Source organism: Sceloporus occidentalis, unplaced genomic scaffold (assembly GCF_023333645.1).
Source record: "Sceloporus occidentalis isolate IW3139 unplaced genomic scaffold, rSceOcc1.0.p SCAF_2, whole genome shotgun sequence".
NCBI classification, from domain to species: domain Eukaryota; kingdom Metazoa; phylum Chordata; class Lepidosauria; order Squamata; family Phrynosomatidae; genus Sceloporus; species Sceloporus occidentalis.
Window position 1 is genome coordinate 271,474,428 of NW_028316982.1, and position 144,179 is coordinate 271,618,606.

The window sequence follows — 144,179 nt, forward strand, 5'->3', positions numbered from 1 at the left end:
TTCTTTAATAAGATTTGTTCATAGAAGATTTGCCCTTGCTTCCCTCTGAGGCTGAGAGAGTGTGACTTGCCCACGCTTACCCAGTTTGAAACAACTCTTATGGAAGCCTGAAATTTGTAGCTTTATAGGGTCTTGTGCCTTCTCTGCCAAAGACTGCTGGTGACTCACAAAATTAGGAATCCCAGGATGGGGCCATGGCAGGTAAAGTAATATCAAGCTGCATTATTTCTGTGGTGTAGATGCACCCAAAAAGTCTGGGACAACAGAAATGTTGCTTGGATATATTTTATAAAACCCAATAACTACAGCGGAACCTTGGTATCCATTGGGGTTTGGTTCCAGGATTCCCAGTGGATACCAAAATCCATGGATGCTCAAGTCCCATGATATACAATGGCATATTACAATGGTGCCCCTTAAATAGCAAAATCAAGGTTTGCTTGTTTGGAATTTACCTATTTTTGGAACATTTTCAAGCTGTGGATGCTTGGATCCATGGATAAAGAATCCATGGATGTGGAAGGCTGACTGTATAATAGGGCAAGATCAAAGTTTCCTTTTTGGAATATATATATATATATATATATATATATATATATATATATGGAAGCTTTCCAAGCCATGGATGCTTGAATCGGTGAATAAAAAATCGGTGGATATAGTGAGCCAACTGGATAATATGGAAAAATCATGTTTTGCTTTTTAGAACGTAGCCCTGTCTAATGTCCACTAAGTACCCAAACAAATATCCACCTGTTCTTGTCTCATGCAGCCATGTAACATCCAACGTGTCTGTAAATGATTATATATATATATATACACACACACACACACACACACATTTATATATGTTAAGCACTATATTAGGATCGTAAGTAAATCTGCTATGAATATTTGTTCCTATAGTGTTATTTTAACATTTTAAAAATATTTATTATTCACCGAATGTTTGCAATGAACGTTCGTTTTATGGTGTCATTTTAACATGTTTCATGTATATTTTGTGTTGCCTAATGGCCTGTTGGCTAAAATAAAGGTACTATTGTTGATTAGTTATATTATTGTTGTTATAAATTATATAACTTGCAATTAGCAAGTTATTTTATTGATCTGAATATATATATATATATATAGGAATATTTTTATGCTACGGATGCTTGCATCTCTGGATAAAGAATCTGTGGATGTGGAGGACCAACTGTATGGCAAAAAGTACCACATTCACCCAATATAGAGGAGCCTTCTCTGGATTAAATCGATACTCTCCAATCCTTCCATATGAGTAGATATGATGGGGACAGCCTCTGCTTCAACAGAAAAGGACCACAATTGTGTATGTGTGTGTGATTTGTGTATGTGGGTTGCCACACTTACTTCAGATCTGCCGTTGTTCATTAACCAGTTCAAGAGCTTCAACCTGTGCCCCTTGCAACAAGAGAACTGATGCTGGGATGAGCATCCAGATGGGGTCACCTTGGCAACCACATCCCAGGGTTGCCATGGAAACATCCAGGTAATAAAGGAAGGACTCAGGTGGATGATGCTGCCCAGCTGAAGCAGCCCATAAAGCCAGATGGCATCTGCCAGGATCATGCTAAATGGCTCTTGAACAATTTTAAAGTATAGTCAGCCCTCCGCATCCTGTCCAAATTTTTATGGTCAGACAAAAGACAAACAAACCCGGAATTAATTGGAAGGTTTTTTAGAGGATGTAAAATAAAGAAGAGGACTAGAGATTCCAAACGTAAAATTCTTATTTTGAGTCAGCTAGTTTAATATGGCTCAGACAATGGATTAGATGAGAAAATGAAACAGATTTGGAGTTAAATGGACACGGACTAATAGCAGGTTGGCATGAGTATTTATGGCACAACAAAGTGAAAATTAATGCTGGGTTTGAAGACCATGCAATAAGAAGATCTCTCTTAAGAGTCTGGAAAATATATTTATAAAATATATACATTCCAAAAAGCGAACTTGGATTTTGCCATTTTATATAAGGGACACTGTGCCGTGGAATTGGAGGGTATGTAATGGGACTCACAAATGGCTCAGTGCTATGGAATTCTGGGATTTGTGAGCTATTTAGCCTTCACTGTCAGAGAGCTCAGGTGTCACAACAAACTACAAATCCCTGATACTATGGTTAGTTTGGAGTCTAGTAGGTTATACTATGATGCCTGACTTGTGGGTTCAGGCTTGATTGTAATATGTAAGGAAAATATATAGTGTAGTGGTTAGAGAGTTGGATTAGGGATGCATCTACATTGCAGAAATAATGCACTTTGACAGCATTTTAACTGCCATGGCTCAGTTACAGATGCTTTAATTTGGTATGTTTTTATATTGTATATTGTATTTTTACATGCATGTTATAACCCGCTTTGATCTCTGGAAAAGCGGGCTAGAAATAAACAATATTATTATTTTTAATATTATATGTATTATTTATTACACATTATAATTATATGGTATATATATATTATTTTATTATATTATTTATTATTATTACTTATTATAATATTTTATTATTTGATCCATAGGGTGAGGCAGGATATATATAAATAAAAATTATTATTATTATTAGTGTTTGTTTATATAGTGCCGTACGTTTTGCACAGCACTTTACAGTGTCATCAAAACAACATAAAACCTGCCCATGGGGTACCCAATCTAAAATCACAAAATATAAAACATAGTAAAGAGACAATTTATCTAATTAAAATAGTGATAAAACTACGAAAATATAGACAACAACAACAATCCTGGGAGGAATTAAATGGAAAGACCCTCCGCACTGCACCGCTCTGGTACCACAACCAAGTACCATTCCCAGAATTTCATAGCATTGGACTCCTGGCAGTTAAAGTGGTGTCGAACTGGATTATTTCTGCAGTGTGGATGCAGCCTCAGAGTGAACCGTCAGCCTGCGCACAACCCCAAACCAACCCACTGCCCTTGTAACACGACCGTTTGCCCCACATGCCATGCCATTCAGTCTGCTGAATTGACAGGGCAGCGATGGATTAAGCCGTGGATTAGTGTCCTGACAATAGGTGGTGAGATGCCATTTAGCCGTGCCAGCAGAGAAAAGAGATTAAGAGGCAGGGAGAGCGGGGAAACCTCATTTAACCTGCTGGCAGGTCTGATGGTGGAAGTGCGCTTATAGGGCCGGGTGAGAAACTGCAGCAGGTTTTGGGGTCTCTTTTTCCATCCAAGGGACCTTCTGGAGGGTTGCACTCATTTAAATAGTGCTTGTGATGACACTTAAAAGACCTAGTCTGATAATGTCCAAAATTCACAAAACTGTGGTACCTTTCTTGGCCAACCAAAATGCACAATGTACGTGTTGCAAGCTTTTGAAGCTCCACTGGCTTCTTCACCAGACAAAGGTGGTAAAACCCATACAGGAGAACAAAATGGAAGATGTCAGTCCTAGGCCTGCATTTTGCTGTTTTCGTTCTCAGTTGAGATGGTATGGAGGGGGCACCGTAAATGCTCGACTGTTAGTCAGCCTCATATATAAGCCGAGGGCAAGTTTTGGGGCCAAAATTATGGATTTTGATATGACTCATGGATAAGTTGGGGATAAAATGTAGGGACAAAGTGTGTAAAGGATGAACTCTATTGTCTTCATACAGAAATGTCTTATTCAGATCCTTCTAAGCCCAGTTCCTCTTGGCACTCCTTTGAGGGGAAGCACCAAGGAGGTGCCACCAATGCCCTTTTCCCACCCAAGCAATCAAAAAGGCATCACAGTGTAAAGAATAGAAGGGTTTGATGCTTCTTTTGGGTGCGCCCGAGATGAACTTAACTCTTACCTTTTGCCACTCTATTCAGAGAAAAGTTAAAATATAGTACTTACATTGACCCAAGGATAAGTCGACCCAGTTTTATGGGGTCAATTTTTTGACTAAAATTTCTAGACTTACACATGAGTGTATACAGTAATATGGCAGAAGTTGAACATAGAGTTGTGCTGGAGGAGCTAGAGCAGTGGTTCCCAACCTGTGGGTCGGGACCCCTTTGGGGGTCGAATGACCCTTTCATGGGGGTCGCCTAAGACCACTGGAAAACACCTATTTAATTACAGTTATGAAGTAGCAACGAAAATAATTTCATGGGTTTGGGTCACCACAACATGAGGAACTGTATTAAAGGGTGAAGTCATTAGGAAGGTTGGAAACCACTGAGCTAGAGATTCCGAGAGACATCACTTTCCTAGGCATTTTTAGGTCCTTCGGCACGATTCTGTGGTCACCTTCCACCAGAGGTTGACCACAGAGTCATGCTAGAGGACCTAGATATTCCTAGAGAAAACATATTAATAAAATCCATGAATAATCAAATCTGCAAAAGTCAAAGCTATAAATGTGGTCTCCCTTTTCCCAGCCTAAACCTGCTCTTCGTATGATCTTTTCTGCATACAAGTTGAATAAATAGGGTGAAAGGATCTTTGCCAACTGGGAACCATTATGTTTCTCCATATTCTGTTCTAACAGTTGCCTTGTGTCTTGAGTACAGATTCCTCATCAAGACTATCAGATGTGGTGGCACCCTACAAGGCCCCATTCACACTACAAAATAACCTGGTTTGGAAACCGAGTTATTTCCCTGGCATTCAGACTTGCACTGATTGTACTTGGTGCAGTTTGTGGAGGTGGAGGCAACTAAAAAGCCCATTTAAACCGTTGCATTTGGCACCAGATCCCTTAGCAGTTCTTCATTTAAAGAACCACAACAATCTGCATCTCTGCTAGTGTGAGTAAGCTATAGGATCGATACGGATTGCACAGCCATCGTTCAGGAAATGGAAGTGCCTCCATTTTGATCCGGAATGGTGGCAAATGGGTTCAGACTGCATTGAAATGCCATGGAGAGACTGGATGCCTTAAAATGTTGTGGGAATGGTGAATTGATTTCAAATCGATTCACAGATGCAGATTTCTCTGTGCAAAAATCGTTAAGTGTGACTGGCTCCTAAGTCTTTAAGAGCCATCCATAACTTTTCGTGATCTATGCAGTCAAAGGCTTTGCTATATAGTCTATAAAGCCTGACCTTGCATTCTGCAAAATCAGGGAAGGATTTATCCTTGTGACCAAGGAATGCAGTGCATTGAATGCCGAAGCCAGGGCATGACATCACCAACAACCAATGGGAGGGAAACTGCAGAATTGCAAAGTGGTTCCACCTCTGTAGTAGGGGGCCATTTGCTTGGTTTTTGCAGATCTGTCCTTTGCACAGCTGCTCCCAGCCTCCTCTTTTGATGCTGTGCATTCTCTTCCATGGACTCTTCTCGCCATTCTTCTCTTCTCCCTGCAAACTGTGGGATTCAATAGGAGAAAAATCTCAGGTCCTCTGACCCCAAGTCAAATGAATTCTTAAGGTCAGATTAAAATTCAATGCACTGCTGTGGTTGTGCAAATTGAGCATTGGTGCTCATTCATCTGAGACATCCTTCTCTGAAAGCATGGGTTTACGGTTGCATCAGTGAGCCTGGAGAGATGAATGGGCAGGAGAGCCAGCTGTTAGAAAGACAAACGTTAATATACAGCATCTTGCAATCTGAGAGACCCAGACAAGGCATGGCACAGAGGTGCTTAATAAGTAATGATCGGACAAAAGGCATCCTGGAATCCAAGGAAATGGATACATGCGCTCTACATGCCAAGGGATGCATCAGCCGGTCTCTTAGAAATCTCACAGAGGTCACCTTGCATGACCCTGAAAAGCAAACTAGGAGGAAGGGAGGATAGAAACATATTTGCTGGAAGGAGGGCCTGCTGGATGTTCATCAATCCCTGCATAGACTCATGTATAATAAGAAGTCTAGAATAAAAATTAGTAAAAAAGTGACCCCAAAAACCTGGGTTGACTAATCCTTGGGTCAATGTAAGTATTGTACTTTAATTCTTATTTTAAAAAAGAACCATTCCCTGGTTAAAGGCACAATTTGTCCTGGAAGCACTGACCCCCCCCCCCCCCACACACTTATTATTATTATTATTATTATTATTATTATTATTAACCTTTATTTATTTTTTACAGCGCTGTACATACAATCTTTTTAGTTAGATGGTTCCCTGCCCTCGGGCTTACAATCTAAGAAGACATGACACAGAAGGAGAAGGGAGTGGTGGAGGGAAAGGGTAAGAGGTCCAGCAGTTCCTCTCTACCTCCGAGGCCTGGACCAAGGCAGATGGACTGGAGGGAGGGCTTGGGTTCTTAATGGATGGTTAATCATTTTCCAGGGAAAATACATACTCTCAAGTAGGATAATGCATATACAGTACATAGCAATACAGGAAATGGTTTGATAAACAGGCACCAAAAGAACATCAAATAGTAAACGACAATTATGCAATGCCTGGGAAGGCTTCTCTGAACAGGATGGTTTTCAACTCCGTTTTGAAGCTGGTTAAAGAAGTGATGGCTCTTGCTTGTGGGGGAAGAAGGTTCCAGGAGTGAGGGGCAGCAAGTGAAAAGGGGCGAATCCGGGATAGGGCAGAGGAAATCCTGGGCTGAGACAGTAGACCTTGACTACCAGAACGGAGGGCCCTGGTGAGGGGAAATAAGGTCTGATAAGTAGGGAGGGGCCAGACCATGAAGGGCTTTAAATGTCGACTTTAAACACACTATTCTCTCACCCATCCAGCTTTTAGGAGGAGCATTAACAGTTGCACATGCTGGGATCTTTAAATTTATTATTAAAAGTTTTATTAAAAGTTCTTTGGCATTGTTTTCCTTGCTTTATCCTCTAGATCCGTTATCTCATGCCCCTAAGTTTTATCCTTGACTTATCCTCCCTTCATCCTCCATCTTGAAGGAGAGAGAGGCAGGCTAGCACCACCAGGCCTGCCTGGAAGAAGAAAAGACCTCCCTTCAGCCACCATCTTGAGGGAGAGAGATTGTATTGTATTGTATTGTATTGCATTTTTGTTCTGTACACCGCTATGATCATTGCGGAATAGCGGTCTATAAATAAAATGTATTATTATTATTATCCCTGGGTCATATAAAAATCCATAATTATGGCCAACAAACCTGCCCTCGACTTATAGTTGAGTATATATGGGATTAATTAAGGAAACATATACAGTGGGTCCTTAGTCTCTGCTGCGGTTTGGTTGCAGGACCCAACTCTATGGTTTTATGATCATGCACTTATCTTTTGCCTATATACACATTTACAGGCAGCCAGGAGGCCCATGCAATAACACAAGTCATCATGGATATCTAGGACAATCTGAAACCACAGCCACAGCCAGCCTTTGTGTTTATGCGCCTCTGCTTCTGAGCAACCAGAGCAAGGCATAAACCCACTTCCGAGGCTTGCGCGCAACCTGCAATGGCCTCCCCCTATTCTCCCCCTGCAATGGGCCTTCCTTGCCCAGATGATCCCATCTCCCTGCAGGGCTCATGGTCACCATGGCAACAGAAGAAGTCTTGATAAGGGAGGCCAAAGGATGCTCTGGCAGGGAAGCCAGCTGTGAGTGTCTATGTGCCTTTGAGTCACCTGGGGACTTTTGGTAGCCTCATTCGTTTCACAGGGTTTTCTCAGGCAAGGAAGAGGTGCTTTTGCTAGTTCCTTCCTCTGTATGTTCCACCACATGCATTCCTTTTCAGGGTTGGCAAGGGCTCCTCCTTATAATCATACAACCCTAGAAGTTGGAAAAGAACCCCAAGGGTTATCCAGTCCGATCCCCTTCTGCCATGCAGGAATACATAGAATTGGAAGATAACTCCAAGGGCCATCCAGTCTAACTGCCTTCTTCTGTCATGAAGGAATACACAGAATCCTAGAGTTGGAAGAGACCCCAAGGGCCACCCAGTCTTACCGCCTTCTTCTGCCATGCAGGAATACATTGAATCCTAGAGTTGGAAGAGACCCCAAGGGCCATCCAGTCCAACCTCTTTTTGCAGGAACACATACGACCCTAGAGTCATAAAAGGCCCCAAAGGCCATCCAATCCAACCTCCTTCTGCTATGCCAACTAGTCCAACCCTTTTCTGCCATGCAGGAATAGCTGGGATCCTAGAGTTGGAAGGGACCCCGAAGGCCATCTAGTCCAACTCCCTTCTGCCATGCAGGAATACCCGACTCTAGGATTCTATGAATACATTGGAAAGCTGTCCAAAGCAGCTCTCATTAGATGTAAATTCATGTTCACATTGCACAATATGGGGCAGTCTCATCTGATCTATGCCATGGTTGCTTTTTTAACAGATGCATGGATTAAAGTGGGGCCAAACTGCAAAAACAATTCTTCAGTATAGATGTACTCTTTGAATATATATATATATATATATATATATAATCTCTGTAAGAATAATAAATAAATAAATATTACACACACACACACATTCATGTGCAAATATTTTGTGGATGTTCATATATAAAATCAAGCTCCAAATATAACTGATATATAATATAATATGTTATAATATGCTATAATATAATAGAATATAATCGAGGCATGGGGAGAGGCGGGTAAGAAATAATAATAATAATAATAATAATAATAATAAAACAATAATAATAATATAATAATAACGATTTATTGATAGCCTGCCCAATCATGAAGAATCCAGACGGGTTACAACAGTAAAGAAAATACATAGCAAATAATAGTAACAATAAAAATAACATAACAAATCACAATAAGAATAAACAGCAAAAATACATAGCAATTCACAACAACAATAAAAATAACCATGAAAAATGCATAGCAACTAACAGCAAAACAGGTACAATAAAAGAATTAATCATCATATTATATTAAAAGAAGAAAGGCATTCTGTTCTTGTGGGTTTTTTTAACTGCATGATTTGCCTCACAGCTGACCCCTTGTTTTATTTTTAATATTATTATTATTATTATTATTATAAAATTATTATTATTTGCACTCATAGCTGACCCCTTGTTTTCTTTTTATATTATTATTATTACATTATTATTATTATAGTATTATTTTTATTATTATTATTTGCACTTATAGCTAACCCCTTGTTTTCTTTTTTCTTTTATTAATGTATATCATTATAATAATAATAATAATTAAATTTACCATTACTGTATTATTGTTGTTATTATTTTCACTCATAGCTGACCCCTTGTTTTCTTTTTATATCCTTGTTTCTTTTCTTTTTTATTATAGTAATACGTATAATAAAATAATAATAAGATTATTATTATAGTATTATTGTTGTTGTTGTTGTTGTTGTTGTTATTACAACCAGGCTGCTTTTCTTGTCCCACAAAAACCTATCCCTGCAAGGACTAAGAAACAAACTACAATACACCCAAACACCAGCTTTCCCTTCTTCTTTTTGCAAACAAGCAGGGCTTTTCTTCCTTCCATCCAAAAGTACTGTATAGCAAGTGCTTTGAGGGCATGTCGGGAAATAGAGTCCGGACCAAACCCTGCACAGTAGAGGAAAAACCCGAAAAATAACTACATTTCCCAGAGGCCTCCGCGGCATGTTCCTGAGTCTCCCTGAAAGAGAGGGAGGAGGTTGCGCGCGCAGCCAAAACTCCGGGAGGCGGGGTGTGTGGGTGGGCGGGGTTTATATATATGTACAGTATTTCAGCTGGGGTGGGCGGGGTCTAGCGTCTGGCGCGTGCCGACGGCCGCCGAGGGCGCTGGAGTGGGCGTGTCCCTCCGCGGGCGGTGGGCGTGGCTCCCCTTCCTCTCCTCCCCTTCAGGGGCTGGTTGTTGACTGTCTGCCCTCAGTCGGGCGCAGAGGCCCGCGCGGGAAGGAGGTGGGTCTATGCTGCTCCGTCGGCGTGGATCCTTTGAGAGGGAATTTGGGGAGTGTGAGTGGGCCTGAGAGGGAAGAGGAATAAGGAGAACGCCTGTGTGTGTCCTTTGCGGGGTTGTGTGTGTGTGTTTTGTGAAGATACTGATATAAAGGGATGTCTGTTTAAATATCTATTTGAACTGTTGTGTATGTGTATTTTGTGAGGATGCTGATATAAGGGGATAGCTATCTATATAGATATCTGTATATTTGTGTGATTGTGTGTATTTGTTTTCTGATTATACTGACACAGGGATATCTGTCTACATATCTATATCTCTTTGTACAGTTGTGTGTGTGTGTTTTGTGAGGATACTGATACAAGGGGATATTTATCTAGATACCTATATCTGTTTGTGGGGTTGCGTGTGTGTGTTTTGTGAGGGTACTGATATAAAGGGATCTCTATTTTTCTAATATTTATATCTATTTGTATAGTTGTGTGTGTGTTCTGTGAGGAAACTGATGTGAAGGGTAGCTGTCTATGTCTATAGATATCTATATGCACTTGTGTGGTTGTGTGTCTGTTTTGTGAGGATACTGGTATAAGAGGCTATCTATCTAGGTATCTATTATCTATTTGTGTGGATGTGTGTGTGTGTCTCATATCAGGGAATACATATATATATATATACACACACACACACACACACATACATACAGATAAATATAGAGATTTGTATGTATGTATAGGTAGCCCAGACCTTTGTCCCCCCCCCCCCAAATTTAAGATCCCCAATTTTTGGCTTCTTCCCTCCCTCCCTCCCCCCCTTTTCGCCTCACAGCTACAATTGGGAAGAGGGGGGGCAGAAGGAAGATTGACAGGTTAGGAATAGGCCCCTCCCTCAAATTTGGGAGAGCCCCTCCTCTCACTCCCCCCAAAAAACCCCACCGCTCCCATTTCTCCACCTTCTTCATGCTCTGGTCTGCAAAGTGGTGCTGCTGCTGGTGTGCAAGGAAGGCGTGACCGATCCACACCAGAACAGGGGTGTGTGGGTGGGACTGTGGTGAGCCCTTGCACACGCTGGTGAACCTCCTCCACTTCTCCTTCTCCTCTTGCACCTTTTCCAGCAGTGTCAGGTTGTCCTGTTGGCTGCGCCAAGGGGAAGACCACCCTCCACACCTTTGGGAAGAAGGAACATGGGGGACCGCCGAGACGTCGGGGACGTCAACTCCAACCTGATCATCACCCACAGCACCGGGGACTCCCAGCTGGACAAGGCGGTCTGGCAGTGGCTCACCTGGGACAAGGTGGGTGATAAGAGCAGTGTCGCCCCCAGGAAGGGGACCGTCAATGGCACCCACCCTCCTCCTTGGCCTCATCTCTTAACTAAGTGCCTCCACCTTTTCATCATATCTGTTATCTCTGTCTGCCTCACGCCTGCAGCATCAGGGAAGAGGAGCTGTAAGAGGGAAGCCACGCTATACATTTCGCTCGCAGTCACTTGCCTTGCCTGCCAGGACCAGTAATAGGAGACAGGAGCTTGTCTCATGGGTTGCTCTGCAGGGTGTGTGCCTGTGTTCCCAAAAACCATGCCTGGAATCTTTATTGGAGAGAGTTTTTTTTACAGCACCACATTATACAGTATATATATGTATTTTTGTGTGTATACACTATACACACACAGACAGTGGGCTCTTGGTATCCATTAAGGTTTGGTTCCAAGACTCCTGTGAATATCAAAATCTGTGGCTGCTCAAGTCCCATTATATACACTGAGGCAATAATAATAATAATAATAATAATAATAATAATAAAAAATGGACCCTTAGTATCTGCTGGGGTTTGGTTCCAGGACCCCCTGTGGATACTGAAATCCATAGATGCTTAAGTCCCATTAAATACAATGAGGCTCTTGTAAAATGCTGTATAAAATGGCAAAATGAAGGCTTGCTCTTTGGAATTTATTTATTGAATATTTTAAAGCTGTGAATGGTTGAATCTGTGGATAAGGAATCTTTGGATACAGAGGGTCTACTGTGTGTGCGTGTGTGTTTATTTATATGTATATTTGTTGTTGTTGTGTGCCTTCAAGTCTTTTCTGACTAACAACTACCCTACGGGTTTTCTTGGCAAGATTTGTTTAGAGGGGAGTTGCCTTTGCCATCCCCTTCCTCCTCATTTGGCACATTTTGGCAGCACCAACTCTCAGGTTGTCATGTCTGTGGTGCCAAGCTGAAGACACCCACACCTTTAGCAAGAAAAAAATGGAGGAACCACCAAAATGTTGAGGGTATCAACTTCCTTTGAGGCTGCGAGAGTGGGACTTGCTGAGGGGGTTTCCATTGCTGAGTGGGCATTTGAACCCTGGCCTCCCAGGGTCTTAGTCAACACTCAAACCACCATACCACATATACACACACATACGTATATATTTCTTCTCCTTTGTAGGGTGGGTGAGTTTTTTGGCAGGATACCTGAGGGAAGTAAAAAAGATCATGCCTAGAGTGAGTCTCTGAATATTATTTTTTCATGTGCAATACATTGCTTGTGTCTGTATGTGTTTTTCCTACCATTTCCATTAGCATGTCTCCACTGGTATTGTGACAGGTTCCAGTTACTGTCCTGGTACCCTCACATTCTTTTTAAATATAAGGGTCAGTGTGTGAAGCTGGACAGTTGGCAAGGTGGGCATTTTCTGTGGCTTTGGAGAAAAAATGGTTACCTGGCCCTCTTCTTTCTCCCAAAGAGAAACTGCTCCTTGTTTCAACACCATGCTCTGATATGCTGGTATGCTTCATAAACATTGATGCTGTGTAGGACAGTGACTCATCTCATCGATGATGATGGTATAGTAGCGGCTTGCAGTCAGGAAATGTCTCTGCGGTGCTGGATGTTTTGCATTTTCCCCTTAAAATGCATTATTGTCAATAAGGGACAGTGCTCTGGTTTTGGGTTTCTGTTGCCTTTGCTGAGCAGTGGAAGGCCAAGATTAAACTTCAGCAACCTTCCTGGGAAAGCTGTTTTGCCTTAAGCTTTGGTGCTGCTCATTTTTGGAAAAAGTAAAGAACTCCGGAGTCCAGTTTATTGACTCTTTAAAAACACTGCCCTTTTTAAATTTTGGCAGTGGTTTTGTTTTTGTCCATTTTTAATCAGTTGTGTGAGTGTGTTTTAGCCACAAACCTTGGATCTGGTTCTCTTCACGTCTTTTCTTTGCAGTCTGCCACTCCTTGGTGGATGATGTCAGTGGGAGTCTTTGGAGAGAGAGCCCTGTGAAATAGACCAGTGCCAGAGGTGTCTGAAAGAAGATGTTCTGTGATTTGGGAATGGTCTGGAGTTATTTTTATGGAATTACCTGTCAATGGGAGGCTGTCCAAAGCACTCGCTATTTTTAGCATAAAAATGAAATGAGGAAGCAAGCATTAGAAGAAAATGTAGCACCTGGCAGATGGGCTCTGAAGGACAGAGGACAATTTCTCCTTTCAGATAAACCCTGAAGATAGTGGTTCATAATTTTAATATGAAATTTCTTTATTGCCTAAATAGTTTGCTAATGATAGAGAGGCCTGATGAGTTGCCATGTCTTGATACCTCTTTTAAAAGCAGGGACAACAATGGCAAACAACCTCTGAAGAAATGATGTCAAGAAAACCCCATGATGGGCTTACCTTAGGGTCATCATAAGTTGGAAATGCTTGAAGGCACACATACACACATTGCACATTACAAATGAACACACATTGCAATGGGCCCTTGGTATCTGCTTGGGTTTGGTTCCAAGACCCCCTGTAGGTACCCAAATCCCATTAAATGCAGTGGATAGTAAAATGGTGTCTCATATCAAATGGCAAAATCAAGCTTTGCTATTTGGAAAATATATATATATATATATATATATATATATATATATCAGTATTTTCAAGACATGGATGCTTGAATCTGTGGAGACAGAGGGCTGACTGCATAATGGAATACCATGTTTTGCAGAGGTAGTTTCACTAATAGGAATTCTGTGCATTGTTGAACTAAGAGCTGCTTCTCCAAATGGAACATCTTCGGGATGCAAAGAAATGTTCTTGCATGCTGTTGAAGAACAGCATTAAGTCTTGCTGTGCATTAGTGTTGACATTCTGTTCTTTCTGGATGTGAATATTGGTTGGAGTTGTAGATGGCATGCTACATGGTTCTCTAATGTTTCATTTGTTAAAGCTGCGTCTTGCAAAGAGAAACCTGAGCCTTCAGATGTAAAATCAGAAGCAGTCATACCCATGTTCGGCTGCTCTTGATTCTGAGCATGAGTGTGCATCATTGCTGCATTATCGGTGGAGTTTGCTGATGCTGCATATTGGCTCATGAGCCATTTTAGGCAGCAGCTGCCTCCAGGGTGGAATAATAGTGGATGATTAATAATGCATGCTGCCAATTGTACAGATGAGGAGAGGAAATGAAAAAAATATTGACAGCATATGAGATGCTCTGGGTAGCGCTGGGAGGAGCACTAGTTCAGAGTACATGCTTTGCATGCAGCAATGTCCAGCTGCAGTCTCTGGCTGAGAGAGACTCAGATGGGGCTATCAGGTTGGTCACTATTGAGCTAGTGGACAGACTGACCTAGCAGAAGCCGGTTTCCTTTGCTCCACAGAAGGCCGTTTCCAGTGCTCCGTGTTCTGAATTTCTCGTGACTTTTAATAGAGGTTAGAAATGGCTAGATCAATCCTCACCACAATTTTAATCTGAAATGCTTTGTAATTAGGGATGTGGACTCATGAAAGCGCTCTCGCATTTCTCACACTTTTGGGCCTGATGTATTCATGGGGGGAGTAGTTGTGGCGGTGGTGGAGGAAGGAAGCTTTGCATTACGTCACTCTATAAATACTGCTGGCTTATGTTGGCCACGACAGGCAGTGGAGAGTGTATTTTTCCTCCTCCTTTCTGCTGAATTTTGAAAAGTAAACCTTCCATCCTCTTAAGGCCTACTGCTGTTAGGAGGAACTGCTGGTGGTACATGGATTCCGGAGGCTTTCTCCTGGCGCATCTCAGAGCCTCCGGGGAAGATACCTTTCCCCACCTGTTGACACCCTTTCTGCTGCTGGAGGGGCTCATCTGCTCACTGCTCACCTCTGGACCCTTCCACCTTGCAAATCTGTACTCTTACGTTGTGTATAGATGACTTTTTTTCAATAGGGAAAGCTTGTTGTATTGTATGTCGTCTTGCTGTACTAGATCAAGGCTGGACAGAGTATAGCGGCCCCCAAGTGCAGCTCCTAAAGCTCCCCAAAGCCCCCAGATTTTTGCCCAGAAACAGTCCACACCACAGTGGTTTGCTTGCTCTGACTCTCTTAAGATCCCCTAGACCTCACAAAACACAAAATAAATTTAGGAAGCCCCTCCAAAATGAGCTAACATGGCCGCTGGAAGTGATGTCATGTCACTTTTGGCACGTCGAACCATGCTGGTGCAGACAGTTGGATGGCAAAATGGCGCCTGACCTGTGTGCATACATACCGGTAGTTGCAGTAAAAGAAGCAAATGTACACTTTACTTAGAGACCTACAGAGGAAATGATTCTTCTAAACCATCTATTTTGATGCTATTTTTGCAGGACTGTTTGATTGCATCTGGCTGCTGGTCCACTATTGCTTTCTTTTGTTTACTGACAGACTTTGAAATATAATCTAGAGTCAGCTCAGCCTCTGTCTTAGTACTTTCTGACTGGTTTTGTTTTCTGCTGTTCCTAACATACTGGGAAAAGTATGTGGAATGCGTCTGCCTCATGGGATGTTTGACGTCAAGGAGATGAACATAAAGCTGGGAACAAGCAGTCTCCTGCGGAGGGGCCTGGGAGTGGGAGATCCATAGGGAGAGGCGGGATATAAATAAAAATGATGATGATGATGATGATGAAGGGCCCTCTGCATGCTCCTAGTTTAGGAGCCAATGATGGAAACAGACCCCTGTTGTGATGCTTCAGTTCCTGTGGTTCAGCTTGATCCCTGTGGCTTGGAGGACACCTGTTGTTGTTTGCTTTAACCATGATTTTTGGTAATAGGATTCTGGTCACAGGTTAGTGTTATATGCAGCCTAATGGTGTTTGATGAGGAAAACTATTCTGGGTGAGTATTTTTGCTTATCATTTTCACTGATTCAAATCTATATAAGATAAAAGTTAACTATCACATGTAACAAAGGCAAACTACAAACTACAAAAACTTCACACAAAATAGAATGTATACACGATCTCTATATGTACTGATTCGACAGACTAACTCAGCTGTATCTTTCCAATTCTACACACACAAACAATTTTCCTCCACACACCTAAATGTATAACAAAAATTACAACTAACAAGACAGAAAAACAAAAGATAACTTCCAATTATCTTTTCTGTACATATATTTTGACCCTTAAACTCATCCTCTCTGTCTTATCTAGAAGTTACACTTCATGTAAATCAGTATCTCACGTTAATTAACAAAACCAGCAATCAGCAAATTGCCATTATTTCCCCCAAAAAGTCAATTAGTGGTTTCCAATCTTTCAAAAATCTTGTTAAACAGTTGTCTTTACTCAAAATAGTTATTTTTGTTCATTCCAGCCAAATCATTGAGTTTTAACAGCCAGTCTTTTTTTTAGTCGTTGCTGAATTGTTCTTTCGGTTCTGAGCATATCATAGTCTTGTAGCTGTTACCATATATTGTAGTATTCTTCCATGGCTTTTTTCTAGTTGTTCAACCATCATTCCCAAAAGAAAAAAAGGTGAATATTAATCTTTTAATATTTTTTTTACATCTTACTATGTATCGGTGGCCAATATTTTTTGGCTTTCTCACACGTCCATACATTATAGAACAACCCTTCCTATTTATTGCATTTCCAGTTCAATGATCCTTTATATGTCTTAAGACAGTTTCTCTGTGTCATGTACCAAAATACATCATTTTATAAAACAAATCCTTAACATTATAACACAGGATAAATTTAAAACCTTTTGTCCCCATACTTCCCTGTTCTTCCACTTGTAGATTATATATGAAATTTCTAGCAGATCATAGTCTTCCATCTCAAACCTTAATAACAGCTTATCATAGAATCATAGAATAGGAAGAGACTCCAAGGACTGTCCATTCTGTCATGCAGGAAGACACAATCCAAGCACTGAGAGATGGCCATCCAAACTCTGTTTAAACACCTCCAAAGAAGGAGACTCCACCACACTTTCAGGCAGCGTCTTCCACTTTCGAACAGCTCTTGCCTTCAGGACCTTCCTCCTAATGTTTAAGTAGAATCTCTTTTCCTATAGCTTGCATCCATTGCTCCAGGTCCTGTTCTCCGGAGCACCAGAAGACAAACTTGTTTATATATCTTACCAGTTAACCGTTCATCATTTGTACATAATTGCCTTTTGAATTCAGACTTAATCAATTCACAGCCATAATTATTTTTATCTAGTTTAAATCTTTCAAACCATTGTAAGTAAGATAACGGTTGGAATCCATAACCTTCCCTCTATTGATTTTATGTTGCATTTTCTTTGGAAGTTCTCTGACATATCTTGGTACTGTACCTTCGACACTTTTCTTTGCCAGTTTTATAAAAAGCTTCTTGTGAGGAAACCCTTAATGGCATTTTCTGGCATCACTAAGGGTTGGCTCTTGTTCGTACTCTGAATAAAGCACATCTTACATAATTGCCGAGGTGTGCATGTCATTAAGTTGTCTCCAAATACATCTCTTCCATCACTCTAATAAGAAAACTCCCGTTTAAATGATCAAAGACCTTCTCAGCATTTAGAAAATTCAATGTGACCTTCTCACTATTTCTTTCTAAACGTTCTTATATGTTCAGTACACCCCTAATATTGTCTCTCAGTTGTCTTTAGGTAAAAGTCCACATTGGTCTTTGTGAATAAAGAATGAAGAATGGTTTTTAATCTGTCAGCCAAAAGCATCGTAAACTTATTGTCATTGTTCAGCAACGATATTGGTCTGTAAACTTTTGTCCCAGTCAAGTCCTTATCTTCTTTAGGTATCAAAGGTATATTAGATTCTTTCCACCTAACAGTTGTAATGCCATCAGAAGTTCCTCTTGAAAATACTTGTAATACATCGCTAGTAAACCATCTGGTCCTGGCGTCTTCCCTGAACCAGTTTTGTTAATGACATCAAAAATTTCTTTTGCTGTAATAGGTGCATTTATAGTTCTTCTGTTCTTCTGCAATCTTAGGCAGAAGGTTAGTTTTGTTTTTTTCTTCAAAGGAAAAACATGAAAGAAAACTTGTTCAATACAGTCTCCTTGAGATGACCTGAATGGGTGAATCCAGAACAGCCTCCCCCCGCACTTTAGATGCTGCTTACATTGGCTTAAATGGAAAAGTTTCTTTTTTGAAGTGTACAGTGGGTCCTTGTTATCTGCTGGCCTTTGTTCCAGTACCCTCCATGGATACCCAAATCTCTGGATGCTCAAGTCCCATTAAAGACAGTGGCGTACTTAAATGGTGTCCCTTATGTAAAATGGCAAAATTAAGGCTTACCTTTTGGAAGTTACATTTTTTAAAATATTTTCAAGCCGTGGATGGTTGAACCTGTGCATTAACAATCTGTGGTTACGGAGGGCTTACTGTATAGGCCAACATAAAAGAATTTACTTTGCTGTGGGCAAAATGTGGCTTGCAATGCAGCCATGCTCCTCCCAAGATGTTTTATTGCAGCCCACAGAAAACTCTGCTCCCCGTACCCCCATTTCAAGACAACTATTTTTGGAAGCTGTTTCACTTTTCTGTCTTGGCTTTCTCGCTCCCACATCCCCCAATATGAAAAAATATGAAACTGAAAGTGGACCAGAAGCTGTTTCAGGATTTTGTTCAGCTGATTTTTTAAAAAACTGCAGCCTGCATTTTTCTATCCATCTTTAAATGTACTGAAGAGACTGTATTTATTTTGGTATTCAAGTTGGTAAAATTATGTGCTTGGATATTGGTGGTATGCCAAGGGAATGCCACCTTGGGTCTCCTTGTTGCAGGGTGGCCAAATGTTGTTCCTCGAGGAGGACAAGGCAGCATAAAATGTAGGACATTATGAAATAAAACCTAAAAACACTTGATTTGAATGGATTTTCATCACTTTTTTAACCAGTTTCAAAACTGAGTTGAAGACTATATTGTTTAGGGAAGCATTCCCAGGCATTGTGACTAATTGTTATCTGATATTTTATTTTATTTGATCTTTGATGTTCTCAGTCTGTTGCCTCCTTATTTTATCTAATTCTATCTTATTTTACTATCTATTGCTTTATATGTATTTTGTAGAATGTACACCATTGGCAGGTTTTATTTTTATCGATTTTATTGTCTGTATGTACAGCGCTGTGTAAACACTATATAAATAAATAAATAATAACACTAAAAATGGAGGACATTTTGAAATTCCTCCTTGATATAAGTTTAAAATGTGGGGCATGTTCTGGAAAATGAGGATGTCTGGTCACCCTGAATTATTGGTAGAATGACTGGATATAAGTGAATAAAATAATAAGGCCATTTACCATTCCCGGCTGAGTTCAAGCAAAATGCAAGTCTTCTCAGATATTCAGGGGTTTTTTTTGGCAGATGAGCTGGTAATGGTTATACAGGGTAGACATCAATTAATGGAATAGCATTACCCATCTCTTCCTTGGCACTTTTTGGCAGTGTTTGAAAACCTAGAACCAGATCTAGAGATGGAAAGTGTGAAGGTGAAGGCTTTCACTTCCGGCATCCATAGTTTTTTGGCTATGTGGCCGTGTTCTGGAAGAATATATTCCTGACGTTTCGCATGCATCTGTGGCTGGCATCTTAAGAGGTTGGTGGCCATATACCCCACATGCTTCCATGCTACCACCCTCTGAAGATGCCAGCCACAGATGCAGGTGAAACGTTAGGAATATATTTTTCCAGAACATGTCCACAAACCCCGAAAAACCCAAAGAAAACTGGAGATGGAAAGCGTTCTCAACCAGTTGTGACAGCAGCATTATTTATAGGGTTTGTGCCACAGACTAAGCTGACCTGATACTTGGAACCACTGACTTTCAGGGTCAAAGTAGATGTGATGTTAATTATTCTTGTTTTTGTCTGTCGAGCGGCTGGTATATTTCTTTTAACTAAAGGTCCAATCCTCCTAAACCGGATCAAAACCATGGCAGAATTGGGGCTTTAATCTTTTCATGCCACTGCCCTGGTTCCCGTGGGCTGTGAGTTTGGAGCCTGCTGTTTGCAATAACAATATTAATTTATACTATTCCAGAGCTAGCGATGGGAGTAGTTCATTATTCATTTAGTAAATCAGTTATTTGCATTAAGAGAACTAAGATAGATATTTACTGCAGAGGGTAATGAGTGGGGTGTATGGGAAATGTTTATGCTTGGGAAGGCTTTTGTTGTATTTAATGAACCATTTGGAAGAGGAGGCTATTTACAGTACATTGAATTCTTTGGCTGATAGATTTCTGAACAATTAGGCAATGATGTCTAAGGCAAATGAAAATAATTATGCTAGTCCAGTGTGGAATTTGGGGTTATCTTTCCAAGTGCAAAGAAGTTCTTGTTGCAGCACTAGCTTAAGATTTTGTTGTTGTTGTATGCAGGGCTAGGAGTAAGGAGTTAAGGAGTAAGAGGTTTTTACAGGAGTAGGAGTAAGAATAAGGAGTACCAAAATATTTTTGTTACTCTTTGTTGTTTTATGCAGGGCTGGGGAGTCGAGTACGGAGTAGCGGAGTAACAGGTTATTACAGGAGTAGGAGTAACATTAAGAAAAAATACCTTGCTCCAGCGTAGGACAAGGAGTAACCTCAAAGTCACCACTGCTCTCCATTCCTGGTTGTGTGCCTTCAAGTTGTTTTTGACTTAGAGTGACCCTAAGGCCCTAAACTGGAAAATCTTGCCAAGAAAACCCTGAAGATTTGTTCAGAGGAGGTTTGTCATTGCCTTCCCCTGAGGCTGAGATGATGTGACTTGCCGAAGGTCACCCAGCCGGTTTTATGGCTGAGCGGGGAGTTAAACCCTGGTCTCCAGAATCATAGTCCATCTCTCCAGTCACTGAGCCACGCTGGCTGTCGGTTAGAGATTTTAGGACACAACAAAATGAATCTTGTCAGGATTGTCCCCTGAGACTAGATGCTAACAGCATAATCCTTCTTTATGATTTCTTGTTGTCTTGCAGAATGGTGATTAGCTTCAAGCTCAGGTTTATGGTGCTGCGCCTACTGTGGAAACTTTCCAAGTTATGGAAAAATACAGCTCTGTTTCCTATTATCCTTACTTCTTAGTGAACAGGGCAGTAATTGTTGTTGTTGCTATGTGCCTTCAAGTCGTTTCTGAGTTATGGTGACCGTATCATGGGGTTTTCTTGGTTTGCCATTGCCATCCCCTGAGAGCATGTGACTTACTCAAGGTCTTCCAGCAGGTTTCATGGCCGAGACGGAAATTGAACCCTGGCTTCCAGAGTTGCAGTCCAACACTCAAACCACTATGCTATGCTGGCTCCTAACAGAGGCATTTACAAAGTTTAAATATAAATACATCCCATTTGGACTACAGTAATTCACTCTACATAGGGCTGTCTTTGGAAACTATTCAGAAGCTGCAGCAGCTCAGAAACCAGAATACTGACTGGGGCCAGTTATAGGTAACATATAACTCCCTTGTTAAAACAAGTTTACTGGCTACAGGTTCCCTTCTGGGCACAATTTAAAATGCTGGTCGTGTCCCTGAAATTCATTTTGTTAGCTTTGGCCAACATATTCTCCAGGGAATATGATGTGTGGGTGGGAGCACAGCCCCCAAAGCAAAAAGAGCTCTGGGGGCCACATGAAGTCTATGCTTTCCCCACTCTGAAATGGACCTTTGGTCAGATCCAGCAGGCCTCATCTTATGTTCTTCCTATAAAATAAAAGACTGCAAGAGCACCTCAAAGAGCATCTGAAACTAAAGGATCTTAAGGTGCTACAAGATTCCTTTGCATAAGGGAAATTAATATAGGCTTGCACATTATCTTTCTTATTCCAAAACATTGCTGGTTGTTTTTAAAACTGTTTTTTTTAAAGGTAGAGAAAATTAAGAGAAATGTTAACCTCCTAGTCAGGGGTTGAACACATGATTCCTTCTTGCAAAAAGGCATTTTTCAAAAAGACCACTTCCTTTCTGTTCTTGAATACTATCTTTAGAGAAAAAACAATCTCTTGTCTCCTGTCCCCTTAATATCCTTTTTAAATAAACTTTCTTCTTCCTACTATCATCTCTGTGTTTCAAAGACAGATTAGAGATGAAATTGGTTTTGCTTGCAGGCATCTAAATTAACTTGCCTATCAAGCTGTAAAGTAGGACTCTTGTTGGTGATGTAAGACTTTGTTTTGTGAGGCTTGTGGTGATGAAAGCTGCAAGAATTCCTAGATAATAGTAGAGTTCAGCCAAGGTTAATTTCCTGAGGCTCATGAATCATCCATCTGCCTTGCAATTTGTTGCTTACAGTTCCCTATGACTTTTTACAGTACAGAATAATAGAACAACAGGGTTGGAAGGGACCCTAAGGGCTGTCAGTGCAGGAGCTCCAGCAGGGAGCTGTCCAGCCTCTTTTGGAAAATGCCCAGAGAAGGAGACCCCACCACTTCTCCAGGCAATTGCTTTCATTGCTGAGCCACTCTCATCATCAAGAAATTTCTTCAAACCTTCAAGCAAAATCTACCTTCCTGTAACTTAAAACCATCACCCCAGGAGGGTGACTAAAATGCTGAAGGGTCTGAAAACCCTGAAGCCCTATGAGGAGTGACTTAGGAAAGCTGGGGATGGTTAAGAGGTGAGATGATCGCCATGTTTAAAGAATCCCCCCCCCCCCCCGCTTTTTTGCAACCACTCTTCTATCAATGGAGGATATTTTGCTTGCCATTTTTTTGCTATTAACAGTCTTGCCACAGTAACTGAATAAATTACAGATCTCCAATACTTGCCTTAATCTTCTTTATGTAGAGTGGAGGTCATATTGAGCAAATACAGCTCAGGAACTAGAGCATATTGTATTTTAAATACTTTCTGCATTGTTATGTGGATTTTAAACCAATATTTCTTGATTTTGGTGCATGGCCACCACATCTATATGTGGTAAAGAGAACCTTCTTTATGGCACTTCCAGCACTTATTTTTTCCTAGTTTGTATATCCTATCTTGTTTGAATGTAGTACCATCTATTAATGATTTTAATGTAGCTTTCCTTTAAGTTTTCAAATGCCATTAACCTCTTTTAGAGCTTTGGCTCTCATCATCATCATCATCATCATTTTAATTTTTACCCGTCTCTCCTCACGTCTCGAGGCGGGCTACAACATAGTTAAAACAAAATCATTACACAAAATACATATATAACCATGAGTACCTTTGTTGTCTATAAATCACTGTGCTGGAGTGTTTGGATTGGAATGTGCCTTAGCAGGGTTAAGCAAAACGCCTTTGGTTTCACAGAATGTGAAGGTGGCTGTGTTGTCTGGTCCAGGTGTGAATGTGAGAGTATCTTGTGTTGTGAGAAACCTGGCTGGAGATGATGAGAAGGGTGTGCAAATAATTTCTAGACTCTTCCAGTGTGCTGCAGCTATTCAGGCCCATAGCCCTGTTTCTGTGCCTTGTTCACAAGAGGAAATGAATCCTTCCGCTTCCAAATTTTCCCTGCAGGTCTCTTGGAGTCAGGATTTTTCTCTGACATCTCATGAACTGCTTGAACTAGAGCCTGAATTTACCTGAATATTGTGCACTTGTGACTTACTTTCTGAGATCTGCCACTTTCAGGTTTCGCAAGCTGCTTGGTGCCTGGCAGCCGCTGGACCTGGGAGCTGGCTGACCTCTTTGTGGTAAATGTCACTGTTGCTCAGTCACCCTCCGGACCTTGGATTCCATTGCCTTTTTTAAACCTCTGCTGAGGAGTTTGGTTTACTCTCTGCACTTATGGAGGAGCAGCTTGAGATCTGCAACAGACTGCACTATACCTGTGTGTTGTTTGACATCTATATATAATCAAAATTAGTTCATTTTATGATGTTGTACAAATTGCTCTTCAGCTCATTCTGCACTGTCAGCCAGCCAGCCAGCTCCAAGTTCTGGCTGAAGCTGAAAAGCAATTAAAAAACAAAGAAACCATGTGTACCTTGAAAAGATTACAGCCTGCGATTACATACTCAATTCAAAGACAACCTGCAGAACAAAAAGTGTTACGCATGCAAGGCTTTCAGAAGTCATCTTGGATTTCTTCTTCTTCTCTCAGAACAGGTTCTATCTTGCATTTATGACTGGAATGAATTGCTGCATAGGTGCACTCATATGTGTGCCCTTAGGACACTTGTATGAAAACAAGGCAGAGGCATGTTGGAAAGATCTAATGACTGAAATTTGAATCTATCCAAACTGAGCAGTCATAAACAATAGAACATTATCTAATTTAAGTGAACATTCTGTGGGTTATTAGCTCTGTGGAGTGTTTTATTCTCTGGCAGGGTGGGCAACTGCCAGGGATTTTGGGGCATTTGGAGGACCATACCCCACTGCTATGCCTTCATCTCGGATTTTTTACTATTATTATTTTCTTAGGGAGTGTTTATGGCCTTGTATGCCCCTTGGGGAGACCTTGGTAAGATGTGCCACCCTATTTAACCCTTTGCAATAAAATAAAATCAAATATTTTAAAAATCAAGGTTTCCCCCAATTGCCCTCCAGAATGTGTGTGGGCATTTAGTGTTAAATATTTGGCCTTATTCAACCATAATAGGTCTGAGGGACCTTTTTTGAAGCAGAAGGTCAGCCAAAAGTCATAGTGCACTTCTGGTTGACTTTCTGCTGTACAATAGGCCCCCCTTGGGGAAAAATACAGAGAAACTGCTCCTGTATCCCTAGAAGGTGTGTGGGAGGGATTTTGGCAAAAAAATCCCCATTTCGAAATCACATTTCATGGGGTCTCAAAGCTCTCAAAAATGGCTCGGGGGTGATCCTAACCGTACCAAATACTGTTCAGAACTATATGATACATATTTTGTGTCATAAAATAAATGCGCTTTACTTATATACTTGTTTGAGACCAGCAAAGTGACAGTGACAGTTAAAATCACTTTAACGCGTACAAATATGCATCGTTCTGTGAGCATGACGGTTGTTTGCTCTTGTGAACGATCGATCCTGTTTTATTGTTTGTTCATACAATATTTTCAGTAAAGAAGAGATACAGACAGCAACAAGGAACTGGAGTGCAACTAAATATCACATTGAATTGTGCACAGCATATCTTCTTCATGTGTGCCTTCAAGTCATTTCTGACTTATGGTGACCCTATGTGTATTCTTGGGAAGATTTTTGCAGAGCAATTTTTCCTTTGCCTCCCTCTGAGGCTGAGAGAGAGTGACTTCCCCAAGGTCACTCAGAAGTTTTTCATGGCCAAGTGGGGATTTGAACCCTGGCCTCCAGGGCCTCTCATCATCCTCTTAGGGGTTGTTCTCACTTAAGATTTGAAACGATTTAAGATAAAACGGTTTTAATAAAATCGATTCAAAATAACACTGTTCTTATCCCGCTATCCGAATCGCTTTGTTCATCGTTCCCATCTGGTTATTTAAATCGAAGTTTTTACCTGCAAGCGTTCCTACTTGGCATGAAATCGGTGTTTAAATAAAGCGGTTCTTCTCCTCCATACCTTATTTGGAGCTGTCAATCAATAGTACGTCAGAATGACGTAGCGTTAATCCGGAATATTTGGAAGCGATTTATCTTTTGGCATCGTTTCCATTTCATTGACTGTTTGTGAATTTAGCGAATTTAGGAAAGCGAATTTAGGAAACCCAAGCTCTTTCCAGAGGAACTATGGGATAGGTTTTGCATGACAGCATCCCCTCTTCATGTCTCCCAAGACAGCCAGGGAGAATCCCTTCAGAGAGCCCAGAGATCAATGGGAGAGGCTTCTGGCAAAGCGAAGCTCTTTCCAGAGGAACTATGGGAGAATCCCTTCAGAGAGCCCAGAGATCAATGAAGGAGGCTGCTGGAAAAGCAGGGAGGGAGCACTCTTCCCAAAGATTCTCTTTCCAGGGTTGGAGGAGAAGGCAGATTCCATTTGAGAAAGGGAGAGAGAAAGGCTCTATCCCCCCCCCCCCCATTGGTTAGAGCCCTTCCCTGCCTGGGCGAGATCAGATGTCTCCTCGCGAGGAGCCATCCCTTCCCTGCCTCTCCTCCGTTAGAAATAGGCTCTCCCCACACAGAGGGGAGGTTGCAATCCACCGGGGGAAGCCTTGAGCAGCCGGGACTTCAGGTGTTTAAAGCGCTGAAGAGATTAAGCGCCTGTAAACCATTAAAATAAAAAATAAAAATAATCCTTATCTCTTATTGAAAGACCACAGCGGACAAAGGGGTGAGGGAAGCAAAAATGGCGACAGCCAGACGGATGGGGACAGAAAGGGCAACTCCCCCAAGGACAGCCCCATCGCACTCCGCTCCTCCCATTCATCTAACGCAATTTCAAAGGCTGTCGTTCCTATTTAAATGCTCCGGTTCCTAAATCGAATCAATGGAAAAACGTAGGTCGGACCCTAGTGTTTTTTAACACGCGTTAAATGAGGAAGACTCGATTCAAAGTTTTATTCCGCTCTACAATTCGATTTGTAGTGGGGACGATTGCGGGTTGCTCTAGAACCGTTCTAGGTTTAAATCGGATCCTAATAGGAACGCCACTCCTTGGATTCGATTCAGAACGCGGGGTTTCACCTAGTGAGAACAACCCCTTAGTTACATTAAACCTCTGCGGCACCTTAGGCATTTTCATCATTCCATGCTGCATCTTGCCAAATAATGTAGTTCTGTCAAAACATAAATTAACTCTAAATCCATTAAAAGAAATCATAAGAGGCAAGCGGTTCCAACAGACTGTATGCAAATCAAGGTGAATTCGCATTATGCCTTCATTTGCATCATTTGATTTAACAGCATGACTTGAATTGTCTTCTTACACAAGGATGAACTTGGCTGGTTTGAACCAAAATATTTGACCTGAAATGTTGGGAGAGTGGGCTGGAGAAACTGGAACTAGACCAGCCAGACCAGGTGGAAGAGTCGACCATCGCTTGAGCCCGTGTATATTTATTCCTTTGTTTACATGGATAGTCTGCTAGCTAGCTAGCCGTCTCTACCAGCTTGCACTGCTTACTTTAGTGCTCTTTGTTCACGCGGCTTCTCCAAGGAAGGGGCATGGAGAGCTGCCCTTACCACGGCTTCTTATCTGTTGCATTAGTCAGAGGATATAAAAGTATGTTTTTATCTGTTTAAAAAAAATAGGTCAACTTTCTTAACAGTTGAGATTAGGCCTTTGTGGATAAAACAAGAGAGCCAGTGTGGTGTAGTGGTTTGGGTGCTGGACTAGGACACCAGGGTTCAAATCTGAGCTCAGCCATGGAAACCCACTGGGTGACTTTTGGCAAGTCACACTCTCTCAGCCCCAGAGGAAGGCAAGGGCAAGCCCCCTCTGGACAAATTTTGCCAAGAAAACCTTTACGGTCGCCATAGGTAAGAAATTACCTGAAGACATCAACAGTAACAAAATAAAATGAATCTTAAGTAAGTTTGGGGAGGAGTGTGTGGTATTTCTAAGTTATTTGGGCTGTTAAAATGGTCCAAAACATGTGCGGCTTAGATTGGCTCTTCACATTTCTAATAGCAACTTGAATGACCATACAATCATAGAGTTGGAAGAGACCACAAGGACCATCCAGTCCAACCCCATTCTGCCATGCAGGAAATCTCAATCAAAGCATCCCGAAACATCACCGTCCAGCCTCTGTTTGAAGACCTCCAAAGAAGGAGACTCCACTCCACTCCAAGGGGGTTTGTTCCACAGTCGAACAGCCCTTACTGTCAGGAAGTTCTTCCTAATGTTGAAGTGGAATCTCTTTTCCTGGAGGTTGCATCCATTGCTCTGCCTTCTAGTCTCTGTAGCAGCAAAAAACAAGCTTGCTCCCTCCTCAACATGACATTCCTTCAAATATTTAAACAGGGCTATCATATCACCTCATAACCTTCTCTTTTCCAGGCTAAACATCCCCAGCTCCCTAAGTCGTTCCTCATAAGGCTTTATGGTTTCCAGACCCTTCACCATTTTAGTTGCCCTCCTCTGGACACGCTCCAGTTTCTCAATGTCCTTTTTGAATTGTGGAGCCCAGAACTGGACACAATATTCCAGGTGGGGCCTGACCAGAGCAGAATATAGTGGCACTATTACTTCCCTTGATCTAGACACTATACTTTTATTGATTCAGCCAAGAATCGCATTGTCCTTGTTAGCTGCCGCATCACACTGTTGACTCATGTTCAACTTGTGGTCTACTTGGACTCATCACCAATGCTTAGGAAGTGGTTTTTTTTCCCTGATGGAGTTCGGTGGAGGATTCTGAGAGTTCAGTCCACGGAGTAGCTTTTCTAAGCTCTGCTGAAAGAGCTGGTGAATTGAATACTTTGTGTTAATAAGTCCTGTTAGTATTTATACAGTGTGTGTTTGTAGGTCTTTCCAAAGGAACATTTCATTAGGGTTGTTGTTGGGTGGAAAAGATTAAGCTCCCTCTTTCTGCAAACCTAATAAGAACTTCCTCCCTGCAGATGTGTTTTAATATGCATTTTATTTAATATGCATTTTATTTAAATGCAAACGATTCATTTACTCTTCCATTTGCAGATGCTCCCGAAGAGCTCTCAAGCATTTGGATGTAGAATGTTCTTTCCAGAAACAGCCTTAAGAATGCTGTCACTTCATAATTATAGGCCATCCTTTCAGTGTATAAATAAATTGGATTTAATTTTTAAAAGACCTAAAGGAACCCCGTGGCATATTTGAGACAACTGGGAAGAAGATGTTTCTAGTGTGAGCTTTTGTGGACCCTTTGCTTTGTTTTTGCTCATGTTCTGCAGCTTGAAGAACATGAACAAAAGATATTGTAAGGGAAGTATCCCACGTATTGCACATTTTCCCTTGACTTTCATAGAGTAGTATTTTACAGCCATACTACTGTAAAGGTACCAATCAGGAGAAACAAACAAAGTCCATGATCCAAGATGGCTCTTTATTTTGCATGCAAATGAACACAGGGGAATCATTTCTACCAAACTGTGCCCCCGGACAAAGTGTAGAGCAGCCTTTTATACAGAAGACAGTGCTTAGGTTTCGGGCACCCTCCTTCTGAACTTTCAATAACCCAAGTTAAAAAAGTGTGTTCTTAACATTTAATGAGGATGAAACTCTATGTCTTATCATTTGGCACCAAAAACTGATTTATCTCCCTCCCTGTCTGGGTCAGCTTGGCCTTGACTCTGCAGGTGCACTGTCATCGTGCCAAAACTCAGAAAGGGGAAGGTGGGGAGAGAAAGTAAGGAGTAGAAGAGGGGCAACCCAGCCAAAGGAAGAGCAGCGAGAGAGAGGGGGGTTTATCAAACCCTAACACTACCAATGCACTAGAGAAAGACTTCCCTCCACTATACGTATGTATACCTGCTTATCTGGGCTTGTAGGCAAAACTTGTTTCCCACCTTTGCCCTATTCTTTATGACCATTATTACACTGATACTAATCACTTCAACATGTTTTGTGTGTTTCTATTACTTTTTACAATACCCGCCTCTGTGCCTTTCTGTCCACAGAGGCTTCGCTCTGTGCATCTGATGAAATGGTCTGTGTCCATGAAAGTTAATGCTTTAAATTTCTTCTTCCCAGTTGAATTCAAAGATGCTCCTGGATTACTTTGTGTTAGTCTCTTTTTATGCTAAAATAGCAATATAGTAGGTGTGTTTCTATGCTGCTTATCAGTGAGTTAGCACTGCGTGGTTTACAATGCTTAAGCCAATTGCCCCCAACAAGCTGGATACTCATTTTACTGACTTAAAAAAGGATAGATGGCTCAATGGACCCTGGAGCCCCACAGGATTGAACTCACAACCTTGTGGCTGTGAGTTGTTGTAGTACTGGCATTTAAACAGTGTGCCACTTTCTTAGCTTCCAAGATCTGATAGGATCTGGTGCTTTGTGGGTATTTAGGTGCTAAAATAACATCCTTCCCAAATAATAGTGATTTCAGCTTTGAACATCTACTTTTTTGGATAGCTTTCAAAATCTCTTAACCAGAATTGGAGCTGGCAGCCCTGGCTGGAAAGGCAGACAAAAAGTAACTTTTCAAAGCTCTGATTAGCAGCTGGGTCATATGGCTTTGTTGTGGGTTTTGTTTCTCCAAAATGGAAGTGTGGAGGCTACAATCTGATGCCAAAAAATGCCAGAGAGAGTAAAGGATTTTCTTTCAAATACTGGGCGTCACAGTTGTCCGCATCCTTTAGCTGTTTCTCTGCAGCAGGCCCTGGATGTGGAAATTCAAGCACGAGTTTTATTTTGGAGGAAGTAGATTCTGCACACTGTGGTTTGTGTGGAAATGGGAGTGTTAAGCCTTAGACCCTTTGCATCCTGTTGTATCTTCCTCCTTGTGAAGCATTTTTGTATTACCTTTCAATCATATTCCCAGGGCAGCTCTCAAAAGGAATCAAACAATTAAAATATAAGTTAAAAAATGAGAGTCACCAAAATATAGAAGCAATCAAAAACAATTAGCAGATTTAAATAGCTGTGTGACGGAGTTGCAACATGGGTCATTCTATGCTAGGAACCTGTTGGGTTTGGTCTACTTTATACTATTTTGTATAGCTTGTTTTGGATAAGAACTCAACAACATTTGTGGATTTCTTCTTGAATTTGATGGAAAGAAATTCAGATGTTAAAAAATACAGTTTGGAAGCAAATATGACATTCATCCTTTCCTGAAGGCATCAAATGTTTTATGTCTCACCTTCAGGACAGAGAGGTCTTTTGAACTGGGCACCTGAATCAGTATGCCTACAATCCTCATAGAAAATGCCTGTTGCTGCTAACCTGGATAATAAAAGCAGAACTTAATGGGATCTGTTTGGCTGGCAAATCTCAAATCTGGAGCTCTGCTCAAAAACATCTGTGTGACTGATTCCCCTTCTTGGAGTGCCTTTCAGTCTCTCCTCCTGTAGAACTGCAGAGCTAAGCCAGCTTTGTGAGCAAGTTTGCTATTTGGGTTGCTTTCTGAAGAGGCAAAGCAGTAAATGGGACACATGAACATCTAAAATAAAAACAAAATTGCTTGCAGTCTAGAAATGGCAAGTTGTAGTTCTCCTCAGGAGTGGCTGAGCCTGGATAGCTAAGAGAGTATGGCTATCTCCCTTTGCTGTCTTCAGTTTTGGAAACAGATTCCAGATATGCTGGTTCCAGGTAAGATATCCAAAATGGCTTGATATCAGAGATCGTGTAAACAAGCTGCTTTGTTTCAAGCATTTGGACTCTTACTCTATAATTGCTAGTATATATTGACATATTGCTTCCTTGAAAGTGCTTGAAATATGGAAACTGTGGCCCCATACAGACAGGCCAAAATAAAGCTGCTTCAGGCCACTTTGGAGGTATGCTGTTTAAATGATGCATGTGTTCTAAGAGTCCAGAAGCTGTGCCAAAGCCACGATCCAGTCCTAAGGACTGGAGCGCAGCTTTGGCACAACTTCCAGACACTTAGTACTCATGCATCATTTAAACAGCATACCGCCAAATTGACTCGAAGCAGCTTTATTTTGGTCTGTCTGTATGGGGCCTGTGTGTGCCTGACTAGAGAGACCGAACATCCCACATGAAATGAAAAGTGTGGACTGATTCACATAAGCTTCTCCATTTCAGGGATTGTCATTTAGCTTCTGCCACCTTGGCTGTGATCTGGCTTTGGGCTGCCAGTGCAGATGGTGGCTAATTGGTAATAGAAACCGTTAATGGGCTGAAAGGATTACGCGAACTGACTCTCAGGTTAAACCAGAACATGTCAAGAGTTGCCTTGGATCTTATTTGCAGTGCCTCGCTTTCTGTACTGCAGCCTACATCTTCAAGAAAGCTGTCCTCCTTTGACTGTCAAACATAACAGTGCACATTATTTCATTTGCAGAATCCTAAAACCAGAGAGCAGATTGAAGACTTGTTACGAAATGGAAGAAATAAGGAACTCCGGGACCGTCTGTGCCGCAGACTTACGTTTGGGACTGCTGGGCTCCGCTCCGCTATGGGAGCTGGCTTTTGCCGCATCAACGATCTTACTGTGATCCAGTCCACACAGGTGAGGGCAACAGAGAAGGCAGTAAAGCTTCCCCAGTAGCTTTAATACAGATTTCTCCAATGTTATGTCCTGTGGTCTCTGTCTTCTTCAAGTTGTCATGAAACCTCATCTTACTAACTGACAATTTCGCTTTCCTGTACGAAACCCTTCCATAATGAAAATGAATCTTTGTGTAATACTTAGCATCATCTGTCCATACCATATTTCTTCTTTTGAAAATATTTGTGTGTCATTCTTCAGGTGGAAAGGTTTCAAAGCTGCTTACATAAGTCCAGTAACAAACAAGACAGTCCCTGCCTGCAGGTATACAATTTGAAACAACACACATAAAAGGAAAAAAAAGGATGTGGAGGGAGGTGAAGTTTGGAGTAAACAGGGAAGAGATAGGCAGTTGTTTTCAGTTGTCTGTGCTTATAATTCAGTTTTCTCTGTTGTTTGTATTTGTGTACTCAAGTCATTTGTGATTCATGGTGACTCAAATACAAACCTCTCCTGGAGACCTGAAAGTTACCGAGTGGGGTTTCCATGGCTGAGCAAGGATTTGATTCCTGGTCTCCCAGAGGCCCAGAGTCCTAGTCCAGTGCTCAAAACCCTACATTATACTGGTTCTCTAGAATTAGTTAGAAGCTGAATTATAGGAGGACATGGCAACTCAAGAGTTGTGCCAAAAATCTTTATGGCAATATAGGGAATTGTGTGGACTTTCACATGTTTTTGGACTTCAGCTCCCAGCATTCCTCACCATTCCTCACCATTGGTGTGCTGGTTTGGACTGATGGGAGTTGTAGTCCAACAAAATTTTCCACAGTTTCCCCCACGAAAATGGAGGGGTGACTGTGATTCCTTTTGTAAAATGTGCTGGAGACGGTAGTTAGGTGAAAGTACAACAATTTTGTTCTGGAGGGCTTTTGTTTTTGTTCTAAGGAAAAAGTGAACATGTTGATATGTCTCTCTGCACCGCTGAGGAAGCAGCTGGGTTTTTTCACTTTCTGACTTGCATGTTTTGTTGACTCTGGAGCTGTTCATGCTCTGACAGCATGGAGGGCACGTGTTGCCTTTGTGTTTTGGTCTGCTTGGAAGCATGGGGAACTTCGGATTGGCTGATAAGCAGTAATTGAGTTTTCTTGGCAGAAAACATCAAGTTCAGTCACCGGGGAGCCTTCCTGGCTCTAGGCCATCTTGCTTGCTTTGTAGATTGTGTTCTGTACTTCGGTTGTTTGCTTGGGAACTATTTTTGGTTGCATAAGTAAGCATTCTTTGACTGCAGGGTGAAAGCAGATTTGCACCTGAACTGGCAAAGTTCTTGGAGATGCTTATTTGTTTGTGTTCTGCTAGGAGCCTTTTTCAGATTTGCATTTGGACTGCCATCAAAGCCTTTGCAGGACTCTTAGCTGTATTGGTGGCTTCAAACTGGCTTTAACCTGCCTTTGACATTTTTTAAAAATACAGTTGACCAGAGGGGAAAAATGCATGTATGTTGGGAGGAGGCAGGTTTGCCATACTCAGTTGTGACAGAGTGCACTCCAAAAGGGGATGCCCACAAAATCTGTTATACCTCAGCAGAGAGTTGTGAAGCCTGCCTCTCAAGTCACACACTACATCGGATGCCAACTTGGCCAACTTGCATGCAGGAGTAGAGCTGCTGCTGTGACCAGCCACTTAGATTAATTTTTCAGTTCAGTGTGCAGACTTCACCTCATGGTTGTACCCGTAGACAGAAATCTTTTTTAAACTGCATGTAAACAGATGTCCAGGAATGCACGACTAACACCACACCGCCCATGTATTCAGAGGTGCAAATGAACAAAACAGAAGCCACTCTTCATTTTCCTTCAAGCAGACTATAGAAAGCCTTCTCTCTGCAACACAAGCACATCTGTAGTCCTTTTAGAACATAACTCAGATATATGGGGGTTCCCTTAAGATGTCTAGGACTTAATAAGACAACACTGGTATATTAAAATAGACTTATAGGCGAGTTGCCAATGGTTTGAGTGTTGCACCATGACTCTGGAGGCCAGGGTTCGGATCCATGCTCAGCCATGGAAATCCACTTACCTTGGGTGAGTCACACTTTCTCAGCCTCAGAGGGTGGCAGACCCCCTCTGAAGAAATTTGCCAAGAAGCCCCTGTGATAGGGTTCGCCTTATGGTTGCCATAGGTTGGAAACGGCTTGAAGGCCACCACCACCACCAACAACAACAACAGCAGCAGCAGCAGCAACAACAACAAGAAGATCTGAGTTGGCAGCCAGTGTAGATCATGAAGAATATGTGTGGATGCCCCTCCCTAACCAACAGATGCCCTTATGAACCATCTGAAACCCCATATAGAAAGCAGTTCAGTAATCTAGGTGTGAGGTTACTAGGGCATGGATTATTGCATGTAGAAAGGGCCACAAATGGCAGGTTAGCCAGACCTGGAAGTAGGCATTTGTAGTCATTGTAGACACATAGGCAATGATGGATCAAGGAGTATTTACTACCTGTCAACACTCCTGTTCATCTTCCTCCTCCTCCTTCTTTTTAAGTTAAATATTTTTATTTATATTCAAAAAGGTTCTCAGCTACACACAATAATGTTCCAGCATAACAAAAGTAGGAAAATAAAAACACAAAAGGAGGAAAAATAACCACATAAGTTGCAAGTTTCTATAAAAGTTGACCAGATGTCCAAATGCAAGTCCATTTGAACATTTTATCTATACATAATTCTTTCAAATGTTGCAGGTATTGTTAGATCTTCTATCCACTGGGTCACAAGTGGAGGAAAATTATCTTTTCAGTAACAAAGTATTAATCTTTTAGCAGTCAAAAGAATGTGAACAGGATACTTCTGTTGGCCTATTGCTAATTACCAAGAAACAAGTAAATAATTCATTAGTCAGAATTGCAGTATTGCAGTTATTTGTTTCATTCCTGCTTGGGACCCTTGCTTGATGTATTTATTTATAGATAACAGAAATTTATATATGGAGTTTGTAGGTTTGGATACTTGGTTGGCCTCAATTATTGTCTCTAATATTAAGGGATCTTCAGATACTCAGGTTAAACTGCAGGGCCAAATCTAGATCTTGACAAATGTTTCAGTTGTAGGTATTGCCATTTTGCTGACAGATATAGTTTAAACTGTCTTTCTAAAATTGAAAAATGCAAAAACTCACCATCAGCACAATATATTTAAGGTAACAATCCCATTATTGGCCCACACTTTCCATAAAAATGGTTCCTTGCCAATGTTCAAATCTGGGTTCCCCCATTAAGTATATTTGGCATGTGTGCTTGGGTCAAATTGCAATTGATGAGACAGTATTTGCCAGACAGTTCTCATTGCTGAAATTGTTGGCCAGAAGACTGCCTTTTTTTTTAAACGAGAGAATCAAGTTGTGTAAATTTAAATAGAGGTGCCAGAAATGAAGACTGCAAAGCAAACCATGGTGGATTAATATGCAAAAGGATCCTGGAGCATCTTTGAGATTATCTGGAATTACACAGAAGCACATACTACCAGCTTCTTTCTTTCAATTGGTCTCAAAAGTGCATAGTTACTTTCCTAACATAGCTATCGGTTGCTTATTTAAAGTAGATATGTTCAAATCCTATTACAAAGTAGAAGCATAGTATCATACAGTTGGAAGAGACCGCAGGGGCCATCCAGTCCAACCCCATTCTGCCATGCAGGAACTCTAAGTCAAAACACACACGACAGATTGCCATTCAGCCTCTGTTTAAAGGCCTCCAAAGAAGTAGACTTCACTACTTTCTAAGGGAATGTGTTCCACTGTCAAACAGCCCTTACTGTCAGGAGGTTCCTCCTAATGTTGAGGTGGAATCTCTTTTCCTGCAGCTTGCATCCATTGCTCCGGGTCCTAGTCTCTGAAGCAACAGAAAACAAGCTTGCTTCTTCCTTAGTGTGACATCCCATCAAGTATTTAAACATGACTATCATATCACCTCTTGACCTCCTCTTCTCCAGGCTAAACATCCCCAGCTCCCTAAGGCGTTCCTCATAGGGCATGGTTTCCAGACCCTTCACCATTTTAGTCACTCTCCTTTGGACACATAACTCCAGTTTCTCAATGTCCTTTCTAAATTGTGGTGCCCAGAACTGGACACAATATTCCAGGCGGGGCCTGACCAAAGCAGAATAGAGTGGCACTATTACTTCCCTTGATCTAGACACTAATATATATGCCTGATGTTAGGTACGATGTGGAAGGCTGAACCATCCCGATTAGATTGGTAATTGCATCCTTTTCATTGAAGTTCTAGGAGGAGATAAGTTCCCCCCAAAATCTCCTAAGCAATCAATTTAGTTTTTGAAAATACTTGCAAGGTGTAAGTAGAGGAATTCCACTCATAGCATAAACAATTTTGTTGTTGTTACGTTCCTTCAAGTAGTGGTGGTGACCATAAGGCAATCCTATCATAGGGATTTCTTGGCAGAAGTTGTTCAGAGAGGGTTGGCCTTTGCCTTCCTCTGAAGCTGGGAAGGTGATTTGCTCCGTGTCACACAGTGGGCTTCCATGACTCAGTGGGGATTTGAACAACGTTCTCCAGAGTGCAGAGCCAGATCTTGAAAGGCTTGCAGCCTTGTTGAAAGTTGTGTATGTTATTAGAACAGACAATATCCCTTTGCCTGTAGAACTTAAATTTCTAGATGGTGCATATTATGCTGGACAAACTGCAAGATACTGGGGAAGAACAGAGCACAGAGGCCTAAAGACATGAACCAAAAGTTTAAAAATGGGCCCTGGTTCAAACTGCAGTTAATCCCAGAAAACTTCTCTTAACTGTCTTTTCCCATTATTTCCAAACAGGGATACCAGATGCAGAACAAGCCATGGTCTTAAACTTTAAACCCTGGTTTAAGATCCTGGCTTGTTCTGAACATGAACATAATAGTTTCTGATTTGGTTGTAAATGGGAAATTGTTGAATTGAAAACTTCCTGACTTATCACAACACATTGAGAAGAGAGAAAATGGCACAAGTGTGGAGCTCTTAGGCAAAGGATTAGCACATCTTTAGCTAAATTTAGGTACAATGATCTCAAATGTGCCTTTACCACAGAGGAATTCAAATCAGCCTTGAGGACTTTCATCACATATTCTGCAGGGAGTTGATTCAGGCACTCTGATGTTTTTTACTGCTATCTATGCATGAAGGGTTATGCTTTTACAGATAATCCCGCAAGTAGAAAAGAAATATTTCACCTTTTCCAAATGCAAAATACCCTGCCTGCTGATTTCACTTGATTTTGACGAACTTTTAGCATCAATTCCATCTTCAGCATATCTGAAGTGTTACGTGGTTCCTCCTTCATCTCTGCTTACAATATATAGAGCAAGCATTTTTTCTTTGGTTTCCCACAAGACCAGCGCCATGGTCATGGCTCAAATCATGCACCATAGGCCCTGATCTTTCTGACTCAGTATAAATACAACATCGAGAGAGGTGCAGAATCTAAATGCTGATTAAGCTCCTGGTATTTCAGCCAGCACACAAATCTCAGTCATGAAACTGCTGACTGACCGGTTAACATGCTTATCTGATGCTCACATGAAGACTGCACTACCAAGCCTTTTCCTTGTCATTGTGACAGGAGCATGGATTTAACTGAGATATCATGAAGGATGTGCAAATTCATACAAGTGTGCACAATGCTTCATACTGCTTCTGTTCTGGACAGCAACGTAGCCATCCTGCTTTCTAGAATCATAGAATTAGAAGAGACCCCAAGGATCATCCAGTTCAACGCCATTCTTCCATGCAGGAACTCACCATCCAGGCACCCTGACAGATGGCCATCCAGTCTCTGTTTAAAAACCTTCAAAGAAAGAGACTCCACCACCGAGGCAGTGTCTGTCGAACAGCATTTACTATCAGAAAGTTCCTCCTAATGTTGAGGTGGAATCTCTTTTCTTGGAGCGTGCATCCATTGCTCCGGGTCCTAGTCTCTGGAGCAGCAGAAAACAAGCTTGCTCCATCCTCAATATGACACCTCTTCAAATGCTTAAAGAGGACTATCATATCACTTCTTAACCATCACTTCTCCAAGCTAAAAGTACTCAGCTCCCTAATTCACTTCCCATAGGGCTGGGTTTCCAGGCTCTTTACCATTTTAGTCGCCCTTCTTTGGACATGCTCCATCTTATCAATATCTTTTTTGAATTATGATGGCCAGAATGGGGCACAATATTCCAGGTGAGGTCTGAACATAACAGAATAGTGTGGTACTATTACTTCTCTTGATTAAACACTATAGTTGTATTAATGCAACCTAGAATTGTATTGGCTTTTTAAGCTGCTCCTTCACATTGTTAACTCCTGTTCAACTTGTGGTCAGAGCCCACTGCAACAACAGATTTTCAGGTATCATGTTTTTGGAATTGTTACTGTGAACCACTTTGAGTCCCTTCGGGGAGGAAGGCGGAATAGAAATTAAATTAAAAAATAAAATAAAATAAAGACCAAGTTACACAGGCGCGTTACAAACCGCCATAAGGGACGTCCTCAAGAGCTCCTGAGGACGTACAAGATGGCGGCTGCCATGATGGTGTCACGAATGCACCGCCTCCAAACGAGGCGGCGCGGACGTGATGCCGTCGCGCCGTGCGAGGGCGCTTTGTGCGCCCTTTTGTCAGAGCAGGAAGGAGCTCCGAAACGGTGCTCCTTCCTCGTGTTGCGTCGCTGGGCACAGCCTTTAGATGGCTGCGCCCAGCGACACAAGGGAGAAAGGGGCCAAGCGGCCCCTTTCTCCTCCTCCCCACCGCCATGGGGTGTCTTTGGGGCTTGAAGCCCCAAGGACACCCCTTTCCAGGCCTCGGGGAAGGGGCCTTTTGCCGCTTCCCCGTGGCCTGGAAAGCGGTGGATCGGGGCCTCAGCGGCTGCTGCTCTAGCCACTGAGGCCCCGATCCGGCGGGGAAAGGGGCGGGTGCAGGCCGCTGCTTTTCGGCAGTCTGTAACGCGCCACATATTCACTTTAAGATAGATGTCACAGTATGAGAGGAGAACATCATGTGCTCCATCTTTATGGGATCATTTTCAGTTGTTGTGGGTGAAAGATGTCAATATACCACTGGAAGTAATTTGGCCTCTTACCTGTATGTTAAGTTGTCACCTGTCGACATTAATGACAACTACCAGGAGAGTTTTATCCAGCACATCTTTGGAGTGGTAAAACTTTTACAGGCACATCTCAGTTGACAAAGGACCTCCTTTTTGTTAAGTCTTTTTATACCTGCCCACCTGCACCTTTTCTTCCCTGTCCAGTCTACCTGGAAGCATTAGGAGGAGAGTGAAGGAGGACTGGAGTAACACAGATATTTTGGTGCTGGGTTGTAGCAGAGTGTCTGCTGTAGACAATCCAATAAAGCTTGAAAAAAGAATTCTACTCTAGCCAATCCTACTGTAACTTCCAAAGATACAGCAGTGTTAGTATGTAGAATCAGTATGTAGAGAGATCTTGTAGCACCTTTGAGACTAAGTGAAAGAAAGAAATTGGCAGCATGAGCTTTTGTAGATTTCAGTCTACTTCCTCAGATGCATTTGGTGGAGTGGAAGCCAGGCACAGACATATGGGTAACTGGTCTTTGTGCATGGAGATGAAGTGGCAGATCCGATTTTGCAATAGGACTAGCCTGTGGTGAGGGGAATAGATAAATGTACAGCACCCCCTTGAGAATGGGGTCAGATAGTGCCCTTCATTCGTCATTTCCCAGCAGAGAGGGTCCTGTCCTCCTGTAATCTGGGTTTAGCTCCTCCTATTTGCTCCTGTAGGCAGGGACAATAAACAAAAGACCGGCCCCTATATAGGGAGGAGCTAGCCCCCCTGAGCCTCCAGTCTTGTTCCTGCCTAAGCTCCTAGCAGGATGTTCTCTTCGAGCCAGCGAAGTTTTTCCTTTCTACGAAAGCGGTTTGAGAGTTTTCTTGGCCTTCCCTTCTTCTCCTCTCTCCTGCCTTTCCCCCCTTCTTTGGTGGTGGCTATGGCAGAGGACCCTGAGAGCATGGGTGAAGGGCCATCCTTAACCCAGGCTTCCCTAGCTCAGGGTCTGCCAGCTCAACAGAGGGAGCTGGCTTCAGAGGGAGACCCATTGGGAGGTGTCTGCTGTTGCTCTGCAGCTTCTTTACTACAGCCTTGGAAGCATGAAGAAGACTTAAAATGGCAAGGGCTCCCAGGATTGGAGAAAGGTCTTGGCTTTGCCAATGACTCTCCCTCTGCTCCAAAGCTGTCCCCTTTCATGGTGGGAGCACTGGAGATTTCTCCAAGCAGCATTGCAGCACATGGGAGCCGTGGGAAGAGATGGTGAGGGGTATCCCCTCCATGTCTCTGTTTCTCCACATCACCTCTGCCCAGCCTGTTTAAGGCCAGGGATCAGTGAGGAAACTGGCCAGAAGTCATGGAAACTTCCCTCCTCAGCATCTCTGCCCAGCCAGAGTTCAGAGGACAGGCCAGCCAAAAGCCATGGCAAAGGATTTCTCTGCATCACCTCTGCCCAACCTGAAATGGCCAAGGTCAGAGAGGCAAGTCAGCCAGAAGTCACAGGAGAACGGTGAGTACCAGGGGCCCTCTCTCTCTAGCCACCAAAGAACCTTTGCCAGATCTAGGGCAGGCATTGCCATGAGGCCTCTGCCATGGCCATTGCAGGCACTATGCCTAGCATAAGGTTTGGGACTCTGCCAGGAGGGCAGATGGGGGCATTAACCCTTGGTCTCCCCCTTCCTTCCCATCTCTGGCCCCAATGGCACCCAGGACCCTAACAGGTGTGGGGGATCCTTTTGCAGACTGGGAAACACATGGTGGTGTTGCCAGGGCTCCTGCACATTCCTTTTGAATTCTTATAATGAGATGGTGTGTAAGGAGGCAGAGGATTCCTCCTCTGTGTTGCACAGACACATGGCTGTAGAGGAAGCTGGACTTGGCCCAGCAGGAGCTGAAGCTTCCAACTCTAAAATGGTCTTTTTAGGCTGCCACAGAGCATCCCACAAAAAAGCACAATATGGCTTCATGTCCTCCCCAGAGAGAACAGGGCCTCTGCCACCCACTTCTAAACAGGCTGGAGGGCCATCTATCGTGAATGCTTTGATTGAGAGTTCCTGCATGGCAGAATGGGGTTGGACTGGATGGCCCTTGGGATCTCTTCCAACCCAAGGATTCTTTGAGAGACCACATGGATACAAATCCTCCTGTGTTCCCTCCCCAAAAATTACAACAACAAAAAGGGGTAAACCATTTGTGGATATCATGGGTGGAGAGTTCCCTTCACCCCCAATTGTGTTTGGCTGCCCCAAACCATGTCGCTCTTGAGAGAAAAGCTTGAGCGCTTGGCCTCTCCTTTCCATCAGAGATTATCCTTTCTCAGGACGCAGACTTACCTCAGGTAAATGTAGAGCCATGGCCCACAGCAGCCCCTCTGCCCTTCCCAGCTACCTATGCAAGTGGGAGGGAGTTGAGGATCAAGCTAGCTTCTATCATGCAGCCAGGTTACTATAGAGCCTGCCTGAAATTAAAAGGGCTAAGCTGTAAACCCCAGCCTGAAGTTGGGGCTGTTTTAAACATAAATAAAACAAAATGCCCTGTGAGTATCAGGGCTATACTACAGGCCATAGGCAGCTATCTACCCATGATTAGCAATGGTCTTCAGTCACTGCTAACTTAAGAGCAGTTTCCTCAGTGCTTGGAATAAGCCACGGCCCAGGCAGCCTCCCTTGATGGGGCAAATAAAGGAGGGGTGAGCCCCCACATCAACAGGGCTGTGGGCTCAGATTTACAAGAGATACTGGTTAACCTTCTGGTGTTCATTTTATTAATGTTAGCACATGAGGTTTGAGTTGTGCTGTTTCTGCTCACCCCCCTCTCCTTTTTCCAGGCCAGAGAAGATGCCTGGAAACTAATTCTTCAAGGGAGGGGCTAGCCATAAAAGCCACATGATGACTTTTCTTGCCTCCTCATGAGCCTCCATCACTGTCTCCATTAGGTCCAGAGCACATGGTTCTACCTCCTTTGTGCAAACTGTTATCAGCCATAGCACTTCTCATTAAGAGCATAAGTTTTAACAATACAGATTCATTTAAATGCTAATAAACAGGGTGACTCAAGCAAGGAGAAGGTCTCTGGTCACTCAGCAGACCTCTAATGCTTACATGCATTGAGGATCTTTGGTAAAAACATCTCATATGAGGTGATAGATATATTGGATTAAGGTGACCAACCAAACTCCATTTTAGTGGCAAAAGGATTATGTTCCTGTTATAAAACACAGTGAACCTCAGTCAGCTAGCCTCAAAAGATGTGGCTCCCCTTGCCTTCCCTTCTTTGTTGGAGAGATGTCTGTTAAAGGGAAGAAACTAAACAAACAAACAAACAAACAAAAACAACAGTTTCTTCCATGAGATGGTTCTCACTAATACAGGGGGTTAAGAAGAATTCTTATCAAAAACAAACAGACAGACTCCTCTCCATGGGAGGAGAAACTCCCCTTCCTCCATGAGTGTTTTAAAACAATATAATCAGGTTTCTCTACTAAGGGGTTGCTTCAAATCCCATTCAGACATCCTACAGAGCCCTGAGGGGTCTGCCACAAAAATCACAATTACCTCTTACCTTGTCTAGATTGTTAAATTTTAAATAAGAATGCCTGCTGATGGGCTTGCCATTCAACTGCTGCCTGGCTTGGCAAGCCTATTGTAACAGGATCTATCATACATATGATGAATTGGGCTCAAGGCCATGAAGGTTCATGCTGCTAATCTCTTTTCTTTGGTGGTCTCAGGGTGCTACAAGATTCCTTTCCATATTGTTGGGCATACTTTGACTGTGATTTCCTGCATGGCAGGGGGTTGGACTTGATGGCCCTTGTGGTCTCATCCAACTCCATGATTCTATGATTTTATGGTTATAAGGTTAGCTGCTGTGTGGGTGAGTGTCTTATCCCTGATTGGGTTTTCATGGCATGGTCTGGTCCAAACACCACCATTGTTTACTACCTTTTGGGGCTGGAAAAACAGACTCCCTAGTGCCTATGCCTTGTTTTCTGCTAGCAAAAATGCTCAGATTTAATATACCATACAGCTCCATATAGAGACTTACACCAGCCACCTTTATGCCCACAGCTATATATATATATACAACAACAAACAAAACAAAAATACAACACAGCAAACTAAGATTTTACTATTTTATATAGGAGACTCCATTTTACTATGCGATTATATGTTATGTGCCTTGAGCTTCCATGGATTTGGTATCCATGCAAAGTCCTAAATCCAACTCCAGTACATATTGAGGGCCCACTATACTATTTTAAATTTAGGTTTGTGTTCCTTTGACAGATCCCTTTTGTGGAGAAAATTCTCTCCTCGAAATTAGATACCAGAGGGCTATCTTCGCCAAGCCCTCTGTTCCCATTTCATGACTCCTTAATCAGCAGTTCATTCAGTCGGGAGACCCCTCAGCCTACAGGTTGATGATAGTCTGCTACATGGAGTTGGGGTGATTTTTGAAGTTTCTAGACAAGTTCATCCTCAAAAGAAATCAGACTTAATTCTGACCACATGCCCTGTTAACACAGAGTGCATCTATGTTTCTGCATGGACTCACCAATGTCTGCGAGATAAAGGTTAATCCAGTGTCTTCTTTGCCTAACCATGGGATTAGTCTTATTTTACACAGGTCACAGATGTTCCAGTAAAGAACTGCACATTGTTTTGAAATTTTTAATTGGAGGTCAGACATTAACATTCCTCTTTCAGAGTGGTAAGTCTTAATTACTACAAATGAAATCACCTTAATATCACCTTCATTGCTATAACCAGTTGACAAGGTGATCAGTGACAGGCTGGAAGCTGCCATAGGTCCAGATTAGATCAGGTTCTATTCTGATTGATCACATAATCCACTGCTTAGGCAAGTTCTCATCAACTGCTTCAGGTTTTCAGTGGCTGACCTGCTATAGTCCATCCAAGATGACATTAAGAAGGGCTTGACCCAACATGCTTATAAGGCAGGTGTCTGCCATCACGTCGTTTCTGCTCCATACGAGAGCAGCTAGAATGGCAGCCATCCTCACATTAAGAGGCTGTGAAGGGGAGTTTTCCAACAGGGCCTGCCCACCAGACATCGTTTTCCATCTTGGGATGTGAACACGGTCTTAAAGGCTCTGACGGTTGGTCCGATCAAGTCCCTTTGGGAGGCCTTCCTCAAACACCTCTCCCTCAAGGTCATCTTCCTCGCGGCCATTCCCTCCGCCAGATGGGTGTCAGAGCTGGGGCCCTGTCGGTACATAAAGACTTGTGTATTTTTAGGCCTGTCTCAGTATGCCTTCATCCAGACCCTACCTTCGTGCCTAGGGTCAACTCAGCCTTTCAGGTGTCACAGGACATTCTCCTGCCTTCATTCTGCCCCGATCCTAAGAAGGACTTGGAAAAGACCTGGCACACATTGGATGTGTGCAGAGCCCTCAAAATCTACATCAAGAGGACTTCAACCTTAAGGTCATCTGAGATGTTCTTTTCCTTTCGCCTGGACTCTTTGGGGTGCAAGGTACCAGTCTCGACTCTGACTAGGTGAATCAGGTCTTCTATTCAAAAGAGCTACTGAACTCTTGATCTCACTCCACCCGAGGGGTTGATGGTGCACTCAACCAGGAGTGCATCTACCTCTGCGGCCTTGACCACTAGCACCTCCCTGTCAGATATTTGCAGGGTGGCCACACGGAAGTCGCCTTCGACCTTCATAAGACATTACAAACTGGACGTGTCTCAGTCCATAGAGGTGTCATTTCAAAAGAGGTTCCTCCAACAGATTGTGTCGGGGCCCACAGTCTCCTAGCAGCACCTCCCTCCCAGTTCGAGAGGGCTTTTGTAAATCCCAGATTACAGGAGGACAGGACCCTCTCTGCTGGGAAAAGGAACGTTGGGTACTTACCGTGACACGTTCATTTCCTGCAGAGAAGGGTCCTGGCATCCTGCCCACCCGGGTGCTGCCTGCGGCCTCCGACCCTGCCTGCCTGTTGGTGGACCTGCCTTGTTCTTCTTCTTGATGCTGGATTGGTTTTTCTGAGTTCTTGTTTGTTCTTGGACTAGTTTTTTTCTAAGGTGTTCTAGTTAACCCTTAGCTGATGTTACTAAAGTTCAGTTCCTTGATTACCTTACTAGTCGCTTGGCTTGTTATTGACTGAGGCTCATGGGGGCTAGCTCCTCCTTATATAGGGGCCGGTCTTTTGTTTATTGTCCCTGCCTACAGGAGCAAATAGGAGGAGCTAAACCCAGATTACAGGATGCCAGGACCCTTCTCTGCAGGAAATGAATGTGTCACGGTAAGTACCCAACGTTCCTATTCCCCTCACCACAGGCTAGTCCCATTGCAAAACTGGATCTGCCACTTCATCTCCATGCACAAAGATCAGTTTCCTATGTCTTTGTGCACTAACAACCATACTTAAAACTGGACCTGCAACTTCATGTCCCAACACTAAGGACTTGTAATTTGGATTGACATCCTCACATACCAATGGCATACATATGTCTGTGTCTGGCTTCCACTCCTACTGTTGCTGTGTGTGCCTGCCTACAGTAGGCAAGGTTAAGAGCAACTGACTCCAGAATCCCTTACTGAGTGTGAATGGACAGCATAACAGAGAGAAAAGGGGAGTTAAGTCTGCATGTTCATATATTGATACATTTGTCCACCATAATGGAAATCATTAAAAAGTGGAGGTTGGTGAAAGAACAAGTCATCCCCGGATGCTTTTGCAAGCAGCCTTTGAGTGGTCTCCAAAAGGTTCAGGTTTTTTTTTCTGATTGTGGATGGACATTATTGTTTCCTGTGCATGTTGTTTTGAATATAACAATTACTGAAGCATGTTGTACTGTTTTCTGTGCTGTGGTGTAGGAACATAATTCTGTTTTTTTCCATGTTATTTCTGTCTCTGGTAGTAAACTTTCTATTCATTAACAGAGATATACCGGTGTCTTGGCTTCATTTGCTGTGAAACCATTTCTCTCACCATAGGCACTGAACAAAACTTTCCTCCTCCTACCTTCCATCCCCATCCCCTTTCCCTTGTCTGTCAGATCTTAAATTTAAGTCCCATACCTTGGGGCAGGGAGTGCTGTACCATTTATCTTGTAAACTACTTTGGAAGCCTTTGTGGCTAAAAGATGTGTGAAGGATAGAATGCCTTAAATGAGCAAATAAAAAAATTCTACTATTGCTACTGCTGCTATTACCGCTAATGATAGGTATCAACAACAGCAAGATTCAGCTTCCCTTTCTTTGATTTATTATCTGTTGCACATGTGCAAAGGAGAAATCTTTATTTGTATGGTACAGAGCCTTTACCTACCCTGTGCCAATGGGATAGGAATGGTTTCGAAAACCTAAGCAGATAAGAGGTATTTTATATGCAATTTCTTCCTTTATTTTGCTGCAGGGGATGTACAAATACCTTGAGAAATGTTTTTCAGACTTCAAGCAACGAGGTTTTGTCATTGGATATGACACACGAGGCCAGGCGACCAGCAGGTGCAGTAGCCCAAGGTATGGATTTAGTTCATAGGGAATAATAAATAATAATAATAATAAATTTTATTTCTACCCCGCCCTTCCATAGATATGATCAGGGTGGCTTACAAAATTTTTAAAACATTCCAATACAAGATAAAAATACAATATAACAGTTAAAAACATTACTACAAAAACGGGAACAGGAAAATAATAAAATATACATGTCAAGGGCAAGGAAAAGAGAGAAGGAGTTTACAATGGTCCGGGGTCAAAAGGGAAAAAGGAGGGCAGGAAAATAAACAGACAATCTAAGGTGGGAAGGCCAGCCGGAATAGATATGTTTTCAGCTGTTTCTTAAAGACAGCTAATGAGGTGGCGGAGCGAAGCTCTGCAGGGAGCTTATTCCAGAGAGAAGGGGCAGCAGTAGTAAAAGCCCTCTGTGAGGTCCGTATCAAGTTGGACCTAGGGACCTCCAACAATTTGGTCCCGGAAGTTCTGAGTGTGCGAGGCAGATTATATGGGGAGAGGCGGTCCTCCAGGTACCCTGGGCCCAAGCCATTTAGGGCTTTATAGGTCAAAACCAACACCTTGTATTGAGCTCGGAAGCAAATAGGCAGCCAATGAAGGTCTTTTAAAATAGGTGTTATATGGTCCGACCTGGAACTACCAGCGACCAGTCTGGCTGCCATGTTCTGCACCAATTGCAGCTTCCGGGTTTGGTACAAGGGTTGCCCCATGTAGAGCGCATTGCAGAAGTCTAATCGAGAGGTTACCAAAGCATGTACAACAGATTCAAGGTCCTTTCGGTCCAGGTAGGGACGCAGCTGGCGTATCATCCGTAGCTGATAACAAGCACTCCTGACCGTCGCATCCACCTGAGAAGTTAGCTGGAGCGACGAATCAAGGAGTACTCCCAAGCTGCGCACCGAGTCCTTCAGGGGGAGCGTGACCCCGTTCAGGACCGGGTGACAGATCTCACCACCCAAAACCGGGGAACCTATCGCCAGTACTTCCGTTTTCCCTGGATTCACACTGAGTTTGTTCTCCCTCATCCAGCCCATTACCGACGCCAAGCAGGCATCTAGAAGAGAGATGCCATCCTTAGTTACTGCATCAGTCGGAGACATAGAGAAAATTATCTGGGTGTCATCAGCGTACTGATAACACCGTGCCCCATGTCTCCGGATGATCTCTCCCAGCGGCTTCATGTAAATGTTAAATAGCATAGGGGACAAAATCGCTCCCTGAGGGACACCAGATGTCAGGGCCCTCCTATCGGAGCGACAGTCCCCCAACTCCACCATCTGGGATCTGCCCGAGAGGTAGGAACGGAACCACTGCAAAGCAGTGCCCCCAATTCCCAACTCCCTCAGGCGTCCCAGAAGGATACCATGGTCGATGGTATTGAAGGCCGCTGAGATGTCCAGAAGCACTAACAGGGACACGCTCCCCCTGTCCATGCCCAGACGGAGGTCATCAACTAAGGCGACCATGGCAGTCTCAACTCCATAGCCCGCCCGGAAGCCGGTTTGAAATGGGTCCAGAAAATCGGTGTCATCCAAGATCGACTGAAGCTGGAAGGCAACTGCTCTCGATCACCTTCCCCAAAAAAGGCAGCAGCGAGATGGGTCTATAGTTATTATGAAGCAGGGGGTCTAAGGAAGGCTTCTTTAGCAGGGGTTTAACCACTGCTAATTTTAATTTAGCTGGAAACTGACCCTCACTTAGAGATGTGTTGATTATGCGGTGTAACATAAGTCGCACCACATCTCCCCCCTGAGCTGTCAGCCATGAGGGACAGGGATCAAGAGAGCAAGTTGTCCTCCTAACACTTCAGAGGATCTTGTCCACTTCATCGGTACTAACAAACTCAAAGTGATCCAGTATAACAGGGACCACGGACGCTTCGGACACCTCTCCTGTATGATCTGCATAAATACTGGCGTCGAGATCAGCCCTTATCCGAGAGATTTTATCCGCAAAGAAGTTGTTAAATTCGTCACAGCAGGCTTTAGATGACTCCAAAATAGGGCTCAGGGTGGGAGGAAGCCGAGTTAGCTCCCTCACAACCCTGAACAGCTCTGCCGGACGCGACTCTGCGGACGCAATATGTGCAGCATAGAAGGAATTCTTTGCTGCACGTATTGCCACTCCATAAGCTTTTAAATGAGAGCGAAGGAGTGTCCTGTCAGACAAGCGCTGATGTCTTCGCCATTTATGCTCTAGTCGTTGCGCGACCCGCTTCCTTTCCCTGAGATCTTCCGTATACCAGGGTTGTTTATTGGAAGCAGGCCGGAAAGGACGCTTGGGAGCGATACTGTGTATAGCCCTAGAGAGATTAGCATCCCAGGTGTCAGTTAGGGCATCAACAGAATCGCCGTCAGAACCAGTCGTATACCCCTCTAGGGCTTCTTGGAACCTTATGGGTTCCATCAGCCTTCGAGGGTGGACCATCCTAATAGGTCCACCACCCCCGGGGGGGGGGGGGGTTAAAGGTAGAAGCCTTGATTCTAGCCTCAACCAGGAAGTGATCCGTCCATGACAAGGGAGAGACGCTAGAGATCTCTACCCACGGAGCCTCCATATCCGTACTGAAGATCACATCAAGAGTATTACCAGCACAATGTGTTGGCCCTGAGACTAATTGAGACAGGCCCATGGCTGTCATGGTAGTCATGAACTCCCGAGCTGCACCTGTTGGAATATCACTGGCCTCGAAAGGGATGTTGAGGTCCCCCAGGACAAGAAGCCTAGGGGACTCCAACACCAGTTCCGAGACCAGCTGTGTCAGCTCGGCCAGGGAGTCTGTTAGCGCACGGGGTGGCCGGTAGACCAACAGAATCCCTAGACTGTCTCTAGCCTTCAGGGACAGGTAAATACATTCGATGTGATCTGTTTTCCGGACTGGGATCCTGGTTAAGGAGAGGGTGTTTTTATGGACCAAGGCAACACCACCACCCCGCCCACCTAACCTGATCTGGTCCTTAACTGAGTACCCGGCTGGAAGGTATTCTGCCTCGCTCTCAGGCCCCAGCCAGGTCTCAGTAATGCACGCCAGGTCGCAGTTTTTATCCTGCAGAAGGTCATACACAATGTGGGTCTTATTTTTTATAGACCTGGCGTTGCATAGGAGCAGAAACAGGGTTTGTGGTACGACTGGGCTGACCCTCAGGCCTCTTTGGTTAGGAAAGTGGAAGGAAGGAGAGATAGGTATCACACATCGATCTCTCCTTCCATTTAGGAATAGGAATAGCTCAGTCCCTCTTCCAGGTAGGGATAAAAGGTTTCATGAAGTTTCTTCTCGAAGGTAGCAATTGGTAATTTCAGTTGTTTTTTACCTGCTGTGAGAAAGTCTTTGAAAACTACACAGTTTCCATCAAGCAAATAATTGTACCTCTGTCTTTCTTTCTCAACTATTGGCTTGTAGTAACTATTCCAACAACTTCTTATGAAATCATTTCTCTCATTAAAAGCACTAAACAAGACTTTCCTCCTCCTTTCCTTCTCCTTCCCCTTGTCTGTCGAATCTTTGACTACACAGTTTTCAAAAGCTGTTGGCAATTTGAGACTTATTCTGTGAAACAAAATCCCCTGCAGCTGTTTTGCGCAGAAATCATCCTTTTTTGGACAGGAAACAGGCCTTTTCCGTGTGCAAAATAATATTTCTGTAATTGCTGTAATTTAGTGTTAAATTTGCATACATTTGATTTGCATAGAAAACATCGTTTTTTGAGTTTAAATTAATACCTATGTATTGAAATATTATTTTCCATGCAGAAAAGGCTGTTTGCTGCACAGAAAATGATGATTTCTGCTCAAAATACCCTTGTGAAAATTTTGGGCAGAATAAGTTTGAAACAATGAAGATTCTCATCAGTCAAGGATTCTTCTTGTCACAGTTTCTCAACGTTAAAAAACCCCATGTTTTTCAACCATTTTTGCATTAAAAAAATATTATTTACTTATAGAAGAAAAAATTAGAGGTCAAGAGGAAGAAATCTAGGTGATGCAGCTGTCCTGTCTGTCCGCCTGTTAATGTCTAAGTCGAAGTGACTTGGAGGTATAAACCCTTCTACATAACAGATCTGATTTCATTCTCACGGGGCAGGAGAAGGTCCTTTGTTTGGAGGAGCTAAGGTATACACTGCAGAGGTTCAGGCCATGGATGTGTTAGCGCTCATGGTTCCACTCACATTGCACATCGCTACATCTCTTCACTTATTATAACAGCAACATAAAATTTATTTTTATGATAAAGCTACATTAACTATACAGGCAAAATTGGGCTCTTCAGAAATGGACAGGGGTCCATCAGATGCCCAGGAACTGCACCTTTAGATCTTTGTTTCCTTCAACACCTCCTTGATTCAAGAAGCAGTTTGATTATTCAGTATGAGATCAGCATATAAAAGAAGCTCTGTATGTTGTATTTTCTTTGAGTTTAATTCCTTTAGAATTCCAAATATTTTTTGTCCCTTATAAACATTAAAGTAATTAAACTTTGCCTTGGAGAGAGGTTATTGAGCAATGACAAAACGGGTGCACAATGACATAACACAGCTCACAACAGGTCCCTGATCCAGAGAGTGACAGATCACAGCTTAGGTGAGATGTATACTCAGCATCAAACTGAATGCTGGCCTAGCTCTCCATCTTGCCTTTACTCCTGTGACTTAATTTTGAAAGTGCCACATGCTCCCACCTGCTGACCTATTCCTTGGTCACTTTAATATTTTGTATTTACAAAATTCTTGTGAGGATATTTTAGCAAGGGAGAGTGTTATTGGCAATATTACCATTGGTAATCAATGCTATGCCAACTTCAGTTTCAAATCTGGAGCAGGCCTTTCCTCAAAGCTTGACCCAGTGAGGATGCTTCCAGTAGAGCCCTTAGTATCTGCTGAGATTTAGTTCCAGGCCTCCCTGTGGATATTTCATGGATGCTCAAGTCCCATTGTATACAGTGGCATAGTAAAATGGTGTCCCTTATATAAAATGGCAAAATCAAGGTTTGCTTTTTGGATTTTGGGGGGGAAATGTTTTCAAGCTGTGGGTAGTTGAATCCATGGATGCAGAATCCATAGATAGAGCCGACTGTACATCTGACTTTACCGTCATACTGTTTTCTTGGCTTAGAACTTCAAGAAGTATGAGCACTGGAGTTAGCTGATCATTACTTGTCCTCCACAGACTGGCGAAGCTCACGGCAGCCGTCCTGCTTGCGAAGGGCGTCCCTGTCTACTTGTTCTCAAGATACGTTCCCACGCCGTTTGTGGTAAGTGTTCCTCTTCCCATTATGATTGATTACGTAGTTAGTAGGTTTTGAATTGGGTTCTACTCTCCACTGTGAATCTTTATTGAATTCAATGGCAGTAAAGTGATTTTTGGATTGAATACATTGTGTTTGTGTACTGTAAGGCAGGGCTGTGGAGTCAGCATGCCACACTTTGACTTCAACACCTACGTGAGTGGTAAATATATATTAATTAATAACAACAAATTTACTGTAGTAGAATGTTAGCACAAGACATTGAATCATCACCACATGAAGCGTTATCATTATTATTATTATAGTTTATTTTTCTAGTGCTGTAAATGTACACAGTGCGGTACATACAAATGATTAATAAAAATGCAACCTGCCAATGGCATACAATCTACAAAATACGTATAAACAATAGGTAATAATATGACATAGAATTGGTTAAAATAAGCAGGCAACAATTAAAAGCAATCATCAGACCATTTAGATTGATAGAACATAAAATATATTTATTTGATTAAAATTTCTGAATAACAAAATGCTAATAAATTCATATGAAAGTAAATATGTAACAAACTAGGCATTTAATATTACTATTTTTATTTTGAAATTGAAGTCATTTTCTTCTTCTTGCGTTTATTTGTATAGCGCCATAGCCTTTACATAGCACTTTACAAAGGAGAAAAAACAACAATCCAAAATAGAAACAAAAGCCAGCCTATGGTGCACAATCTAAAACCACAAACAAGATTATAAAAATAATAAAATAAATATATTACCATATTAATAAATAAGAAATATTAATATATTACTATTCTTTCAATTCTCCTCTTTACTCCAACTCTGACTCCAGCCAAAATTGCTTCCAACTTCACAACTTTGACTCTGACTCCATGCTGTAAAGGCCGTACTCTGCATGCAGCAGTGAAGCAGTGCTATGATTGTTGCTTTAGAAAGGAACTAGAAATCAGAGTGAATGTCAGCCCTCTCTCTGATTGATCCAATGCCATGCCCTGTAGTGGTCCTTCCTGTTTTACAGTAGGAGTAACTGACTTGTGTCTTTGTCCCAAGTCTGTCTGGGCATTTGTCCTCTCATTCTCAAGCCTGTGCTTACAGTGATTTATACTGCTAACACTCAATTTCCAAAGTCGTCATAACTGAAAATCATGGTTCCTTTAGTCAGAGGGCTGCCTAAAATCAGGAGAAAGCTTAACACACATCAAGCCATTTGAAACTTTTGGAACAAGTGTACAGTAAACAGTCTCCTGTATTATGTGCATGAAGTGCCATCTTGGGATCCATTATGCATATAGGAGTATCTTCTTAAATCTGATCTATTTAAAGTGGTCAAAACCATGAGTTTGTATACTTACGAAGAGCTACACTCAGTTTTTAAATTCTTGTAGGGATTGTGTATGTTCCATCAGGATATTTTTAAATGCTGCTTTAACAGAGTAACATCACTAAGTCATAGAATCATAGTATTAGAAGGGGCCCTACAAGGCATCAGGTCCAATCCCCTACTCAATGTAGGTTCATTGAACAGCAAGTCAAGCCATTTACTGTTGCAGCTTGAAGTCTAAAACTCGTTAAAAAGACGTGTCATGCTTATTTTAATTTGATAAGATTTAAAATATTTCTGAACCTAGAATGCTAGTATTCAGAGATCCAAGCGTACGCCTTTTACCAGTTGTATGTATGCATGGTGAAACTCTTGTTCTTTCCTGGAGTTCTGTTGGAAACCCTGACATCCTGGAACAAATGGAACTTTGTCTTGCAGCCCTATGCAGTTCAGCAGCTCAGAGCCGTAGCTGGTGTAATGATTACTGCTTCCCATAACCGCAAGGAAGACAATGGCTACAAGGTATGTTGGGAACTCTCTAGGTGGATGTTAATTATTAATTACCATTTTCTCAATCTCAGAAATACCTGTGTGAGAGATGCTTGCAGTCATTGTCACAAACTGAAACATTCAGGGAAATGTTCTAGAACTGAATCCTGTGTGACGTTCTGTTTTCTTAATGGGGAAATGGTTTTAAGAAAATGTGTCTGATCTCCTTTGCTCGAGTCTTTGTGGTTGACTCAGCTGGTTAGTACAGACAGTATACTGTCTTGGTGCCTGCGTTTATGAATACCTTTCAAAACTTTCTTCAGTTCCACATCTCCAACATATTGAAAGTTGGCATGGTATGTATAGGGATTTGTGTTTCATTCTTAATGGCATGAGTTGCCATTTTGACCAACCTGGAAATGAATCTTGGCTTACTCACCAAAGAATCCTGTCATTTTTCATTGATTCCTGGCTTTAACAGAGCAAGAAATCTTTCCATTGCTTAATACAACTGGTTTCTCTCTTTCCCACAGTATTTGTCTTTGGGTGCAATAATTTTCACGTATAGTTAAGATCCTTTTATGTTTTGCTTTAAAGTAAATCATTCTGAGAACATCTCTGTTTAAAAAAGCACTGTATGAATGCTGCCTTCCCTCCACTCATTGGTTCTGCCATACCTTCCTTATAAAGAAAAGATGCCTTATTTTAGTTGGTTAGTGATTCCCAAATCAAGGAAGGCCTTTTCCTTGTCAAGGTTCAGTGTTCTTCCCTCTAATTTTTTGTAAAAATAATTGCTTGATTGAATACTGTAAGTAAATGAGGCAGTACATGAGGTGTGGCAGTACTACATTATGTAGAGCTTGTATTCCTGCTGAAGATTCTTTTGCTTCTGTTAATCTATGAATAATATGTATGTCTGTGTTAGGAGTGTACTTGCTGCTGTGTAGTAGAACTGGAGTGTATAGAACCTACTCAGACCCTGCCCTTACACCATGAATTCTTGACCTGATCTCTGCTTCAGGTATACTGGGAAAATGGTGCACAGATCACATCTCCACATGATAAAGAGATCCTGAAATGTATAGAAGAATGTGTGGAGCCATGGGATGACTCTTGGAACGAGAATCTGGTAGATAGCAGCCCTCTTACTCGAGATCCGCTGCAGCAAATATGTGCAAGCTACATGGAGGATCTAAAAAAGATCTGCTACCACAGGTAATAAATTAAAGCCATGGGGGTTGTTACAACTGAAGGGGCATCAAGTTGACATAGTGAGTCCAGTACTTTAACAAGAACTAGTCATTCAATTAGACCCCCCCCCCCAAAGAGCATCCAGGAATCATTCCATTTGTCTCTGGAGGTGGACCAACTTAGTGTGTCTATTTTCATGGGACTGTCCAATACACCCACCCTATTTGCATACAGAACTGTGAATTAAGTGGAATAAGATGCTTAGTAACACATATTTGCCTTCTTCATCTTAATGTAGATTCACCTAAACTTCATCAGGAAATGTCCATGGGAGTGGGTAAAACAACACCTTCCCTCTGATTTTAAACTTTACACCTTGTGGTAAATAGTAGGTGCAAATAACATATACAGGTAATGGTTTGGATGAAGAAAAACAAATTGAAACTGGGTGTAGATAAGACAGAGGTGCTTGTTATCAAGGCTCCTAATCTCAGGCTGGTGGTCTGTCACCCATTTCTGGATGGGGTCATGCTCCCCCTGAAAGACTTGCATTCACAGTTGCAGAGTTCTCCTGGAACCTGTCTTTCCAAATGCCAGCTCAGATAGGTCAGGAGTGTCTGTTGTCAGCTCTGGCTGGTACTCCAACTGTGCCCCTTCCTAGAATCAGGAGACTTAAAGATTGTAGTGTGCACATGCTGTTAACCTCAAAGCTGAACTTCTTCATAGAATCATAGGGTTAGAAGAGACCACAAGGGCCATCCAGTCCAACCCATTCTGCCTTGCAGGAAATCACAATCAAAGCATCCCTGACAGATTACCATACAGCCTCTGTTTAAAGACCTCCAAGGAAAGAGACTCCACTACACTCTCAGGAAGGAGTGTGTTCCATTGTCGAACAGCCCTTACTGTCAAGAAGTTCCTCCTAATGTTGAGGTGGAATCTCTTTTCCTGTACCTTGCATCCATTGTTTCGTGTTTTAGTCTCTGGAGCAGCGGGAAACAAACATGCTCTATCCTCAGTGTGACACCCCTTCAAATACTTAAACAGGGTTATCATAGCACCCCTTTACCGTCTCTACTCCAGGCTAAACATACCCAACTCCCTAAGTTTTTCCTCTTAGGGACATGGTTTCCAGATCCTTCACCATTTTGGTTGCCCTCCTCGGGACACACTCCAATTTGTCAATGTCCTTTGTGCATTGTGGTGCCCAGAACTGGACACAGTATTCCAGGTGAGGCCTGGCCAAAGCACATTTTCAGTGTGCTGTACATTGAGCTACCTTTGTGCCAAGTCTGGAAACTCCGACTGGTTCAGAATATGGCAGCCAGACTGATTACTGGGACATCACATTACACTGGTCTTAAAAACATTTCACTGGCTGCTAATTAGTTTCTGGGTAAGATACAAAGTGTTGGTTATTACCTTTAAAGCTCCACATGGTTTGGGTCCAGGTTACCTACAGGATCCCCTTTGTACCATACAGTCTGCCATGTACAATCAGGTCTGAGAAAGGACTAGACTGGCAGTGATTTTCCAGAGGACTTTTTTCGTCTGCTGCTCCCAAACTAGAATGACCTGCCAGAAGAGAGATGACAGCGGAAAATATTGACTGTATTTAAAGCAACAGTAAAGACATATCTCTTCTGGCGGGCCTATCCAGTCAATTTTAAATATGACTTTTAATTTGTATATGAATTTGTATATGAGTGTAATTTAAAGATTTTATAGTATTGTATCTTAACTCTGGGTTTATGTGTTTGTAGTACGCTTTGTATTTTAACATGCTGGTATCCTGCCTCAAGCTTTGACAAAAGGTGGGAAAGAAATAAAAATATATTATTATTGATTATATATGTAGCCCTTAAGGTGTTTGGGACTACAACTCCAGGAAGCTCTGATCAACAAACCCAATGGTTAAGGATCATGGGAGTTGTATTTCAAAATAACTGGAAGTTGCCAGAATTCCTGCACCTGGTCAATAGTTTCTTGCAGAGTATGTCAAGTTGAAGATATATTGAGAGATGGCATGGCAGCCATGGATTGCTGAGGAGGCCCTGCTAAAGCATCTGTAACTTGAAATATTGAAATTGCCTAAGCCAAGTGTCCAAATGTTGTCCATTAGCACAGCAGTCAGCCCCTCAACCAGGGTCTGGACAGGGAAATAGATGAGCAACAGGATAGCTGGTACACAAGCAGAATCCCTGACCTGTTTTCCTGGCCAGACACCTGGAGTAAGGGATGCTTCACTAGTTCCAAGGGCTGGATTTAGAAAACTGGAGGTCCCCTACCCCGACTGTCTGTAGGATCAGATACTGGCCAGTTTAAAGCAGAAGCTGCCCACTCTCTGTGAGCCCTCTGAGCCCTACACTCCAGATCCTTGGAATAGTAAGGTGTAAAACCTTTTACACTTAAAAAAGTTCCTCAAATGAACATTCAGTAATAATAATAATAATAATAATAATAATAATAATAATAATAATATGCCGCCTTCTTCCCAGTACAAGGACTCAAGGAAGCTTAGATCTCAAGTATGTATTTAAAAGAAAAGTAAGAGTAGGCAGTCCACGCAACCCTTGCCTCTAGGCCAGCATTTCATTATTCAGTTTAAAGCTGGGAGGAGGAATCCAGGCTCACCTGGCCACCTGTGAGCTGCTTGTGCTACATGTCTTGTCTTACCACACCCTTGTGTTATGTGTCACCTCCTTTGAGAGAAAGCTGGTCTCCTCTTAGTACATCCTGTGGTTTTCTTTACAGGGAGCTGAACACAAAGACCAGCTTGAAATTTGTTCACACTTCTTTTCACGGGGTCGGGCATGACTATGTGCAGTTGGCTTTCCAGGCCTTTGGCTTCCAGCCTCCCATTCCAGTCCCTGAACAAAAAGACCCAGATCCAGACTTTTCCACAGTCAAGTGTCCAAACCCTGAGGAAGGGGAATCTGTGCTGGTACGTATGTTGTAACGCTTAAACTGTGGCTCTGTCCACATGTGCAGAGAGCATATTTAGCCTTAGCTTTGGAAACAGAATTAGAGCAAGTCATTAAGTGGGCAGGAGAAATTCAGCTGGCTGCTTTGCAGTGATTAAAAGGAATCCATGGCTTCTTCCAGGAATTGTCTTTGCGGCTTGCGGAGAAAGAAGGTGCCAGGGTGGTGGTGGCGACCGATCCCGACGCAGATAGGCTTGCTGTGGCAGAACTCCAGGAGAAGTAAGTGAAAGACCCTTTTTGAAGCCTCTTGGTGAAGGGGAAATGAGACTTGTCACACTGCAGAAATGAAGCAGCTTGACACCACTTTAATTGTTGTGGCTGCACCCTGTGCCATTGTGGGATTTGTAGTTTGCTGAGTTATTCAGCCTGGTCTGTCAGAGAGCTTTGGTTCCTCGCCAAACTACAGATGGCAGGATTCTGTAGGAAAAAGTCATGGCAGTTAAAGTGGTCTCAAACTGCTTTATTTCTGCAGTGTGAATACATGCTAGGGAAGTAAATCTTCACAAGTTTCAGTCTTATGGGCAAGAGCTATTTTTCTGTCCTCAAAAAACTGGTTTTTGAAGGGCTCTTCACATTTCAGAATTTATTCTGCAGTAAAATAAAATAAAATCCACACGTTTTTTCTGTGCATTTTCTGTGTAAAAATGTTTTCTTTGGGGGAAAAAATAATGTTTTCTATCAAGAAGCTTACTTTCTTCAGAAAAAATAACATCTTTGCAGAAAGTCCCAAGATTCTTATCTGTCCAGGATTCCCAACAGTCCGGAAGCCCCTTTTTTGAGATTTGAGTATTTATGAATATTCTTTCCATCCCCACTAGAAAGGCAAGGCATAATTGTTCTTAATGTTTGAATTGTTAAGATTGTGAGGTTTGTTTTTTTTAAATCCATCATACAGAACAGGCTACTGGACAAATGGAAATGGTTTCATAGTCACCGAATACATAGATTGAATTCCTTTTCTGTTTTGGATTTTCATGGGAATTTCTTCAGATATTTGATACTGCTTTTCTATTTCTGCAGTGGCCGCTGGAAAGTCTTTACTGGCAATGAACTGGCAGCTTTGTTTGGTTGGTGGATGTTTACCTGTTGGAAAGAGAACTGCTCTAAAGATGCTGATGTCAAGAATGTTTACATGTTGGCAACTACTGTCTCCTCAAAGATCCTGAAGACCATTGCCCGCAAAGAAGGATTTCACTTTGAAGTAAGGAATGTGTAGCATCCTCTCTTCTCTTATAATCTCTGCTGGCTTTTTACACACTATCATTTTATTGCTGTTATTTGCTAACAAGTCAGCTTCGACTTATGACAATCCTATGGACAAGAGACCTCCAGGAGCCCCAGTCCTCAGCTGTCCTACTCAGTCAGCCATGGTTTCCTTGGTGAACTCAGTCCATCTGGAATATGGTCTTTCTCTTTTCTTTCCACTTTACCAAGCATTACTGTCTTTTCCATCACTGTACTGCTAGCAATCTGGCTTGATCACTGAGTACAGATGTACTCTGTCTTTGTTCTTAAGTGCATATTTTTAAAACTGATTTGATCTTTTCTTATTTAAAATAATAAACAAACAAACAAACAAACAAACAACTTATGGCCCGCCCTATCATGAAAAATCTGGGAGGGTTACAACAGTAAGAAAAAAACATAGCAATAACAATAGAATAAAAATAACTTAACAATTTACAATAATAATAAATAGCAAGAAGAATGCATAGCAAATAACAACAATAATAGCAGTAATTGGTCCCTTATTCCTTCAAGCATTAACTGATAATAACATTAATAATAACATTCTTCTCAGGCTGGAGCAGTCTTCCGGAGGGCAGGGGAGCCAGCGTTAAATATGCCCCCAAAACAGCTGGAACCCTGGGCAAGCTGGAGTAGTCTAGGCTTCAGTATAACTTCCAGCCGTCAATGTGTGGTCTTTCATGAAATGAAATGATGCCCCTGTTGTGGAACTGGAAGTATCTTCAGACAGAGCTAACCCCTTGAAGGTGGAATAAAGGGAGGAATGGAAGAGAGGAGAAGAGTTTGGGGGTGTTGGGCACAACTTGGAATCGTTTTTTAAAAGAGAAACATGAAGCATGATGGAGTCCATCTCTTTGATTAACACATTTTACTTTCTACTGTAGGGAAATGGAATAGGGGAGCCCTGGTGGCACAGTGGTTCAATGCCTGTACTGCAGCCATTCACTCGAAACCACAAGGTTGCGAGTTCAAGACCAGCAAAAGGGCCCAAGCTCAACTCAGGCTTGCATCCTTCCGAGGAGGGAGCTAAAATGAGTACCCAGACTGTTGGGGGCAAATTGGCTTACTTGCTGTTCACCGCTATGATCTTTGGAATAGCGGTATATAAATAAAACAAATTATTATTATTATTATTTAGTTACTTCAGACCAGCTTTTCTCAACCTTTAACTCCCGGAGGAACCTCTGAAATAATTTTCAGGTCTCAGGGAACTGCAGCATAGAAATTATTATATCTATAAGCTATTTTAAAAAGTTCATTTTTTCTAATCATGATCTGTTACAAACTCTAAGGTTCCAGGGAACCCTGGTCCAGACCATATGCAGATATCCAAGTTTGGGTTTGGACAAAAGAGGTACTGAGCCTTTGACTCTTGCTGCCAAATTTCATTGCAGTTGTTGGGTTCAAATTTGTGCTTCTTATTTGGGGTTATACTGAACAGTGTAGCTAAAGGTGAGAACTAAAAAGGGAACACGCTGCTTGACAAATGGCTAGCATCTGTTCATCCTTGTGGCTTTAATGCCCCCTAGTGCACATTCAGGGATATTTTTCACAGCGTTGTTAGCTTCTTTCAGTATAAGATTAAAATTAAGGGAAGGGAGTTAGGAATCAAATAGCACTTTTAAGACTGATTTGTTTTAACATGAGCCTTTGTGGAGTTCAGTCCATTTGCCCAGATGCACTAACTCCATCATTTCATCTGAGGAAGTGGATTGATATCCATGGAAGCTCATGCTAAAATAAATTGTCTTAATGATTCTAGCTGAGAAAACAATGGGATAAGTTCACTTTAAGGTTGCCATAAGTCAGAAATGACTTGAAGACACACACAACAACAATAGTTAAGCCTGCACACTCAGTAAGTGAGTGCTTGCACTTAGAAGGCGCAAACGCCTTGGTATCTGCTGGCAGGTCATCTGTATCTTGAAAGCAACCTGTGCTAAGAGGATGTCCTTTCCTATCTTCTTTCAGGATACACTCCCTGGCTTCAAATGGATTGGTGGCAGAGTTAAAGATCTCTTGGACAGTGGCAAAGAAGTCCTCTTTGCCTTTGAAGAGTCTATTGGTAAGTGTGTAGGGACTGGAGTGAGATGCCTGCCTTGGATGGTGTTGTGACAACACAAAACCCTCTTGAATTTCTTCTGGGTTTTTTTAAAGGTCTAGAATATAATTTGGAAGAGGCAGCTCTAAATTTTGTTCTCCTCCTTCACCATATGAAAATAAATTTTGCATATTTTAGTACCTAAAGTCCCTTTGTTCCAAGAGGCTGATAGTCCATAGAGTCCAAGGGCTGAATCCAGTGAGGAACTCTCTTGTGCGGTCTTCCATGGCATTGAAAGGGGAGCCTGTATACTTGCTTGTGGGATGTCACGGTGTCTTTCACTCATACAGCTAACGTCAGATAAAGGATGTTGCATCGAGAAACTCACTTTTGCTGCTACCATACATAGTTCAAATTACTTTCTGGTGCACTTAGCAATTCTTCATTTGTTCTTATCTAGATACATTGCAACTTGAACCCTAAAGGGCCTTGTCTTAAATCTTTTCAACATTATCATTCCCTGGAGCTGCAGCCTAGGAACAGTTGTCTCTTTTGGTGGGGGATTCCCAATGGAGTCTGTTGTAGGTTGAAGACAGCACTTTATCTAAACATGTGAAGGGCAAACTGAACAGTCTGCCACTGGAGCAAACTGCACTGAACCATTTTGAAAGTCTTCACAGCAACAGCAAATAACAACAGAAGGCAATCATATGACAGCCTACATACCCTCAAGTCACCAGATCACATCTGATCATGCAAGCTAAGCAAAGTCAGGCCTGGTTAGTATTTGGATGGGAGGCCACCAACAAATCCTAGGAGCTGTAGGCTACATTTCAGAGGAAGGGACTGGCAAAAGCACCTCTTGAGTGTTCCTTGTCTCAGAAAATCCTATGAAATTCATGGAGTCACCATAAGTCAACTGACGATGTGAAGGTGCTCCTACACACACACACACACATCTTGAAGGCACAGGCCATCACAGGCAAACATAGGGTTATATTTGATAGATGTTAGCCAGTCATTAACCACCAAGCATTAAGCCCTAATGGAAAATTACAAAGCAAAGCACCAGGTGAAAATGGCGTGTGTGTTTCCGATTGTTATTCTTATCAATGGAAAGTGCTATTTGGTTAAAAGTATGAGGATTGGAATGCCCCACAAATGCTTAACCAGCTTTTCCTTAAAGTTCCCAAGAGCCTAGCAACTTTACAGCTTCCAAAATTTTTCCTTGGTTGAAACCTTTCATTCAGCCTGACTCTACTTTGCTTTGGTCTTATAGTTGACCTCTGACCTTTGCCTTCAGTTTCTGCAAGCCATAAGTGGTCCCCCCCATCACAAGGGTTTCCCTCTCTCCATAACAAGCTAGTAAGGAGCAACCATGTGAGATTTGGGTGCTACTTCAGTGGGTCACTATGATGATTTGTAAATACTGCAAGCTTAATCTCTCGGTGGGGAATAGGGGCTGTGTAAGCGCTTCCTTAAAGCTGGTCTGAGCAGGGAAGGAATAGAGAAACAGATTCACTCTTGCTGGGCTAGAGAGTAGCCCATCCCCTGCCTGACCCACAAAACTGGTTGGTGGCCCTGGGATTCAACTGCTCTTTCCAATACTGCAATTTCTCATGGCTCCTATCACACAAGCGTCTCTTCCTAGACTTTGTGTTGGGATATAGTATAGAGGAGTAATAAAAAATGGGTTTAAGGTGACCTAGGAATAAAATGCACAACAGTAAAATGTAGTTCTGAGAATGGATTGTTTTTTCACTTGCAGGCTTCATGTGTGGCAATTCTGTGTTGGACAAAGATGGTGTAAGTGCAGCTGTGGTGATAGCTGAAATGGCTGCCTATCTTGATACCAAGAGCCAAACGCTGGCACACCAACTAATGGACATATATAAAATGTAAGCCCTGGGCTTCACCTATGGGACTGGATGCATGAATTGCAGACAGAGAAAGATAGTACAGTATTTAAAAAAAAATCTTTGAAGCCAGGCATTCAGTTTCCCCATCCTCTTCTATCTCATGGTGGTCTTTGCTTAGCTTTTTGTAGATTTTCTAGTGACCAAATTTAAGTTTACAATTTATCTGGTTTTCTGCCACTAAAGGTATCATGGCTTTTTTTTGTGTGTGTGCAGATATGGCCATCACATTTCAAGAACTTCCTATTTCCTGTGTTATGATCCTCCCACTATCAAAAGGATATTTGAAAGGCTTCGGAACTATGATTCTCCTAATTCCTACCCAGCGTCTTGTAGCACTTACAGTATATTGGATGTCCGGGATGTCACCACTGGGTATGACAGCAGCCAACTGAATAAGAAGTCGGTGAGTTATGGTGCTTCCTAGGAAAATGGGGCAGAAAAAGAGAGGCAGGTTGCTTATAATCTCTGGCAGCCCAACCCACAATAACCAGGACATCCACATCTCTGTATAACAGAGACTTCTTGCGGTTCAGACTTCTGGTGGTTCATAAACCACACAGGTTTTGTTGGAAATTTTGCTCTTCAGAAGAGTGCAATGCATCATTTTCTATCATTCTGGCTGAAGCTGATATCTTTGATTGGAATGTGTAACTCAGCTCTTAGCTTGTCTTCACAATTACTTGTATGTCCCATATTTCCTTGCTTGAAACTTGAGCAAGTGGACTATTACCTTTGTAGGGTTATAAAATGCTATTTTGGGGTGCCAAAACAGCCCCAAAGGCAATTAGAACTGATGTTCCACAATTTCTGGTCACCCAAAGTGGTAGCCATGATGATGCACACAGTCCTCCAGTTCTCTGGAGGAGCTCTAAAATTATGGGACGGCCCTCTGGACTAGAGAAGACATAGATTGACCATGAACCTATGGATTACTGAATGTGAAAGAGAACAGAAAACTTCTCCTAGAAGGAAGGGCATACAAAAGCTGCATAGAAAGGGGAGAAGATAGTTCAAATATCTGTAAGTCCCATTGTGTGCCTCTGTTTTTGTTGTGGCAGGTGCTGCCTGTGAGTAAAAACAGCCAAATGATCACCTTCACCTTTCAGAATGGCTGTGTCGCTACCCTTCGAACAAGTGGAACTGAACCAAAGATCAAATATTATGCAGAGATGTGTGCGCCGCCTGAACAGAGGTGAGGAATACTTTTCTTTTTGTGTGATCACCTGGGAAAATCAGGTGTGATTCCTGCACCAAGGCCAGTAGACTGTATGTGGGAGCCAGGTACCTGGAGAGCAGGAAGTGTAGGTAAATTTCAATGTGGCCCAGATCTCACGTAGCTCCTGGTGTGTGTGGGGATTGAACTTGTATCCTAGTCATCAACAGAACTTTGATTTGTTCTGAAAACTGGCAGCCAGTGGATCTACTTTAACAGGGGAGTCGTATTTCTAGCCAGCCTAAGAAGGGAGTTCAAGAGTCTGGGGGCAACCACTGAGAAGGCCCTGTTTTGTGTGCCTACCAACCATACCTGTGAAGGTGGTGGGACTGAGAGAAGGGCCTCTCCAGAGGATCTTGGGGTCTGGGCAGGCTCATACAGGGAGACGTGTCTGTCAGACCGCCTGGACCTAAGCCATATAGAGCTTTTTAGATTATAAAACATCATTTTGAATTGTGCCCAGAAACAGACTGGCAGCCAGACTGAAGCAAGGGAGATGTGTGTTTCCTTTGTCCAGTCCGTTAACACTCTGACTGCCAGTCTTTCTACAAACTCAAGTTTTGAAGCCATGGGGAGCACATTGCAGTAATCCAGATGGAATATAACTAAGTCATATGTCACCGTGAGCAGATCAGGCATTTCTAGGAACAGGCGCAGATGATAGACTAGCTTTCAAGCATGCTAAAGCACTCCTCGCTGTCCCAGTTTCGGTGTTGCATTTGTCTTCCTAACCTTTGACTTCTCTTCTCTCTTCTTTAGCGACACAGTCTTCCTGGAAGAGGACTTGCAGAAACTCATTGATGCTCTGATTGAGAATTTTCTGGAGCCCAGTAAAAATGGACTGATCTGGCGGTCGCTGTAGCCCTCTCCCCCATTGGCTGAAACAGAGGTCACTCCATGCACTGTGTCACGTGGATCAAATGAACCAAGACAATAACTCCTGTTTGCATTAATTTAATATATATGTGTGCGTGTGCGTGCGTGCGTGTATGTGTTCCCTAGCCAGCATTCATAATGTGGAAGCAGTATTGTTTTGTCAACCTTCTGTCCAAAGTAGTGAGACAGCTTTGGGGCAAGTTGTTGGGGGTTCCTCCAGATTTGCATACAGAACACAAAAATATTATGGCAAATTTTGGAAACTTTGCCAAGAATTGATCAATGGCCTCAAACCAAGAACAAATCCAGTGACTTCTCTGTGGGCTTCATCTTGCATTTGCCTAACGTCGGGTCTCTATATTCAGCCCTTGGCAGCTGAAAAACCATTTCAGGTTGGTTAAGGATTATTGTATTGGCCTGACAAAAGGTTCTGCTTCCTTGTAGCTGTTTTGAGTGTTGGTATCTTTACTGTATTGTTGAGTCTGTTTAATAGAATTCGGTAGTTAGGATTTTCTAGTTTAGTCCAAGTTGTTTTGTAGTCTTGAAAAAAAGTTCCAGCTATTTAAATCTCTTTCTCTTCTGAAAGGTGCTTTTTGTGCATTGAATTCTTATCTGTCTGTATACTTATACTGAAGTTTACTCAGCAGTCAAAAAAGGAGTGGCAAGATGTGTAAATTGAGGTTTGACTCATCTCAGGGCCAAAACCAGGATGGTGCCCTATCTCACCTTAGTTTTGGCTCTCAGGATTGCCTGCCGGTTAGGCTTCTTGGCAACAAGGAAACAAATTCAGATTTAAAGGGATGCCACGAACTGAATGTGGCTGAATGTGGTTGTGCCAATTTTGCTTTCACTTGCCTCAGTGAAATACCAGCTCTTAGACAATTATGAACAGTTAGTTCCATTGTTCTGGATTGAATCTGGAGAAAGAACCTCCCACATCTGTTTGCAGATGGTTCCAGATCTCTTTCTCTAACAGTAGTCAAAATTCTGGAGTCACAAAAAGAATAATATGTACTGTTAAATTGTTTTTTTTTTTAAAAAAAAAGTGGAACTGAATCAGTACATTCTTTAAAAGTCTATTCCAACAAGATGGTCTCTTAGCTTTATCCAGCACCAGACATTAATAAGTGTGTGGTTTGCAAAGTTTTACATGCCTTGAGCAGCTCTAAATAGAGATCCCAGAACAGAGTGAGAGTCTTTGAAAGGTCATGGCTGGGCTAAGAGCTTCCAGAAGCGGAGAATCTTCGGACTGCAATTCTTACGAACTGTGTGTTGATGATGCTTTCTTTATCAGTTAATACAGTGATTCCCAAATGCTGGCCTTCCAAGTGTTTTGGACTTTGGTTTCCAGAATCCCAGACCACTGGCCAAGATGACTGAGGCTTCTGGGAGTTGAAGCCCAACATTCCTGGGGGAATCTTTTGAGTTAACAGAAAGTGTCACAGTTGAGGGCCAGCCACATTTGAGTGACTTAACACTCAACAGCTGAAGCTGCCAGGATGGAAAGGGGAGAAAAGAGTTAAATGCAGTTCAGGAATGGAGTCTGAAGTATGAGGCAAGAATAGCCCAGGCAACAGCTTTTCCACCTCAGAACAGAGCACAGATCTCTTCGTTTCAATTGACTAAGGCAGTCTTTACAAAAAGAGAATCCTCCAGCTCCAGACCACTTCTTCACTTCCAAAGTGCTCTTTCAACTCCAAAGATTTCTTTCTGGCCAAGATCCTTCAGAGCAGGTAGAGAGTGAATGCATCCCAGTTTACCTTTGCCACTGGTTGTTTTGACTTCATCCTCCTGTTGTTCCCTTATACCCCTTTTTTGGGTTGGCTATAACAAGATAGTGTTGGTGACTAACATACCGATGACCCAGCTAGTTCACAGGGGCAAGAAAGTCAGTGGCAGGCATGTGGCAACCTTGTCTGGATTGCTGTGAACAAGTGCCATGCTCGGATGCTACTCTTCCCAATGCCCCCAAAAAGGAGGACAAACCAGACATGGAAAGTTTCCTCTGATGACAGCCCTTTGGCTCTTGCTTTGTTTCCAAACAAGCCAATGAGAAACCTTGTGACTTACAAGTCCAGCATGTTGTGTGGGATCTAAAAAACTTGAGCCTGGGCTCCTGGACATCCCTGAGGCACTTTGCATTTCTGGCAGGCTTTGTCCATTGGGCTGGAGCTGCAGGATGGTGCAAACAAGTTGCCTGCACCAGCATGCTTCTCTTTCACATGAAACCAGGCTGCACCTGTGATTCTAGTCGGTGTGCAAATGTAGGCAGTTTCTTGCACACCTAGCTGGGGATATGGTGGTGAAATAGGGGTGAATTAATGCCAGGTGGAGCCCTGGCTCTGTGGTATTAATAATAAAGTACTTCTTTCTGAATGTTTGTGGAGGGCAGGGAATTGCTTCTCCTGCACAAGACTTCTGGAGCACCTTTTCACTAGGAACTTGCTCTCGAAACTTTAGTAGGATGCATGCAAGGGTTATTCCTGATGGATTTTGTCCTGGATTTACATGCGCTATATATATATATATTGGTTTTTTCCTATTTGAAGCTAAATGCCTTCCAGATTGTGCATATATTTGAGTGAGATTTATTGTATACCTATACTTTAAAAAACAACCCTTAACTTTTTGTTTTCCTTTTCCCCATTTACTGTATATTTGAAAGCGCTGCAGTATAGGAATGCGTAACTAAAGAGGCAGCCATGTTGTGATGGCTGTCTCCATTTTTGTGTTGTTCAGGCATCCAAAGAAGTCCGAGGCAAATCCGTATGCCTCTTTGCAGTTCTGCCTTCCCTTCAAGGTCTGGTCCCCAACTCATTCCTACTTTGCGACTGAAGCACAGAGAGGGCAGAATTTAAGGCCTTAACATGTTTTCTCAAATTACTTCCTAGTTTTGGAAAAAAGAAGGATGTTTTTCTGCTCTGTGGTTGGAACAAACAAATATGATGGAAAAACAAAAAAAGCAACGTTGGTGAGGAAGCTCTCTTTTGATAAGAGATAGATTAGCAATAGAAACTCAAGTCAGATAGGTTCCTTTTTTTGAACTGCAGCTCCCAGAATTCCCTAGCCAGCTTTTGGAGTTCAAAAGAAAGGAACCTTTCCAAGCTCTGTTCACACTTGATAACAGGGGTGTGCAAATTGTGGCCTGTGGGTTGTATGTGCTCTCCTGGGGTCACTTATTTTGGCCCTGAATTCCCTCATGCTCCTCCCAGGGAGCATTTTCACTATGTTTTTGCTCGCACGCACACACGCAGGCACCCTAGCCAATGTAGGGGCAGAAGACTCCTTTTTTAAATATTAAAGATATAGGAAGTGTTAAAATAGGAAATGCAGTTAAAAAACTTATCTCCTGGGTCTAAAGTCGCCAAAACATGGCAACGGTGCCTTCCCCACATCTGCAGTGGGTATTGCGGGAGGGGGAAAATCTTTATTTTGCTGGAGGTTGGGAGGCTAATGCAGTCCCATTGCCTCCCACAGTTGCCCACCCTGGCTTAATAGTTTAAATAAGATGGCTGTAATGATTGCTGCTATTGTTGTGTTTTCCACTGTTGAAAATGCTTGAACATCCATCCAACTCCATTTGGAGAAGGTGTCTTCATTCTCCCCACCAAATCCTTCCCCTCACCCTATCTCTTCCATTTCTCAGACTGTGAAAAATCTTCCTTCTCTTACCTCATAAGCGGAGTGTGGGCTTTGGGTTGTAATGCTCCCAGACTTCTCTCCGTTTGGGACTTCTTGTCTGATAGTAAAGAATGCTTAACAGGTGGAATGAAGGACAACATTGTTCAAAGCCAAGTCAGAAATGCACAGCGACTTGTACATAATGATGATACCTCTTCTTTCCTAAGATGCTGGTGTGGAGTGGTTCATTGGGTGAGTTGTTGGCTTGGTTTTTGTTTTTTTAAAAATCTTGCACTTGCTGGCTTAAACATTTATCTTTTTTGCACTGTTAAGGGAATCCTTTTTGTCTTGTGAACTTATGTAGCATAGTATCTATTTGACTGTGTGCATCTTAAGAGAAAGGGTTTTTAAAACCCCAGCATATATACATACATGAAGCTGGCAGATTGGGGGATATTTATAATATACACCTCGGCCTCTTGTATTACTTACACTTAGCTGGATGAATGGCCACTTTTCTAGCCAAGAATCAGTCTTAATGGTTCCCCTCTAGTCTTAACTCTGCCATTGTGATGAGTAGCAACAAGTCTCTTTTGGAAGTGGGAAAATCCTTATTTTCTTTATAATAACAATTCTGGGAAGCTAAAGTCTGCTGTGCGTTTTGAAGGAGTAGGTCATTTAGTATAATGCTTTGGTCCTCTAGATATTTTGGACTTCAGTTCCCTCAAAGTCCCAGCCAGTGGCTAGAAATTCTCGGAACTGAAATACCAAACATCCAAAGGGCCAGAGTTTGTGAAGGCACACTTGATGGCTTTGGTCCAGTGGTGGACAAGCCAGTTTCTTTCATTGTCAGTGGAGGCAGCAGAAAACTCCTTCTACTGTAGAGGAACAGTAGAGGAACTCCATGTCTACATGAGACTCATGATTCATTCTGTTTTCAAGTAACACCATGCCAGAAGAGTGAGCTGAAAGGTCTCCTTGCAACTGGCACATCACATCTGCCCAAATTCGTTCTAGCTGTAGTCACTTCTTGGGCTAGATTTTTTTGGGGGCGGGGGGGGGGGAAGGTATGTGAGCTTCTCTTTGAGGTAGCTCTTGGCTTTAGCAAGTTCTGCTTCTTCTACAACTGAAATCCACCCAAGCCCAGGGAATTGAAGCCTCCTGGCCAAACCACGGCTCAGGCCATGGAGCCATTGTGGGTGGTGTGTGTGTTTGCCCACCAGTTAGCTGGGCCAAAAAGGGTTGATTTACACAGTGCAAAGGAATCAGACCTTCCTGCTTTTGAAGGGGGTATGTTTGCAGTTGGGGGTCACCCTGGCCAGGTGGAGAAGAAGCTCTTTGCATCTTGTGATCTTCTTTCTGGGTACAACTTCTGAAACATGAGGCATAAAGAACGTAGTGAGTGCCCTGTAGGTCTTTTTGCCCATTTGGGTCAGAATCACTCCATGTGTTACTCAGATCTTGCAGGAGGAAGAACCAGAGCCATTGATCTTGTAGAATGCTTTCACAGGCATCCCTGGGTTGTGGTTTTGTGTCCTGTTTCAGACAAAGTGAACCACTGTTTGGAATCCAAAGTGTTCAGTCTGTGCAAATAGTACTGAAGCGTTGGGTAGACTTTAGAGCAAGAGGGGGAAAGCTTGGTCCAGAGGTCCAAGTGGGGTCCTTCTCCCAACCTGGCCCCATCTACTCTTCCGCTCATCCCACCCACCACCATGTCCTTCACCATTGGGCAGATGGGGAGAATCTGCTGCAGAATTGCTATCTCCAGTTATTAGATCATAGGGGAAATTCACAAAGGGTGGGAATACCATTCTCAGCTTGTGTTTTCAGTAACTCTTGACGTCACCATCTGTGATGGGACTGCTCATCCCCTTCTTCACACAGACTTTGTAAGTTTGTCTAAAAGTTGTTTGTAATGAGACATTCTGATAAGGTGCTCAACCAACTGAAATGTCCAGGATCTTTGAGAATTTTTTTCTCGAACATGTAATTGCAGCAGGGATGAGCGATGTGCTGGCTACAGTTGTCTTAGGGCTGTTTTGGTAGCCACCATTCCCACCCATTCCACCAAACGTACTTACGTTCAGAGGCAAACTAGCAAAAAAAAAAAGGTTAAAAATGTTTTATAGGCTTTAAAAATGTACTAAAATTTGGCCAAGGCATAAAACCCAAAATTAAAGCAAGCCCTTTCCTCATATGATTTAAAGGGAGAGAATGGTTCTGAAATTCACTGACCCCTGTTGGGATCCAAAAAGGAGAACTGTCCTCCAGACCCACTAGAGTTACCCATTCCTGATTTTACAAGTTCACAAATGCATACAGTCTTCTTTCTGTTCGATCCTTGACTCCATTGGTTATTCTGGCAACTAAGGTGAACATAAAGGCACTCTTGTGTTGTCTAGCTTGAAAAGCAGGTGTGCCTGTAACAGCTGGGCTACCCAGTCTTCGGCATGCTGTATCTTATTTGGTTTTCTTTTCAGGGTGAGGAAACTCCCAAGCGGTTGCAACTGTCTGGGGCTTTTCTTCAACCAAATCTTAAGGATGGTAACCTCTTTTTTTGACTTTCAAATGTGCTTTTCTGCCTAAGAGACCGTGGGTGTGTTGATACATGTGGACTGAACATTTGCACTTTTATTCTTTATTCTGTTGGAAGTATTTGTGTGTGTGTGTGTCCAGATTATGATGTGGATTTAGTTGAACAAAGTGTTAAGTTAATAAAACATCCTGTTCGTAAAGGTGTGCTGGTTGTTTTTTTAAAAAGGAAACTAACAGGTCATTTCAAGAGTTACTGTCCTAAATCAAGACAAAACTCCTTGGTGGAGATACCATTGCATTGGGAAGAGAGACTGGGGAAGACTTCATCCTTACTGGTTCCAGTTTGAGCCCCATAAATCCAGAAAACAGGGAGCATGGCAGGGCTGGGTGGAGATACAACTCCATGGCAATAGCATGTTATTCAAAATCCCAGGGCATCAGAGGGCACCCACAACAACTATTTAATAGGGGAAGTTTAATACATCAGGTAAAGCTACTGAGAGGGCTTTGGGCAACTAAAAGCAGGGATCAAGCCTGTGTATACCGCTTCCGAAAAACAACCCCAGAATGCAAGGTCCAAATGTTGTTTGATTTATAACAGCAAAAGGGAAATCAACTTTCACACAAAAATGCACACTCATACACACATCCAAGAACTAACAATATAAAAGGTGGCAGCAGATAGTGGTTTTAGGGATTGCAGACAGTAATGCTGTACCAGTTCCAGAAGCAGAGGTTCAAATTGGGGGATTCTATAAGATGAAGTGGCTCAGCTGGTCCTGAGCAGTCGGATCAGATACAGACTTTCTGTCTGACCTCACAACAAGACCAAATTGGGAATGCCTGGGCGGGCATATTTGTAGGGCAGAATTGATCCTGGGGCTGATTTGGGGATTAAAATGGTGCATGTGGATTACAGTACATATTTGTATTGCACCCTGTAGCATTTTGTGGTTTTGCACATCAGAGGGTAGGATTCCTAGCCACACAAGTGTGTAACTCTGGAAGGGGGAAATGATGACATTGCCCCCTAATAAAATTCATCCCCCCTTTCATTCCCCAAATGTCTAACTTAACTTTGAAGTAATTTCAAATTTCATTTGAATGTTTAGAAATGCAGTTGAGGCATCCAAAGAAAAGCAGCAGGCAAAATGACCAAGGGAACGCAAAACACAACAAGGAGAAGAGTTTTAGCCGTGAGTTATTTGCAATGTCTCACTCTGCAATGCTAGAGCTTTGAGGTCAGAAGAAAAATTTCACATTATATTGAGTGTCTTCAAGTCATTTCTGACTTATGGTGACCCTATGGTCATGGGGTTTTCTTGGGGAATTTGTTCAGAGGGGGGTTGCCATTGTCTTCCTCTGAGGCTGAAAGAGCGTGGCTTGTCCAAAGCCAGCAATGGGTTTCCATGGCTGAGTGGGGATTTGAACCCTAGTCTCCCAGAGTTCTTGTCCAACATTCAAACTGCTACATCATGCTACATGTTACTAAAATTTAATGCGGAGGAGAGAATTCTTGGGCAACATTCTCTCTGCATAGCTATATCCTGCCAGTGATCTTGACCCTTTTTTTGGGAACAAGAATTGGAGTGGATTTCTGCTCTTCTGCTTTGCAGGCATCTGGTTGACGACTGTGAACAAAGGAGGCTGGATTACAAAAGGATTTTGGCCTGGCCAACAGCTTTCCTTAGGCTCTTCAAGAAACTTGCTTTATACAGAAAACATATCCAAGAGTAGCCGTATTGTCCATGCTGCAAAATAGAATAATAAATAATAAATAAGAAATAAATTTTTTATTTATATACCGCCCTTCCACAGATCAGGGCGGTTTACAGCACTTTAAAAACAATATATTAAAAACATCAATATCATTACAATAAAAACAGAAAAGCCCCGAGTTAGCCAGTCCCCTTGCCAGTGAAGAGGAAGGAGGTCCATAGGACATCCTAATCGGGGAATGCATTACCAAAAAGGAAGGTCTTCAAATCCCTTTTAAATTGGGCCAGGGAGGTGGCCGAGCGGAGCTCTATGGGCAGCATGTTCCAAAGGGCCGGGGCGGCGATGGAAAATGTCTTCCTGGTAGTGGAGACAAGCCTAGCCCCGGGAACCCTAAGTAATATCCAAAATCTACAAAACAGTGCTGTCTTTATTGGTCCTAAATGTAACGAATCAGTCAAAATGAGCCAAAATGCACAAAACGCATGCTGTAAGCTTTCAAAGCATTACCTGCTTCTTCATCAGGCAAAGATGTTAAAAATCATTCAGGAGAAAGAAACACATGACAGTATTTGAGTCACAGGCCTGCATTTTGTCAGTTTGTTGTTAAGGTGTTAAGTCTGTAAAAATGGCATGGAGGGCTATCCATGTAGCAGGCCAACTCCTGGTACAGTGATGAGAACAACAATGTGCTGACAAAACGTAGGCCTTAACACCATTTTACCTTTCATGATGAAAGAAAGCAGGATGCAAGTGTGGAACTAAATGAAAGTAAGTGTGCGAGGGGCTGGAATCCTTTTGCCACACTGTGCTGCTGATTGTGCAGTTTCCAGAATCCAGCAGCAGGTATATTTAGTCTGGTAAAGAGACGGTTAAGAGGTAATATGATAACCCTGTTTAAATATTTGAAGGGATGGAGGAGGGAGCAAGCTTGTTTTCTGATGCTCCAGAGAACAGGACCTGGAACAATGGATGCATTTGTCAACAGTGGAGCACGCTCCTCAGAGAGCGGTGGGCACTCCTTCTTTGGAGTCCTCCTTTGAGTCTGTGACTCAAAGACTTTTAAACAGAGGCTGAGTGGCTGTCAGATTTACTTTGATTATGAGTTCCTGCATGGCAGAATGGGGTTGGACTGGATGGCCCTTGGGTCTCTTCCAACTCTGTGATTCTAGGTATACCTCATTTAACAAAGCACATCTATTCCTGGGCATTCTTTAACAGATTGTGTTGCACCAGAGGCAGAAATCACGTGGAAATACCACACACACACAAATCAGTTCACCATGTTTAAGTAGGCTTCAAAACTATCCATGTTACTGTTCAGTTATATATCTTTGTACAGTTGTGAGTTCAATCCCAGGCAGGGCTCCAGGGTCCACTCAGCCTGGCATCCTTTTGTAGGTCACTAAAATGAGTACCCAGATTGTTGGGGGCAATTGACATACACACATTGTAAACCACTTAGGAAGTGCTTAAGTGCACTGATAAGCGGTATAGAAATGTACTTGCTATTGCTATTACCCAACTCTAGGATTCTCTGATTCTCTATGATGAACATTATTAATTGTATTAACTTTTACATTTCATTTTAAAATCCTGTGTGTGTAAGGAAGATGGTAAACAGGTACACGATACAGAGATGGGGGAGAGTTGATTTCCCCCCTTCTAATGTGCAAAGGACACAAAAAGCCTTTTAGTAAAATGGTGTAAGTAAGTCCATCAGCTCAGCTGTTTTCCCCGTAAAGGCCTTCTACACTAGCCAAATTTTCAGTGCCCATTAAGCAGATGTGCCTCAATTAGACATGCGCTTCTAATGTGGCAGTTAACAGAAATAAGACTTTGATTGATTGTGGGGCTCTCGTGGGCTACTGGTGAACATGACAGGTGTTCTTGCAGCCATTGAAAGTAACTCTTAAGATGTAACCTCAGCCACCTTCAGTAATTCTGAAGCTGATGTTATTTTTAGATTCATCTTGGTCAGCCCAGTGTGAGCCGAATGTCATTTTTTGAAATCCCATTGTTAAAATCCCATGTGTGCCACTTTCTAAACTTCAACTATTTTCCGGACTTCCATTATCCCTTCTCTGTCAGGGGACCTCACCTGGATTGATGCTGTGTCCAGCTTTGGGCACCACAGTTCAAGAAGGATGTTGAGAAGCTGGAGCGTCTCCATAGGCGGGCAACCAAAATCGAAACCATGCCCCACGAGGAGAGACTTAGGAGCTGGATATGTTAAGTCTGGGGAGGAGAAGGTTAAAAGGTGATATGATAGCCCTGTTTAAACATTTGAAAGGATGTCATGTTGAAGATGGAGCAAGCTTGCTTTCTGCTGCTCCAGAGACTAAAACACACCGCAATGGATGCAAGCTCCAGGAAAAGAGATTCCAGCTCAACATTAGGAGGAACTTCCTGACAGTAAGAGCTGTTTGACAGTGGAACACATTGCTCCCTCGGAGTGTAATGGAGGTTTTTAAAGGGAGGCTGGATGGGGACGCTTTGAGTGAGAGTTCCTGCATGGCAGAATGGGTTGGACTGGATGGCCTTTGTGGTCTCTTCCAACTCTGTGATTCAGTGGTATATTTACCCTGGCAAGAGAAAGGTGACATGTTATCCCTGTTTAAATATCTGAAGGGATGTCATATTGAGGGTGGAGCAAGCTCGATTTCTGCTGCTCCAGAGAATAGGACATGGAACAATGGATTCAAACTACAGAGAAAGAGATTCTACCTACATCTCAGGAGGAACTTCCTGAGAGTAAGGGCTGTTCAACAGTGGAACACACTCCTTCCTTGGAGATTTTGGTGGAGTCTCCTCCTTTGAACAGAGGCTGGATGGCCATCTGGTGGGTATGCTTTGAGTGTGAGTTCCTGCATGGCAGAAGGGGGTTGGACTGGATGGCCCTTTTTGGGGTCTCTTCCAATTCTATGATTTATTTTAAAATTCATCACACAAGAGCTCCAACAGCAATTTTTCATTCTTACATTTGTACCGTCACATAACCAATGACTGACAAACTGGCACCTCCCTCCTTTCTCTCTTTCCCCTGAAAATACATCTTCCTTTCAACCCAGTCTACCTATTTCTGAATTTACGTTTTCTGTCTTATGTTCAATATTACTGTATAGTTCTACCTTAATTCCACCACAATGTAATAAATAATGAAAATACAATGTACAGTCAGCCCTTTGTTTTCACGGAGGATCCGTTCCAGACACATACACCCTGCGAAAATGGAATTTCGCACATACTCAAGCCCCATAGGCTTGAATGGGGGCATACCCCCCATTTCAATCCCCTCTGTTTGTTCCTCATGCGTAAGCGATGGTTGCACAAACGGAGGCTGTGCAAACCGAAGGACAACTGTATTTTATTTGCTCTACACTCTTCGTCTAGTAAACCTTGGTATCATACTTCCTATTTCTATACAGTCAAGCAAGTAAATATATCTTTAGTCAACTCTTGCACTCACTGAGGGTTGGACTATATATTCCTCTGGTACCTTCCAGCTTTATCATTCTAAGAAGAGCAAAATAAAAGCAACTGGAAGGTCATACCGTTTTTAGTGATTCAGATTTTAAATGGCTGGGGATGGGATGTGAAATACTGGAGTTCATCACACGGAGGAGAATTGGAAGTTCAAACGGGGTTTATCCCATGAAAATTGTGCAATTACTATTAAACTGTGATTAAAATTTTCAAACACAGCAGTCATTATCCTGGGAATAACCAGGCAATAAACAGCAACAAATCATTTACTGGATTTTGCCATGATTGATTTGTTGCTGCTGTTTATTGCCTGCTTATTCACGGGTTAATGTGCTTTCATCGCTTTTGACTGTGATGCCATGTGAAAAACTTTATAGCAATTGCATAATTATACAGGATATTCCCAGGATAATGGTAAGTTATTCATGATGTGTGAAAATCTTAATTGCGAATGCGCAATTTTCATGGGATAAACCCCGTTTACACTTCCTGTTGTCCCCATGTGATAAACTCCACTGAGCCTTATCACACAGACCTTTTTGCAGCTTTTTGCAGCTCAGATCCAATGTGAGTGCGGGTCCAACGATGCGGATTCACATCATCATGTGAATCTGTTATCAGACGCGGTTCCTTTCTATGGGCTCACCTTCTGTGGCGTTTCTGCAATGAATCCAAAGTGACTCCTCATTTTAATGAATTCGGAAAAAAAGTGAATTCACAGAAATAGCTTCCAAGCTCACTTCGATTTCATTCCGAATTGGTCTGGTGTGGAATGCAACTTTGCTTCTGCTCTGGTACACCACCGCAAGCCCCCCAATTGCAAATTTCCCATCATGCGGAGCTGCAATTTCCCCCCATTTTCTTTCAGTGGTCCTTTCACTTTCAGGGCAACTTTCAGGGCAACTCATTTTTTATATGTGTGAATGTGCGTGGATGTGAATATACAGGTCTGTCTGTCTGTCTATCTGTCTGTCTATCTATCTATCTATCTATCTATCTATCTATCTATCTATCTATCTATGTGTTTGTTGAAATTGCTGAAATGGAAGGGAAAATAAAAAAGGGGGATGAAGAAGACACAGAAATATTCACGAGGCAAATATTCACGCAATCATGCAATTAATTACACAGAACAGAACTTGCACGCCTTTTCACCCTGGAAATGTACAAGGGCATGATGCGTCCAGATCCCCACTGAGCATGTGCAAGGGTCCCAATTCAAATTGTTGAATCCAACTGGTGTGGTAATACAATTTGCACTCACTCCGCTTTGCTTGAATTCACATCACGTGACTTGCCTTGGATTCGATTCCCCCTCGATTCGGAAGGGCAACGGAAGGGCAACCAGGTGTGATAAAACATTCACATTACAACATGAATTCACATTGCTGAACCAGGAGTCATCCCGGATCTGAGCTGCAAAAACCTCCGTGTTATAAACACAGCTGTCTTTTTAAAGCGTTGCCTGATTTCATCTGTAATTCTCAACACTGTGCACTGGATGTCACTGTGACTTAATCTATAGCAACACAGGAAAGGAAAGGAAAGGAAAGGAAAGGAAAGGAAGGAAAAAACAGTGACCGGTAGAACCTGAGGCCTGGCCTAGGGTTTTATTGTTTTGAGTCTCTATTGTTAACAAATCATGCAATCAAAATCTCCAAAATTGTTACTTAAAATTGCAATCAGCTTGCTCAAAGAACAACAACGCACAACAGGGCAATGCACCAAAAAGCTCTGAAAACTCTTTTAAAACCCCAAGATTTCTACCTCTCAATAGGCAGAACTGTCCCAGATTCCCAGATCTTGAGGCCTGGGCCTACATTCGTGGTCCTTAGGGTGAGAGCATCCCCTTGAACATTGAATTTTTTGTTATCTCTGTCTGTTCTGTGGCCCCAGCTGCTGTTTCAGTGTGATTACGGCAGATGGTTTTCTCATAAGTGAAGATGAAGGCTTTCATGGCCAGCATCTATAGTTTTTTGTGGTTTTTTGGGGCTATGCAGCCATGTTCTAGAAGAGTTTATTCCTGATGTTTCGCCAGCATCTGTGGCTGGCATCTTCAGAGAAGGAAATTGCAGCATTCTCTGCAGATGCCAGCCACAGATGCTGGCAAAACGTCAGGAATAAACTCTTCTAGAACATGACTACATAGCCCAAAAAACCCACAAAAAACTATGGGGTTTTTATACTCTCCAACCGTCCTGTTTTGGCAGGGACAGTCCTAATTAAACCTCTGCCATCCCACTTTTTCACCTTTTAAAATGTCCTGGTTTCTCTCTCCTCCTCTCACTTTGCCCCCAGCTTCCTTCAATCACTGCAAATTGACTTCAAAGCAAAAAGATACATTACTGCATATACACCTCTGTAAGTCAAAAAATTTAAGCCCAAAAATGGGCTCCAAAATCCTATGTCGACTTATATTCAGGTTGATATGAGCCTTGGGAAAGTTGTGGGGCGGAGATAGAAGAGAGAGAAATTGGAGCTTCGGGTCCACATTTTGCATGGCGAGACAGTGACTCTTAGGAGAAGGTCCAGAGAGGGAGAAGGAGGGAGGGAAGTGGTGTGTCCTCCATTTAGATCCTTTTTAAAATGCCCCTGAGTTTGCCCCTCAACTTATCCATGGCTCATATCAAAATCCATGATTTTGGCCCCAAAACTTGCCCTCAACTAATAATACTCATGTATTATATGATATGTCTTCCTGCATGGCAGAAGAGAGTTGGACTGGATGACCCTTGGGGTCTGTCCCAACTCTGTGATTCTGTAATTGTTTCTAACTTGGTCCCTTCCCTGCTCTGTTTCTGCCAGCACAGAAGCATAGAGCCCTAGAGTTGGAAGAGACCCTAAGGGCCAAGTCCAACCCCATTCTGCCATGCAGGAACTCACAATCAAAGCATCCCCAACAGATGCCCACCCAACTTCTGTTTAAAAACCTCCAAAGAAGGAGACTCCACCACTCTCCAAGGGAGTGTGTTCCACTGTCAAACAGCTCTTACTGTCAGGAAGTTCCTCCTAGTGTCGTCGTCGTCGTCGTCGTCATCATCATCATCTAAAATCTGCTTTCCATGATGCAGCCCTTCCAACCATCCACCAAGCCCCCCTCAGCATAATATTCCCCCCCTTTTTGGTTATGCCAAAAGGGCATCCTTCCTTGTCCTTTCCGTGCAACCGGCCTGTACATCATGCGTGCTTTCAAAAACCCCTGCTGTGTCCCTGATTTCGTGAATGAATTAATCTTTGGCTCTTTTCCACTTGCAAGAGCTTGCTGGGAAATCCCTTCCAAGCTGGCCAGGCATGAGGATTGCTGGGCCCAGCCGGTCTTGGTGGCGACCGATCCCTGCTGAGTTCAAGGGCCTGTTTTTTACTGTTGGGTTTGGAGAGAGGGTCCTTTGGCTCCCAGAGCGAACCTCAAACCCCAAAAGTGTCCAGGGAATGACGTGGGGAAGCAACATCAACTGAGCCCAGCACTTCAAGGAGCAAAAACACCTGCCAATCTCAGAGCCCCAGGAGGCTTGTAGGATTGTTCCACAACTACGCAGCCAAAGCAATGGGAATATAGGCCACTGGAATGACATCATTTGGCTGGCTTACTGGCCAGGCTATGATGTGCAGGGCAGAACTGGATTATCAAAGGATGCGCTCTGCTCTCATTAACTCTTTCCCAGGAGCGCCCAATGTCACATCTGTCTCAGGGATTGCCTTGCAGCAGACGTGGGAAATCACAGACACATTGTGTTGGAAGAGATCCCCAAAGACCATTCAGTCCAACCCCATTCTGCCATGCAGGAACTCACAATCAAAGCATACCTACAGATGGCCATCCAGCATCTGTTTAAAGACCTCCAAGGAAGGAGACTCCACTGCTCTCCAAGGACACTGAGAAACTGGAGCGTGTCCAAAGGAGGGCGGCTAAAATGATGAAGGCTCTGGAAACCATGCCCTATGAGGAACGCCTTAGGGAGCTGTGGATGTTTAGCCTGGAGAAAAGAAGGTTAAGAGGTGATATGATAGCCCTGTTTAAATATTTGAAGGGATGTCATACTGAGAATGAAGCAAACTTGTTTTCTGCTGCTCCAGAGATTAGGACCTGGAACAACAGATCCAAGCTGCAGGAAAAGAGATTCCATCTCAACATTAGGAGGAACTTCCTGACAGTAAGGGCTGTTCGACAGTGGAACAAACTCCCTTGGAGTGTAGTGGAGTCTCCTTCCCTGGAGGTCTTCAAACGGAGGCTGGATGGCTATCTGTCGGGGATGCTTTGATTTGGATTTCCTGCATGGCAGGGGGTTGGACTGGATGGCCCTTGTGGTCTCTTCCAATTCTATGATTCTAAGGGAGCATCTTCCACTGTCAAACCTCTTACTGTCAGAAGGTTTCTCCAAATGTTTAGGTAGAATCTCTTTTTCCTGTTCTTTGCATCCATTGCTCCATGTTCAAATCTCTGGAGCAGCAGAAAACAAACTTGCTCCTCCTCAATATGTCATCCCTTCAAGTATTTAAATAGGGCTATCATATCACCTCTTAACCTTCTCTTCTCCAGGCTAAACAATCCCAGCTCCCTAGGTCTCTTCTCATAGGGCATGATTTCCAGACCTTTCACTATTTTGGCCACCGTCCTCTAGACACACTCCAGCTTTCCAGCATCCTTTTTAAATTCTGGTGCCCAGAACCAAACATAGCATTATTCCAGGTGGAGCCTGACCAAAGCAGAATAGAGTAGCACTACTTCTTCCCTGGAAGACTATAAGTTTATTGATGTAGCCTAAAATTGTATTGGCCTTTGGGGACAGCACAGATGGGCTGTTATCTCTATCTTGGGTTTCAGCTCAGCAGTTTGGATTGTGGTGGGAGGTTAGCATAGTCTGGTATTGGGAAGATGGCAAGGATGGGTTGAAGGGGGTTTAGGGAATGGGAATAATAGGTGGGGGAATACAGTTCGCGCCTTTTGTTAGTGGGTGGAGTTGGGGATGATGGGGTTTTAATGTATCAGTCGTGCTGATACATTAAAAGTTTCAGCTTTAACCCTGAATTGGTGAATTGCTGATGTTGTGACTTTCAATAAAGTTCTGTTCTGCTTCAACAGACATTACTTATTGATTGCACAGAAGTTCTAAGTTTCCTGATCCTGACACATAGAATATACCCTTGTTTTCTATGATTCTTTTTTGCTTGTCCTTTTCACTGCAGTGTTTGGTACACTTGTTCAATGGAGAATGAAAGGTGCCTTCATAATGCTGGTAGTATCCCATTGTAAATGTTGTCACTCTGCTGGGATGGCCAGTTTTCTGCAACCTTCGCATGTTTAATGCTAGCTGTTTGACTTTTGAAAGAGGGCAAGTTCATGCACAAGGGGGGCAGAGAAGGAGGAAAACACGCATGCCTTGTAGCCATGTGACGGACTGCCCGACACAGCATTGCTTGTAGTGGAAATGTGCACTCATGCACCTCAAAAGGAAGTGCATCGGTTTGTGCAACACTTTAATTTTTTCCCCCATGGAGGAAACCAAGAAAGGTTGTGATACTTGAAACTCCCTCTATGTTTAAGTAGACAAGCTGTGTGTGTTTAAATGTGACACCACCAACTGTTACTTTAGAACAGTAGTCATCTTTCCACAATACTTTAGATATGCGTTGGTAGGGGCTGGATTAGATTAGAATCTTTGGGAACCCTTCCAGGTAAATTAAATTAAAGCCAGGTTGATTCTAGGAAATCCAAAAGCTCTGAATCACAGCCGTCCCTCTGGCCTCTTTGACCGCAGCCTTTGTTCTGCAGATTATCTAGCATCGTCATTAATCCAGCCCTTGCAGGTAGCTTGGAAAGATGTCTCTCTGTGCGTGTGCATAGATAGAGAGAGAGAGAGAGAGAGCACACCAAGGTCTCCATCACCTGCCTGTCTTCTTCTTGCATCCTTCCTCTCCACCTGCCCCACTCTCCTGGGCTTGCATGACCTCCTTTTCCCAAACCCACCCTTAATCCCATAAAATGACCCTATCGGCTCCGATGCAGCATTTAATCTCTCCCACGAAAACACTGACAGATGCTCTTTTTTGTGATTAAGAGGATCATCTAAAGACCAGCAGCCGCTCCTCATGGGAGGACTGGGAAGCACTGCCTTGAAAGAGATGATGGGATCAGTGTATAAGGCTAAAGGAGAGATACTTGTATGTTGTGTGGGAATAGCATCATGTGTGGCCACATTCCTCCACCACAAGCAAAGAGGAAGCCATTGATCCCTTTCTCCATGGTAGCTCCAAGTAATTTCATGTGCACAAAGGAAAAAGTGTAGTACAGTTGGCTCTCCATATCCATGGCTTCTTATCCACAGATTCCATCATCTACAGCTTTAAAGCTACAGTGGGTCCTTGATATCTGCTGGGGTTTGGTTCCAGGAGCCTCAATGGATACCAAAATCCATGGATGCTCAAGTCTCTTTATATACAATAGGATGTTTATTATTATTATTACAGTGGTCTCTTGTTATCTGCTGGGGTTTGGTTCCAGGAACCTCCAATGAACACCAATACATGAATACATAGATGCTCAAAGTCCCATTAAATACAATGGCATAGTAAAATGCTGTCCCTTATATAAAACGCCAAAATCAAGGCTTACTATTTGGAATTGGTATTTTCGAACTGTGGATGCTTGAGTCCCTGGATATAGAGGGCTGACTGTATTTTTTTAAAAAGTAAGCTTTGAATTTTTCTGTAAGGGGCACCATTTTACTTTGTAAAGAGATCTTATAGCCCCTTTGAGACTAACAGGAAGAAAGAGGCTGGCATTATGAACTTTCAGTCTGCCAAATGCATCTGAGGAAGTAGATGGAAGTCTAGGAAAGCTCCTGCTGCCAACTTCTTTCTTTCCCTTTGTCTGAAAGGTGCTCTCTTTACTGATTTTATATTCTAACACAGCTACATATTTGAATTCTACCATTTTACTTTGTTACCTTGGTGTGCCTTCAAGTCACTTCTGACTCATGGTGACCCTAAGTCAAAGCTATCCTGGGATTTTCTTGGCAAGATCTGTTCAGGATTCGAACCCTGGTCTTCTTCAAAACAGGCTGCGCTTCTTATCACGATATCAAAACAACGTTATGATCATCAGTGGTTGAATCAAAAAGCAGATGTGGCCTCAATCAAGGGTGACCAGATGTCCTCATTTTCCAGGACATGTCCTACGTTTCAACCTTGTGTCCAGGAGGAATTCCAAAATGTCCTCCATTCTGAATGTGCCTAAGGTCGCCATAAGTTGGAAATGGCTTGAAGGCACACAGCGACAACAAAAGAAGCCCATTGAATAACACCACGTTTGTGGTTCCCCTTTGAGAAATTGGTCTACTTGGTAGCCTTCCTCAATATAAAGAGGAGAAGAGGATGGATCCTTCTAAAGTTCTTTTTTCCTAGGAGCAAGAACAGGCAAGACTCGCACCCAGAACTCGGGGTGAATTTGTTTCTCAGATGGGAAAACGACAGCAAACATGTTAGGCAACGGGCTACTTCTGGACACAATGCAAATGTTGAAATAGCTTTCCCCCTTCAATTCAGCACAACAGACAAATGAACGGAAGAATTGAAATGTTGATTCGGTCAAGGGATGGTTGGTAGTAAAGTCCGTTTCTTTGGCTCAGAGGTCTATAATTAAGTATATAGCAAGCCAACAAGGCATTTTAACGAAGATCAAGTCATGAGAAAAATACTATTGAGTCCATAATAAAATACAATATATGTCATATAGCTGTAAATAAACCCTTTGAAAATAATGTATATTTATATGAGTGTTTTCAGCTTTTGTTTTGGGGATGCTCTCCATTTTTCATTGGAGGTCCTACATTTTTTCAGTGCCTTGATCTCCTTTGCAATAACAACTGGTCATCCTGCCTCGATCCCATTGTAAATCGAGAAGACCCACTGCATTGAGGGGATTTACCTATCTGTTCATTCGCCATTGATTCAATGCGTCTACTCTAACTGGGAAAAACCCGTGCAATTCTGGCCTATTTGTGTTACTTTGCTTACCTAGTGGCAAGATGGTTGTGCTTTTGGGAACTATTTCATGAATGACCAACATTTGGAGTATATATCTCCAGGGATATATAGCTGTGTTGGCCATGTAGCAAAGTACTACATTGTCCAAAATCCACAAAAACAGTGTTACTTTTATTGGGCCAACCAAATGCAAAAATACTGTGTGTGTATGTATGTGTATATATATAAGCATGTTGCAAGCTTTTGAAGCTTTTCATTTGAAGCGTGATTGCAATTTTATGTTCATTCGGTATTTAATTTCCCTCGGATCTCATTGTCCTCCAGCCCCATTTCCCCACCTGAGCTTTGGTTATTTTTAAATTTGCAATGCTGGGCAATGCTTTGGGCATCTAATGCTGGTCCACAAAAGCTTTTATCAATTTGTCTGGGGTTCAGGTGCCACAGGACTTTATAGCAATTGAGGAACAAATCCATTTAAATGACGGATTTCCAACACAGACACAAGGGGAGGGCAAGCAGATGAATTAAGAGGGGTGAGGGATCTCACCGGAGGGTTTGCGCAGTGTCCTTTTTGCATGCTTTCTGGAGCGCTGTGTCGTAACCACTGGGGTATGAAGTTGGTTTGTCAACCTTGCGTGCATCCCAGAGAACTGCAATGAAAATGCAAACACTTGGCGGAACTAAACGTTCCCGGCGGAGGCTGCGTAATTTCTCTGCTTGGTTTTCGACAGCTGTTCAGCAAAAGGCAAAGAGATAAGTATTCAACTGGAGTGTACACCTTTTGTCATTTATTTATTTTTAATAATATAACCTCTGCCAGATATTTGGGCGAATGTTCAGCAAGTCCTGCACAAGGAGGCATGGCCCTGGCTTCTATTGCTGGTCCTAGTTAGCATAGGTTCATTAAATCAGTGAGATTCACCTATGTGTTGACTCAGTCAGCATAGATCCACTAAATCAGTGGGATTCACCTGTGTGCTGGCTCAGCATAGATCCACTAAGTCAATAGGATCTACCTATGTGTTGACTCAGCATAACCAGTGAAATCAGGGGGATCCACCTGTGTATTGACTCAGCATAGATCCATTAAATCAGTGGGATTTCCCCATGTGCTGGCTCAGCATAGATCCATTAAATCAACGGGATCTACCTATTTGTTGACTCGGCATAAATCAATGAAATCAGGGGGATCTACCTGTGTATTGACTAACTTAGCATAGATCCATTAAATCAGTGGGATCGACCTACATGTTGACTCAGCATAGTTCCATTAAATCAGTGGGACCCACCTATGTATTGACTCAGTTAGCATAGATCCATTAAATCAGTGGGTTTCCTGATGTATTGGTTCAACATAGAGCCATTAAAACAGTGGAATCTATCTATGTGTTGACTCGGCAATAGACCCATGAAATCTGGTGCCAACACAAACCCCAAATCCCAGGACTCCACAGGATGGAGCCGTGGCAGTTAAAGCGGTATCAAACTGCATTAATATTTTGCCTGTGGCTACAATTCTAAGATCGCAAAGCACGGCATGTCGCCTGATGCTTTCGTTCAACAGGTTTTGAAAAGAGTTTCTTTGCAAAATAATGTGAAACCCCTTATGGTTCTGTAACAAGGACACTTTAAAAAATGACACAAAAGAGCACTTCTTCAAATTGCTGGGCTTGGGGACAAATTGTGTTGGCCGCTACAAGGAGGTGGGATTTGCTATGGCTTGCGCTGGAGTGGGATTGCAAAGAATGGCCAGATAAAAAAATATCAGTGCAAAGAGAAATCTTTCTTTTCATAAAATCCCACCTCCACTTCGCTGACGGTTCCTCTCTGGCTTTCCCAAAAACGCAATAGATAAATAGCCGAGAGGGTGCAGTGATGCCATCTGGACTGACCTCTTGAAATTGAGGTGCCTCCAGATATTTCTCCAGAAGACTTCATTGAAATGAATTCAGCTGGAGGACGAACAGCCTCTATTTGAAGGCTGCAGTTCATAGAGAAGCTTTAAGATTTAATTTGTTCTGTTGAAACGGTTCAGGTCTCACTTTTCTAGTTTATGAATCTCCTTGACATAAACCTCTGCCTCTTGGCTATTCTTCACTCTTGTCTTCTGGCTGATGAAGAACTGGGGTTAGTGTCGGATATTTTATCCTCACAAAGGTTTGTATGAATCCCATTTACCTTCTGATATGGTCAAGCAAAATTTTGCAGAGCTCAAAATAAAGGACATTTTAAAATTTTGATTGCAACTCCACTAATCCTCCAGAGATCTTGGGGGGATTCTGGGAGCTGTATTACTCAAAGTAACACATCCAAGCTCCTCAGCCACCTTCAGCTTGGCTTCAGAAAGCAGCAAGGCTCGAGACTGCCTGGGCCTGGCTGCCCAAATGTTCCCACCGTTTTCTATGTGGGCAAAACATTCAAGACAGACAGAAGTGGCAATGTGAAAAATGTGACTCTTGATTTGTACACTGCCTTGCAACTTCTATGGAAAGACAGATTGCAGAGGGTATGTTTGGTACATTGACCATAAAGTCTTGGAGCTATGTTTCCCTTAGGCAAGAGAGTTTTGGTCCCCTTAAGGATGAAAGAGTTGGAAGGTGAAACTGGGCATGATGTCAGAAGCCTCTTCTGACAGTCAAACCTTTGCAAAAGCTATCAGTAGAATTTAACTCTATCTATCTATCTATCTATCTATCTATCTATCTATCTATCTATCTATCTATCATCTATCTATCCAGCTGGTGTGATGGTTTGAGTGCTGGACTATAACTGTGGAGACCAGGGTTCGATTCTCTGCTTGGCCATGGGAACCCATGGAGACCTTGGGTGAGCCACATACTCTTAGCCACGGAAACCCTGTAATATGGTCACCTTAGGGTCACCATGAGTTGGAGATGATCTATCTATCTATCTATCTATCTATCTATCTATCTATCTACCTACCTACCTACCTACCTACCTACCTAATTCATAATTCAAAATTTGATGTAAGCTACCTTGAGTCCTATCCTAGGGGAAAGACAGGATACAACATACTTAAATAATATACAGTATATGCATACATATGTAAGAGAGCCAGTGTGGTGTAGTGGTTTGTGTGTTTGGATAGATAGAAAAGGTAGGTAGATAAGATAAGTAGGATACTTGGATGAGCCAGCATAGATCACATCAAATTATATATCATGGATGGATAGATAGACAGACGGATAGACAGACAACTAGCTGTCTCAAAGGTGCTGCAAGACTCCTTTGTGTACTGATTTTACAGACTAACATGGCTATATCGTTGAAGGGTCACCATCAGTTGGAGATGTCTTGAAGGCCTATCAGCTAGCTAGCTAGCTGTCTGTCTATCTATCTATCTATCTATCTATCTATCTATCTATCTATCTATGATTTATAATTTGATGTGACCTACGTTGAGTGTGCTAGGAGAAAGACAGGATATAATATACCTAAATACTATATAAGTTTATGTATGTATGCATAATATATATGCATACATACATCAACCCTATCCACCCATCCATTCTTTTTATCTATCTATCAATCTGCTTTTCGTCCTTCCTTCTTCTCTCTCTCTCTCTCTCTTCAAGTATCCTGTTGTTGTTGTGTCGCTTCAAATTGTTTCCAACTTATGGCAACCCTATGGTGAACCTATCCTGGGCTTTTCTTGGCAAGGTTTGTTCAGAGGAGGTTTGCAATTGCCTTCCCCCAAGGCTGAGAGAGTGTGACTTGCCCAATGTCACCCAACGGGTTTTTTTGGTTGAGCAGGGAATTAGATCCTGGTCTCTAGAGTCAAACACGCAAACCACTATGCTATGCTGGAAACCCACATACTTATCCTACTTATCTACCTGCCTTTTCTATCTATCCACTCATCCCAGCCTCACCTCCAGGGGGTCATTGCTGACGACTGATCTTTCTGGAAGTTGCAACCTGCTTTGCTGGTGTGATTCCAAGACCTGTGAATCCTGCTTCACAGAGTGACCTTACTACCAATTGTTGTGTGTCTTCAAGTCACTTCTGATTTATGGTGGCCCAAAGGCAACCCTATAGTAGGGTTTTCTAGGCAAATTTCTTTGGAGTGCGTTTGCCATGGCCATCCTCTGAGGCTGAGAGAGTGTGATTTGCCCAGGCTTACCCTGTGGGTTTCCATGGCTAAGCCAGGATTTGAACTCTGGTCTTGCAGTGTCCTAATCCAACACTCAGAACTTTACACCATGCTGGCCCTCAATAGCCCTTTGGATTTGATGCCTCAGTTGACTTCTTTTCTGACTTTGAGAACTGTAAATGCTGGTCTGGAAGCTGCAGTAAAGCAGTTTTGCAACCCTATGGAATTCCTTGTCCTGGGTGAGTGCCGAAACAGGGCATGAAAGGAACTTTTCTAGCCACCGGACCTTCATCCCGGGCCTTTCTGGAACAAATTCGTCCCTATCCCTGCAATTTCAGGCCATGCCAGCTGGTTCAAGGTGACCCAAACCCACACTCCTAGCCATGTGTCAGGAATCCAAGGCCCCATCATGTGAATCGTGGATGTGGAAAGCAATTCACCCAGGTGTCCTGGGCCTGTGCCTTTTTCTTTTTTTCTTCATGGATAGAATCTCCATCATTCAACGGAGACAAAAAGCTGGGTTAGTTTTAAGGCACCTTGAAGACACAAATGCATAGACGCCTATGACTCACATCGCATCGACTGCTATCTATGGCACTTAGCTGCCTAGTAAACTAACATGTTTTATTGATTTTAAAGCAAATGTGTGATCTCTATGGCCAGAGAAGGGTGGCTTAGTGACACACAGGTTATCTTTTGCTTTAAAAACTCCTAAAGGGAGTCAAGTCTGTATTGTGGTTGTTACTACCCTTGCGCTATCCCTAGTCAACCTTTGATACCAACCTCCGTAGTAAAAGGCATGCCTAGCATACTCTTGCCCTTACAGAGATCAGGGAGACTTAGCCAGGAAGAGCTAAGGGCATGAAGGCTGAGAGATGCATCCTTCAAAATTGAAATCAATGTTTTATTATTGGAGGAAGATGCATCTGGCATTTGTTAGAAAGTTGGAAATCAAAGGGCATTGCCAACTGGGAATTGTCACCTCTTTGTTTAGGATGTGCAATAATGCATGATTCCTTGGAAAGAATGGGACTTGGTGTTAGATAACTAGCAATGGTTATAGGCTAAGGTAAGGTTTGATTTAGATATTCAGGAAAGTTTGTGCTTTCCACGTCAGTGCAGGACTGAGCCCATTTTGGGTTTTAGCCTAAACTTTAAAAGAGATAAAAGGAGATTAAAAGAGACCCTCAGCCTCAAAATTCATTTGGCACCTTGGATAGCTCTGTTAAAATTCAGACAAAATCTTAAACTAGCTTTCATTTTTCATGTATATTAGTTATTTCACAAACAAACTTTTATGTGAATGTATTATTACGTGGCTGTATGTGGGTGTATGTTATCTTTTATGTATGATTTAATAAACATTTAATAAAAATACATGCAAATAAAATAAAATAAAATTCAGACAAAAACCAGAGTGCATTAAATACCCCACTAAGGCTGCATCTGCACTACAGAAATAATCTAGGTCAACACCACTTTAACTGCCATGGCTCAAATACTAGGGGATTCTGGAAATTGTAGGTCTGGTAGACATTTAGCCTTCTCTGTCAGAGAGCCAAACCACAGTTCCCAGCATTCCATAGCATTGAGCTATGTTAAAGTGGCGTCAACCATGATTATTTCTGCAGTGTGAATGCAGCCTAGGAAAAAACTGTAGTTTAATCTGCTAGAAGAGTGTACAACCAAAGGGATATTTTTGGGAGACCCCCGTCTTGGAAAGCACCACTGTATAAACTGTGTTCAGTTCTGGGCAAAGCAATTCAAAAAGGATGTTGAGAAGCTGGAGTGTGTCCAATGGTTGGCCACCAACATGGAGAAGGGTCTGGAAACCATGAAGCCCTATGAGGAATGACTCAGGGAGCTGGGGATGTTTAGCCTGGAGAAGAGAAGAGGTGATATGATAGCCCTGTTTAAATATTTGAAGGGGTGTCACATCGAGGAGGGAACAAGCTTGTTTTCTGCTGCTCCAGAGAATAACAGGACCAGGAACAATGAATCCAAGCTGCAGGAAAAGAGATTTCAGCTCAACATTAGGAGGAACTTCCTGACAGTAAGAGCTGTTTGACAGTGGAAGAGACTCGCTCAGATAGTGTTTGGGTCTCCTTCTTTGGAGGTCTTTAAGCAGAGGCTGGATGGCCATCTGTCAGGGATGCTTTGATTGAGAGTTCCTGGGTTGGACAGTCCAATGGGGTTGGACTGGATGGCCCTTGGAGTCTCTTCCAACTCTATGATGCTAAAGCTCAGTTTTAGCAAAGCTCAGCCATCTCAAATTATTTATTTACGTTGTGGCAGCAGGTGATGAGATGGTCTTTGTGCTCCCTTCCCACTCCGATTTGGTGAAGGGTCTGGAAACCATGCCTTACAAAGAAAGATTTAGGGAGCTGGATATGTTTAGTCTGGAGAAGAGAAGGTTAAGAGGTGATATGATAGCCCTGTTTAAATACTTGAAGAGATGTCATACTGAGGATGGGGCAAGCTTGTTTTCTGCTGCTCCAGAGATTAGGACCCAATGGAGCAATGGATGCAAGCTGCAGGAAAAGAGATTCCACCTCAACATTAGGAAGAACTTCCTGACAGTAAGGGCTGTTCGACAGTGGAACACACTCCTTCCTCGGAGTGGAGTCTCCTTCCTTGGAGGCTTTTAAACAGAGGCTGGATGGCCATCTGTCGGGGGTGCTTGGATTGAGAGTGCCTGCATGGCAGAATGGGTTTGGGCTGTATGGCCCTTCTTGGGCTCTCTTCCAACTCTACAATTCTATGATTTATCATTTTCTCCAGGTATGAAGTTTTCTCCAAGTAGGTAGAATGCCTTGTCCCTCCTTGTTCTGTAGGTGGGATCAAGAAAGAAGAGGGTCTGGCAACCGAATGATGCACATTGTGGGTGCTATTTTGGTTTTTCCTTCTGGGGAGAAGAAGTAGAATGAAGGGGCCAAGTGCAGCTGGATGACTCGGTTGGCAGCCCAAGGAGTGAAGAAAAGGCTGGTGTGAGCAGAGAGGAAAAAGAGAGAAGGAGATGATGAATTGTCACTGTCCCATGAAGTGAACGATCGCTTCCGAAATTCTTTGTTCCAGCTTCATAGCAGCAAGACAGAGCCGACACACTGTAAAATTCAGTTTTTCATTTGACAACCCAGCTGCCTGCCTGCGACGCTGAGGCCTCCATGAGTCTTGTCCGTTCTGCAAGGAAGCGAAAGGAAGCCATCTGCCAAATAGAGCAGAATTTTACTGGTTACTGATTTGTATTTTATAAACTCCACGGAATGAAACCAAGGACCGTGTCCCAAAAAGGGGCCCATGGATACTTCTGGGTTTTGCCCCTGCTCCTCGATTTTATTTATTTATTTATACTACAAATCCTAGTATTGAGAGCCAACGGGGTATTGTGCTTTGAGCATCGGACTAGGATTCTGGGAGATGAGGGTTTAAATCTCTGCTCAGCAATGGAAACCTAGATGATCTTGGGCAAGTCACACTCTCTCAGCCACAAAGGGCAATGGCAAACTTCCTCTGAACAAATCTGGCCAAGAAAACCCCATTATAGAATCACAGGCCTCATTCCAACTGCCTTTTAAACCGGATGGCAGTTCGGCATGAACTGGTTCAAACGATCCTAATTCCCACTTAATCCGAATTGCAGAAGTGATTCCGAGAGGGGGGCCAGGCTCCAGACCCATTTGACCTGCATCTTTTTGATGCTGATTTTTTCTCGCCTCTTTTATGATAAATCGATTCAGCGCAAGTATGAATCACAAGTGGACTGGAATCAATTCAAATTTCCCCTTCGGCCGGCTGGAACCAAATCATTTTGAATCGATTAATTTGTGAATGAGAACCACAAGTGCGTCATTTTGGTGCCAGAAAATGTGATCGGAACAAGTGTAGTGTAAACCACAATCTGATGTTGACCTGATCCATCAATTCGGATTGTACACCAATTTATCTATAAGTGGGAATGAGGCCATATAATCACTTTATCACACGGGGGGAGGGAGGGCAAAACTGGGGTTTAAATAGCCAATTATCCCCTGCAAAACGAAATACTGCATTTAAGATATTCACACGATGTCGCTATTAAAGAGGCAATAAAAAGGGTATAAAGAGGCAATAAACATCAGCAAACCATTCATGGGGAAATCCTGAAAATAATTTGTTGCTGTTTATTGTCTCTATATAGCTTCTTTATTGCCTCCTTAATAGTGATGTGTCTGAAAATCTTAAATGCGATATCGTGTTTTGCATGGGATAATCGTTTGTTTAAACCCCCGATTTTCCCCATGTGATAAAGTTGGAAGAGGCCTCATAGAGTCGCCTTAGGGTTGCAGTAATGTAGAAAAGACGTGAAGGCACACAACAAAAACATAATATGGATATTGAGCACAGCTTGCCCTTGGTATCCTTCGGGGTTTGGTTCCAGGAACCCCCCGAATCCAAGGATGCTCAAGTTCCATTATATACTCTCTCTCTCTCTCTCTCTCTGGCTTTGCTTCATGAACGAAGATTCAGGAAGAATTCATCCCGCGCTTTCTACAAGGAGCGCGTTGATGACTAAAAAGGCCAATCCGAGATAAACAAGTCCGGTTACAGAAGGCATAGCAGAAAGTCTCCTTGGTGATGTTTCCGGGTTGTGGTTCTTTCGGTATTGTCGTTTCTCTTCGAGACTCGTTCACCGTGAGCTTTCGAAAAAGGCTGAAGCATCATGGATAGTGCATCTCCATGCCTCCCGATGCGAGGCCAGGGCAGACCATTGTTGGTGATCAATTTGGCTGAGCCTGAGATGTTGTTTCAGGGAGTCCTTGTATCTCTTCTTTGAGGCGTCCCTCTTACGCTCTTGACCCGTGGTGAGTTCACCGTAGAATACTATTTTGGGGAGGCGATGGTCCTTCATCCTAGAAACGTGTCCTGCCCAGCGCAGCTGCGTCCTCAGTAGCATGGCCTCAATGCTGGTGATCCCTGCTTGCTCGAGGACAGCAACATTCGTCACATAGTCAGTCCAGTGTATATTTAGAATTGTGCGTAAACAGCGCTGATGAAAGCGTTCAAGGAGTCGTAGGTTTTGGCGATAGGTGACCCATGTTTCAGACCCATAGAGGAGAATAGACAGTACAATGGCTCTAGACACACTGATTTTTGTGCTTCGCCTCAAGTGTTTGTCATAGTAAAAGGGTGTCCCCTATATAAAATGGCAAATTATTTGCTTTTGGGATTATTTTTTTAATTTCAATATGTGAATGCTTAAATCCATGGATGTAGAATCCGAGAATATGAATTTTAATGGGTTTTATTTTAACATGTTAAATTTTAATTTATAACTGTTTTAATTCTTAAAATTGTTTAATTATTTTTAAATTTTTAAATGTATATACAGTTGGCCCTTCTTATACACTGATTTTTTATACATGGATTCAAGCATCCATGGTTTGAAAATGTTCAAAAAAGTATAAATTTCAAATATCAAACCTTGATTTTACATTTTTTATAAGGGACACCATTTTGCTGTCACTATATTTAATGGGACTTGAGCATCCACGGATTTTGTTATCCATGGGGGATCTTGGAACCAAACCCCAGCGGATAACAAGGGTCCACTGTATTTTAATATTCTTGTACTGTTTTAATTGTATTATTTTATATGGGATAGAAGAAAACAACAACAACAACAACAACAACAACAACAACAACAGTTCTCCAATGAAGGTTTTCTAATTTTTAACAGATAAAGCCTGGATTTCTGAATTAAGTATCCTGCTCGACTTGACAATATGCATCTTTGGGCCAAGATTTCTATGCTTTGACTTCCAAGTGTCATGGTACTATCTTTCCCCATGTTTTTCTTGCTGTCCCTTCATTTCATCTCCCATGCTGGAATGCAATTTCCTCTCAGTTGATGGCCAACTTTCCCTGCAAGAAACTAATATTTCCAGCAACCCAAACAATTCTTGGTTGCTCATTAGCTTTGTCAACTGACAAGAAAAAACAACCCTGCCATGCTCTAATACCCTTAGCATGTGCAGAGCTCATGCAGGAAATTTCAATCAAAGCACAAGTTAGCTCGCTCCTCAATATGACATCCCTTCAAGTATTTAAACAGGGCTATCATATCACCCCTTAATCATCTCTTCTCCAGGCTAAACATCCCCAGCTCCCTAAGTCTCTCCCCATAAGGCATGGTTTCCAGACCCTTCACCATTTTAGTCGCCCTCCTTTGGACATGTTCCAGTTTCTCAACACCCTTTTTGAAATGTGGTGCCCACAAACCATAGCATTCCCCCCTCCACTGACTTGGACAACACTGATCTTTCCGAGTTTAGCTGAATTCTGTTTTTCATTTTGGAGGCGAGTGGCAAGGACAGAGTAAAGGTGGCATCACAGGAGGGCACTGACTTTCTACATCCCTGTGTCTTGCCTGGAAGAAGAGTGGATCATCTCCTCCACTGGATGGGAAGAATTCCTGCTTTGGAACAGGGCACACCGTCTCTGCATTTTACGCCTGGAGGTTTCAGATGATAAGCATCAGTTATTTCCGTTTTGCTTTGCAAAGGTACTTTCTGCACCATTGGACTTTAGTTTGACATCTGAAGGAGTTTTAATTTTGACTTCCCCTACCTCATAAGTTCAGCACTCTGCTCAGTTCTTTTAATGCTTTTTAAATCTGGAGAAGTACCACTCTATTCTTCTTTGGTCTCATCTCACGTGAAATCCTGTGGGCCACAGGCTGAACATGAGCTAGCAATGCGATGTGGCAGCTAAGAAAGGGAAGGCAAGCCTAGGCTGCATCAACAGGAGTATAATGTCCAGAATGAGCAAAGCACTCTATTCTTAGTCCCACTCTGTTCTGCTTTGGCCAGACCCAACCTGGAATACTGCATCCAGTTCTAGGCACCACAATTCAAAAAGGATGATGACAAGCAGGCCAGCTCCATCGGGCCAAACCCAAGTAGCATCACAGAATCATAGAGTTGAAAGAGACCACAAGGGCCATTTACTCCAACCCCCTTCTGCCATGCAGGAACTCTCCATCAAACCCTCCCCCCCCCCAACAGATAGCCACCCAATCTCTGTTTAAAGACCTCCAAAGAAGGAATCCCACCACTCTCCAAGGGATTGTGTTCAACTGTCAAGTAACTCTTACTGTCAGGACGTTCCTCCTAATGTTGAGGTGGAATCTCTTTTCTTGTAGTTTGCATCTATTGTTCCGTGTTCTAGTCTCTGGAGCAGCAGAAAACAAGTTTGCTCCATTCTCAATGTGACACCCCTTCAAATACTTAAACAGAGAAAGGCATAATTGTTGTTGTTCTTGTGTATTTTCAAGTCTTTTCTGATTTATGGCAAACATATCCCAGGGTCTTCTTGGCAAGATTTGTTCAAAGGGGGTTGATAAATAAAATAAAAACATGCTGTTTATGGATGGGGAAGGGGAGAGAACCCTCTGTTGAGGATGGGTGGGCAAGACATGTTTAGGTAATAGTAGCATGTCCAAATGCACGCCAAATCCTGGCTTTTAGACACTCAGTGGAGACCAACATTTATACATATACAGCAAACCAAAAATAAAAATAAAGAATTCTGGGTATGAACAGTTTTCAGTGTTTTACTCTCTACATTGCTAGAAATATGGGGGCCAAAGTTTTTAGGGGGAGCAATGTTTAGGATGGGGATGCTGCTCATGTTGTAGCATAAACACACTGTTATGGGACATGGCTAATTATTCACACACACCCCACTGTCCTATGCATAGGTGACTTAAGGGAGACACTGTTAGGACCGGGCCTGGACAAAGTGTAGTTCCAGGGTCATACAGAATCCTAAACCTAGAGTTGGAAGAGACCTCTAGGAGGCATCCAGATCAACCCCTTTCTGCCAGGCAGAAAGACACAATCCAAGCATTCCCAAAAGATGGGCATCCAATCTCTCTTTAAAACTCCCCAAAGAAGGAGACTCCACAACCCTCACTCTTCAATATGACACTCTTTCAAATATTTGAAATTGGTTATCATGTCACTCCTTAATCTACTCATTCCTGAGCTAAACATACCCAGATCCCTAAGTCGCTCCTCATAGAGAATAGTCTCCAGACCTTTCACAGAATCCTAAGGTTAGAAGAGACCCCCCGCCCCAAAGGCTATCCAGTCCAAGGCCAATTCTGCCATGCGGGAAGACACAACCCCTGTGATCTGCGGCCCCCAGCCTCTGTTTGAAAACCTCCCAAGAAGGAGACTCCACTATTCTCTAAGGCAGCATCTTCCCTGTCAAACAACTCTGTTGCGAAATTCCTCCCAATGTTTAGGTGGAATTTCAATTCCTGCAGCTTGCATCCATTGCCCTGTGTCCCATTCTCTGGAGCAGCAGAAAACAAGCTTGCTCCATCCTCAGTGTGACACCTCTTCAGATATTTAAACAGGGCTGCCATGCCACCTCTTAACTGTCTCTTCTCCAGAATAAACATTTCCAGCTTCTTAAGCCCTCCTCAGAGAAGTTGGTGGTTTCCAGATTTTCACCATTCACACTCCAGCTCATCAACATCCTCCACTAAAATCATAATCATAACAACAACAACGTGTTCTGTGACTGAGAGAGAGCTGCATATATCATTCCTTAGTGTCCTGATCTGCACTGCCTTGGAAACCCTTTGGTTGGGGCACTTCCAGGCTGGCAAGGTTGGGTTTTGCAGTCATTAACAAATGTAAATGCAAATCCCCAGCACTTACAAGATTGTAAATCCAGGCTGACACGCAGAAGTGCCAGAAATGGAGAAAATGGGCAAAGGATACCCTGTGGACCTGGCTGGAGTGTGGAACCAAGCCTGCCATGGCGACTTCTCTGTGGATTGATAAGATTAAAGCTATCTTTCCTGTCTTGGCATGCTCCAGATGTGCTGGACTGCAGCTCCCATCATCCTCAGCCAACATGGCCAATGACATCCTCCTGTGGCAGGGAGAAAAAAGTCATAGGATATCCAGGAATTGTACTATGTGGATCTATGGACTGACATCTTGTTAGTGACACATGTGAAGACAGGGTGAACCACTCACATACAGTGATTTTTTTTTGGGGGGGGGGGGCGGGGAGAATGCACAATGGTCTCTCCAGTTGATGGCTGCTTAAGCTGAGGTCTACATGGGGTGATTGCACATGGGACAATGCTTTAAAGCATGTAAGCACCCCTTGTCTCTATGCACTGCCTTTGAGCATTGCAGTTCCACAAGGGCTGGTCAGCCATGTGCACTAGCCATGGATCTCCATGTGCATATGCTGATATGCGCTACATGCACGTATGCTGATATTCAGCATAGGTGCTCTGTGACATGACTCCACTGGTGGATATTTATGCCGAAGGAATTAACAGCAATGGGAGGATCTCAGTCCTAATCTCCAAATCTGGGGGGAATTCTGAATTCTGCATCTCTTCAGATGTCATTGGACTGCAGTTCCTAGCACTCAGCACCACTGGATAGAGCTGATGGGCTTGCCAATCCCACAACATCTGGAAGGCTCCATTATCTCTTTACTAACAAAAAAATTGGCTGCCACTGAACAAAGCACTGCCTTAGGGGAGTCTTTCCCAAACTTTGCTCCTCCAGATGTTTTGGACTTCAAGTCCCCAAATCCCTGAACATCAGCTAAACCAATGGAGTACCTACCTGGAAGCATTAGGTTTGGGAATCTTTGCACTAGGGACTGAAACTGCAGGGGCCTCCAGAGGTCAATGGACAGCATCTTCCACCATTCATTACCCACAAACTATGCTGGCTAAGGCTGCTGGGAGTTGCAGTCCAACTCTTGGGAAACAGGAATCTCATCACTATATTCTATGAAGGAGGGAGCAAGACAACTCCTGAGCAGCTGCATAGGATTTTTTTTAACCTAGAAGTAACAATTTAACATGATTTTCACCCCAAGTTGAAGGAATTCAGTGTTGTGGGTGGTGAGGTGCATCTCTTTCTCACATCTTTCCAAATAGACAAAACCTGTCAGAATGTTATATACCCACAGGGAGCTGTGTTTCTTTTTTTGCATAACAATGTTAAGCTGTTAGTAAGTTGAAAGAATCCAAGGAGCTTCTTTTCTTAAGAAGGACAATTAACCCTCCGCCATTAAGGCGAGTAATTTCATGGGGGCCAATCCATCAGATATACAGACTGGGCAGGGAAACCCCCGATTAATCCTCTGCCATCCCACTTTTTCCAGCTGCTTTGAAAATGTCTCAGTTTCTCCCTCTTCCTCCCACTTTCTCCATTTCTCCAAGTGCCATCCACTCCAACCCTCTTCTTCCATGCAGGGAGACACCATCAAAACACTCCCGACAGATGGCCATCCAAACTCTGTTTAAAAACCTCCAAAGAATGAGACTCTACCGCCTTCCGAGGCAGCGGACAGCTCTTACCATCCGGAGGGTGGGATCTTTTTTCCTGTCATTTGAATCCATTGCTCTGCATCCTATTCTCTACAGCAGCAGAATATAAGCTTGCCCCGTCCTCAATATGGCACCCCTTCAAATATTTAAACAGGGCTATCATATCACCATCTCAGTAAGTGACATGGATGATGCACTGCTAAGAAATCTAGGCTGCATTTGCATTTCAGATTTAATGCAGCTTGACACCGCTTTAACGTCTATGGCTCAATGGTGGGGGATCCTGGGATTTGTAGTTTTGGGAGATATTTAGCCTATCCTAGTCTCTGGAGCAGCAGAAAACAAACTTGCTCCATCCTCAACATGGCATCCCTTCAAATATTGTCATTGCTGGTCTGAATTCTATTATTAGTTCCCATTAGAGCTGACCCACTGAATTGATGGCATTTACCTATATGTTGACTCACCATTCAGCAATTGGTTTAATGGATTTACTCTCATTGATATTAACCCACGGGATTCAGGTCATTATTAGAAATGTTTTTACAATTACTTGGTTAAATCCAAGATGAGTCCTACCTACAGAAGGCCCACTGAAATGGAGAAGACTTGCTTGTCACAACAAATGTTAATCCTCAAGGACTACATTGGGTCTGCTCTCAGTAGGAGTCAAATGGATTTACCCACTAATAATAATAAATAGCAAACAACATTAACATCAGTAATAACTGGTATTGTCCAAATTCCCAGAGGGTTACTGGAAGGTGGAATGTCAGCCCTGATCACCAATGCAATTTTTCCTTGCACAGAAAAATGGACACCAAAGGGATACATCCACTAGACATGGAGGTTCTGCTCCAAGCTTGGGAAAGGTGATGTTTTTGGACTACAGCTCCCAGAATCCAAAATTACAAGAAAAGAAATTGCATCTAAACATTAGGAAGAACTCGTCGACTGTAACCTTTTGACAGCAGAATGGACTTCCTCGGAAGTTTCCACATTATGTTGATCCTATGGTTCTTGTGACCCTATCATTGCATTTTCTTGGCAAGATTTGTTCAGAAGAAGTTTAGAATCATAGAATCATAGAGTTGGAAGAGACTGCAAGGGCCATCCAGTCCAATCCCCTGCCATGGCTTCCTTCTGAGGAGACCAAGGTTTGATTCCCATCTTGGCCATGAAACCCACTGGGTAACCTTGGACGAGTCACACTCTCTCAGCCTCAGGGGAAGGCAATGGCAAACCGCCTCGGAACAAATCTTGCCAAGAAAGCCCCATGATAGGGTTACCATAAGGCAGAAATGACTTGAAAGCACACAACAGCAACAACAATTGTGTCGACTCACCATTCTACCACTGATGCAGGCAGTCTACTCTAGTTGGAAACAACCCACAGGATTTAGGACTAAGTCTGCATTAGCTGCTGCAGCCCTCCCAAATCCTGTATCTCCCAAGATGTGTTGGACTACAAGTCCCATAAGCCCCATCCAGCTCAGGGGTGAGGAGAGTGGGAATTCCAGCACATCTGGAGGGCAGTGAGTTGGAGCCCCCAGGATTGTTCTCAAATTATTGGCCTAAATGGGGTACGTTCCAACTTGCGTAGATGCACTGAGTCAATAGGGTGCAGCTTACTACATTCCCATTGACTGCATGGGTCTCCTCTAGCCAGGACTACAGATAGGGTGAAGGCCATCAAGTTTTGGAGCTCTTTGGACGAAACCTTCCACATCACAGACTAATCAATATGGACCTAGGAGCAGACCTTGGAAAAGTTGTTTTAAAACAAACAAACAAACAAACAAAATCCTATGACCTTGGGCAAGTCCCATGCTCTCAGCCTCAGGCAATGGCAAATCTCCTGTGAACAAATTTTGCTGAGAAAACTCTACGATAGGGTTGCCTAAGTTGGAAATGACTAAAAGGCACACAACAACAACAACAACAACAACAACAACAACAACAACAACTCCTGGGATCTCCCAGACCAGGATAGGTTTGTAAGAGAATTCTGAAAAATGGAGTCATATAGAATCATGGAAGTGGATAATTTTGCCCATCTGGTTCATCCTCCTTCTTCCATGCAGGAAGACACAATCCAAGCACTCGCTGTGACTGATGGCCACTTTGTTTAAAAACCGCCAGAGAAAGAGGCTCCACTACTCTCTGAGGCAGTGTCTTCCACTGCTGAACAGCTCTTACTACCAGGAAGCTCTTCCTAATGTTGAGGTGGAATCTCTTTTCCTGCAGCTTTGTGTCCTGTTCTCTGGAGCAGCAGAAAACAAGCTTGCTCCATCTTCCATATCCTGGGATTTGTAGTTTTGTGAAATATTTACCCTTCTATGTCAGAGAGCGTCTGCCACTGTTGAACAATTGCTTACTGTCAAGAAGTTCTTCCTAATGTTGAGGTGCAATCTTTTTTTCCTGCAGTTTGCATCCATTGTTCCGTGTCCTATTCTCTGGAGCAGCAGAAAACAACTTTGCTCCATCTTCATCATGACATCCTTTCAAATATTAAAACAGGGCTATCATGTCCCCTCTCCCTTCCTCTCCTAGCTAAACATACCCAGATTCCTAAGTGCTCCTCATAGGGCTTTATGGTTTCCAGACCCTTCAATATTTTGGTTACCCTCCTCTGGACACACTCCAGTTTTCAGCATCCCTCTTGAATTGTGGTGCCCAGGATTATTCCAGGTGAGGCCTGACCAAAGCAGAACAGAGTGGCACTAGTACTTCCCTTGATCTAGACATGATTCTCCTATTGATGCAGCCTAGAATTGCATCGGCTTTTTTAGCTGCTGCATCACTCTGCTGGCTCATGTTCAGCTTGTGGTCTATTGATTCATAGATGCCTTTTGCTTTATGCCATCAAGCCCATTGTCACCCATCCTATATCTGTGCATTTCATCCAAACAACCAAATTTTCTGCGTTCTGGATATGTTGGGGATTGAACCTGCACCTCTGGCATTCAAAGCTCTGTTGTTACCACTGAGCTACTGTATGTTGCCTCTGACAGTGAGCCACAGATTTCCCCCTGCTCCTGGCAGATAAACTGGGTCAGATGCCTCTGTAATAGTCATGGCCAACCCAGCACCTTCCATATGGGATGCACTACAACCCTCATCATCCCCAGCCATGCTACTTGGGGATGATGGCAGTTGTAACCCACCCCAACTTTGCAAGGACTGTGTCAAAGCAGACATGGTTATTTATATGGTTCCAATGGAGACAACGAGAAACCAACCAAACACTACAGCAACTGGCTAGTTGGCACCCAGAATTTAAGGGGGGAAAATACTTTTGGGGATTGTAAACCTGAGAATCCTTCAGCATGGCTAGTAGGTATGCTAAACTGAGGGGATTCTGGGAGTTACAGTGACATTTTCAAGTTCCGACTGTCACCATATGAACATTGGAGCAGAACTGTAGCTGGGTTTCTAAACTGTTTTGTTGTGGAGAAGATGAATAGACAGACAGATAGATAGACAGACTGATAAAGAGACCAATAGATAGAAGAACATCAATGAACGCAGAGTGCAGTGACCTTATCAGTCAGACACAGGGCAGTGTTACCCTGCAATGGACCCCACAGATCACATACAAAGAATAAATCATGCCAAAGCTGAGCATATTCTAAAATTATTGCAGTTAAGCTTTATAGAAAAAAACCAAAACCAAAACCAATCCAACCACAATGCAGTTCATAGAAATGCAGATTTCAATTTATTTGCTTTAGCCGGAAACTAACAGCAGCTTTGGCCAGCTGTTACCAGAAACTGGGAAAGGCCTGTCTTTGGACTGCTACTCCCAGAATCCCCAGACAGCTTGGGGAGTTGTAGTCCAAAAGGAAAAAGTTGTTCCCCGGGGGGAACCTGGGTATCTGACCTATCAGGTTTTCTGTCCTGTCCAAAACCACCCTCAAATCAAACTTATGGAAGAAGAAAGAAACTAGAAGGAGAACTTTTTTTGGTGGAAGGTTAGCGAAAAGCAGCCCTAATCTAGATCTTCGTCATAAATTTCGTAATTCAGAAAATGGTGGTTTCTGCATGCTTCAGAAACACGCAGGTCGCCTCGGCCTCTGGGGGAAGTACGGAAAGGTTGCTTATGGTTTTTGTCCCTTCCTTTGGCCTCATTTCGTTCCTGACAATTAATAATAATAATAATAATAAATAGATATGTTTTTAAAAAGTTTTCTCTAATGTCAAACAAAACCGGCAAGACAACAACAACCTCAGCTCCCATGAGGAAAAGGTCACACATCCCGTTCTTCTGCGATTGCGGCACACCGCGAACGGCCAACATCTGGAGCGCATTGGCGGCCATGGAACAGAAATAGTAATTTCGGGTGGGCGGCTGGGAAGAGGAGAGGCAATTTTGGACCAGATGCAATAAAAAAGCCCAGGAGGGTTGCAGAGTTGCGTTGGCATCCAGGTGGAGACCGGAGAGAGATAACAACAGCACAGAGCCAGCTGCAAAAAAAGTACAAACTCACCCCAAAGGGATGGCTTTGGTCCAGGAGCATCCGGCGGTCCAAGGCAACAGTCGGGGACCCCTGGCTTTACCATTATTATTTGGCCAAGGGGGAAAATCACCGGAGGCTTGTGCAAAGGATGGGTGGCATCGAGTTTCTTCCAGAAAATGAACACTGAGTCTGGGGGCTTCACCTTCCCTGACCATAAAGACATTGCTAAATCCCGAAACGCTGGCAACTGCAGGAGCCGGGGGAAGACTTGGAAAAGACTGTACAGTGGAAGACAATTTCTAACCTTTTCTCTCCCTGGGTTTTCTAAATGCAATTAAATTCCCTTTTTAAACTCTCTTTAGGTTTTGGAGTAGAAAGCAATAGGACCACTCAGTCCCATCAGCATTGCAAGCATAGTTGGTAGGGATGTAAGAAAGGGACTTTTTGACCCCAGGACTTGAACTCCTATAGGATGGGGCTGGTCCCCTCTCGCTTTTTATTCCCACAGACTTTTTAAAGATTTGATTTTTAAATGAACTTCTTTTTCATAGTTTTCCATCTTTTAAAACTAAATTGGAGGTTTGTTTTTTAATACCGGGAACAGTTAAATTCTTTTTTAATGTTCGTTTTTTGTATGCAGCGGGCCCTTGGTATCCACTGGGGTTTGGTTCCAGAAACCAACCCCCTCCCCCATGGATACCAAAATCTGTGGATACTCAAGTCCAATTAAATACAGTGGGGCATCATCATCATCATCATCACCACCACATTGGGCCCTTGGTATGCACTGGGTTTCGACCCAAGACCCCCGTGGATACCAAAATCCATGGATGCTCAAGTCCCATTAAATCCAATGGCATAGTTAAAATGGTGTCCCTTATGTCAAATGGCAAAATCAAGGAGTGGTTTTTGGAATTTATATTTTTTGGAATATTTTGAAGCTTTGGATGCTTGAATCCATGGATTAAAAAAATATCCGTGGATATGGAGGGCTGACTGTATATTGTTCTTTTAAATGGTAAGTCCCTTTGAGTCCCAATTTTGGAAGGAAAGTGGAATTCAAATAAATATAATAGTAACAAGAACTCCAGAAGTCAGCTGGAAACAGTGACGTAACACGGTTTTCTAGGACTGCAGAGGAAATCTGCAATGGTCCCCAAATCACTCACTCTGGAGCAGATGTTTATTGTAATGTGGCTACTTGAAAGAAAACCATTTCTATTGTACTTTGAGGCAGATGATGATGATGATGACGACAACGACAACAGTAATATCTAGGAATGCATGGCCATGATGACCAGAGATGCTGTCTTCAGTTATGGCTGCTATATGAAGGAGACTGGAGAATCCACTCAGTGCTAACCACCAACCCCCCAAACTAGGGATGCATCTACACTGCAGAAATAATGCAGTTTGATACCACTTTAAGTGCTGAACCTCCATCTTATGGGATCCTGGGATCTGTAGTTTTGCAAAATCTTTAAGCCTTCGCTACCAAAGAGTGCTGGTGGTGCCTCACAAAACTGCAAATCCCAGGATTCTGTGGGACGGAGACAAGGCAGTTAAAGTGGTGTCAAACGGCATCATTTCTACAGTGTAGATGCACTCCCCAGTCATTCTTCGGCTGTGTCTGCACTGCAGAAATAATGCAGTTTGACACCACTTTAAGGGTTGCAGCTCCATCCTATGGGACCATCGGATTTGTAGTTTTATAAAGCCTTCTCTGCCAAAGGCTGCCGATGCCTCACAAAAATGCAAATCCCAGGATTCTGCAGGATGGAGCCATAGCAGTTAAAGTGGGTTTGAACTACATGATTTCTACAGTGCAGATGCACCCTGTCTGGTACCTTTGGAATTCAGAGTAAAATCTGGAATGGATTCACCACACTACTGACATGGGAAGAAGGAAGGAAGGAAGGAAGGAGAGAGGCATCCATGCTCGTGGGCAGACAGGCATTCACTTGGAATGTATTCCCAGATAACAACTGGCTCAAAGTACAGCAAAAATGGTTTGCTTTTGAGTAGCCTTGGGCATCTCTGGGAAGAGACAATTCTGCCACATGGGCATTTGTTCCCTGAAGCCTAGGCTGCATCTGCACTGCAGAAATAATGCAGTTTGACACCACTTTAACTGCGGTGGCTCCATGCTATGGACTTTTTGGATTTATAGCTTTGTGAGATATTTTGCCTTCTCTCTTGGAGAGCTTTGGTGGCACAACAAACTACAAACCCCAGGACTTGGTAGGAAGGGACTATGACTGTTAAAGCAGTGTCAAACTGCATTAATTCTGCAGTGCGGATGCAGTCTAAAGACTTGGGTCCCAGCCATTTCTAAATGTAATGCTACATCAGGATCAAGACAATCCTTGCAGCTCCAAGAAAAGTTCTTTTGGGGTTTCTGGCAGGGATAAGGGGCAGATGGGTTGGGTTGGCAGGAGCCCCTAAATTTGCTTTGGTGGCGGCAGATGCTTTTCTCTGCTTCTTTGGTTGGAGGGAAGAAATCCATCAGAGCAGAAGGATGGCGATGGTTAGCCAGGAGAAAAGAATGGGAATATGATGTTCTTCCTGCTGGAGAACCATTTCCATGTAGAGAGACATGGAAAGTTGAGCCCAGTCCTTGCCAGCCTCTGCTTGTTGTTGTTGCTGTCTGCCTCCAAGTCATTTTTGACTTCGGGTGACCCTAAGAAGAGCCTATCATAAAGTTTTCTTGGCCGGATTTGTTCAGAGGGAGGAAGCCATTGCCATCCTCTGAGGCTGAGAGGGTGTCACCAAAGGGCTGCCAGGGCGTCCCTGGAACTTTCCTGTGAGATCAACATCACCCCGAAAGTGATGCCAGGGATGGGGAGCCCTGAAGAGATTGGACAAATCCATCCCCACCCTTGCCATGGAAGAAAGGCGCTCAGGGGGGCTTAGCAATGGGCCCTTGGCTGCCTCCTCCAAACGCCCTCCCAGAAGGGCAGGGACCACTACCAAGGAAGTCTAGCTGAAAGAAAGGCGCTGGGGAATTGAGCCATGGGCCCCTGGCTGCCCCAGGCATCTCCGATTGGCTGGAGCCCCGAAAGGCCCTCCTAGGAAGGGAAGGAGCCAGCACCGCGGAGGCCCTGCCGAGGTCTAGCCCCCCAGCCTTGCTCAGAGTCCCCCGGGGCTGGCCCGTCGGGGGTCGCTGTCCTGTTCGTAGCGGTAATGGTAGCCCTCCATCTGGTCCCGGCAGGCCTCGCGGAGGTTGTTGAGCCACCTCTTGATCCCTCGTCGGTTGAGGTAGAGGACCATCAAGAAGACCACCCCGATGAGGGCCAGGACGATGCCGAAGAAGACGTAGGAGGCGGTCTCCAGCTCAGGCTCCTGGGCCCCCGGGGGCTGGGGCTGCAGGAGGCCCCAGTCGGCAGCCTCCTGCTGCCTGCAGCCCAGCTGGAGGGGCCGGAGCCGTCGGAGGGGGCTCTCCTTGAGCCTGGCGGGGGAGGCGCAGCGGAGCTCGGGGGCGTCGGGGGTCCTCCAGGAGGCGTTGCGGTGCCAGGCCAGCAGGGGGCGCAGGGAGGGGCAGTCGCACTGCGAGGGGTTGGGCGCCACCTGCAGGCGGAGGCGGGGCAGGGCCAGCAGCAGCCCGTCCAGCCGCTCGGCCTCCCAGGCGGCGATGGAGTTGTTGCGCAGGTCCAGCTCCTCCAAGGCCGGCGGCAGGCTCCAGGCCGGCGGCGGGTCCCGGAGGCCGTTGCCCCGGAGCTCCAGGCGGGCCAGGCTGCTCAGGTTGAGCAGGGCCCCGTCCAGCAGAGCCTCGGCCTCGGAGCCCCCCAGCAGGGCCTGGTTGAGGCGGAGCGTGGCCAGGCGGCGGCAGCAGCCCAGGCCGAAGGCCGAGGGGTGGATGGCCCGCAGCGGGTTGTGGCTCAGGTCCAGCGTGGCCAGCGACGGCAGCCCGGCGAAGGCGCCCTCCTCCAGCCGCTCCAGGCCGTCGTGGCTCAGCAGCAGCAGCGTCAGGTTGGCCAAGGGGCGCCGCGGACCCCGGCCCGGCAGCCAGCCCCCGGCGAAGGCCGCCCGGCTCAGCCCCGAGAGCCTGGCCCCGACGATGCTCAGCCCCTCCGCCGCCCCAGGCACCGACTCCGGAGGGCCCTCCAGCCGCACGAAGCGGCACTGCACCGTGTCCGGGGCCCAGAAGCAGAAGCAGGGCGAGGAGGGCGGGCAGGAGGGCGGCGAGCGGCCCAGGGACCCCGACGACAGCAGCGCCAGCAGCAGCAGCCAGGGCCAGGCCCAGGGCCCCCCGGCGAGGGACATCCCGGCTGGCCTCGGACACTCAGGGGCCCCGGCCGCCCTCTCGCCCCAGGGCAGCCCCCCAGGGCCAGGGCCCCTGCTCCATGGAGAGGACCCGGGGCTGGGCTTGGGCGGCAGGGGAGAAGCAGGGAGGCCTCAGGCGGCCCAGAGGGCGGGGGCGGGACTGGTCTCCCGGGGGCCCCTGGAGAGGGCGACTGGCCAGTGCCTGGCTGCCTCGCCCTGCAGCCCTGGCCCCGGAAGGCCGAGAGGCTCCCGGCCGGGGGCCAGCAAGAAGGGGCCCTCGGGAAGGCTGCCAGTCCCTGGAAGAGGAGCCAGGCGGCAGGGGCTAGTCAGTGGCCCTCCTCGTCCTCCGGGGGCGGCGCTGGCTAGTCTCCAGGCGGCGGGGGCTAGTCCTGGCTCTCCCTGGAGCCCTGGCCGGGGAAGGCGGGGAGGCCCCAGGGCCCCGGGGATCTTCCCAGCGAGGAGGCTGGCTCCCTGGCAGAGGCGCAGCGGGGGCTGCTGGCTGGCTCCGGCTCCCCGGCGAGGCTGGAGGCTGGCCCTCCCTGGCGCCCTTCCCGGGGCCTCAGGCGGCTCCAAGGCGGGGTCGGCCCTGCCAGTCCTTGGGGAGGAAGGGGCTCCGGAGGGGCGGGCGGGCGGGCTCTCCCTCGGGGCTCAGGCGGCTGCAAGGCTCTCCTCTGGGCGAGTCTCCGGGCTGCCTTGGCTAGCTACCCTCCTTGCTGCCTTCCTTCCTTCTCTCCTTCTCTCGGCTGCGAGGCTGGCACTGGAGGCAGGACGGAGGAGGAGGAGGGCGGGCTTGGCACCCAGCGCCGGGCAGCGAAGGCTGGCATCCCCAGCAGGGAAAGGGATTGGCTGCAGGGAGCTCCCCGGGAGAGAAGGCTGGCATCCCTCGCAGAAGCAGCCAGGGGCCAGGGAGGCTGGGCAGGGCACTCGGGGGGGGGAGGGAGGGGGCTCTTCCCTGGCATCACTCTCTGCCCACTTTTAGGACCGACTCAAACCAAGCACAGGACTCGCCCGGAGGGAGGCATTGGGGAATATTTGCCCAAAGGGAAAGAGAGGGCAACTCTTCTGCAGCCATTTCTCTCTGGGCTTTCCGATGCCCCCTGCTTTTTCCTGCCTAGCGATGGGGAAGGAAGGGGCACCCAGAGGGCTCTGGACCCGGAGAAGGACTGGGCCCCAGAAGTCTGTACATCTTCAGTCTTGCCAAAAGAGAGCCCAGAACGGGGCTCTTTTGCGATGCCTAGATTCTGCTCAGTTGAAGTTTGGCATTTGGGGACTGAAGAGATATTTTATTGGGGGGGGGGGGGCATGTCCTCAGCCCACTCTTGTATGGAATCATATTGGGACACCCCAAAGGGCATCCAGCCCAACCCCATTCTGCCATGCAGGAACTCTAAGTCAAAACACACCCGACAGATGGCCATTCAGCCTCTGTTTAAAGACCTCCAAAGAAGGAGACTCCACTACACTCGGAGGAAGGAGTGTCTTCCACTCTCAGGAAGTTCCTCCTAATGTTGAGCTGGAATCTCTTTTCCTGCAGCTTGCATCCATTGCTCCATTGGGTCCTATTCTTTGGAGCAGCAGAAAACAAGCTTGCTCCCTCCTCAGTATGACATCCCTTCTAATACTTAAACAGGGCTATCATCTCACCTCTTAACCTTCTCTTCTCCAGGCTAAACATGCCCAGCTCTCTAAGGCAGTCCTCATAGGGCTTCATGGTTTCCAGCCCCTTCACCATTTTGGTTGCCCTCCTCTGGACACATTTCCAGCTTCTCAACGTCCTTTTTGAATTGTACCCAGAAGTGGACATAGGATTATTCCAGGTGGGGCCTGACCAAAGCAGAATAGAGTGGCACTATTACTTCCCTTGATCTATTGATGCAGCCTAGTATCACATTGGCTTTTTAAGCTGCTGCATGACACTGTTGACTCAGGTTCAACTTGTGGTCTGCTAGGAAGGACTCTTTCCCATGCCGTCTTGTTCAGCCAGGTGTCCCCCACCCTATATCTGAGCCTGTAGCTACATCCCTGGAAAGAGACCCAGCAGAAGTTGGGTTGGTGCCTCTTCTTTGTGAGTGCCGTTACTTCTCCTATGTGAAGCCACTGGCTTCTTCCTGCATGGCATGGGGTTGGACTAGATGCATGGCATGGGGCTGGCATGGGGTTGGACTATTCTGTGATTCTAGATGACCTTTATAGTCCCTATTGGCTAGCCCAGAAGGCCACTGCTTTGTTGCAGAACATCTCAGGTTCTGCATCTTCTGGTAGACCTAGGAAAGAGTCCAATGCAACCCTCTGATTTGTCTTTTTGACGGCCGAAGGGACCCATAACACTCTCCTTCAGTACCTTATTTCAAATGAAAATGGATTTCCTTCCTCTTTCTTCATTGTTGAGCTTTCATACCTCTACAGAGAAAATGGAAATAATATGGCAGGGAGCTCATCTTCTAGTTTTGGGTTTGCTGCACTGGCGGAGAGTTGGATTAATCCAGTTTGAGACCCCTTTAACTGCCCTGGCTCAGTGCTAGCAAAGCCTGGGAGTTGTAGTTTATCATGGCAACAAAGCTCTTCAACTAAGAAGGCAAATGCCTCATTCCCAGAATTCCCTAGCATTGACTGAGCCAAGGCAGTTAAAGTGGTCTCAAACTGGATTATTTCTGCAGTGTGTTTTCGACCTATGTTGAAAAAGAAAGAATGGAGTTGCAGTCATTTTGGCTCCTTGGTTTTAGGTTGCCCTGTTGCGGCTAAATTGCACACCTTCAGATCCAGGAAACATATTCAGGGGTAGCCAGGCTAGCCATGCAGTAAAACAGAACAAAATCCACAAAGCCGTGATACCTTTATTGGCCCAGCTCCAAAGCAGAAAGTACATTATGCAAGCTTTTGGAGCTTGCATTATGAAAGCAGCGCTTAGCTTTGCACAGAACAGGGACAGCTGGATCTCAAGGGAAGTTACTTTTCTGTTGCATACAGAGAGTTGAAATTTTATTACCCATCTCTTATTGTTCTTTGTCTTTAATCCTCATAGTGGCCACACTGCAGAATTAATGCAGTTTGATATCACTTTAATTATCATTGCTCCATCCTACATTATCCTGGGATTTGTAGTTTGTTGTGGCACCAGAGCTATCTGACAGAGAAGGCTAAATCCCAGAATTCCACAGCACTGAACCATGGCAATTAAGGTGGTTTCAAACTGCATTAATTCTGCAGTGCAGATGCGATGAAATCATTCAGAACCATCTTAAATGACAATCTGAGATGTCACCTCTGTTCTCCTGTATGGTTTTTTTAAAATAATATTTTTTATTAATGCAAACACTAGATATAATTTAAATGCTACATTACAAGATACATACTTAAATTAAACATGTAAGCAAACAAACACTGCATGACAAAGAGAGAAACAAACTATGGTTATGTCTTAATTAATCCTTTGTCAATGACGCTTTCCTCCCACTTCCAACAGATCTTACACTTTATATGTGTTATTGCTTATTTTCTACTGTATGACTTTTAACATCTTTGCCTGATGAAGAAGCCAGTGAAGCTCCAAAGCTTGCATAATAGATTTTAGCTTTTCGAGTTGCCCCAATAAAGGTATCACTTGCTTTGTGGATTTAAGACTTAGGTCCAAAACACTCTACAGAAATAATCCCGTTTGACACCATCTTAACTGCCCTGGATCAGTGTTATGGAATCCTGGGAATTGTAGTTTATTGTGGCCCCAAAGCTCTCTGACAGAGAAGGCTAAATGTCTCACAAAACCACAGTTCCCAGAATTGCCTAGCATTGGGCCAGGGCTGTTAAAGCGGTCTCAAACTGGATTATTTCTGCAGTGCATTTTGGACTGAAGACCGCAGTGTGTGAATGTGTCTGTTAACATGGCAGTCCCATGAATTTCAGAGGGGTTTCTTAGGGAAGGAATATCCAGAGGTGCTTTGGCCAGTCCTTTCCTCTGAAATAAAGCCTACAGCAACTGGCGTTTGTTGGTGGTCTCCCATCCAAGTCTTAGCCAGGACAGACCCTGCTTAGCTTCCCAGATCAGTTAGGATCTGATGCCGGGTGAATGGGTGCCTTCAAGTCACCTCTTGACTTATGGCAACCCATGAATTTCATAGGGTTTTCTTAGCCAAGCAATGCTCAGAGGTGGTTGTGCCATTTGTTTCCTCTGGAATATCACCAACAGCATCTGGTATTCGTTGGCTGACTCCCATCTAAGTCCTACCCAGGCCTGACCCTGCTTAGTTTCCAAGATCCGACAGGAGATCTGGTGCCTTTAAGGTAGTTAGAAAGGGAAAGGTAGTTTTAATTTAAAAATGGGGGGGAGGTGATGTTACAAATGGATTAATTCATGAATTTTCATGAATTCATGAATGCATGAATTTTAAAGATGAATTTTATATTTAATTATTGTTCTAGATCTTTTAATATGTGTATTTTATGCAGCTTAATATGTGTATTTTATGGAATGATTGTGTTTTAACCATTTTGTAACCCACCTCAAGCCGTGAGGAGAGGCGGGTTAGAAATAAAATTATTATTATTATTATTATTATTATTATTATCATCATCATCATTATTAATTATGCTGGTTTATTTAGGGTGTTTTTTACTGTGAAGTTTGTTTTCTTTTAATCAGTACTGTATGCATTTGTATTGCTGTAAACCGCCGTGATCGTGGGAACGGCGGTATAGAAATAAAATCTCAATCAATCAATTATGATCATTTGTTCACTCCTTGTTGATTATCTAACATCTCCGCTTCTTCTTGTCTTGATTGTTTTAACTAATGGTTTTAATGATTTATTTTATATTTTATTACTGTTATATTTTAAAATTTTGTTATATTATGTATTTATTTGTGTATTGCATTTTATTATTTTATTATTGTATTGTATTTTATGGTGATTGTAAGCTGCCTTGATCCTATGGGAAGAGGTGGGGTATAAATTATTATTATTATTATTATTATTATTTGACTCCAGGAGACAGCAGCCGCTGCGCCAAGTTTGCAAGACTGGAGGAGGCCTCTCTTTCAGAAGGTGGCCACAAGTCAACATTGACTTGGTGGCCAATAACAACAAACCTCAACAAAGAAAGAACTTCCTCCTGCCCACCCTCCACTCCTTTCTTTTTTTAGCTGTCTTGAAACAGCACAACCTTATAAAGATTTCATCAGTGGCATTTGGAAAGGGCTTTTGTGGCTCTCCAGGACTGATGCAAAGTCAGGGGGAAAGGGGGCCTGGCTTTTATAGTTAAATGGCTGCCTCTCTGTGAGCTCCCAGCATCATGATTTATTCACTTTCCTCTCTTCTTCCCCATCTACTTTTGCACTCAATGCCAGGCAGCTTTCTGATCTGGGAACGGTTGGGCTAGAAGCCAGCCGTTGGGCTTGCTATCCTGGCAGTGCCATTCTGGCCGGTGGAATGGCACACCTCTCCAAACTGGATTTTAAATGATAAGTCAAAGAAACACTGGGGAGGGAGCCTTCAATTGGGGCCAGGAAGGCTTCGGATTCTGGAATCAAAGCTCCTTTGAGAAGTCAAAAGCTTTCATGGCCGGCATACATAGTTTTTTGTGGTTTTTTTGGGCTATGTGGCCATGTTCTAGAAGAGTTTATTCCTAACGTTTCATTAGCATCTGTGGCTGGCATCTTCAGAGAATGCTGGCAGGGAAAGGAGTCGGGTCACACAGTGTATATATACAGTGGAACCTCGCCATAGGCGGGCGCGCCATACGCAGCCTTGAGCATATGCGCTCAAGCCGTGGCGCGGGGCGGAAGGGGCGGCGCGTCCCATTCAGTTGAATGGGCGCGCGCGTCCCCGTTGCACCCCACGCACCTCCGCACCGCTGTGTACAAGCCCCATTGTTTACAATGGGGCTCGAGCATAGGCGGAAATCACCATACGCAGTGGGAAGCGGAACGGATCCCCCGCGTATGGCGAGGTTCCACTGTATATATCCAGCTGTCTTCCATGCCAGCATTCTAAAGAAACGGAAGTTCTCTACCAGCCGGCACCTCAGGAAGAACACTACCATCCCCACATCACTGTAGGCACATCTGTGCTTAAGTCCATCCAGCAGTTCACCTACCTGGGAAGCATCTTCTCCTCAGATGCCAAGATTGATAAAGAGATCAATCACAGATTAGCAAAGGCATATAGCGCATTCGGAAGGCTTCACAAGAGCGTCTGGAGTAACAAACACTTGAGGTGAAGCACAAAAATCAGTGTGTATAGAGCCATTGTACTGTCTATTCTCCTTTATGGGTCTGAAACATGGGTCACCTATCACCAACACCTACGACTCCTTGACCGCTTTCATCAGTGCTGTTTACGCACAATTCTAAATATACACTGGACTGACTATGTGACGAATGTTGCTGTCCTCGAGCAAGCAGGGATCACCAGCATTGAGGCCATGCTACTGAGGACGCAACTGCGCTGGGCAGGACACGTTTCTAGGATGAAGGACCATCGCCTCCCCAAAATAGTATTCTACAATGAACTCGCCATGGGTCAAGAGCGTAAGACGGGCACCCCAAAGAAGAGATACAAGGACTCCCTGAAACAACATCTCAGGCTCGGCCAAATTGATCACCAACAATGGTCCGCCTTGGCCTCGCATCAGGAGGCATGGAGACGCACTATCCACGATGCTGCAGCCTTTTTCAAAAGCTCACGGCGAACGAATCTCGAAGAGAAACAACAACACAGAAAGAACCGCAACCCGGAAACATCACCCAAAGAGACTTTCTGTTGTGCCTTCTGCAACCGGACTTGTTTATCTCGGATTGGCCTTTTAGTCATCAACGCGCTCCTTGTAGAAAGCGCGGGATGAGTCCTTCCTGAATCTTCATTCACGAAGTAAAGCCAGAGAGAGAAATTGATGTCAAACTTAATTCTGCAGTGCAGAGGCAGCCTCCCTTTCCAGACTGAGGGAAGTATTAGTGCAACCCTATTCTGATTTGGTTGGACCTCACCTAGAATATTGCGTCTAGTTTCTTTATCGCACAGGGACAGTTGGAAGTATAAATAGGTATTATCCCATGATAATAGAGCATTCGTAATTAAGATTTTCACTCAACGTTGCGATTAAACAGCCATTATCCCGGAAATATCCCAGGAATATCATGCAATTGTCATAAAGGTTTTCACACAATGTCATGTTGAAAAGTGATTAAAGTGCCATTAACCCGTGAATAACCAGGCAATAAACAGCAATAAATCATTCACAGGGAAATCTCAAAAATGCTTTCTTGCTGTTTATTGCCTGGTTATTCCCTGGCTATTCCATGGATAATGGCTCTTTTATCACGCTCTGATAAAAGCCTACCTGCCTGGCAAAATGATGTTGGATTCGATAGCCCTTGGGGGTCTCTTCCAAGTCTAGGAATCTATGACCAGTCTTCTCTTCCCCAAACTCTTTAAGGGTAAGACCAGAACAAATGGTCTGAAATTACAGCACAGTAGACCTCCATTAAACATTGGAAGCAACCCCTTGAGAGTGAGAGGGGTTCAGCAATGGAGCCAATGCCCTAGAAAGGTGGCGAGGTCTCCTTCTCTGAATGTCTTCAAAAAGAAGCTGAGGATGCTCTAACTCAGTGGTTCTTAACCTTTGAACCTCCAGACATTTTGGACTTCAGCTTCCAGGAATCCAGCCAGTATGGCCAATGCAATTTTGGGAACTGAAGTCCAAAGCTTCTGGAGGACCGAAGGTTGAGAATCACCATCTAACTGGACATCCTGCACTGAGCAGGGCTTAGACCAGGTGACCTCTTTCAACTCCATGATGTTATGATTCTATAAATCAGTGGTTCCCAAACTTTGGTCCAAATCCACGTGATTTGGGCTACAACTCCCAGAAGCCCCAGCTTTGCTTGGTTCAACAGTCCAGGAATTCTGGGAGCTTAAGTCCAAAACATCTGGAGGACCAATGTTTGGGAATCACTTCTATACACGGTTCCATGCTTCATGAATTGACCTAGTCTCCTTCAAAAGCCATACAAGGTGATGACCATCACTTAATCGCATGGCAAAGAAAATGTTCATGGCAGGGGGAAAAAGTGTCTCAGGAGCCTAAAGCTTTGATGGATGGGAGTCTCTGGAAGCTGCATCCATCAGCTAGAAATACCACCTTTTGCAAAGGGATAAAAGGGCCTAATTGCTCTTTGGGGCTGAGAAAAGGCCCCACAATCCCAGATACGCGTGGGCAGTAGGATGGATTTGAATGCGACACCAGCTGGCTCGAGTCAATCACGACTGCATTTTGCCAAGCGCTCCGGAGCTGGCCGCTGCTTGAGATTCTATTAAAGGCCACTTGAATAATTCATGGGACAAGAATATTTGGGCAGGAACAGAAGAAGGTGGGGGAGGCATCTATTTCCAGGGACACTTTTGCTGCATTTCCCTTCCTCTCAGCCAAGAGGTTCCCTTGGACTCGGACGGGGGACAATTTATGATTGGTCATTTAATATCCATATTACGGCCGTGCCATTATTAGATTGTCTTAAAAGGTCCTGAAATAGGCACATGTATTGCGGTAGTTCTGATCGCGAGGATGGACCTTGTCATCGAGCAGATGGGCTTTGATTGTCCATCTCTACATCACAGCCAAAGGGTAATAACTGTCCAGTGGCAATGAAAGGGTTAATTGGTAATTAACAGGCCCTGTTAATTACTTTTATATTAGACGGTTGAGAAAGGAACTCAGGCTGGGAATGAACCACGAATGGAAACAAAGATCTCGAAATCAAGCTGGGAGTGTTCATCGTGGAGAAGACAAGACTGAGAGGTGACATGATAACCATCTTTAGATATCTGAAGGGGCATCATCTGAAGGGATGTCATGAGCTTGTTTTCTGCTGCTCCAGAGACTATAACACACACAGATCAATTAGAATGAGAAGGAAAGAAGTTCTTGCTAAACCTTAGGAAGAACATCTTATCCCTAAAAGCTGTTCAAGAGTGGAATAGATTGTCTGAGAAGGTGGTCAACATTGCTTCTTTGGAAGTTTTCAAACAGAGGTTATGTGGTCGTCTGTCAAGGGTGCTTTAGCTATGCATCCTTGCACTAGCAAGGGTTGCACTAGATGACCTTTGTGGCCCCTTCCAGCTCTATGATCCTCTGAATAAGGTTGGTTCCTGAGACCAACCTGTTCATACAGTTCCCATATAGTTATCGGGATGGGAGATGGGTCACGCCTGCACAGTTCAGTTTCCTTTGTTTGGCTCTACTTTGTATCATCACAAGCTGTGACAGTTCAGTGGACTCTCCACTTTAGGTGAAAGAGATCCCATCTAAACATTGGATTGAACATCCTGATTGTCAGAACTGTTGAACAGTAGAAGACACTGCTGCCTTGGAGACTGGTGGAGTCGCCTTCTTTGGAGGTTTGCAAGCAGAGGCTGGATGGCCATCTGTTGGGTGCCTTGATTGTGTATTCTTGCATGGCAGAAGGGGGTTGGATTGGATGGCCCTTGCGGTCTCCTCCAACTCTTTGATTCTATACACACACACACACACTCCAAAAAGGGAAGCTTGAATTTGCTATTTTATATAATGGACACCATTTTACTACACCATTGTAATTAATGGGGCTTGAGCATCCATAGACTTTAGTATCCATGGAGGGTCCTGGAACCAAACCCCGGCAGATACCAAGGGCCCACTGTACTATAGAAGTGCTATCATGCCTCTGAGTGCAACCAAACGGAGCATGTTACTGGGAAGCTCTGCCATGCTGGCTTTTTGGTACCAATGGAACTGTTATTCTCTGTTTTGCCTGATCATACCCTTTAGCACCTTGTCTAAAGATTGCTCTTTCTCTGAGGAAGGGGGCTACTGGGAGTCTGGCGAGTCTGGCCATGAGTAACTTAGCATGATGAGCTTAGTGTATCAGGACCTCTTTGACCAGTTTGTCCTCTACTTGTGACTTCACTGAACAGATTGCCCTTCTGAGGTCTGCAATGCTGAGGAGCTCCGGTTACGTGCAAACCATCTTCTGGACTATCAAGTCGCCATCCTTGCAGGATGCAGGCCTCTCAGCCTAAGAGCATTATTTGCCTTCTCCTGTATTACAGCTGGAATTCATTAAGGCAGTTACGAATGCATAACCAAGGGTGCATTTACACAGCAGAAATAATGCAGTTCGACACCACTTTAAGTACTATAAGTCCTTCCTACAGAATCCTAGGATTTGTATTTTTTTTTTAGGGCAACAGCATTCTTTGGCAGAGAAGGCTGAAGGCCTTGTAAAACTACAAATCCCAGGATTCTGTAAGATGCACCTAAAACATTTAAAGTTGTTGTCAAACTGCATGAGAGCTGGTGCTGTGTAGTGGTTTGAGTCTTGTACTATGACTATGGAGATCAGGGTTCGAATCCCAGCTCAGCCATGGAAACCCAGAGGATGACATTGGCCAAGTCACATGTTCTCAGTTTCGTCCTTAGCAGGCAATGGTAAACCTCCTTTGAACAAAACCTGCCAAGAAAACCCTTTAGGGTCACTGTAAGTTGGAAATGACTTAGAAGCACCCAACGACAAACAATCTGCATTGTTTCTACAGTGTAGATGCACCCATTGAGTTATGCATTCATGACTATGTATTCCCTTATTTAGGGGATATATCGGGATTTATGGAAAGTCCCCTAATCCTCCCTTATCAGGCAGTGGCTGCTGTGATGGACAGCGGTGTGTTCCGCTAAAGCAGACATGACATAGCTCTTTTGATGCTATTAAATTGTTGTTGTGTGCCTTCAAGTCATTGCCGACTTATGGCAACTCTAAAGTGAACCTTTCGTTGGGTTTACTTGGCAAGTTCCTTTGAAAGGGTTTGCCATTGGCTTCCCCTGAGGCTGAGAGAGTGTGACTTGCCCAAGGTCATCCAGTGAGTTTCATGGCCCAGGCCATGACCATTTCCTCCCATTTCACCTGTGTGTAACTTTTGATTTAAAAAATGTTGAAACTGTTTGAGCTGTTCTTCTTTTTTGTGATGCAATAACCTCTTCCTCTTTTTTCCATGTTCTTTCTGCCTTTGCTGCCAAAATTTCAGTTAAAGAAGTCATGCCCAGGAATAAATTCACTTCATTAAGTAAATACCTTGATGCAAAAAAGGAGGCTTGCTTTTATTCCTCTGTCCAGGAAACATTTTTTGTTTCACACAGTACCAGTTTACACCCAGGATGCTAGATCAAATTCTGTTTACGCCAGAAGCTGAGAAAGTGACTCTTTTGGACTATATTTCCCAGAATCCCCACCAGCCATGCTGGCTGGGGATTCTGAAAGCTGTAGTCCAGTTTGTTTCTTTGCAGCTCTTCTCCCTTTTCTCCCCCAAATAAACAGCGCTCCAAAATCCCAGGTGTGCTGATCCCGACCTTAGCCTCAGGGCAGCTTAGACTGTAATACCGAACAAGTTCCCAGGCAGAAAATGAGATGACTCCAAACAATCAATACAACCCTTGAGAGGATTGTAATGTGAAGGATGCTCAAGCATGCACCAAAAAACAACAACAACAACGACAACATGTTAATGGAATATTTCAGCCCGCAGTGTCCTTCCCAATGTGATCTTGCCAAAAGTTCACTAGGGTGTTTTGGGGTTGATCGTGACAACACACATTTGGGGTTCGCTCCAGGGACTTTTTATTTCTAGCAAATGACACACTAGTGATTTCCGAGTTCAGAGGAAGGTGCCAGGACTGGAGGAACACTTTTATGTATCTTTGGGGCTGCTAATTTGCAGAGAAAGCAGAATAATGCTGAACTGCTATTTTTTTAAAATCACATTTGCCATATGTGCTGAACAAAGTCAGGTCCCAAGAACTGGAGAGATGGACAAGACCACTTCCAAGGGATGCTCAGCAATGGCTCCTCTTTTTCATCCTTGAGAGAAGTGACCAGTGGGGTCTCTCACAAGGCGCTGTCCTGGGCCCAGTGCTATTCAACATCTTTATCAATGACTTGGAAGAAGGAAAAGAGGGCATGCTTATCAAATCTGCAGGTGACACCAAATTAGGAGGAGTAGCTAATACTCTCGAGGACAGGATCAGAATTCAAAATGGCCTTAATGGATTAGAAAGCTGGGCCTAAGCTAACAAAATGAATTTCAACACCGAGAAATGTAAGGTATGCACTTAGGGCAAAAAAATAAAATAAAAATGAAATGCACAGATATAGGATGGGGAACACCTGGCTTAAGGAGACTTATACACGTAAAAGGGATCTAGGAGTCCAAGTAGACCACAAGTTGAACATGCGTCAACAGTGCGATGCGGCAACTAAAAAGGCCAATACAATTTTAGGCTGCATCAATAGACGTTTAGTGTCTAGATTAAGGGAAGTCATAGTGCCACTCTATTCGGCTTTAGTCAGACCCCACCTGGAATAATCCTGTGTCCAGTTCTGGGCACCACAATTCAAAATGGATGTTAACTAATTGGAACTTGTCCAGGGGAAGGCCACCAAAATGGTAAAGGGTCTGGAAGCCATGCCTTATGAGGAGAGACTTAGGGAGCTGGGAATGTTTAGCCTGGAGAAGAGACACTTTTATGATAGCCCTGTTTAAATATTTGAAGGGGTGCGTGTCACAGTGAGGATGGAGCAAGCTTGTTTTCTGCTGCTCCAGAGACTAGAACAGGGAACAATGGATGCAAGCTACAGGAAAAGGGATTCCACCTCAACATTAGAAGGACCTTCCTGACATTAAGAGCCGTTTAACAGTGGAAGACATTCCCTTGAAGAGTGGCGGAGTCTCCTTTTTTGGAGGTTTTTTAGACAGAGGCTGGATGGCCATCTGTTGGGGATGCTTGGATTGAGAGTTCCTGCATGGCACGGGATTGGACTTGATGGTTCTTGGGGTCTCTTCCAACTTGATGATTCTGTGGTATGAAGCCCTGATGAAAGTCATGATATAAATTACACACCTCTACCTCCATTTGTTTTTTGTCTGGTTGATTTCAGCCATTTTCCCAGGTATTTTGGAGACAGCCTTCTCTTAGCTCTGCCTCCGCAGTTTCTCCCTCCTTGCCTTAATCCCCAGAGGTTGACCACATGCGCTCCCTGCTTGCACTGATTGCGCTGGAGGGGGAGATGAAAGAGACAATGAGCTAATATAAGCCTCTTTTCATTGCTTGTTAACCTGGGAGTGCACCGATAATGGAGTGCGCAGCCAAGAGGGATCAATGTTCTATTTCTGTTCTACACGTAGGGCAGATTGGCACTGCAAATGGACTATTGGAGACAGGCATTGGGACATCCCTTCTGAGCAGGTCTGTTCACACTAAAACCCAGTCTGTTCTGGGTTTTAGTGTGAATTTTCAAAGATCTGGCCAAGGTGCTGACCTATCTATATATCTAGATTGAAGGGAGTAATGGTGCTGCTCTATTCTGCTTTGGTCAGACCTCTCCTGGAATATTATGTCCAGTTCTGGGCACCACAATTCAAGAAGGATGTGGACAAAGTGGAGCGTGTCCAGAGAAGCTGGACCAAAATGGTGAAAGGTCTAGAAGCCATACTATATGAGGAAAGGTTTAAGGAGCTGGGTATGGAATTTATCACGTGAAGGAGATTAAGAGTTTATCCTGTGAATACAATAATAATAATAATAATAAACTTTATTTTTATCCAGCCTCTCCATTAAAATAACATTAAAATAACCCATTAAGATAACTAGAGACCAGCGAATGAGATTACAGGGTATTCAAATGGGGTTGCACGGTATTCTGGGTATATCCCAGAAAATTTGCATAATTCAGATATCAGTTTGTGCAATTGCGTGTGACAATCATTCGCATAATTACTGTATATATTCATGTATAAGTGCAGAAATTTAGGTTAAAAAATAGACCCCAAAAACCTGAGTTGACTTATCCATGGGTCAATGTAAGTACTGTATTTTACTGCATGCATGCATGCGCATATATATATATATATATATATATATATATCTGCCCTGGAAGCACTGATCCCCTTCTACTCTCTCATCCAGCCAGCCTTTAGTATGTGCACAAATAGTTATGCCTACTGGAATCTTGTAAGTTCTTTGGCATTGTTTTCCTTTACTTCATCCTGTACATCCTTCATTACGTTCTTCTAAGTTTTGCCCTCGACTTAGCCACAGGTCATATAAAAATCCATAATTTTGGCCCCAAAACTTGCCCCCAACTTATATATGGGGTCGACTTATAGTCGAGTATATACAGTACTCTCCATTTCTGCTTCATTTGCAGGATGCTTTACATGCACTTTAATCTCTCTTTAATGTCGAAATCAGCCCCAGTGTGAGAAACTTCTATGTTTAGTTTGGGCAAGAGAAGGTTAAGGGGGTGACATGATAGCCCTGTTTAAATATTTGAAGGGATGTCATATTGAGGAGGGAACAAGCTTCTTTTTTGCTGCTTCAGAGAATAGGATCCAGAGCAATGGATGCAAGCTGCAGAAAGAGATTCTGCTTAAACATTAGGAAGAACTTTCTGAGGATAAGAGCTGTTCAAAGGTGGAACAGAGTGCCTCAGAAAGCGGTGGAGTCTTCGTCTATGGAGGTTTTCAAGCAGAGGCTACTGGATGGCCTTTGTTGGGAGCATTTGGATTGTGAGTTCCTGCATGGCGAAGAGGGTTGGTTTTATCCCGCTTCTCCAAACAGATCAAAGCAGCTAAAAAATAAAAGCATCAGTAAAATATAATAACAACTGATCATCATTGTATCCCAAAACCTCCCATCCACATTAAAATACAATTAAATTATTAAAACTGTTATTAAAACTAATGTCATCTAATATCATGTTTTATGCAATGGTCAGCTACATAAGGAAGCGAACAGAAGGTGGACATTTCTTTTTCCCCCTGTAAGTCTCAAAGGTGCTACAGAATTCTGTTGTATCTTTTTATGATAAAACAGAAGAGCATGGCTATGTCTTTGAATGTGTCTGGATGATAAATGCTAAAGATGGGGTTGGAGTAAATATGTTATTATTGTTAATATCCATCAAGTTGACTTTGACTTATGGTGGCCCTCCGAATGAGAGACCTCGAAGTTACACTATCATCAACTTAGGTTCTGCAGACTCAGGGCAGCAGCCCCATGGCTTCTTGATGGAGTCTATCCATCTGCAAGGTGATCTTGAGTCTCTGTATTGGGAGAAAGGCAGGAAATAAGAAAATAAAATTAATAATAATAATAATAATAATAATCTTCCTTTTTTCTAATGCCTTCTATATTCCCAAGCATTATTATCTTTTCTAGTGAGTCCTGTCTTCTTATGATATGTCCAAAGTACAACATTCTCAGTTCAGTCATCTTGGCTTCTAGGGCGAGTTCAGCCTTAATTTGCCTTAGAGCCCATTGATTTGTCTCTTTGGCTGTCCATGGGATCTGTACAGCTCTCCTTCAGCACCACATTTCAAATGAGTAGACTGTCTCCCTGTCACATTTCATCACTGTCCAGCTCTCACATTCATGCACAGAAACTGAATTGCAAAAGCTGGATGGTGAAGAAAGGCAATAAGAAGAAAATCAACTCATTTGCGATGTGGTGCTGGAGAAGAGTGCTGAGGATACCAAAGACAAACAAATGGGTCCTTGGACAGATCAAGCCTGAACTCTCCCTGGAAGATGACTAAACTGAGGCTGTCATACTTTGGCCGCATCATGAGAAGGCAGGACTCCACACAAATGGAGGGACAACTGTATTAGTTGTTTGTACAGTTTGTATTTTAACTGCATCACCTGCTTAAGTTTGTATAGTATATATTTTATGACTTTCAGATTGTACGCTGTTGGCAGATTATATGCTGTTTTGATGATGCCTGTAAAGTGCCTTGCAAATTTATGGTGCTATATAAATAAATATTAATATTAATAATAAGATAGGGGTTCTTGGAGATGCCTCATCCACAGGGTCACCCTGAATTGGGGTTGACTTGGGGGCAGTTAACAACAACAAATGTGGCTTTGGTGGGTGTACTGAGAATTCACTAAGACACACCCCAAAGGACAACGTCTTGTAACGCAGGGGGAAAAACACGTTTTATACTGATACACGTCTGTGAACATGTCCTATGGATTCCTGCAGTGGCAAGGGTTTGGATTAGGTGCCCCCTTGGGATCCCTTCCAACTCTCCAGTCCTAAGATAATGCAAGCCATTTTCTCCTTGTCAGCAGTCGATGATGACTAGACCAGCAACAGCCCTCCTTCCCATTATCAATGGCAGATCCTTAAAAATAATGCTTAACCAAGCATCCTTTATCTGCCGGTGTGCTTACAGCCCTCCATTCCTCTTTGTTCTGTGCCTTGCAGATTTATGATCATATTTAATGTTTGTGGAAATTGCAAGCAGGCAATTGCCAAGACAAGATCAACTCTTGCCCATAAAAGTCTGCACAAGGAGTCTTTTTCGGGAGTAGTCCTTGCCTAGCAGAGCCGAATAAGAGTGGTTGAAATTGGTGTGCATGAGGTTTTTAAGGGTTGTGTGCATTAACATCATGCTGGCAACTGAGAGCCCAAAGATGCCTTTGCTTTAAGAGGCCTGTAGAAAATGCAAACCACTGTCCTGCACTTTCTTTGTTATGATGGCTGGCATCATGTCACAACATTGTAAATCCACTTATAATCATGCAAATACTGCTATTTCCCCCCGTAATTGGCTTAAATATACTATCAACATATTCTTGGAATTCAACAATGGTCCCTCCTTCATCAGTCTTCTCAGTTTGTCCATTGCTGCAAAGTGGTAGAGCAGGGATTCCCAAACTTTGGTCCACTAAGTGTTTTGGACTTCAACTCCCAGGAGACCCAGCTAGATTGGCCAATGGTCAAGAATTCTGGGAGTCCAGAGCATCTGGAGGAACACAGTTTAGAGGTTCATCAGCTGCTCTTCTTGCATTGGCACTGTGTGAGCTTTGCAATTTTGTGAGAATAAAAGTCTCACAGTCAGACCTCCATATCTGTGTATTCTTTATCCACAAATTCATAGAATCATAGAATCCTACAGTTGGAAGAGACCTCAAGGGCCATCCAGTCCAATCCCATTCTGCAGCACCCTTGATAGATGGCCATCCAGCCTCTGTTTAAAGACTTCCAAAGAAGGAGACCATCGCCCTCCAAGGCAGCGTCTTCCACCGTCAAACAGCTTTTACTGTGAGGAAGTTCCTCCAAATGTTGACGTGGAATCTCTTTTCCTATAGCTTGTAGCCATTGTTCAACATCCATGGCTTGAAAATATTCCCAAAAAGATACAGACCCCCCCAAAGCAAACCTTGATTTTGCCATTTTATATAAGAGAAATCATTTCACCATGCCATTGTATTTACTGGGACTTGAGCATCTACCAATTTTGGTATTCATGGGGTCCTGGAACCAAATTCCAGTGGATACCAAGAGTTGACACTGTATTGTAAAATTATCCCACATTCCTTTCTAACTGCTTTTCTATCATTTATCCTGGAGAAGAAAAGGTTAAGAGCTGATATAACAGCCCTGTTTAAATATTTGAAGGGATGTCATATGGAGGAGGGAGCAAGCTTGTTTTCTGCTGCTCCAGAGAACAGGACCCTGAACAATGGATGCAAGCTCTTGCAAAAGAGATTCCACCTCAACATTAGGAGGAACTTCAAGACAGTAAGGGCTGTTCGGCAGTGGAACACACTCCCTTGGAAATTGTAGTGGAGGCTCTTTCCTTTGAGGTCTTTAAATAGAAGCTGGATGGCCATCTGTTGGGTATGCTTTGATTGAGATTTCCTGCATGGCAGAATGGGGTTGAACTGGATGGCCCTTGGGGTCTCTTCCAAGTCTAGAATTCTATGATTCTATGATTCTATATCCAGCAGGAAAATTCTTGTTTCCTTTGAATGTTAACTTTCAAAATTTCCTCCATTGCCTTGTTAATTTGAACCCATCATCATCATCATCATCATCATCATTTACCATTTCACCCACTGTAATATGGTAGAATCATAGAATCACAGAATCATAGAGTTGGAAGAGACCACTAGGGCCATCCAGTCCAACCCCATTCTGCCATGCAGGAAATCCAAATCAAAGCATCCCCGACAGATGGCCATCTAGTCTCTGCTTTAAGACCTCCAAGGAAGGAGATTCTATCAGTCTCTGAGGAAAGAGTGTCTTCCCCTGTCGAACAGCCCTTACTGTCAGGAAGTTCCTCCTAATGTTGAGGTGGAATCTCTTTTCCTGGAGCTTGCATCCATTGTTCCGGGTCCTGTTCTCTGGAGCAGCAGAAAACAAGCTTGCTCCCTCCTCAATACGACATCCCTTCAAATATTTGAACAGGGCTATCTTATCACCTCTTAACCTTCTCTTCTCCTGGCTAAACATCCCCAGCTCCCTGAGTTGTTCCTCATAGAGAAACATGGCCCTTCACCATTTTAGTCGCCCTTCTTTGGACACGCTCCAGTTTCTCAATGTCCTTTTTGAATTGTGGTGCCCAGAACTGGACACAATATTCCAGGTGGGGCCTGACCAAAGCAGAATACAGTGGCACTATTACTTCCCTTATCTAGACACTATACTTCTATTGATGCAGCCTAAAATTGCATTGGCTTTGTTGGCTGCCGCATCACACTGTTTACTCATGTTCAACTTGTGGTCTCCTTAGACTCCTAGATCCCTTTCACAGGTAGTTTCATTCAGCCAGGTGTCCCCCATAATCCTATATCTGTGCATTTCATTTTTCTGCCCTAAGTGCAGTACCTTACATTTCTCTGTGTTGAAGTTCATTTTGTTAGCTTTGGCCCAGCTTTCTAGTCTATTCAGATCATTTTGAATGTTGGTCCTGTCCTCTGGGGTATTAGCTATTTCCCCTAATTTGGTGTCATCTGCAAATTTGATAAGTATGCTCCCAATTCTGTCATCCAGGTCATTGATAAAGATGTTGAATAGCACTGGTCCCAGGACAGAGCCCTGTGGGACCCCACTGGTCACTTCTCTCCAGGATGAAAAGGAGCCATTGTTGAGCACCCTTTGGGTTCGGCCGGTCAACCAATTACAGATCCATGTAACAGTTCCTTTGTCTAGCCCACATTTTACAAGCTTCTTTGCAAGAATATCTTGGGAAACCTTGTCAAAGGCCTTACTGAAATCAAGATATACTATATCCACAGCATTCCCTTCATCTACCAAGCTGGTAATTTTATCAAAGAAAGAGATTAGGTTTGTCTGGCATGACTTGTTTCTCTGAAACCCATGTTGACTTTTTGTGATTATGGCATTGCCTTCTAGATGTTCACAGACTCTCTGTTTAATGATCTGCTCCAGAATCTTTCCTGGTATTGATGTCAGACTAACTGGACGATAATTGTTGGGATCCTCTTTTTTCCCCTTTTTGAAGATGGGGACAACGTTTGCCCTCCGCCAGTCTGCTGGGATCTCTCCTGTTCTCAAGGAGTTTTCAAAGACTATTATTGCCAATGGCTCCGATATTACATTTGCCAGTTCTTTTAATACTCTTGGATGGAGTTCATCTGGTCCCGGAGACTTAAATTCATTTAGATTAATAAGGTGTTCCTCTACTATCTCTTTACTTATTCTGTGCTGAAATTCCCCTATTCTGTCCTCTGCTCCATTATCTTCAGGTTGAGCACCCTTTGCCTTTTCTGAGAAGACTGAGGCAAAGAAGGTGTTGAGTAATTCTGCCTTTTCTCTGTCTCCTGTTAGCATTTTGCCATCTTCTCCACGCAGTGACCCTACCGTTTCCTTCTTCTTCCTTTTGCTGCGGACATATCCAAAAAAGCCCTTTTTATTGTTCTTAACCTCTCTAGCAAGCCTGAGTTCATTCTGCGCTTTAGCTTTTCTGACTTTACCCCTACACATGCCTGCTATTTCTTTGAATTCCTTTTTCGTGATTTCCCCCTTTTTCCATTTCTTATACATCTTCCGTTTCAAACTTAGCTCGGTTGAAAGTTCCTTAGTCATCCATCCTGGTTTCTTGGGACACTTTTTCTTTCTCACTGGAACTGTTTGAAATTGTGCCTTCAGTATCTCTCTTTTGAGAAACTCCCATCCGGCCTGAACTCCCTTCCCTTTTAGTATTTCTGACCACGGGATCACCCTCAGTACTTCTCTATGGCCTCATTCACACTGGTGGCATTGCTCTGGAACGAACTGGTCAAATTCGGGGGGCTCCTTCCCGAATCTCTCTGGAAGCAAGTGCTGACTACCAATCAGGGGCATTTTAACACGAATGCCCTCTTCGAGAATTCGGGTTTAAGGTGAAGGTGCCTGGCTGTCAATCAAAGTTAGTTCCATGATGGTCATAGGTGACATTTCCAGCACTGATAGGGGCATTAGACGTGTGCTTTCCACCCCTCCCTTTTTTTAAAGGACCAGGCACCACTTGTCAAATTTAAAAACCTCTGGGGTGTGTGTGTGTTGTGGGCATTTGGGTCAGTGTTGTAGATTATGATCTGCCCTTGGCCCCATCTTCAACCCCCAAATGAAAGCTAGTGCCATCTCTGTAGCCTGTATCCTACTCCCTTGGCACCCCAGAATGCCTCATACACAGGTAATACTTGGCACCCCAGAATACCTCATACACAGGTAATAATAACAACAACAACAACAACAACAACAACAACAACAACAATTAATTCCTCACCTCGGAATGCCAGAAAAGGATGCATTTTTTTGGGGGGGGGCTTTCACTAGGCTACCCCTGAATTCCTTAGAGACAGTAGCAAAAGCTGTATCAATTTGCCAATTTGCCTAATTGGAAAGAGAAGCATTACATTCGATTTCTAACATTCATTGGCTTTGCAGCAGTCCTACCCCTGAAGCCAGTAGCAAAAGCTGTATCAATTTGCCAAGTTGCAAGATTACATTTGAATTGTAACATTCAGCATTGCAACAGTCATTCCAAAGGTAAAAATAGGCTACCCCTGAAGACAGTAGCAACAGCTGTATCAGTTTGCCAAGTTGCAACATTACATTCGAATTCTAAGGGGCCATTCATTCTCATTGCAGCAGTCATTCCAAAGGAAAAAATATGCACATTTTTCGCCAAAAATAATTAAAAAAAAAAAAATAAAATCCAAAGGAAAAAGGTCTCTGCTGGATAGCAGAGGCTTCCTTTGCTGTAGTGCCCTGACTTGCCCTGAATTGACCCTTTCTCCTGCTCACGATCTATCTATATATCTATATATATCTATATATCTTTACCTACAAACATGCACTTTACCTACAAAAATAATTTAAAAAAATAAAAATCAAAGGGAAATGGTCCCTGATGGATAGCAGAAGCTTGGCCTCTTCTGCCCCCCCCCCCGACCTGCCCTGAATTGACCCCGTCAGTCACCCCCTTTTTGCCTCCTGTCACCCTTTGCATCCAGCGATTCCCCTTTTTTCAGCTCTTTCCTCCTCCTCCCCCCTCCCTTCTAATGAGGGGAGGGAATGCTCTGTCCTCTGCCCACCCTCCGACCCTAATCCCTCCCTGAATTTGCCCTGAACATGATCGAGGGCAAGTTCATATTTCGCGGAACCGGGTCTTTTGAGAAAAGACAGATTTTAGCCCGATTCTGGATACCCCGGGGTAAGGGGCATTTCCTTGTGCAAGCCTTGACATGGATTGTGACAGAATCGGGCCCAATATGAACTTCACGTGGAAGAATTGGTTTGAAAACCGGTTTTTTTCATAGTCTGAATGGCCCCTAAGTTTACTGAAATCCGCTCTCCTAAAATCTAGGATGCGTGTCTGACTCTGCCTGGCTTCTCCTTTCCACTGTATAACAAACTCCAGGAAAACATGGTCACTTCCACCTAATAATCCCACCACTTGCACCCCATTAACCAAGTCATCCTTGTTGGTTAGGATCAGATCTAAAATAGCTGACCCCCTTGTTGCCTCTTCCACCTTTTGGACCATGAAATAGTCTTCCAGGCAAGTGAGGAATTTGCTAGACCTTGAGGATTTGGCTGAGTTTGACTTCCAACAAATATCAGGATAGTTGAAGTCACCCATCACTACTACATCTCTCTTTTCTGACTGTGTGGTCATCTGTTCTAGAAAGGCATCATCCAATTCCTCCGTCTGACTTGGGGGTCTGTAGTAGACTCCCACCATAACATCCTTGTTGTTTCCCTGCCCTTTAATTTTTATCCAGATGCTCTCCACCTGGCTTCCAGGATTGATGTCCTGGATCTCTTCACTGGTGTAAAATGTTCTTTTTTTAATCTCTACAATTCCAGCACTTATTGCTAGATTCTTTATTCATTGTAAGGTTGGTTTGGGGAGGTTGCATCAGGAGAAGGAACATAGCCGTAAATATGATGTGGTTATGTGTCTGAAAAATCATAGAATCATAGAGTTGGAAGAAACCTCAAGGGCCATCCAGAGTAACCTGTTGACATACAGGAATACGCAAGAAAAGTAACCCTGACAGAACAGGACATGGTGTTATTCCAAGGGAGGCCTGACCAAAGCAGAATACAGTGGCACTATTATTTCCTTTGATCTAGATACTAGACTTCTATTGATGAAGCCTAGAATCACATTGGCTTTTTTAGGTGCTGCATCACACTGTTGACTCATGTTCAACTTGTGGGTTACTTGGACTCCTAGATGCCTTTCACCTGTTGTCTTGTTAAGCCAGATGTCCCCCATCCTATATCTGCATTTCATTTCTTTGTGCTTAAGTGTAGTACCTTACATTTTTCCCTGTTGAAATTCATTTTATTAGTTCTGACCCAGCTTTCTAGGCTATTAAAGTCATTCTGAATTTTGATCCTGTCCTCTGGGGTATTAGACATGCTACTTAATTTGGTATCAGCTGCAAATTTGATTTGCAGTTTTGATTTGCAGAATCGGTGAGCATTTTATCTAGCCTTGAAAAGCCCTTCCTTCTTTCCAGATTTTGAGCCAGGTGAATAAAAATGGCAGTCCTTGGATGGAGAGAGCTGGAGTCAGTGGATGGGATGCAGTTCATTGTTTGCTTGCAACTCATTATAAAGCACTAAGCCACAAAACCTCAGTGACAAGGCAAGGAACAATATGGCAGCAATAGCTATCACTCAACTAGCTACGTATTATTGCTATCTGGGTTCTTTGCCCAGTGAGATTGATGGCCATCCAAGCAGCCCAAAGCATCTGTGCTCCTTTATTGTTTAATGTCCTTCTGCAACCACAGACACAGTTGTGCATGATGACTCCCTTGCTCTCCTTTCACCATCTGCCCAAGTTTTAAACAGTATGGTTGTAACTTGTAATCCTATGCACAATGACTTGAGAATGACACAATGACATTGAAACCCAACAGCACCTGCTGCACCAGATGCTGGCTTTATTTGGTTTATTTTATCTATTTTATCTATTTTAATTGATTCTATGTACAGCGCTGTGTAAATTTACAGCGCTATATAAATAAAGCTTAATAATAATAATAATAATAATAATAATAATATTGTCTATTAGTATGGACCCTGAAACAGGAGGAATGGGTAGGGGTCTTGGAAAACCAAGGTTTTTAAACAGTTGGACTAGGACTCTGGAGACCAGGATTCAAATTCTGGCTCAGCCATGGAAAACTACTGGGTGACCTTGGGCAAGTCACACTCTCTCAGCCTCAGAGGATGGCAATGGCAAACTCTCTTTGAAAAAAAAGTGCCAAGAAACCCCCATGATAGGTTCTGCTTAGGGTTGTCATAAGTTGGAAATGACTTAAAGGCACACAACCACCACCACAACAGGCTTTTGTAGGTCCTCCAGGCTCCAGCACAATTCTGTGGTCATCCTCTGATGGATGTTGATCATAGAGCTGCACTGGAGGCCCTAGACTCCTTTAAGCAAAAACTCTGAGCTGTTGAATAGTTCTCCTGCACAACCTCCAATGACTTTCCTTGGGTAAAAAAAATATAGTATTTTTAAAATTTGCATTTTGCACACCCCCCCCCCCCTTTCACAGGGGTCCTGTGCTCCTAACCCCAGCAAATGTGGAGGGCTCATGTAATTGTGCATTTGGCTGGTCCACCAAAGAGTAATGTCAGCAAATGGCAGGGCAGACATAATATGTGCATTGATTCAAACTAAAGTTTGGACCAAAACCCAGAGCAGACAGCTCACTGATAAGCCGCTGTCACTGCCCCTAAGACAGTGGTTCCCAAACTGTGGTCCTCCAAATAGTTTGGACTTCAGCTTTTAGAATTCCTGACTGTTGGCCAAGCTGGCTGGGGCTTCTGGGAGTTGAAGTCCTGGAGGACCAAAGTTTGGGAATCACTGCTCTAAGAGATCACTTTGTGCACTTCAAGGATCCTGCAGCAGATCTATAGATTCCCCCATGGGGAACCCATCGAGACCACCTTTGCAAAGCTTTTGCACAGACCCTTTCATTTCAGGGAGGCTTGTGTAGGAGAATTCTCTGATGGATTGGGGCATCTGGACCAGGCCAGTCCCTCTATGTTCTGCCACTTTTCCTGCGGCTAGGCTGTCTTTCCACATGGCAAAAATCCATCTTCCGGCTTGCAGTCCAAGGCGAATACACAAAATTATGTTCGGATCTGTCCAATTACTCTTAATCCTCCTTTTTTTTTTTTGGTCTGTGTGCTTCAGAGACACTCAAGGATTCAACAAAGCAAGGAGGGGGAAAATAATAATACATTGCTCTGTGTATTGGAGACAACGGGTGAGTGGGGTATTTTTAAACACAAGGTTTTGCCATGCAAGGTCCCAGAAACTGCACATTGCCAGAGACAGCCATGTGGCCAGAGGGTGTTTATTCATAGGAGCTCCAAATTGCAAACTGCAGAATAATGAAGCCAAATTTTCCCTTCCAGGGCTGTTTTTGTATGCTCTGCCTGTCAAGGGTAGGTTGTTAATTGTGCTTTTTTGATTGCCAGGAGCTGCTTTGATGACCGGTTTAATTAAAAAAAGAAAACCCAGCATAGAGAGACATTGCAATTAACAAATAATAGAATCACAGAATGATAAAATTAGGCCTTATTCCCACTACCTTTTAAACCAGATCACAATTTGGTTTGAACTGGTTCAAATGACCCTGGCTCCCACTTAAATCGAATGGCTGAAGCAATTCGGCAAGGGGCCCAAGTGCCATTTAACCCATGTCTTTTTGACGCTGATCTCTTCTGTGTCTTTTTGGATAAACTGATTCTGCGCAACAAGTGTGAAGCAGATGCAGATTGGAATCGATTTAAATTTGCCCATTGGCTGGCTGGAGAGGGTCTGTTTTGAACCGATTCATTTGTGAATGTGAACCACAAGTGGGTTATTTTACAGGGAAAAAATGCAATCAGGGCCAATATAGTGGGAACCACGCTCTGCTGTCAAATTGATCCATCGATTCAGACCACGAATCGCTTTTTTTGTAAGTGAGAGTGAGGCCTTAGGAATCCCAAGGGTCATTCAGTCCAAGACCCCCCCAGTGGAGGAATCCAAGGACCCTTGAGAAATGGCCATCCAAACGGTGTTGGAAATCAACTAGAAAGAAGGAAGCACCACTACTTTCGGGGGTCCATGTCCACTACTCGTATTTGTTGTGTGCCTTCAAGTCATATCTGACTTATGGCAACCCTAAGGCATAATTGTGGCATGCCATGTACAATTGCAACAGGTAAAGACAAGGCACAGAGCAACCCTAAACCTACCCTCTGTGCAACTCTGCTCTTCTGCCATGAGCAGCAGAACACATCCATTGTGTAATGGTGAATTTGAGCCCCATGTGTATTTATGTATATATTACGTATTGTTATTGTGTATTTATGAATTTGTTGTTGCTGCTGCATGCCTTTAGGTTGTTTCCAATTTATGGTGACCCGAAGGCGTAATTGTGGCATGTCTTTGCAATTGCAATAGGCAAAGACCCTAACCTCAGCCCTAACCTCTGTGCAACTCTGCTCTTCTAGTCCAAACCTAGGGAAGAAGGAAAAACCAAGTGTGAATACATTATATATCGCTAAGTACATACATTAAAAAAACCCAGTAAGGTACTACACAAAATTTAGTTAGACTCTTACAAATGCATGTATTATTAAACAATATAAATGGACAATAAAATATTCACCATGCTAGTGGAGAACAAAGAAATGTTAATGACAAGTCCAAAATAGGTCACCTTGCAAGGATTTTACTCTAAATAGTAAAAACCATCTTCTCAAAATGGTAAATCCATGGCAGTCAATATGAAGCAAACGTTGTAGTAATTAAAAAGTCTGCTCTTCTGCCATGACCAGGAGAACACATCCATTGTGCAATGGGAACTTTGGGCCCCACATGTATTTATGTATATATTATGCATTATTAGTATGTATTTATGCATTTGTTATGTGCCTTCAGGTCATTTCTGACTTATGGCGACCTATCATGGGGTTTCCTTGGCAAGATTTGTACAGAGGAGGTTTGCCATGGCCATCCTCTGAGGCTGAGAGTGTGTGACTTGGCTAAGGTCACGCAGTGGGTTTTTATATGGCTGAGCAGGGACTTGAACCCTGGTCTCAAGAGTCGTAGTCCAATGTTCAAACCGCTACCCCATGTTGGCTCTACCCTCAGGGAATCAGAGCAGCTTTTACCATCATAAATTTCTTCCTAAAGTTGAATAGAATCTCTGAGATTTGAATCCATCACTTTGTTTCACCTCTGGAACAGCAGCAGAAAAGAAGCAATAGCATAGCATTTACATTTCTATACCTCTTAATAGTAAACTCAGCACTCTCTAAGTGGCTTACAATCTATGCGCCAATTGCCCCCAACAAGCTGGGTAGTCATTTTACCAACCTACGAAAGGATGTATGGTTGAGTCAACCTTGGAGCCGCTGGGATTGAACTCACAACCTTGTGGCTGCAGGACCAGCAAAGGAGCTCAGTCTCTCTTCCATGTGAGCTGGAAGGCAATGGGAAGAGAGGAAGACCAGAAAGCAGATGGGTAGACACAGCCAAGGAGGACATGGCACTGCCTCCATGAGACCTGAGCAGAGTTGTTGAAGACAGGGTGACTTTCAGGTGCAAAGTGCTTTGGGAGCCAGATTGGTCCAGTGGTTTGAGTGTTGGACAATGACTCTGGGGACCAGGGTTCGAATACCCACTCAGCCATGGAAACCTATGGGGTACCTTGAGTAACCCACACTCTCTTGGCTGCAAAAGAAGGCAGTGGTGGCACACCTCCTCTGAACAAATTCTGCCAAGAAAACCCCACAACACTTGCCTTACGGTCATCCTAAATTGGGAATAACCTGAAGGCCTTCTCTTTTATATGGTGGGGTTTTCTTTAGAGGGGGCTTGCCATTGTCTTCCTCTGCAGCAGAGACAGTGTGACTTGCCTAAGGTCACCCAATTGGTTTCTATGGCCAAGCAAGGATTTGAACCCAGGTCTCCAGAGTTGTCATCCAAAGCTCTCACCACTACACCATGCTGGCTCTCTCAGATATTAAATATTAGAAGTTACACATAGTTAGAAGTCACAACATTGAATGTGAGGTATCCAATGTTTAACAGACCTTGGCTGACTTTACAGTGGTGGAATATAACGCTCAAATTCCCTTGATCAACATGGCAAATTTAAAGCTTAAAAGGATCCGGAGGTGATAGGGAGGGAATCAAGCAGAAACTGTGCTTGCCTTTTCTGCTTCTGAAGCCATAGTGGGGATTTCACCCCCTCTTCCCATTTAAATCAAGATTGCTTTTGTTCAAGTTTGCTGCAGGAGATCCTTCCTTCCTCAAAGATGTTTTGGGCACGTAGGCTGCCTGGAGCAAGCATTTTGCCCGTCTTCCAAAATACTTTTATCCTTCCGACACGACTTTTGCAGGCATCATTACGCAATGCATCCACTTTGGTCTCTTCTTTGGCTTGTTACTGTCATTAGAAAGAAAGAAAACGTAGTCTTGTTTGCAACATTGATGGCATGGCAGGGCAAGGATGCCAGGAGAAGGGAGCCCCAGGGAAACCCAAATTATTAAAAAGAAAGAAAGATCATGGAAACAGAAATAGCCAAGCCTACTTCTTCTTTGACAGAGGTTTTTTTGTTTTGTTTTGTTTAAATATTTTCTGTGATTTATTTTAAAGGTGGCTATTAGAGCCTCATGTGCATTGCAGAAATGATGCAATTTGACCCCACTTTAATTGTCAGGGCTCAATGGCGTGGAATTCTGGGATTTGTAGTTTTGTGAGGAACTTGATTTACAGTGGGCCCTTGGTATCTGCTGTGGTTTGAGTCCAAGACTAAAATCTGTGGATACCCAAGTCCTATTAAATACAATGGAATTTGAGTAGAATCTGTTAAAACAAATTTGTACCATCACCGAACAAAAAAGATAAAGCTCTTCCCTGGCCTATTATTCCTATCTTTATATCTAAAGGGGAACAAAAATTGGAAATGCAAATATTTAATAGCATTTTTCTTACTAGCGGCTCAACTTGAAATAGCTTCTTCTTGGAAAACAGGCAATGTAACATTTGAGAAGTGGCGGAAATGTATATGGGACACTTGAGTTATTTGAGAAACGACCGGACAGTATTATAATAATAATAAGAGGAACAGAAGATGCAAACCAAGACTCCTTTATTGAGAAATGGCATCCATTTATTGATTTTGTAAATACAGAAACGTACTTGAGATGACCACCAGAATACCATCAAGCTCTTTGGAAGGATGAGATATACTTGAACACTTGATGGAGACGTTGTTAGAAACGCCACAACCCATATTCAAAACCAGGAGATGTAATATCCGTAAGAAGTATGAGGAAGAAAAAGCTTTAAGAATCATATCTCGATTTGACAGGTAATGGCTAGTGCCAGGTTTGCATTTTGTCCCTCCTTTAGTTACTCTATATTTCCCTATATTGACTTGGAATCTGAGGAATTCTAATATAATTTAAACACACACACATTGATGCAGTAAAATGGTGTTCCTTACATAAAAGGGCAAAACTGAGGTTTGCTTTTTGGAATTTGTATTTTTGGGGAATGTTTTCAAGCTGTTGTTGTGGGTCTTCAAATCATTTCCAGCTTATGGTGACCCTACGGAACATCTATCAGAGGGTCTTCTTGGTGAGTTTCTTCTGAGGGGGTTTGCCATTGCCATCATCTGAGGCTGAGAGTGTGTGACTTGCCCAAAGTCACCCAGTAGGTTTCCATGACTGTGCAGGGGCTCCAACCCTGCTTTCCAGTGCTCAGACCACTATGCTATGCTGCCTCTTGATGTATTGCTTTTGCCTCCATGTGCCTTCAAGTTATTTCCGACCTATGGCGACCCTATCTTGGCAAGTTTCTTCAGAGGGGTTTGCCATTGCTGTCCTCTGAGGCTGAGAGAGCATGCCTTGCTAAAGGTCACCCAGTGGCCAAGCCCTAGTCTCCAGAGTCATAGTCCAATGCTTAAAATGCTACACCAGGCTGGCTGTCCATATATACCAAGCAAAATATTCAAAAGACCATCACAGCAACTTCTTCCTCCTCTGATCCATCTCCTTCCTCTGAGGCTGAGAGAATGTGACTTGCTCAAGGTGACCCAGTGGCTCTCCATGCCAGATTCAGAATTCAAACCCTGGTCTCCTGGATTCCTGTTCTGACACTCAAGCCTTCACCCCATGCTTTGAAGATTTATTCAGAGGAGGTTTGCCATGGTCTTCCTCTAAGGCTAAGAGGATGTGACTTGCCAAAGGCAAGTCAGTGGGTTTCCTTGGCTGAGGCAGGGTTTTGAACCCTGGTCTTCTGAAGTACTAGTCCCACATGCAAACTGGGGCTGCATTTACACTGCTGAATTAAAGTAGTTTGACATCATTTTGCCTGCCATAGCTCCATGCTACAGAACTCTGAGATTTGTAGTTTGCTGACATATTTACCCTTCTCTCTCAGAGGGCTCTGGTGCCTCGACAAACTATAGATCCCAGGATTCCATAGCATGGAGCCATGGCAGTTAGGTGTTGCAAACAGTCCAAGACTCTATTGCTCCAGTGGGATTCTTTTAAATGCCTTTATTCATAGACATCCTGCTTCCATTCTGCTTGGCAAATGCATCTTTTTGTCTCATGCAAAAGAAACAAGAGCTCCCAGTTACAGCTTGAAAAGCAAAGTAGATTTGCAATCCAGTTACACTTAAGATGAGAGTGTGCATCTGACACACACACACACACACACACACACACACACACACAGGGAAAGAGGGATGGATGGATGGATACTGACTGCTTACTAAACTTTCTTTCTTGGTTCTCTGCGTAACTGGCTGGCAAAATCTGAACAGAAGTCTCATACAATAAATGGGTTTCACATATTTAAGGGACCTCTTCCCTCCAAAAACATATTTCTTTGCCGATATGATTGGGAATTAGCTACATAACTCAATGTGCTGCATCATTTGCATGCACCAAACAATTATGGATGACTTTCTTAAGGAAGAACATAAGGCATCATTTGTATCACCAGAATCCCGTTGGGGAGATATGTCTAATAAATCTGCGTGAATTACAATTGGGAAGTTCCATAATATCCATATCCCATAAAGTGCCACTGTTGCATTACTATGTAGAGGAGTTGGCAACGAAACCAATGCACATTGGGAGTGATGCACAATGGGCTCCATTGCACCCCTGGGCTGCGATCCCACATCCCCCCAGCATAGCATAAATTTCCACATGCTGCATGAGCATCATGCAACACACATAAGTGAACTAGGTGCCATTGTGCAATGCACAATACACAGTGCACAGATGCTATAAGCAGTCCAAAATGCACAAATGGAATGCATAAAATCCAGTGCACAACTGCAATTCACAATACATGACGACCAACCACAATGCATAATATGCAAAGTGCAACTGCAATGCACTTTGTATATTACAAATGACATGTAATTCTGGCATGCTATGTGCAATTACAAGTGATGCGTAATTGTGGCATCCCTCGGAGTGTAGTGGAGTCTCCTTCTTTAGAGGTCTTTAAGCAGAGGCTGGATGGCCATCTTTCAGGGATGCTTTGATTGAGAGTCCCTGCATGGCAGAAGGGGCTTGGACCTGATAGCCATTGAGGTCTCTTCCAACTCTATGATTCTATGTGCAATTGCAAATGATGTGTAATTGTGGCATGCCATGTGAAATTACAACTGATGTTTAAGTCTGTCATGCCATTTGCAATTGCAACAGGCAAAGACAAGGCACAGAGGAACCCTAATGGTAACCTCTGCCCAACTCTGCTCTTCTGCCACTGCTAGCAGAACACATCCATTGTGCAATGGTGACTCTGGGCCCCACATGTATTTATGTATTTATATTATGTGTTATATTATGTACTTATGCATTTGTTGTCATTGTGTCCCTTTCCAACTTATGGGAATCATAAGGTGACCCTATGATGGTGTTTTCTTGGCACAATTTGTTCAGAGGAGGTTTGCCATTGCCTTCCCCTGAGGCTGAGAGTATGTGACTTACCCGAGGTCACCCAGGGGATTTTGAACCCTGGTCTCCAAAGTTATAGTCCAACACTCAAACCACTACGCCACACTGGCATACTATACCCCTAACTGGATGCCAGCCCTATAGGAAAGCTGTTGCCTTCCATGTTAGTGGAGTGATGAATCTGATGAAGGTTTAAAGGAGCTGTTTGAGGTGCTGAAGGTATCTGCCAAGAAGGGAAGAGAAAATCTTGGATGGCCAACTGTCAGCCACACCGAAGGCTCTTCTGGGTCATTCTCAAGAAGCATGGGTTCTCATGACATGGCTCTTTGGGTTTTGCTGGTTGTTGTCACCTCTGCACCCACTGGTTCCTTTCTTTTGGGGAGATTTGGGCTGTTTGCAGCAGTTTTGGGGAGGAGGTCTTGAAGGGTTTTCTTTAAAGGGTGTTGAAGGTTGTCTTGTTTTTAAATTGGAGTGTGATTTGCAGGGTTCAGTTCCCAACTCAGCCATGAAACCCATTGGGTGGCCTTGGGCTCTCTCTCTCTCAGTCCCAAGGGAAGGCCATGGCAAACCTCCTCTGCACAAATCTTGTCAAGAAAACCCCTTGATAGGATTGCCTTAGGGCCACCATAAGTCGGAAACAACTTGAAGGCACACAGCAAGAACAAATGATTTGCTGAAAAGGTCCAATGGTTTGAAGTATTTGAAGTACATCTGAGGAAATAGACTTAAGTCTATGAAAGCTTATGCTAACTTCTTTCTTTCTTCAGTCTCAAAGGTGCTGCAAGATCTTTCTACGTTCGAAATTTATGTGAACAACACAGATTCATCCCACATTCTACCGGGATTATTTACACCACCTGAATAACCCCAGGACAACAGAAACATTTTAAAATTTTATTTATTTATTTAATTTTTGCAGCACGTAAGAGACAAAATAATAACAAATTTTGTTTTTCAGGTATACCTATTTACAACTGACTTCCCGTGTTGGTCCAGTTTGTATAAACCTTTGTCATGTGATGTTTTTAACGTTTCTTTTGTGTATGAAAGTCTAGCTTAATTTAAATAATAAACAAACAAATAAATAAAACGTTTATTTTTATCCCACTTTTCTGTGTCGAGACAATCAAAGCGGCTCACCTCACATTAAAATATCCACATTCAATATTAATATTTATTTTGATCAACCTATCTCAATTCATACGATTAGCGTCTCAGTAAATTTAAGTGCACCTTCTCACAGTACAGTAGTATTGGAGCCCAATCCTATTCTGTAATATGTCCATTTTGTTTTTTTAATCTGGCAGTGAACATATCCATATCCATACTCATCATATCAACTAATTTCCAGACCCACTCTTCAACAGAAGGTACCTCTATTGTTTTCCTCTTTTTTTGTTGCCAAAATCAATCAATAATATTTTTTATTTACAGTTGCCCCTCCGTTTGCACAGACTTCATATCCGCGACCCTCACTTACTTGTGAAGGGCAAACGGAGGGGATTAAAATGGGGCGCGTGCCCAAGGCACATGCACCCATTCAAGCCTATGGGGCTTCACTATGTGTGAGTTTCCATTTTCGTGGTCCAAAACGGATCCTCCGTGAAAACGGAGGGCCAAATGTATTTCAAAGATTTATATCCTGACTTTCTCCCACAATGGGATTCATCCTTTGGATTTTTTAAAACAACAGCAACAGCAAAGCACTCAAAGAATTGCAGCAACAGATACGGCAAAATCTGAACGTCTTTGCTCCGTGTGGAGGATTCCCGAGTGGGGTATATTTTGCAAAATGTCTCAGTCAATGCGCATCACCGGTCCGGCAGTTCGAACTGTGGGCTGCTTGGATGCCTTATTTGCCATCCTCCTTCCCTTCCTTTCTTTCAAGGGAGGAACTCTGCAGTTTCTCAAAGTCGCACCTCTGTGCCACGGTGATGCCAACCTCAGCTGGCTGTGTGGGTGGCTGTCAGCAGCAGAATTCGGCCCAGCGACCCAGATCAGTGAAGGACTTTCTCCTTCCACATCCCTTTGGCCTGAAGGCTGGGCAGGGAGAGGCAAGGCAGGGGAGGGAGACATTGTTCTGGCTCATCCTTCGGGATAAATGGAATAATCTCCGCTTTTAAACCCATCTGGGTTCCTACACAATTACGTGCGGCCAAGCTAACTTGGCCGAAGTTTGATTCAGAAGCTTAATTGAACGGTAGGGGATGAGGGAGACTGGAGCAAGCCGGAAAATGTCCATTCAATCTGGTCCCAAGTAATTGTTTGCAGGCTTTGTTCAGTCAGCTCTACAGAGTCAGGCTGCTGACCTTCAGGTGCTGACGCTGCACCAGCTGCACTTCTGTCTGCCTTGCAATTATATATATATATATATATATATATATATATATATATATATATATAGAGAGAGAGAGAGAGAGAGAGAGAGGGAGCTCACATAAAATATTATCACTTGTATACAAAGATATATGCAAAGATATATGCAAACACATAAAACATTCCACTAAGCCATTACATTCCACTACTAACTTAACAAATCCATAACCTCTATATAATCAACCTTCACATTCAATTCTCTCTATCTCATCCAAAACCATTCATCTAGTTTCTTTATGCCTTCTACAGTCCTTATCCTTTCTCCTCCTCCTCCTCCTCCTCCTCCATCTCCTTCTTCTTCATCCTTACTATCATAAAGTAGCTGATGCGACAGCTAAAAAAGCCCATATGATTCTAGGCTGCATCAACAGAAGTATAGCATCTAGATCAAGGGAATACTGTCACTCTATTATGCTTTGGTCAGGCCTCAACTGGAATAACACTGTGTCCAGTTCTGGACCCCACAATTCAAAAAGGATGTTGAGAAACTGGAGTGAGTCAAGAGGGTAAGTAAAATTCTGAAGGGTCTAGAAACTATGCCTGATGAGGAAGGACTTAGGGAGCTGGGGATGTTTAGCCTGGAGAAGAGAAGGTTTAGAGGTGATAAGATAGCCCTGTTTACGTATTTGAAGGGATGTCATATTGAGGAGGGAGCAAGTTTGTTTTCTGCTGCTCCAGAGACTAGGACACAATGGAGCAATGGATACAAGCTCCAGGAAAAGAGATTCCACCTCAACATTAGGAGGAACGTCCTGACAGTAAGGGCTGTTCGACAGTGGAACAGACTCTTTCCTTGGAGTGTAGTGGAGTCTCCTTCTTTGGAGACCTTTAAACAGAGGCTAGATGGCCATCTGTTGGGGATGCTTTGATTGAGAGTTCCTGCATGGCAGAAGGGGGTTGGACTGGATGGCCCTTCTTGGGGTCTCTTCCAACTCTATGAATCTATGATTCAAATCCCCACTTGAGGACAGCCACTGAGTGACCGTGGGCAGGTCACACTTTCTCAACCTCAAATGAAGGCAGGGGCAAACCCCTTCTGAACAAATCCTACAAAGAAAACACTGTGATATGGTCACTTTAGGATTACCATAGGCCAGAAATGACTTGAAGGCACAGAACAACAAGTCTGTCTGTCTGTCTGTCTAATCTTCTTTTCTTTCTCTCCTTCTTGGAAGGATGCCTAATGCCTTTCTCCTAATATACAGAAAGGCCAAGATAATATTACTGTAATATTGTTCTGAACAATATTACGGAAGAAGAAATTCAATTAGAGAAGTTGAGTTCGTTCCTTCGCTCTGCCTGCATCCGTTTACTGTCCTTGCTCCAGCTCCTCTCCAAACATCTTCTCTGTCCTATGTGCTTTTTTATCTAAAAACAATTATTTAAAATAGATAACATAAGCTACCTTTTAGAGTGGAATAATGCTGGATACAAAACAACAGCGACATCATATTGCACAGATAATACTGCACAGACAACATCACTGTGTGGTCAAGACTGCAAAAAGTTTGAATGACAAAGAACAGAGAAGCTAATAGAGGTGGCAGCAGTTTGCTTTTGCCAGAACCTACAGGGAAGGGCAAGATTCTGCCTGCTTTTCTCCTCTTCCCACTGCTGAGTTAACTCAGTGCAAACTACTTTTGCATATTAAACTCAATTTGCAGCAATGGACATAAGCTGAGGAGAAAGGAGGAAAGTGGGAGGAGGAGAGAGAAACCGGGACGTTTTAGAAGCAGATGAAAAAGTGGGATGGCAGAGGATTAATTGGGACTGTCAAACCAGGAGAGTTGTAGAGTATGCAAAATATAGGAAAGCAGCCATCTATCATAGAATCCTAGAGTTGGAAGAGACCACAAGGGCCATCCAGTCCAACCCCATTCTGCCATGCAGGAACTCTCAGTCAAAGCATCCCCAACAGATGGGCATCCAGCATCTGTTTAAAGACCCCCAAAGAAGGAGACTCCACCACACTCCATTGCTGAAAAGCTCTTACTGCCACAAAATTCTTCCTAATGTTTAGGTGGAATCTGTTTTCCTGTAGTTTACATCCACTGCTCTGGGTCCTAGTCTCTGGAGCAACAGAAAACAAGCTTGCTCCCTCCTTGATATGACATTCCTTCAAATATTTAAACAGGGCTATCAGATCACCTCTTAACCATCTCTTCTCCAGGCTAAACACCCCCAGCTGACTAAGTCATTCCTCATAGGGCATGGTTTCCAGACCCTTCACCATTTTAATCACCCTCCTCTGGGCACATTCCAGCTTCTCAACAGTGTTTTTGAATTGTGGGACCCAGAACTGGATCTAATATTCCAGATGGGGCCTGACCAAAGTAGAATAGAGTGGCACTATTACTTCCCTTGATCTAGACGCTATGCTTCTATTGATGCAGCCTAAAATCGCTTTGGCCTTTTTAGCTGCTGCATCACACTGTTGACTCATGTTCAATTTGTGGTCTACTTGGACTCCTAGATGTTAGGGATGATGGGAGTTGCAGCTCTTCTCCTGGCTTTCACTCTCACCCCCCTGGTCAGCGGAAGAACAACCAGTTTGACCAGTAGCTCTGAGAATTGGCTGAAGATGTTTTCCAATCTTCTCTGGAGTCTGCTGGTTCTTGTTCAGCTCTCAAGACACCAGTCAACACAGTAGTCTTCTATAAAAGATCTACTTTTATTCTAATATATACACTATGCACAAAACAATTCACTACTCACAAAACTCACACTACTATACTCCTCAATACCCACAAAAAGTATTGCCGTACATTATTGCTTATATAGACATTTGTCTCTCCATTCATTATACAGTTGCCACCTCCTGGGCGTGTACATACATTATGATTGACATATCATACTTGGCTCAATCTTTACCTCACATTGCATCATACATTACTGTCCACTCAATGACTTTCAGGTGATA

At 43.5% G+C, this 144,179-nt stretch overlaps 2 protein-coding genes and 1 long non-coding RNA gene across 7 annotated transcripts; 1 reads left to right on the top strand and 2 right to left on the bottom strand.

The window, feature by feature from the left end:
• The first annotated feature begins 7,478 nt into the window (after window positions 1–7,478).
• LOC149320187 (glucose 1,6-bisphosphate synthase-like) lies at window positions 7,479–66,099 on the top strand. Of its 5 annotated transcripts, none has more exons than XM_089513093.1 (15): window positions 7,479–7,490; window positions 10,874–11,053; window positions 31,771–31,938; window positions 46,372–46,478; window positions 51,636–51,720; window positions 53,489–53,572; window positions 54,561–54,754; window positions 57,485–57,674; window positions 57,836–57,933; window positions 58,735–58,915; window positions 60,934–61,027; window positions 62,772–62,901; window positions 63,136–63,325; window positions 63,981–64,114; window positions 64,895–66,099. In XM_089513093.1, exons 2-15 carry the CDS (start codon window positions 10,943–10,945, stop codon window positions 64,995–64,997), a joined length of 1,869 nt encoding a protein of 622 aa, XP_089369219.1. In that variant the 5' UTR covers window positions 7,479–7,490; window positions 10,874–10,942; the 3' UTR covers window positions 64,998–66,099. The 5 variants fall into 5 exon arrangements, with proteins under 5 accessions (XP_089369219.1, XP_089369217.1, XP_089369216.1 ...); XM_089513091.1 differs by lacking the exon at window positions 7,479–7,490 and adding an exon at window positions 9,723–9,764; XM_089513090.1 differs by lacking the exon at window positions 7,479–7,490 and adding an exon at window positions 9,731–9,818.
• Window positions 66,100–71,718: 5,619 nt separating this feature from the next.
• Window positions 71,719–75,892, bottom strand: LOC149320188 (uncharacterized). The gene is made up of 3 exons (XR_016280288.1): window positions 75,236–75,892; window positions 74,985–75,121; window positions 71,719–72,918 (listed from the first exon to the last, which is right to left on the bottom strand). It is a non-coding gene; the product is annotated as an uncharacterized LOC149320188 (long non-coding RNA).
• Window positions 75,893–101,678: 25,786 nt separating this feature from the next.
• TPBGL (trophoblast glycoprotein like) lies at window positions 101,679–107,667 on the bottom strand. Its single transcript, XM_089513095.1, has one exon. It carries the CDS (start codon window positions 107,541–107,543, stop codon window positions 106,410–106,412), a length of 1,134 nt encoding a protein of 377 aa, XP_089369221.1. The 5' UTR covers window positions 107,544–107,667; the 3' UTR covers window positions 101,679–106,409.
• Between the last annotated feature and the right edge of the window lie 36,512 nt (window positions 107,668–144,179).

Excerpts from the sequence above, each read along its gene's own strand:
- LOC149320187 (XM_089513093.1), top strand. The coding sequence starts at position 10,943 with ATGGGGGACCGCCGAGACGTCGGGGACGTCAACTCCAACCTGATCATC. Across the intron at positions 46,479-51,635 it reads AGCAGGTGCAGTAGCCCAAG|ACTGGCGAAGCTCACGGCAG; the intron begins GTATGGATTTAG and ends TGTCCTCCACAG. Across the intron at positions 64,115-64,894 it reads TGTGCGCCGCCTGAACAGAG|CGACACAGTCTTCCTGGAAG; the intron begins GTGAGGAATACT and ends TCTCTTCTTTAG.
- TPBGL (XM_089513095.1), bottom strand. The coding sequence starts at position 107,543 with ATGTCCCTCGCCGGGGGGCCCTGGGCCTGGCCCTGGCTGCTGCTGCTG.